This window comes from Hemibagrus wyckioides, linkage group LG21 (genome assembly GCF_019097595.1).
Source record: "Hemibagrus wyckioides isolate EC202008001 linkage group LG21, SWU_Hwy_1.0, whole genome shotgun sequence".
In the NCBI taxonomy this organism is placed as follows: Eukaryota; Metazoa; Chordata; class Actinopteri; order Siluriformes; family Bagridae; genus Hemibagrus; species Hemibagrus wyckioides.
This window is the reverse complement of record NC_080730.1, coordinates 13,186,924-13,331,102: the sequence shown is the minus strand read 5'-3', so window position 1 is coordinate 13,331,102 and position 144,179 is coordinate 13,186,924. Positions and strand designations below refer to the sequence as shown.

The 144,179-nt window shown below is 39.1% G+C and overlaps 3 protein-coding genes across 3 annotated transcripts in view; 1 reads left to right on the top strand and 2 right to left on the bottom strand.

Moving 5' to 3' along the window:
* lrrn2 (leucine rich repeat neuronal 2) overlaps positions 1-10,983 on the top strand; it is a 57,631-nt gene extending 46,648 nt beyond the window's left edge. The window contains exon 2 of the mRNA XM_058374190.1: positions 6,920-10,983. Within this exon, the coding sequence (XP_058230173.1) occupies positions 7,161-9,299 (2,139 nt within the window). The 5' untranslated portion in view covers positions 6,920-7,160 and the 3' untranslated portion in view covers positions 9,300-10,983. The remainder of the gene's footprint in view (positions 1-6,919) is intronic.
* Positions 10,984-17,494: 6,511 nt separating this feature from the next.
* mdm4 (MDM4 regulator of p53) lies at positions 17,495-27,654 on the bottom strand. Its single transcript, XM_058374191.1, has 11 exons — positions 27,495-27,654; positions 26,915-26,999; positions 26,753-26,827; positions 24,931-25,064; positions 24,374-24,423; positions 23,862-23,926; positions 22,073-22,172; positions 20,435-20,595; positions 20,027-20,200; positions 19,874-19,942; positions 17,495-19,791 (listed from the first exon to the last, which is right to left on the bottom strand). Exons 2-11 carry the CDS (start codon positions 26,990-26,992, stop codon positions 19,288-19,290), a joined length of 1,410 nt encoding a protein of 469 aa, XP_058230174.1. The 5' UTR covers positions 26,993-26,999; positions 27,495-27,654; the 3' UTR covers positions 17,495-19,287.
* Positions 27,655-32,068: 4,414 nt separating this feature from the next.
* atp2b4 (ATPase plasma membrane Ca2+ transporting 4) lies at positions 32,069-143,598 on the bottom strand. The gene is given in 22 exon segments (XM_058372830.1): positions 32,069-37,480; positions 37,482-37,657; positions 46,850-47,032; positions 48,728-48,835; positions 49,345-49,556; positions 53,439-53,652; positions 54,388-54,579; positions 55,267-55,373; positions 55,835-55,922; positions 57,816-57,995; positions 59,705-59,936; positions 60,206-60,450; positions 64,534-64,776; positions 68,184-68,398; positions 68,957-69,127; positions 71,617-71,652; positions 73,377-73,502; positions 75,528-75,653; positions 79,402-79,659; positions 82,739-82,936; positions 101,208-101,625; positions 142,784-143,598. Coding segments are annotated over 21 exon segments (3,771 nt in total). The 5' UTR covers positions 101,404-101,625; positions 142,784-143,598; the 3' UTR covers positions 32,069-37,215.
* Between the last annotated feature and the right edge of the window lie 581 nt (positions 143,599-144,179).

Genomic DNA, 144,179 nt, shown 5'->3' with positions numbered 1-144,179 from the left:
GATTAGCCAGTTGGAATCAGGTGTAGCTCCTGCTTGGTTGGAATGAAAACCTGCACCCACACAGCCCTTTGCAGATAAGATTGGACACCCCTGGTATAGATGCTATGGATGGAGACCAAAGGTTTGCGAACACCTGACCTCACACCATATGGGCCCTAAATATATGCTTTACAATGTTGGTGTGGAAGAACTCAAATGTCCATCACAGATTCCTGACCTCAACCCCACTGAACACCTTTGATTTTAATTGGAAAGCAGACTGCAGTCCAGACCTCCTCAACCCAACATCAGCCTGATCTCACTAATGCTCTTGTAGAAGAATGATAACAAATCCCCACAGCCACTCTCCAACATCTAGTGGAAACCCTTACTAAATAAGTTTGGGATCACTCAAAAATTTTATTGTTTTCCAAGGAAACACACACAAAACTAGTCTGAAAAGAAAATATAGCAAAAGACCAGGACATGCTGACATGTCAGAGATAGAAATAATGATTTTGATGGAAATGATAAATGTTTTCTTCAAACTTTGCCTTCATCAAAAAAACCACCTTTTGCCACAATTACAGCCTGGGCATTCTAGCTGTCAATTTTTCAAGATAATCTGATGAGATTTCATCCCATGCTTCCTGGAGCATCTCCCACAAGATGGATTGGCTGATAGAGTCTTCCTCCATAGCTCAAATCAAGCTGAAATATGCAAGTGATCCCAAACTTTTGAGCGGTAGTGTATATTTTGATCTATCTTAACATTCACAGTATCCACACACCAAAGGATTATTGATTATTGATATAAAAAAGTACCTTTTGCAATATGGACGCATAAGAAACTGTTCTCCTTTCTTGCAGTGTCCTAAGTGTCGAATTAAGAGCTTTTTAAAGGTGACCCGATAGGGAATTGTTCCACCTAGACCTCATTATATAAAAGTGCACCCAATGACCTTTTTGTTGATTGCTATTGCAATGCCTCAGTGCACAAGCTGTATTACTGGCCAGAGGGCACAAAACAAATTTACAAATAAATTTAGTTTCTGTAAAAGTATATAACCTATACTGGTGTTTTTTTTTTATTCATTATAGTGGTTCTTTTATTTATTTTATTTTCATGTTTTATCAGTATACATACCATCAAACCTTACAGACTATGAAAAGTGTCATCTTGAGCACAGAAAAAGCAAAACCCAAAAAGCAAAACCCATGTCCATAAACCTAATCATTAACTTTTTTTTTTTTACGATGCTAATGGTAATGATTCAGTGACATACAGCAGACCAATCGTCTACCTTCTCTTGAATGTTTTCCTGAAGTGGAGGAATGATGCACACTTTAAAGCGAAGTCTAGTTGTGTTAATAGCTCCTGACCTTTATTTATGTAGGACATTATGTATTTTTTTAAATCACTATTTTGCCCTTTAATAATCTGATAGGTATATACACAAATCCGTAGCAACCTGGCAAGCCACTGAGATGTGAAAATGTGTAATAAGTAGTGAAGTATTAGGGCATAGGAGTGTTTATTAAATGATCTGCTACACTAGCTACAGCTATAAGACCTGTCTGGCTGTCACCTTCCCTTACAATGTCTTAAGAAAGAATACATTTGCAATGTCTACAGTCTATTGTAGACTATAGAATTTTTTTTTAGACTAATCTTTAATCTACCTTTATGTTCTCCATTTAAATGAGTTACAAGTGAAAGTCATAGAGCTTTGATAAAAGCTGCAATTTTGGATTTTTTACCAAATATTTTATTGGATATTTACAGATTTTTGTAATCAGTAAATATTTGACAATGACACATATCCCTGCGCTACTGATTTAACAACACAGATGGCAAAGTAAATTGAGGACCAGCTCACAGTAAGTCAACAAACACACACCAAAAATTTCATTAAGTTATAATCAATGTACAATCTGATTACTAATAGAAGCATGGTTCTCATTAACTGATTTAATCCAACATGTGAAACTCTCTTGCAGGACCAATTTTTAATAAAGCTTCAAACTGACTCATTTTTTTTGATATGCAAAAGAGAAGAAAGTCTTCTAAAGCCCTGTCAGAACTTAACTTATATTTACAACTCTTCCCTTTTGCAAATGCTGGGAATTGGCCCAGCAGTGTGTCTCATCCAATAATTTATCTATAATCAAAAATTTAATAATTTTGCCAGCTCCCATACAATTTAGAGATGGTCTATATTAGTTATATTATATGGTTCTTTGTTCCTTGTTTTTCATTCCATTACAGTGAATGAATAACAAGGGAAAAAACTTCAAAATATGCAATCTGTAAGATCTACAATAGAGACTTGGCTGGAAACTGCATCTGTCAGAATCTATTTTATGATCTGACTTTGAAAATAAGTTTTCATCACTGTCAATACGAAATAAACACAGCATTTGGGGAATCAAATCCCCCAGTAAATTAAACCATTTAGGTGACTTTTAGCTGTTTATTATTCAACACTGGCTTCTTTGTCTCAGTGGTTAGCAGTGTGTATTTAGAATCTCACCTCTGGCCTACAACAAGCTTGTATATGCTTAAACTGAGGTGTGCATGTTTACCATAGCTGGAACTAATCCATATACCAAGGGCGGAGCAAGGGTTATTTGGAAGTATGCAATAGGTCTGCTGCAAAAATAGCAGGGAGTTTAAAAAAAATAAATAAAAAATTGCATCTGTCCATTATGAATCCATTACAGAGACTGTAAAAGCAGTTTGGTCAATATGTTGCTCCCTGTGTAAAATCACTGCACAAACGCTCACTTTGAGCACAGGTGGGTCAGACAGGATTCCAGAAAGAGGAGGGAAGAGAAGGAAGACAGAGACACAGCACTGTCAGATGCTGGTGCAGAGGTCAGTGTAAAATCAATCAGGGTCATAAGTAATTGAGAGCAAAGGGGAGCCTTACGTCTGGAGAAACCAATGAGAATCTGCTTATTTTAAAATCCAATCATGTAGCAGCAGTGCAGTGCAAAGATGCATGCAATTACCGGTCAAGAGGTTCAGTTACTGTTCACATCAAATGTAGGCAAGAATGTGATCTTGGTGGCTTTGACTGTGGCATGGTTGGTACCAGATGGCTAGGATTACCCAATAAGAACAATGAAATGATGGAGAGAGAAATACAAAAAAGGGAATAGAGATGCCATTATAATGTAGGATTTTTAACATTCCAGACTAAGTACATAACCCTGATTTGATCCAGTGGATCTGTTTCTATTAAAATCCAATCATGTGGTAGCAGGGCAGTGCAAAACTTCATGCAAATACAGGTCAGTTAATACAGGTCAAATGTGGCATTGTGATCTTGGTGGCTTTGGCCACCATTTCTCATGAAATTTCATAACCAACAGTCTCTATTTTTTTATTTATTTTTTTTACATAGAGTAGTGTAAAAAATCCAGTGAGCAGTAGGTCTGCTGGCCGAAATGCCTTACTGACCACAACAGATGTCAGGGAAGAATGGCCAGACTGGATTGAACTGATAAGAAGGCTACAGTAACTCACATGACTACTGCTTACAGCAGTGGTGAGCAGAACAGCATGTCAGAATGGACAGCATATTGAATTTTGAGGAGTCTGTTTTCTTAAATATTTGTAATATATTTTAATATTTTTCATATTTCACAAATTTAAAACAGTGAGCCTGGGTCAGTGCAATAAACATCCATGAAGAATACAAGTTAAATCTATATTTAACATAGACCTGGATTATTATTTATTTGTAAAAATTACACTAGATTTCTGCTTTGAACTGCTGTTATGGTGGTTTTGTTGCTCAGGTCTTCATCACTGAACTTTTTTAATGGATTTGTCAGGAAGGAATTAATCAATTAATTAAGGAGTTAAATCTATAATGAATTAAAAATGACACTAATATTGAAGTTCCTGAAAAGCTCCTGGTTTCTTCCTCTCAGGGAGTTTTACCTCACCACTGTTGCCTCTGGCTTGCTCATTAGCGATAAATCTAAATTTAATTTTAAACTTTGTAATTTTAATTCAGAATTTTTACATTTCCGTAAAGCTGCTTTGAGACCGTGTCCACTGTTAAAAGTGCTATACAATTAAAATTGAATTGAATTGAATTTCTGTGACCAATGGTTAAAAAAGTCTATGAATTTGATCTACTGTATATCTATTCCTACGAGCTCTTTGAAATTTTTGTCATTAATTAAACCTTTTGAGATTCCTGGCACCACAACACATTCTTTATTGAAAAGCACCAGAGGGGGGAAAGCCTGCTAACAACCTTTCATTCCAAAAACATAACAATTTATGGATTCCGCATTGATTCAAGCATTCCCTTTTATTTAATAACCTCAAGCCACATTTCATGAAATATAAATGCTAGTCAATTCAACTCTTCAATAAACCATTTATCACTATACACTTTGTTTCACTGAAAATGGCTTGTTGGAGACCAGAAAACACCCTCAGAAAGTATATAAAATGAGCTCTATTTTTAGTGATATGGCTGGGATTAGCCAATAAGAACAATAAAATGATAATTAAATGAGAGTAAATGTTGAGAAAAAAGGCTCGAAATAGAAATAAAGGATAAGATGGCATTATAATTTTGACTGAGATGAGTCCGTAAGCCTGATTTCATCCAGAGGGATTCATTTAATAGTTTGCACATATCTCTCAGGGTTTCATTAAAATAGAGGAAAATGCAATGTACAATATCATCGCTGTAGCATTCCATATAAGATGAGGTTTCAACGAGCAAGGACATAAAGCTGAAACTTTAAGATATGACTTTTCTATCTCTATGGCACTCTTTGTCTACAAAAGAGGAAAATGTACCCAACTGCATGAGCCATTGTGTACAAAAGAATACTATTATGAACCAGTGGCATTCTTGATCATTATTCTGCTCCAGAACTGAAAGTGGCTGTCAGTAATAATCTCAAATGAGAATCTCTTTTTCATTCTCTCATCTCTTGCTTTTGCCTCACAGCTCTGGAGAATCTGGTGTGATCTATATTCAGTTCATAACGTCTCATACATTTCATATAGCTTAGGCCTTTTCTTTCTCTTTTTACATATTTCAAAACAAAAAATGTTCATATTTTACATCATCTTCCCAAGCACAGATGAATTCCTACTTGAGTCTTGGCCAGTTCTCACCCTTGAGTAAGGTCTCCCCATTATACAAGTTACCAGCTGAGGAAGGAAGGTGCTGAGGGTGTTTTCAATCAAGGTGCATGAAGCCAGCCAACTGCATTTTTTCCCCCAATAGCTTCTCATGCTGTGTCACAGAACAGTGTGACACACTCAGAGGAAAGCGCTATCCACCCCATTCTGCATGCATGAGCTCATTCACGTCCATAATATTACTATTGCTACAACTGACAGAGAGCATTTGATCCTAGAGTATAAAGACAGAGTATTCCATCCCAAAACTTCCCACTGCCTCCCCAAGGGGTTCAACCCTGTAATCTCCAGACAATTGGGTGAACACTTTTGCACTGCAACACTCAGGAGCTATAATCAGGTCTTTTCATTTTTGCAGAAAGAATGGTTTCAAGCGCATAAATAAATATTCACCTTGATGCTGCTTAAGGCTATTGTTGTCAAACCATCACAAAAAAAAACAAGAATACAATTTGAAAGTCCTGATATGCAGGAAGCATCAACAATAAATGCGGTTATTTCCTTGTTAAGAGTCAATTTATCCATAAATCAACATACAAAACACACAGTCACATCATCAGGGAACATTTCAAGTCCATTTCTTTGTGAACTAATTAAAACTGGAAATTTACTGGCAACAGTAGCAAGCTTCCGAATTGGATGTGTGGGCTACGTGATACACACAGAAGACACAACACATCTGCATTCATCAAAAGTGCTCAATGCACCCTCACGCCTTAATAGCACAGAGGCGTGGGATCGTTGGTACACAGCCCAGCCATTCAGGATGGATTGACGGAGTGCATCTTGGGGGCCAAGCTTCTGCCTGTAAAGTTGACACTTTGTAAACGAGCTTTGTGGCACAGCATGCACTCTGCTTGCTGGAAGGGGCGATGTGTTGATAGCACAAGATCATGCTGTTGCTTCCACGGCATGTGTGTGTGTGTGTCTGCAGGAGAACAAATGGTCTCAGAGCCATCAGGTAGCTCTCTGGTGAACTGGAGAAGGGAGACAGGGAGTACATTAGGAGTAATTGGGCATTCAGAAGAAGGATGGATCAGCAAGGCAGGAGGAAGGAAAAGAGGGGGGAGGGAGGTGGATACAATAATCAGAGCAAGTAAAGAGCCTTTGCCAATCTGCCACTTAGCTGCAGTGCAGTGATGCCTGGGCACCTAACAGTCTGGTGCAATTTTAGGAAGAAAATGCTAATAATAAAGGATGAAAAATAACTTTCCTTTACAAATATACAGAATTTCTATCCGAAAACATGTTTGATGGCTCTTGGTGTCAAATCAACATTCTGATTGAGCTACAATATACAGTATGTAAACACCACGTGGGAAATTATGCATCTTCGATAGCTTTATCCGAAGAGCATGTCACTATGGCAGTGTAAGGCCCAGATGGTATACAGCAATAATTAACAGAAGCTTTTAGTCCTTTTACATTTCCACATTTGGTGATCTTACAGTTGGGATTAGGAATTCAGTCAGACTGTACTATGATATCCCTGAACTAATTATGAGATAATCTTTGAGAGATTTACAAGATGAAGATTTGGTAAGGTGTTACTGAAAATGCTATCAGATTTTTGGCAGGAGAGAATTGCTGTTGAAACTGCGAGTTAAATGAAAATTACAGTTAATAGTCTCTCACACATGCACCAATTCTAACTGGAAAACTAGCAATAAAAGTTGAAAGGTATTGCTTATATGTATGGAATTATGGATGAATCACGACATGAATGATCTCTACCTGCATTTATTCTCTTTTTGTCAGGTCTGCCTCTGAAGCTCTGAAGTAATCCCTGAAAGCTCTGCTGTACAAGGATGTAAGAACAAGGGAACGAGAGGAGACTCAAACCCATCCTAGTGCGTCCCACTTCAGAACATCAAAGCAAGTCATTCTTTGATATATCTAGAAGACTGGAAAAGATGAAACACAAGAAATTTAATTTTGCAAACACCAAGTGAACTTTAGGCAGTAATAACAACCAACTAACCAACACTTTTTAGTAAAAATGAGTGTGATTACAATGGTTTTTGTGCTTATTCATCTCCTGTTTGGGGTTGCCAGCTCCTTGGTCATTCACTCAATCCCCTGGAAGGTACCCTGTCCTCACCAGTGTGTATGCCAGATCAAACCCTGGTACTCACCACAGTCTGTGTATAGAGAGGCTCCAACTGTTGACTGCAATGACCTGCTTCTCACTCAGTTGCCCACAGCCCTTCCTCCAGAGACACAAACATTAAGGCTGCAGAGCAACCTCATCAGTTCAGTGGACCAAAGTGAGCTCCAGGGTCTGGCCAATCTAACTGAGCTGGATCTCTCCCACAACAGTTTCATCAGCACCCGTAACTTGAAAATCACTGACCTGCCAGCTCTTCTAAGCCTACACATGGAAGAGAATCAGCTGAGGCACCTGCCTGAAGCAGCTTTCTCTGGATTGCCTAACCTTCAGGAATTGTATCTCAATCATAATAGGCTCAGAAGTATTTCCCCAGGAGCTTTCAAAGGTTTAGCTAACCTTTTGAGGCTTCATCTCAACTCTAACCACCTAATGATAATTGACAGGCGTTGGTTCCATTCTCTGCCTCAACTCGAAGTACTCATGACAGGTGGAAATCCAGTGGACACTATCCAAGATCTCAACTTCAAACCTCTTGGATCCTTGCGCAGCCTGGTGTTGGCAGGTATGGGCTTACGTGAGATCTCAGAGCGTGCTCTAGAAGGACTTTTTAACCTGGAGAGCATTAGCTTCTATGACAACAACCTAACCAAAGTCCCAAAAGAGGCACTGCAGAAGCTACCAGGCTTGAAATTTCTGGATCTTAACAAGAACCCAATTCAGCTGGTGCAGAAAGGGGACTTCAGGGACATGCTTCACCTGAAGGAGCTTGGCTTGAACAACATGGAGGATCTGGTGTCCATTGAGCACTCCGCAATGGAAAACCTCCCTGAACTGACAAAACTAGAAATCACAAACAATCCACGGCTGTCTTTCATTCACCCTCAGGCTTTCCAGAAGCTACCACGTATGGAGAGCTTGATGCTCAACAGTAATGCCTTGAGTGCTCTGCATCGTCAGACTGTGCGGTCTCTGCCAAGCTTACAGGAGATCAGTCTGCACACTAATCCTATTCGCTGTGACTGCCTTATTCGCTGGGTAGGAGCAGAGGATGACAAGCCAGTCCGTTTCATTGAACCACAGTCCACATTCTGCTCAGAACCACCAGAGTTAAAAGCTAGACGAGTCAAAGAAGTCTCCTTCAGGGAGATGGCAGATAGCTGCCTCCCTTTGATTGCCCCAAGCATGTTCCCTACTTACATTCAAGTGAGACAAGGGGACAACATAGCCCTGCACTGCCGAGCACTGGCAGAACCAGAACCAAGTATTTACTGGGTCATTCCAAAAGGTTTGAGATTAACTCCTTCCACAAGGTTTGGACGTTACCAGGTTTTAACAGAGGGCACTTTGGAAATATTTGGAGTCACCACTGAGGAGGCTGGTTTCTACACTTGTGTCGCACAGAATCTAGTTGGAGCTGACACAAAGAGTCTAACACTAAAAGTGGAGGGATCTGGCAGAGCTCAAATAACATACGATCAAATAAATGAAGACAGTCTGCAGGTCCACGATGTTAAAGAACGGTATGCGTTACTGTCCTGGCATACTGGCCACAACATCCCTGCTGCCCGAATCTCTTGGACAGCCAATGGAAGCCTGGAAGACCACCACAAGCATAGCATCAGAATACTCGCTGGCACTAGGGGCTTCAATCTATCCCGCCTCCAACCAGGAACCCATTACAAGGTCTGTCTGCATATGGGGCCAAATGACACCTCCTGTGTCCATCTCAGGACTAAAGAGGAGTTTATATTAGATCCTTGTGCAGACCTCACCCCAGTATTCCTACTGGGTTTATCAGCTTTTTTCCTCATCATGCTGGCAATCAGAAGTTGTCAGGGGAGGACAATGTATGACTGGAAGGAGTTGGAAAAAACCCATTCAACCATTTTGACCCAGGAAGCAAAGGCTTTCATGGCACCAGTTTCACTTCAGCAGGACCAGGATAAACTCTCAGAGGGCAGTGGAAAGGTGCTCAGCGACGCTAAGCCAGCACAAGATGTTCTGGGTAATGCAAAAGAGGCGTTTTAAGATACGTGATGTTCAACAGCTGAAGGGGATTATGTCAGAGAAGCCGTACAAACTTTGTAAAGCTACTCAAATTACAGCTCACAGTCAACACTAACAGACCACTGAACAAAACCATAGCTTTTTTTTCCCCCGCAACATTACAAGTGTCCCCATTAAAACTATAGTGTCATAATAAGAGATTTCATTTTTATTTATTTTATAATGGAAAAGTTACAGACCATATATGTATAGTGAAAGCATTTTACATGTAATCACAAACAATATTTACTGAGAAAACCGAGCAGTTGTAAGAGAGCGCTATCAAATGTTTGTAAGTCACCGGGAACTTTGAAAGATGTATGAACTTTAAAATACATGAAAGTTGCAAGGTGATATGAAATACTTACATATTTTGCATACTGCTGGGGACACGGAGTAAACCGGTGGGCAAAGAAATTCTGTGAAAGACATTCCAAACCTCTCGATTTTGTGACAATTTGGGAGGAAACTGGTGTTTTTTGTTTTGTTTTCTTTTTGTTTGTTTGTTTTGAAGAATCATGTTCTCCTTGCGTGAGTTGTTAAAGAATTAAACGTTACTTTTCTATTTTTTAAACTAATACTCTTTTTCAAATAAAAAGGTCTAAGCATAGGTACTGAAAGAATATGTAAAATACAGAAGGGTATTTTTAATATGTTGCATAACTGTACATCGAGTATTTCTCTTTGATATTATGGGCCATAATCAGCACACAACATGACGTCCAAGCTATCAAGAGGTATCTTTATCTCAGTGTGTATGTGTGTGTGCGTGTGCGCGTGTGTGTATGTGTTTGTCTTTTTAACGATGGATACTTCTATATATGACCAAGGACACAATATTATGTGCGAATCAGGGCTCTGTTTGGCTATGGATTTTCTCTTTTTGTCACTCAAAACCAAACGAAAATTCTGAAAGCGATCTGCCAAAAGACTGATTATCAAGTGACATTCAACCCTGAACAGCTTCATTGTGCCAGCTTCATATATTTTATGCATGGGGACAGAAGGAAAAGCCCCAGGACTCTGTGAGGGGTATTCATACTTGCCAACATGCTGAGTACAATGAATGAAACATGTCCTATTGTTTAAAAAAGAAAAAATTTTTTTTTTGCACATGCAATGGAAAGACTGGATACTGCTAGCAGGGACACACTTGAAGGAAGGATTTAAGAGACCACCTGAGTACAAAATGGCTTTCTCACTCAACAGCTTGCCATCTGACTTTTTAAGTCAGGGACACTGCATTGAAAAAAAAATCTTACCAGGGCAAAGGACTTGGTCATTTGTTAACAGGATCATCAGCTCTAAAGATTGTGAGCTTTGCTCTTCTCACTTCTCTACTATGGGGAACCCCATTTTCTACAGTGTCATTTATGGGAAAAAAAAAAAAAACCTGCTGTTTTGTTTGAGTTTTTTTGTCAGATTGTAGTTGATGTGTCCCTATGTTTCAGAATTTCTCTTACTCTAACTAAACTGTCTCTCTTCCCCTGTTATTTCTCTTCCATTTGATATAATTCGTTGGCTCTTACTTTCTATCACCTCGAATCTGTACATACACTAAATCACCCTGAATTTCCTGTCAGTGTTCAGCTCCCCTTTCAGAAATTATTAAGAAGGCTATGTGTTAAATTCTATTTTGAGGTATTATTAAACCATTTTAGACTGATGTCAGTGTCTTGATTAATTGTTCATGGTTTGAGAATATATTCAATCTGAGAACAAGTGCAAATCAAACCTTTAAATCAAAGTTGAGCTTATACAAAGTCAGGGTCGTGGGCTTCAAGGTACTCTCGCCATTTGTACGTCAGTGAAATTGTTCCAGGAGCAATTTTACTTTCAATTATAATGAGCATAAATATTCATTTGCAGAGATCTCACATAGAGGAGCCTGAGGTAGGTAATGCTTCTCTTCTCAGCAACATCTATCTACTATAACATAGTGCTCGTCACATCCAGTTTCTTCAAGCATACTGCAATTAACGTGAACGCCAGATTTTGTGGTCAACATTAAGAGCGAAAGAAAGCGGACGGGAGAGAACTCCAAAGCTGATATCTCTCTTTAGCATCGCAGTTCAGTATGTGCTTGTCATAACTTGTCCACCATATGGGATTTACAGCAGCATCTGGTTAAATAGTTTTCTGTCTTTCTAAAGTGAATGCAAATATTATAATCATATAAATGTAACCTCAGAGCACATAATCTATGTGGGGGACTTCCAGAAATATAATTTAATTAGAATAAAATTCTCCTTATCTGATATAGCTAAAAGCATTCAACAATATAGTATATTTAAGAATGACTTCATTTTGCTTACCAGCTTTTAACATTTCCTTATGTAAATAAATGTATCTCTTTTTGTATTATTATTATTATTATTTTAATTTGTTAATAAAATTCTTTTCTACTTCTATAGACACTGCAATATTTAAATAGAAAATAGGAAAGTAAAAACAAAGAAATTGTACAGGAAATGGGATAACTTCTTCAGGCTTCATTAAACTAGGCAGCAAAAGACCCCTAAATTTTAACCATTGAAAAGTAGTGAAGCATCATGCAGTTACCTCATATTTACTGCCGTCCTGCATACTCAAACGGTCCCCTTCTAACCTATTAAGGGTGGAAATGCCAAAGAATAAAGCTCACCGCATCACTGAAGTGTACCTCCTGCAGTTAATGGGGCAAAGGTCTATTTCCACAGCTCAGTATCAAAGCTAAACTATTACGACCGTCTTTCAGGAAGATGCGCTACAATGTTATAGCATGACTGCATAAAAGGCAGGGTTGCCAATTTAATGAATGAATGAATGACCCAGTCAGAGCAATTTCCTGATCAATGAGAGATAACAGCTCAAGCTGAATTTTATTACCTCACACATCATAACTCTTAAGTTCAATTTAACACAACTGGAAATGTAATTAATGAAGGAATGATACACATCTGTATGATATTAAATGTAACATTCGGTTCTCTGTTAAGCCAGATGTTTACAGACTACATTTTAAAGGCAAATTTTTTATTGGGGTCACATGCGTAAGCATTATTGATCTTTTAGTACAGTAAATGTTTTCATACGCCAACTCTATCAGATTTATACATTTTTTTTCAATAACGCTGATTTCCTTTATACTCACTTCCTCTTGTTATAGCCTGCATTTTGTCCTAATTGAATAGCTAAGCTTATTTGTTTTATGGATTTCTTTTTATGGATTAGCTATTTAAACTTGACACTGCAATCTGTATATAAAATTACAGTAACCCGTGCCAATTACATGACTTGCAGCCTATCAATCACAAGCCTGCATACATTATACCAGTACATTTACACAAACTCACAAGCTCCTGTAGGATGCACACATTATTCCGAATGAACTGGGTTTTCTTAAATACTACATTTCCTGTGTAGCTGTTCCCGCAAACAGTTTACGAAGGAATTCGATTTCTTTTTAAAATACCATCACCACGTTTGTGTTCTGTTAGGAAGAATGCCGCCTGGGTAAACAGCGTCTGAACTCCCAAGATAAATTCTGTCCCATTTAAAAACGCCATGTAAGGACAGCTGCCTTCGAAGGTTTCGTAATATTTTTAAATATGGAGGCATTGCCAAATGTGTCCTTCTTAGAAAAGGCAATTCTGTTCAACTAATGAGAGTTTTAAGTGATAATTTAAACATGGATGTAAGCATCTATATTAATGAATGCATTCGTGGGAGCAAGACTTCGATCTTTCACTAGAAAGTATAGTATGATTCTTCAATAAACATGGCAATGTCATTTGACTGATAAGAAGCTGGCTACATTTAATCTCAAACATTTTAAAGGAAAATTTTGGAAAAAAAGAATTTTAGGACTTTTTTCAGTCCAGTGGCTCTGCCTTTTCCCTGGTTTAGTGTTTGAAACAAGATTACGGGTATAATAGACAGCCAATCAGAGATCCTGAAAATTGTGACCAGAGTAGTGTACAAAACACATCAATCTCTGAGACTGAAACTAATAGCTGGTTAACTTTTAAAAGCATTGTCAAACTTATTAACGAGGCTGTCTGTCTAGAAATAATGATTACCTGACAGACCGAAATGATTAATGCTTTGTTAAGAATTTGTTTATTGTTTATCATTTTTTTGGTATGCCTATAAAAGGCTGTATCCATAATGAACTAATAACATCATTAATACATTCATAAATCATTTGGTGCTATGTTATGATTATCCATGAATATGCACCATACTTTATAGAATGGTGTTATAGCAAATGATGTTTTTTCCCATGAACATTCCAGTAAATCTATAGCATGGAAATGGCACTGGTTTAATACACATTTTAAATGTTTTATTTTACCTATGGCTCCCAAATACTACTTGGAATTTATTAGAATTAGGTTAGTCATTAAATTCAGTCGGTAAGCTAAACATGAAAAATATATACATTGAAAATGTTTAAAAAGCAAGGCATGTCTCAGTGGCTTTGTAACATACTGCACTGTCGTGAACACAACGTCTAATGTATTCTGTTAACCGCAGCTATAAAGTGTACTGCATTTCCATAAGTACCTACAGCAGTCTTAAATGCCTTAAAAATACATCGTTATGAATGTATTCACAGGTCATATGGCCCTCATAGAAAGTGTTACCATTTTTTAAACGGAGTGCATCGGACTGTGAATTTGATTACTGATTTCCCCATAAGGAGCAGGAAGGGTAATGGAATCTGGAATGGGGTAGTGAGATCACAGAAATGGGAAGTGACACCGGTTATTGGAGTAGATGTTGACTTTTTTAAGTGGTGTGTGCGTACATGTGTCTAAGACGGGGTTTCGTGGCCTTGCTACTAGACGCAGTGGGACGTTCTTGCTAACCTTTATCTTTAGATAGATTCTGTGTTTGCTGTTTAATCAGCAGCAGCAACAGTAGTGAGGTTAAACATCTAATAAATATCCCTGACTAAAACACTAGAGAAAGGCAGAGAAGTTAGCAGTAGGTATGAGCTGAAATTCAAATCTGATACACTGCAGGACAATCCCATGCAAATATCAATCATCATAAAAAGGAAATGATCCTTCAATAAATAATGATGCTTTCTGTGATGGTCTTTAAAATTCAGAGTTTGTAGAAAATTTTGTTCAGAATTTCCAACAAAAGCTGTTTGATGTCACATCCATTACCGATAAATTGCTGTGAACAAAGGTACTTGATACCAGTTGATGTGTTTTGAAAATTTGTCTGTGTTCTCCTCAAGAGGTTAAATGACAGCATAGGCAAATTGGCTTAATGATGCTAAGCGTGTTTTGTTAGCCAATGTGAGGGCAAAGTTCACATCCATAACACTCAAATTTCAACACACATAATATGCTTCATATCATAGCTCCACATGTACATCCCTTCCTTCATACATATGTGGGAGGCTGCTTAGATGGTGGTTTTAACAACCGGAAAAACACCATTGAAAAACTAAGAATCTATTTTTTTTCACGGTAGAGCAATTAATTATAGCACAAGCTACTGGTTCCAAATCCTGGGACCTGCTGCACCAGTCTGATATGGCTGTCAGAGATAGAATGATTTTAAGAAGCTGGGACAATTAGCATGAACAAAACATGGCCAATTTTTCCCATATTACTCACCATGTTATGATACCTACCACTTTTTGGCAGTTATTTAGGTTTCCAGGCAATCACAAGACAGCACTTTGCAGCTTTTACACCGACAATGTGTCCATCTTTAAGAAAAGGACATGATAAGACAGTTAGGTAAAAATGTATCATGAAATTAAATCTTAATATCAGCACATGCCCAAGCAGTAATGGATATGCATACATCTATGGACCATCCCCTCAGTAACTTTAGCTAAGTTTGATCCCTCAAGAAATACCCAGATTAGCTGCACTGACAGACCTCATGCTAATGACAGAAATAAGGGTGCAGTGAGCATGGCAGCATGATATAGCATAGAGCAGACAGGTCATGCAGAGGAAACTGAAATGGCCCCGCAGGGTTCTTAGTCAGACATCACTGAACATATTAATTAACCGAATTTCTATAACCGTAATGCAGCTCACAGATGGTAGCAGCGCTCGAGTCAAGTCGTATGTGCACGAGCTCCTGTTACCCTAAAGAACAATTTTGGGGTTTATAATTAATGGCACTGCAGATCACCCAATGAATTCTGCTATTTTAGGTTCTCCAAGAGTATTTATCACAAGGCTTGAGAAGCTATTAGACAAAGATTTTCATTTCCTCCATTTTGGTATGAAAGCAATAATAAAGCATTGATACAGTAATATTTTTAAACCAGTATTGTCAGTGCCAGCTGGTCATGAAACTGAATGGGAGGGCAAAATATCAGTAATTTGTATTAATATTAATAAACCATTAGGGTTTATTATGATGGTAATAATAAAGATATTACATAAACACATATGAAAAACAGACAGGCAGAAACATTCTCGATTGTTAATGTTACGTTTCAAGTCTGCAAATGCAGCTTATTTGTTTCCACGGAAACACTGCAAACAAAAAAATGCTGTGTATTCAAACCCCACAAATCTTACTGCTGTTTATTTGTCTTTTTATTAGATGATGTTTGCTCAGGCTATTTACTTCTAGTCTCTCCAAGAGTATTCTGAACAAGCTGAATCCCTCCACCACAACCACAGAATCTAGTCCCTTCAGAAATTTGACCTTGCTGTGACCTTGAACCTTGATTGTGGATCAGTTCCAAAATCTAGTCAGTTTATCTACTGATAATGATAATTCCTTATAAATCCTACAATCCACTGTTCACTGGTTTATGGGATATTGCTCAAAGAATAGTCTCAGATCAATGGATGCAATAATGTTTTGGATAACATTATTAAAAATTAGGGATTTTCACATCAGTTATGTTCATTGCAGCCTCTGTGCAGAAAAAAACCCAGCCATAGCCACTACTTCTGCTCATTTTAACTAAGACTATTGGTGATACTTCCAAAAAAAATATAATATATTTTAAAAGATAATCCACTTTTAAGAAATTTGTTACCAGAAAATATGATCCAGATGGCAAAATTAAGGCTTATTTTTTATGAATTTTTCCTTAAAATAGAGGGAGGGTTTAGTCCTACAAGCCCATTAAGGATTAGCAGGGCCTGAGGACTGCAGAGTCATCATGAGCAATGCCACATGACATTAGACCATAGAATCCCCCCACACACACACACTTAGTATAAAGACGTACTTGATTAAATGGTAAAGAAACGGCTTGTGCTTTAATCAAGTTTTGCTTCGACAGCACCACCAATCATAAACAGTGCCTGAGAAGGTCAGAAATAAAACACTTCAGTCTGGTGTTGGCATAAATACACCACTGGAATAAAGATGCTAAAGAAAAGGCATGCTGTATGTGCAAGAAAGAAGATGCACAAAATAAACAACAGGCATTGAGTGAAGTGAATAAACAGGATATACAAAAAGGATTGAGGGAAAATATAGGAATTTCATTACGGTAAAAAAAATACAGGAAAAAGAAACACATGATGGGAATCAGTCAGAGGCACTATATTCTTTCAACATTCTTCCATGTTGATGTTGCTGCATGTAGGTGTATGAGTATTACACAGCATTACCCCGGCTCCTGATTTCCCACTGATTAGCTCTTGTCAGTTTAGCAGGCAGAAGATTACAGACAGCCCATTAATGCCATCACATGCAATTAAAGCAATGACCTTAAATAGAAGATCAGCTAATTGAAGCACTGCAAATTGGGCCTGTAAATGCAATTACACAGTGTATCAGTACATCTCTGCATGGCGGGTACCGTGAAACAATCACACTGACGTGGTGGTGATTCATTTAAACACTAGCCTATCCTTTGTTGTTCAAATGCTCTGTGTTTATGGACATATGATTGTTTTATAATCTTATAAAGACTACTGTGCAGCCTATCAGTTTATGTGCACATTTATTTACAACACTTCTATAAATTATGTAACTGCATACATAATACCTGTATTCAGTCCTAACTCAGCTCCTGTCTTCTGCAATACTTTCACAGACCCTGACTGCTCTCTAGTGGTTTCTATGAGAAGTGCAACAAGCAGCTGAAAAAGAGAGACCAGAGAAAGCATGGGATGTTTGGAAAGATATTCTTGGGAAGCAAACTGAATAAATCATTTTGATTCAGAAAAAAGTCAAAGAGAGAGATCTTGTGTATTAATTAGTAGCACTATTTATTCAACTTAAAAACACAAAAGATGCTCATAAACATGAAATATGTTCAGAAGCAGAACTCAAACAGAACATAAAAACGTATAAACCTAAACTTCAAAAATTATGGCAGTGATTTCAGCTGAAATACGTTTTATCTTGAATACCATGTGGCATAAACAAGTAAAATACAGCATTCTCCCATGTGCAAGGACCCTTAATGGAAATGTGCTTGTACAGCCACAAGAAAGCTTTCCGTTTAAGGTTACAGGTACAGAAAATCATAAACTATCGCCCCCTGGTGGCAAGATAAATTAAAGACAGCAAAAAATCTCTAGCGGTTGAAGCCTTGTGTGATAAGAGCAATCAAATCAAGCATTCTCAACAAGCAGAGCAGACAAATTCTGCTTTTTTTTCTATAAACTGCAAATAGAGAGCAAAGTCAAGTGAGAAAAGGATAAACAAGCAACAGCGCAAACCATTTAGGAACTGCTCATCTGTGAAAAGGAAGAAGTGCAGCGGCAATGAAAAGAAGTGCTAAAACATTCTTTAAAAAAAACAAAAACAACAACAACTTCAACGAAAGTTTCAAATGTCAGAAACAAAATTATAAAACAATATTTTAAGTAAACTTTTGGCAAAATCTGTAACAATAGTCATTTAGATCACACTGAACCAAGCACACGACACAGGCTACAAGAGATAGTGGACAAGACAAAAGGCATAAAGGCACAGTGTAATAGGAAGGCCTTAATGGCACTCAGGAGATCCTCTGTTCCCCGACGTTTACACTTCAGTGATGCTTAGACTTGGCCAACTCGAGATGAGGGTGACGACAAAAAGGAATTGATTTTTCACAAAAGCCCTGGAGCAGAACTGAAACCTCTTGGCCTGTCTGATATAAAAATCTAAACATTGAGGAAACATGAAGCTTTGCTGGCTCGTCAGCTCGAAACAATGGCGCATAGACTGTTATATATTCGCACACATTTATAATAGCAGTACTTTAAGCTCACAGATATTCCGAATATTTATAGAAGTCTGTACAAAGTGCTACTCTCTCTGTGAGCCAAAAAGGGGTTCAACACTCTCCTGCAAAATACCACCGATAAATGAAAGTACAAAAAAACAAAAAAACACAATTGTGGTTCAGTCACAATTCACATGCAGAGCTCGTCTAACTACACCCCAAACAAAACTACCCCATGAAATGGGGAGATTATGTTCATAAATAAATAACTTAGATAATTCTCAGCTTACAACCCAACGCCTGGGGAATTATTCTATTACATCAGGGTGGCAAGGGCTTCTGTGCAAATGCATTAAATATATTTAAGTATGAAGTATTACCTGTTAAAGTTTGTTTTTTTTAATGCAGGAATTGGTATACTGTATTAAGTTCACACAAGTGTCAAGAAGTACCAGGCCATTTGTTGCTTTCCGCCTTCTTCACCGGAATAGGAATATGTACATTTCCTTCCATATTCTATGGAAAATGTCAGCTTCACAAGAATTTTCATTAGACAGAAGCCACCTTGTTCAGTACAATATATACACACACTGCAGGTTGCAAGGAATAAGCTAGTTACAGTTTACGCATCATTCAAGGCAAAGTGCTCTGTACAACTTAATTATGTATATTTTACATGCAAACAATTAGATATGAACAATTCTGTACAACATATGTTTGTTAATTTCACATGCAACCTGCTATTTGGTCATTATGAGCTATATGGAGCCCTCCTTAAGCTTTATCCCGGTGTGTTTTCTATACAAACCATTTCTTTAGCTGTCAGGCTACAAACATTTTGATGACCTTCTGGATGATCTGACCACAGCCAGGACATGGAGCGTGGCACTTGTGTAGCTTGCGTGCACAGGGAAAGCAGGTGAGCATGTGTGCCGTACGGCCATGAATGATGTTGCCGTCACGTGGGCGCACACGGCACAGCCTGCAGGGTTCCAGCATGACTTCACGCCCTTCTTGGCTCTCCTGGGAACCCTGGAGGACTCGGCGTGGAGCTTTACCCTTAGCGGATGCGGGCGATGCAGGTAAATCACGGGACACCCAATGTGAGGGCAGGATGACGGGGTCTGACACGGTTCTTGGGCAGTCAGGCACATCGATGCCATCATCCTCATCTTCGTCTTTAGGATCTGGGAGGTCAGGGACTGAGACAGTGTGTGCTAGGCGTGTACAGTCCTTGTACCAGTCCTTGCGCAGTGCCCAGCAACGCATGCAGTAGCGCTGTGTGGCAGAGTTAAACTTGCGGCACTCTGAACACTGCCAGGCATCCTGTAGCAAACAGAGGGGCATTAGAAGTGGGCCAAAAAAACCTTTTAAAATCCATCATGAAAAATACAAAACAACATAGTACCTGCGTGGAGATTTCAGTGTCTGTATCATCACTGAGACATTGCGAGTCATCATCCAGGTCCTCCTGCATCTATGAATACAAAGATATTTTAGCTCAGCTCAGAGTTATACTAACACACCAATAATAGAGAGGTAGTTCAATAATAGCCTCTACCTCCTTGTCCTCTTTGCTGTCCCTCCCTTGCTCCTCTTCCTCCTGAGGAGACTCGGAGTCACTGCCCTGTTCAAGTGCTGCCTCTTTCATTTCCACACTAACCTGCTCGCTCTCTGCCTCATTCAGGAACCACAGGTCATCTGTGGTATCTGACACAACAGCAGTGTCCTCCTCCTGTCCACAAAGAAGCTTCTAATCAAGTCGCTGACACACTCACTGTTCTTCTATAGGATAGTCCTACTACTAGGTTCACATGGAGTAATGAAAATATATTGAAGCAATAACACTGTACTGTATACAAGTTTCTATTTAAATATAAATACAAATAATTAGTCAGGTTTCCCCATGTATCTGGAGCATGAATACAAAGATATTTAATAATCTGTTGTGTTAAGTTGGTTGTCTTACTTGATTGGTGTGGATGTCTGTGGAGCCATTGCTCCTGCGTGTGTAATTACTGCGCAGGTTACCCAGAAACCACCAAGGCAGGCCGGACAGGTCCCATTCGTCAAGACTCACATCCAACTTTGGCCGCTTACAAGCTGACCTGGGCATCCCATCTAAAGAGTCTGTAAACAATTTTCAGGAGATACAAAACGTGTTCGATTCTTTATAGACACTTATTTGTAAAGAATAAATATATTAGACTTGTTTTAGAAACACATCTTGAGTTCTTTCCACCTTCTAGAAGCACCACCTGTACAAAAATCAGTCTAGTAAAATTGCATATTTGTCTCTTAATTCTGTCAAGTGTGTCTTTGGGGTCTTCCTCAAACTGTTGCCACAATAATGGAAACACAATTGTAGAGAATGTTTGTATGCTGTATGATTAAACATTTTCCCTTTATTGGAACTAAGGGGCCAAACCCTACCCCTGTGCACAATTTAATAAAATTTATTTGTATAGTGCTTTTAACAATGGACATTGTCTCAAAGCAGCTTTACAGCAGTATAGAAACAGACAAAATAATAAAGTTTAAAGATAAGTTACTATTTATCCCTAAAGCACAATCCATAAAGACATAGCTTGCCAGGGTTGGTAGGAAAGAACATGACAGGACTGTACAGGGCCAACTTAACACCTTTTGGATGAATTAAAAAACCCACTACTTCTCATGGGTGCCCGAGACAAACTGACACTCATGAGGAGTAAAGGCTAGCACATCTGCTGCGACAGAACAGCTGCTGCAAGCCAGGTGTTTGTGAATCATATACCTGCAGCTGGATGCACGAGAGAAGAGATGGACGCAGTGTGATCCTGGGCAATGTTCTGCTGGGAAGCCTTTGGTCCTGCAGTTCCTGTAGTTGTTACTTTGATACTACTGACGTAAATAATTTTGCAGATCAAGTACACCCCTTCTTGGCAAGAGTATTGCCTAATGACAGTGGTCTCTTTTAGCAGGATAATGTACCCTGTTGCACTTAAGAACATACAGTGATAGTTTTGTCATTGAATCACCACACTGCTTTGAACTCTTGAGTAAATAAGAGGCAGTGCTGTAAATTGATCACCACACGACAGAGTTAGATTCGTCATACAGAGCACCAGCAAGATTTAGCTGGAGAGGCTTCTGTATTGCCTGAGAACATCTGGCAGAATCTTGAATGAGAGACAAATTCAACTCAAGGGAAGCAGAGGTAGAAGAGCCATGGGGGAGCCAAAAGAGCTGTGGCAAAATCAGTTGCATAAGCAAAAGCCTGAGGCATGAGAAGAATTTAGAGATTCCACAGAAAAAAGACTTCTGGGCCGCTCCAAAGGTGTTTTTACTTGACTGTTCAGCACCTGCTAAGCTCTGCTAAGTAAGTGTGGGGAAGTGTTGTCCTCCACTGGGGATTATGTTGAGCACGTTGAGGATCTCCTTAACCTAGAGGACATGCCCTCCAAACAGGGAGAACCACTTTAAAATATGCTTTGTTTGATTTATTTGCCAATTCCTAACTGACTTCTACATGTGTATGTGCAGCACTATGTCTTGTCTGACTCCTGCAACAAGGCAATTTAATTTACAGAGCTTGGGCATCTTAAACAAATAATTAAATACATACCGTCATCTTCATCCCGTGGTCTTCGTTGAGATGAATTCTGCATGGCACAGGTACTGGCGTCACTGCAGGATGTTCCAGAACTACACATCTTGCTGGACACCTACATGGTGAAGGAAAAGCAGCATTTACTGCCAGAGGCTATGATGTGATAACAGGCAGAATAGCAGCTCCTCCACAACATGGACCTTGTTTATGTGGCTGCAGAGAACCACACACACACACACACACACACACACACACACACAAAAAGGGACAGAGGGAAAGGAAAGGGAAAAGGGGATCTATGCTTGTGGGTTTCAAATTGGCATTAAAAAACCTTCAGAAAATCAATATAGTGTTACTCTTAAAATGGACGGTTGTGTCAGGGAAAAACAAGAAGAAATTAAAAGCAAATAAAGAGGGTAAAATGATTTTTGAACTAATCTTAAGATGTTAAAAATATATTTATTGTTAATCCTGAATCAGGAGCAGGATATAAATAAATACAATATGCAGTTCAAAGGTGGCCATACCTTTCAACACCACAGGTTATTTAAGAATTTGCTTTGCCTCTTTTTTAACATGTATTGCCCTTCCCCACCCAAAAGGTGTAGCCACCACAAGCAAGTGATAAAAAGAAATAAACTGCCAGGCTTCACATACCAAACTCTCTTTTATCAGGCAAATCAGATTCTCCTGTGCGTAAACCCATGACAAATTGCCTAATATGAGTAAATGCTTGTAACGCTATAGGATAGAGGGGTGGAGGGTGGTGAAGGCCAGTGTGTGGAACAAACAGAGCTGCTATTATGCCAGAATAAGCGGCGGAGCAGAGAAGAAAACTCTGAGTGACAAACAGAGACAGGGACTCTGTTTCCCCATTGGCCATGCCCACGCTGGTGGCTTTTCCCCCCTCAAACTAAGACCACCAGGCGAAGCTGGCCTTGGGGATGTACAGAGACGGTGCCACTCTGTACACACATGACTGTTGGAGGCAGCTGCTCCTCCAGCCCTCTCATGGCAAACTGCATTTCATCTTACCAGCTAACTACAAACACTCAAAACTGTCTTTGGACTAAAACTAAAGATTTAGGTATCTAACAAAATCTGCAACTCAAATTTAGCAAAAGACGTTCTTATACAAATGACCAATCTGTTTATTATTAACATTAATGAGGATTTATATAAACAAAAAGGACAAAAGCAGAGGCTGAAACAATTGTTAAAAGCCCTGTGGTAAGATGGATTGGTTGTACCTGGGGAGGTAATATTAAGTGATAATAGAGATTAATCCAGTACAAATAGGCAATGTCTGTAGTATCTAGAAGACTGAAAATGAACAATTCCCGAGCAAATGCCTGAAATTCGCCAAACACAGAGCTTCCTCAGTAATAGTAAACCTCTTTGAATGCAATAAATAATCCAGACATAAGCATTGAGGCTATGGCTCATTAATCCGATCAAATTACTCAGACATTTTCCTGAACTGACCAAAACCCTTACAGACTACACAAGTGAACCTCCTTTGGTAAAACTAATCCATCATCAATAATGCTAGAGTGTATAGTGTGGGATAAATCAGAACCCTGAACAGGATATTTTTACTGCTTCCAAAGGCACATTTATTTTCAAAAATCTCTTTCTAAAGAACCTTCCTAAGCAATGAAGTTTCATTCAGTCTGCCTATTCTTAAACAGAGAGTCAAACTCTATTATCATGACTAGAATTTGATATTCAGCCACAAGAAAGTTGTTGCCATGAAAGGGGCAGATGAGCAGCGCTTCTCCTGTGCACCATGCTGTCGCTTTACCTGCCCGGGATCTTCACATGGAGACTGAATAGAATCCTTGCCGACTGAAACATTCTTTGCCGCGTCTGCATTTCAAATAAGACATAGTAACATACAAAACAAAAAAAAAAAAAAAACCTGCCCTTTATTAATCAAGCATACACCATTCATTCTTAGGACTGAAATAAACATCATGCCATTAGCCAGATTTGTCTGGACATAGAAAAAAAAAAACCTAATGGCATAAAAGTGAATATTTAAGCCCATATCTGAAATATATATTTTTTATAAAGACTTAAAGAAAGAAAAATGCTTAAAACTACAAAATTCCGCATGTGCATGCACACACAGACTATCACGCACACACACTCTTTCACACACTACCTGCTGAGCAAGGTGGAAATAAAAAGAAATCCAAGTTCACAGGGCAGTACAAAATGTCACTGAAAATGTCAGAGAAATAACTGTATAATTTTTTAAGATAAATATCTTCAAATAAACGAGAGACTGAATAACGGGTGCAGGCAACATACCCGAGCCATTCAAAATGAGCAAGTTCCTCTTCAGCATCTCATAGACAGGGCTGTGAAAAGGAGAACAAGTTTTTAAATGAAGAAGCCCCTGCACTATTTATAAGGCATTATATTATTTAATACCCCAGAGCTGTTAGAATGAATGTTTGATTCTGATTGGTCGAAAGGGAATGACTGTGTCTGTAACAGCAGCACTAAAAGAAGTGCCAGCAACAAGGTTATATAAAAGTGCTTATTCTAGCATGGTATCATTTCAATAGTAATGACTGACAGGGGCTTCTGTGGTGAAACACACATAAAACGAATTTATTAATAAATAGTCATTGTTTTGAGATGTTTATTTTTTGTTTTTTTAAACTTCTCCAGTTTAAAAGTCTTTGTAATACTAGGTAGTAAAGCTGCTGTACAAGTCTTTCAACATCATGAAACATAACAATAAACAAATAACAGGTAGGAATGATCTAGTGTTTGTTTTGAGGAATAAAACCCTGGGATGTGCTGTTTTTGGACAATTATCTTGCTTTGAGGTTATTGGCTTACAAAAAGCATGAACTCACCTGGGGCTTTTGACAGAAAAGCTTTCCACTTCCAGCAGCTCCCCAAGAGGATCATCTTGACAATGGACAATATGCTGCCTCTGTTTGTCATACAATTCCTTCACAATGATGTACTGGCCAAGGTAGTGCATTACCTGAAATGCAAATGTAGTGGGGTCTATGTCAAGTCCCTCTGATGACTGGCTAAACATTTTCAAGATTATAGCCCAATCTGTTCCTTTCACTTATTCAGGAGCAGACAAAGCCTAGCCAAGCAAAGCATACCATAACAGACTATTAAATCCCCAGGAGGAACAACTTTATTCAGTCTTAGTCTTCATCACCTTGAAGCATGTTACATCTTCAACAAAAAGGCAACAAGTCTCTGGCTAACACTTCAGCTATGAGTTATGTCTTGGAATACAGCCAAAAGTATATGGGCCTTTAGCAAAGTTGAAATAGCACACAATTGTACAGAATGTCTTTGTATGATGTAGCATTAATATTTTCTGTCACTGGAACTAAATGGTCCTGGCAAGGTGGCCCTCACCTCAAACCCACTCAACACCTTTGGGATGAATTCAAACACCAGGTGTTCTTCTCATGACATCTGTGCTTACTAATGCTCTTGAGCTGAATAAGCAAAACCTCACAGCTTTATTCAGAAGAACAAACACCCTGATAATGATCATGGTTTTAAAATGAGCACGCATATGCATATATATATATATATATATATATATATATATATATATATATATATATATATATATATATATATATATATAGATATATATATATGGTTAGCTGTCCACATACTTTTGGCTATATAATCTATGTAAAGAAATTATTGGAGTCTGCACTGCTGTATGTTGCTCAGCTGTTAGTTTCCACATTCCACACACCTAACATCTGTGCATGCTAATAAATCTGTCTAGTAAATAATGACCCCAGCTATGTCCTGGGTTTATGTGAACAGTGCAGCAGGTGGTTCAGAGAAAATAATGAGGTGTTGGACTAATGATCGGAAGGTTGTGAGTTCGAATCCCAGATCCACTAAGCTACCACTGTTGGGCCCCTGAGCAAGGCCATTGATCCTCAATTGCTCAGATGTATAAAATGAGATTAAAATGTAAGTCGCTCTGGATAATGGTGTCTGCTGAAAAGCCAGAAATGCATATAGAAATGTAAATAAACACCACAGAAACATGAACTACAGTTGTGGCATGCATTAGCAAAAAACATATCTAGTAAAAAGTTTTATTTTGACTGTTATTTTGGAGTTGAAGTGAAAAAGGGAAAAACCCTGATGACCAGTTTGTTCACTGCTGGCAACTTGAATGAAAACTCACAGCCCAGATGTGTGCTCTGTTGGTCCTGTGTGGATGTTCTAATGATTTTTCCATCACTGTGTAGGACAGGCTTCAGAAGATATGTTAAATGAAACTGGAGTTATGTTGTGGGCTGAGTTTAAAGCATATATACTCTGACAGGCCACCTTGGTAGAAAGACCTAGAATTAATATCCTCCCACTGGTGTTTCTAATCACAGCCCTGCTGCTGTCTGGATATTTTTTTTGAACCCAGACCTCATTCCTTAAGTCAGCGGGGAGAAGGACGTGTGCAAAAATCCTAGCAATGCTGCCACGCCTGATACGCATCCTGTCAGTGCAAGAGGATGGTTCACAACATGATGCTCCTTTTTCAACGATGCATGATAGACATGCTGATCATAGGAACAAAAGTGGCTGATCAAATGATTTAGTGAGTGTAGTACATAGCGGGTATCCATGATAAGCAGTCACACTAGTGCATTTCTCACACTGACAGCATGCAGTACCAACCTCCTTCAGAGTGAAAATCTCCTCCTGAGCTCCAGCTACCCGAAGAATCTGCAGGAGGGGAGCCTTGGGCTGGACCTGCATTACCAAGAATTATTCAGCATGCTGGATAATGATCATCAATGTCATGCTTACAAAAATATACAGCAATCTAGTCAAGCTTACCTGACTTCCTTCCCCGGGTAGCGCTCTGCATGCTGGGCTTGAAGCCGAATGCAGGGCTGATGACATGGAGTTCATCATTAGCAGGCTGGAACGGCACAAGATATCATTTTATTTCAAATTGCTCCTATTTTTTCCTTGTTAATGCACAAAATGACCACAAGAATCATTACTACACTGAAACGCACAGAGCAGCTCTCTATACAAATTACTAGCTTGTTTGTGTCATGGTAAATTAGTTAAGCGTTCACGTGAGCTGATTATTCACCTGTCATCAATGCTAGCTATAAGCTCCATTCTACGCGAGCTATTTTCCTAAAATTAATTAACCCCTGATATAAATAAAGCTTTTTAATTTTTTTTTTTAAATGCTCGTGTTATGGTCAGAGGATTAAGATATGGCCTTCAAATAATGTTTCGATATTTCTAACCGAACAGGCTAACTAAGCTATCGTTAACCAGGAACAATGCTAGCTAGCAAACAAACCCTGCTAGTTAGCGCGCTAGCTATATATCGGTCTATATCTACACAGATGTAAACACATATAAGCTTTAAATACGCAGACGAAGTAGAAAATCTCACCTTAAAATGACTAAACGATTACATCGTTGTCCCTTTTCGAGGCAGGTCCGCGTTTCTAATAAGCAGAACACTGTTTCTGTATGATGCTTCTAGCTAACAGGCGGAGGAAGTTTAGCCGCCTACTATTGACGTGGTGCGTGCTAGGGACGTGCTGAGAACCGAGCTCAGAGTCTAGCACGTTCAAAAAAAGCTGGAAACGTTCGTCTTTTCAAAGTAAAAGTCTCCTCAGAGCCGTCTGCAAGCCAGGCTTGTCCAGAAAAATGGGGTCACTTAAATCAAAATCATTCTTGAGATTGAAGTAATAGAAATATATATTTTTTCAATTCAATTCAATTTATTTGTATAGCACTTTTAACAATGGACATTGTCTCAAAGCAGCTTTACAGAAGTATGGAAACAGAGAGAGAGAGAGAGAGAGAGAGAGAGAGAGAATGAATGAATGAATGAATGAATGAATATAAATTTTATAAGTTTAAAATTAAGTTACTATTTTATCCCTATTTTTTTTATCCCTAGTAACCAAGCCTGAGGCGACGATGGCAAGGAAAAACTCCCTGAGATGATATAAGGAAGAAATCTTGAGAGGAACCAGGCTCAGAAAGGAACCCATCCTCAGTTGGGTGATGGTGGACAGTAAATAATGTAAATGTAACTAAATGATGTCATTTCTTCAGCAGCAAGCAAGATCTCTTGAGGAACTATTAGGTCAGTGTATTTACTGAGTTTATTATAGACTTTACACTAATTCTTTGTGGTCGCAAGCTGACAGATGCAACGGCAGTTTAGTGACTGTGTGATAGTCTCCAAGTGGATCTATCCACAGAAGTCCCCTGGGTCACAGGCTGGCCACACAGATCTATTCACAGCAGCAGTGAGCGTCACCAATCGACAAGACTCCAAGCAGGGGTACAGCGTCTGGATGGATCAGGCAGGTCCGGAAAGAAGGAGTGGTCACACTGGAAATTTTGACACACAGTGGTTCTTCAAGCCAACATCAAAGTTTGTTCCGACGTACTTTACAAAATCTAGTTATTTATTATTTTAAATATTGTGGAAAGAATGATATTATCCTACCTAGGACTGTAGGTTGTATTAACTGATATGAAGCAATTTAAACACAAGCAAAAATACTGAAAAAAGCCTGAAATCTTAGTAATTATATGATTATAATTATATTTTTAAACAAACCCAATAAACAAGTTTTGTGTAGATGTTATTGCTTTCACCTATCCCCCAAGATTCTGACCAATTTTTACTGCTGCATTATTGAGAGCATCTTGACAAACTCCATCACAGTGTGGTATGGCAGCTCTACAGTGTGTGAAAAGAAATTACTAAAGGGTTATGAAACTACCTGCCATTGAAGCTCTTCACCACAGCAGATGTCTGCGCATAATCCTCCAGGACTCCTCCCACCCTAGAAACTGTTCAACCGCCTTCCATCCAGGAAGATATACAGGACCATCCACACCAGAACCAGCAGGTTCAGGGCCAGTTCTTTCCCCATTGCCATAAATCTACTGAACACCACTAGGACACTCATATCTCACTACACTTCACCACCTTGCAGTTCTGCTTCACCCTGTACATTCCACTACATTTTCTCTGGATAACATAATTATAATGTACATATTGTTGATGCATAGTTTACCCCTAGTCTGTCTGTCTATCTATCTATCTATCTATCTATCTATCTATCTATCTATCTATCTATCTATCTATCTATCTATCTATCTATCTATCCACTGTTTATTATCTCTGTTACTGTTGTACATACAATGTACATAATGCTCACATTTTGCAGAAATATATAATTACTCTTTTCTTAACACTTTATCTGCTGTAAATACAACTTGCACATACTTTTCTATGCACATGCTGACAGCCTTATTTATTGATGCACATATTTACATATCTATCTGCATTTGTTCATTTGCACAACTTCTACTATTTGCACTTCTGGTAGATGATAAATTGCTATGTACCTGTACTTTGCAATGACAATAGAGTTGTAACCAGTGTCTATTTTGTTTATGAACATTCTGTAATTCCTTGCAAGTCACAGAAATCTATTTGGTAGATATGGTTCACATATTAATACAGTTGAAATTCACTATCAAGTTTCTCTATATTTTTCCCATAGCATTGTTGAACTCTCACATCAGATTAGTAAGAAGTGTTGATTGTCTGTATCAATATAATGTAGTAACACAGATGCATAAAGTTCATGACTCTGTCAGACTACTGTAGTGCTCTCTGTGCCCTCACACACACACAAACAATTTCTTATAAACTGCATTCCATATTCACTATGTTTGTGACATTCAGGGTCATCCTTGGGCTTGGACCACACTATACTGTTGACTTTCATCACTATACTGTGCACTCACTGAGCACTTTATTAGAAACACCTATATACCAACTCAATCAGTGATCTAATGAGCCAATCAGGTGGCAGCAGCACAGTGTATACAATCATGTAAATACAGAATAAGAGCTTCAGAGCTTCTCTCCACATCAAATATCATCAACAAGAGATATCCACTAACAGAATTGTCAGTTAATTGCTGATTTATGCTTTTCATACTATCCTGTGTGTAAACTCCAGGGACTGTTGTGTGTGAAAATCCCAGATTAGCAGCTTTCTGAACTCCTCAAAAGCCCATCTGCCACCAATGATCATGCCACATTCAATATCACAGAGACCACACTTTTTCCCACATTTTGATGTTTAGAGTGAACATTACCTGAAGCTGCTGGTCTGTATCTGCAGGATTTTCTGCATTGCGTTGCTGCCACGTGATTGGCTGATTAAACATTTGCATGAATGTACAGATGTTCCTAATAAAGTGCTCAGTGACTGTATAACGTTCCCCTATATTGTTTTGTTTTTGTCATGCTATTTATGCTATTCCCCAATTTATCTCTAATTGAGAGATTTAATATAATGCTTGAGTCTCCTCAGCTGAAGCTGATTCATTATTTGTGCTCAAATTACTTCTCATTTTAGATGTCAGTTGACAGATTCATGAATCAGACAGATCTTGGATCTGGGGTGGTTCTGGTTGTGGAGAGGTTTCCAAAATAAACCCTAAACAGTTATATTTGGATGGAATGAACACCTATAGTGACATATAAATCAAATAAATTAAGTTTTATAGTGTGGTACCTGAGACATTCCTCTTCGAAAACTTCTCTAGAACATCTCTGATACACAATAGATGAACCAATCTTGACACAGTTAATATGTTACAGATGTTATACAATCAATTTCTTCAGTTTTTAGGCTTTCACTCCAAAGAAATATACTAAAATTGTATAATACTAAAATATCTAAAATTGTAAAATGGTGTTCCATCTTATCTTTAGAAGAAGCCTTTATTATCAGCACACATACATTACACACAGTGGAATACTTTTCTTCACATATCCCAGCTGAGGAAGTTGGGGTCTGAGCACAGGGGCAGTTATGATGCAGCGCCCCTGGAGCAGAGAGGGTTAAGGGCCTTGCTTAATGGCTTTACCACTGCCCCTTAATCTTACACTACCTCTTATTCTGACCTGGTGATAAATAAATAAATAAATAAATACAGCTCTGGAAAAAAATAAGAGACCACTGCCCAATCTCCAGATTTGAACCCTATTGAAAACCTCTGGAATGTCATCAAGAGGAAGATGGATGGTCACAAACCATCAAGCAAAGCTGAGCTGTTTGCTTTTTTGCAGAAAAAACCACTGCAAAATAATGAGTTTCTTATGTTTTTTTTCTTACAGGTCATGTATTGGGGAGATGAACAGTTTTGTTTTATTTTTTGTGAACTGCTGACAATATTTCTCCTAAATTCAAAATATAACTATCGTTATTTAGAGTGTATATTTAAAGGAAATGACAACACATCAAAATAACCCAAGATCATGCAGTATTTGCAGAGCTTTAATAACTCAAATAAAACAAAATGCAAATAATTTGTAAACAAATTGTGTTAATGCTTTGGCTAAATAACATTAAGAAATCAGTATTTGGTGGAATAACCCTGATTTGCATGCGTTTTGGCTCCATGCTCTCCACCATTTTTTCACATTTCTGTTGGGTAACTTTATACCAGCTCAGCTTTGCTTGTTGGTTTGTGACATCCATCTTCCTCTTGATGACATTCCAGAGGTTTTCAAGAGGGTTCAAATCTGGAGATTGGGCAGTGGACACTATATACACTATATACACTAACTCTTCTGTAGCAATCTCACCTGTTACCTTTATTTTGGTACCTGAATTATACAAATACACCTTGTCGCTGAGATATAATCATTTTAAATTGGGCACGTCTTTTTCGAGCAAGAAGAATTTCAAAAAGAGGCCTCGTTTTATAAAGGTTAAAACAGTAAGACTTAAGATATTTCTGAATTTAAGAAGTGAGGTAAACTAACTTTTCAAGCATTAGTACCCCCTGCAAGTGACCACGTGTGTGACATCACTGCTATGAGGCGTGTATGTATGTACGTTAAAAACACAACAGAATAAATAACCTTGTTACTCCAACACTTCAAGAAAGAAAAGGGAAAATAAGGAGTCTTAATGTATTTCAAATCCTAATGGCTTTATTTATTTATATATATATATATATTATATTTATATATATATCGTTGTATATAATAACTTTCACCTCAATTGCTCGGTTATCATTTTTTGTTTGTTCTGTTAATTTCAAACGACAGGACATAAAGAACAAGGCATTCCACATGATCATATATTACAAAAAGAGTAAATAAAATTCGAAGGTGTGCACATCACACGCATACATACATACGTACATAATACACTTGCGTTTTTGTTAGTATAAAGTAATGAGAAATGGGCATGGCTGCGTTCACTGAGACAGAAAAGTAAAAAAGCAAAGACAGCAAGAGAGAGAGAGAGAGAGAGAGAGAGAGAGAGAGAGAGAGAGAGAGAGAGAGAGGATAAATAATTGATCACATTCTAAAATCAACCAATCTGTTGCATAGTTGGAAGCAAACAGGACTGACATTTTGGCATGATAAGTTATATTTACAAAAAGGGAAAGTGTTGTGGAAAGGGTTAATCTAATGCCAGATTTTTGACAGCTGAAACACACACCGATAAAAAGATGCTGTTTATGATCATCAATCACTTCCTCAAAAGGTTTTCAGTGCAGCTTGATGGATCGTCCTGTCCAAAAACTGGTAATAAAACAAGTGTTAACACTCTTCTGCTATCATAACCCAGATCTCTATTGAAGCTCTTTCTCTCAGTGTAGGTCTAATAATGATGAAATGAACAAACGAGGAGTCAAAATGACAAACTGCACACTCCTGTTCTTCTTACGTAGTGCTGTGAATTCTCTGTCGATCAGACGTTCAAAACTGGCAACCTGCCGTCACCTTTTAGCCCTTGAAGTGCCCTTAAAGTGCTATACTATGTAGTAAGAACACAGATTCTATGTCATTTGGACAAAAGTGGGCAGATGTAGCTGGAGTGTAAACACACAGACTGGGGGCAAAAAGCATCAGCAAGTTTCCATCATAAAAAACAACAACAATAATAAAGCTTTATACATTTCATGTCGTCTGAAAGGATTCAGCATTAGTCCTAGTTTTAGCAAGAATGCTGATTTCAGGGAAACGGTTTCAAAATCGAAAACGGCCCATGTCTCTCTCAGACGAGCAAAACTTCAGATAATTTACACAGTGGTACGTTTGACTCGATGCCGCCGAATGGCACTTTTTTGACCAAGACGACGGCAGATTATAGAAAAAAATAAAATAAAATAAAAATCGTAAATAAAAAACAAAGCCACCTTGGTAAAGAATGTAAACATGACCTCAGACAAGAGAGTATAGTTAAGCTCTTAGACACACGGTCTAATGAAAAGAGTAAGAAAAGACTTAGATGTAAACTAATTGTCCAAATTGTCAACAATTTAATGTTATAGTCATAATCAGAAAGAAAAAAAAAAAAAACCTATCTTCAAGCACTTGGTAAAAAGAAAAGAAAGATCAAAATGGCTGTTTTTTTCCTGCTTTAAACATTTTGTTTTAGAATCTTTTACCGATTTTTTGGTGACTAATCAAATAGAAATATTTGCCCTTTATACAAAATACAAAAGTTACGTATAGCTACTGGTTAAAACATGGCTCTAACAGAATTTGGCTTTTAAAAAAATCTTAAATTAAAAGAAGTGGCAACACAGAAACAGACAGATTTGTGAAGATGACATTATTAGTAAGTGACCATAGCCAGTCACAGTAATCGCCGGTCACTGGAAACAGCATCAATCCAATCGTTTTTGCTTTTTTTTTTTTCATATCTACGCAATATACAGAGAAGCACACCTTTCCTAAACCACTGATGAAAACCATTGTGGCGTGTGATGAAATGAAGCTCTCGCCCGAGCCGGCCTCCAGAATGTGATGAAGATGAGCGAAAAATCATCGATGCTTACCTTCATATTCTTAAGTTTTAATGCTTCATGAGTTTATTGGGGTTTTTTTTCTTTAAATGGTTCATGGGGTGAAGAAAAGAAGAAGTAATTGAGATGAAGTCAATTTGTACAACATGGAGGACTGATTGCATGACGGTGAAGGATATGACGAGACGAGCAAAAGAGTGGAGTATCAGCTCGTGTTACTAGTGATAGCCACCTCACACGCACTAAAGTACAATCCAAGCTTCAAGACGAGAACAAGAGGGTTAAGAGTGAAGCTTCCAATCCTGAACACATATAGACATATAGATAATCATAGAGTCTAATAAATAAAGTGATCAGAGTCCATTTTTGCAGCATCATGTCAGTGTGTGTTTCTTCTGCTCATTTAATTAATGTGACAGGGGTGTGTATATTTATATATATTTCAGATATATATATTTGTGTGTGCGAGTGTGTGTGAGCCACGTGTGGCACTGGTCAGGAGAACGAGTACAGGTTTTTTCGGGGATGTCTCATTCCATTCTTTATCATGCAGAAACACTGAACACATATATTGAACAGTTAAAGAGTTTTCTTTTAAGCAACACAGGACACTAGAAATAGCACTCACACCAGGTTGTACATATTGCTTTGAACCACCAATTTGTTTATAAGTCATGCATGCCACATAGATGATATTAGGTTTATACAAAAATAACACCAGTGCTTATTATCGTATTCATATGATTTATATTAAAGAAATTTCTTTCATTCTTTCGTTCTTTCTGTCTGTCTTCTTTTTTTTTCTTCACAATCGAATACACTTTTTTTTTCAATGCATTCAAATGCAGGTTGCCTAAGTTATGGAAAAGTAGGCGGTTGTGACTAATTCCAGGTTAAAAATGCAATCTTTTATTTACAGCTGTGGTGTAGCACTCCTAAACCCCAAACCCAAAAAAACAACAAAAAAATCTCAGTAGATTAGCCGTGCAGTCGAATCAGCTACTGCATGCCATCTTTTTTTGGACAGATGTGCGCAATAACAAATCGTCCTGCACAGCCAAATCGGTGTCTAAATGTCGAAATTTCGAAACTGTTGATTAATATCAATGTACAGGAAAAAAAAAAAGAGAGATGCAATAAGACGATGCAATGAGGTGGATTGAGAGACGTAGTTAGGTTCACAAAGATTCATTCGGGACATCTTTAGGACTGTGACCAGATGTGCAGCGGAAAACAGAAGTAGTGTCATTTTCAACAACGTAACACAGGGACTCGAGAAGAAGAAGAACGAGAAGTAATGATTGTACAAAATAACACTTTGGCAGAACTTTCTTAAAGCTTTGACTGCAGAACAAGCTTTTTGTTTTTTTCGTTTTTTTTACACTACACTGAACGCAGCACTAGATGTTCATGAACTGAGCAAATCAATTAAAAAAAATAATAATAAAATGAAATAAAATTCCCAATGTCTGAAAGACAAGTTATATCTGGGCTTTACTGTCCAAAAAAACCCCATGAAATAAAATAAAACAGCCCATGGTAAAGAAAATAATTTATGCTGTAATACCATGGCAATGAACATAACAGTATGCGTGTACATGAAAATATGTAATGTAACAATTTCACTTAATATTGAATTAACAAGATAATTCCTAACGTGGATGTAAATAACATTTACAGTACCCAGGATGTTGGATAAACTACAGGCTTTCGTTTTTTTCTTCCCCAATGCACCTACACCCAACGCCGTTTATAAAGTGAGCTGAGAATAGTTTTTTTTTTTTTTTTTTAAGGAATCTCGCTGGATTTAAAGTAAACACGTCATGCCCTCGTTCTCTCCTTGGCCAAAGCGTTTCCTGTTTAAACGTGGCGTAAGTAGATCTGCGGATAAACAACGTACTCTACTACCCCGCTTTACTAAACCTGTTACGTCACCGAATGCTCCGAGCCTATACACCTTTCCTTTATAGATTTCCAAAATATTAAAAAGTACTTAATATAAAAATACAGAACAGTTGTAAAAAACAGAACAGAACATCAACGTTTATATGAAATTTACACGTTTCGCCCATAGTAATACATCACTTTGGGAAATAAGCGTGGGGGGGGAGGAAAAAAAAAAGTTGCCAGTAGGGGGAAGTGCGGCTTTGTCAAAAGTGTAGCGTTTGTTCATGAAATATTAAAGTGGTCCATCTTCTCTCTTTTAGGCAGTGACTGATTTTTTTGTTTAAAGCAAAGCAGGAAAGCGAAAAAATGGGATTATAAAAGAACAACCTATAAAATATGGCTCTTAGCAAGTAGAAAAAGGATATTGAGGATCCTGTCTAACCAAGCTCGGTATGAAGTCAGGAGTAGAAATATGGCAGTACTACGATTCGAGAATTAGAAGAACATGGCCAAAAAAGTTTGGCAGAATTTTCTGCTCGGCTAACAGGGCTCGAACAGAGGCTTCGGGCTGCATTAGGCGCGCCGGTCGTTACGCGTTTTATGCTGTTTATTATCTGTTTCGTCTTCGGAAGAGGAGTGCTGGAACTGCTCAGATCCTCCTTCTGCATCTGATCAGCACGATATTGGGTCTAACGAGTCGAACGTGGAACGGCAAAAAAAAGAAATGAAGAATCTGAAGCTGAAAACCGACTCGAACTGCAGAAACCCGTGCACACACGAATAACGAGTAAAAGAAGCGATTTGGCTAAATCAGGGATTTTCATTTTTTTAAAATTTGTATTGTTTTTTTGCGCGGACTTTCAAGACTGAGATGATGGAGTTGCATGACCCACTTGCTCCGTCTTAGTGAAACTTTCTTTCTTTCACTCTACTTTCAGCATAGCAGCCTTAGGTCTGTGCATACAGAAACCCAAAAACATGATCAAATAAACAAAGACAACCAAGGATGACCTTAATTCAAAAAGTTGATGTATTTGGGAAAAAAAAATAAAATAAATGTAGTGTGTGTGGATTCCTTAAGACATTGATAGCCAGCAGTTAAAAAAATGACAAATGAAAAGGAAAAAAAAAAGGTTAAAACTACAGACTACTTTTCAGTGATGAACATCGCTTGTGTTTCTAATGACCATAAAATGCAAAAAAAAGGGGGGAAAAAGGAATAAAATCAAGCACATTTCAAGTTGTAAAAGTGGTAAAAGTCGCTGAACTGGTGGGAAAAAAATGTCCTAGGAAATAACATGATGTACAAATCGGACAACGACAAAAACGACGACAAAAAAAGGAGAAACAAGGATACAGTGTCAGTGAAGGAAAGGCTGCAGCCTCCGATCTGCCCTGGTGTGGGCGAGTCAGACCGTGCCACGTGTGCTGTCAGAGCTCCGACGCCACGCTGCCAGTCGAGGAGGAGCCGAGGCGGGGAAAATGGCTCCGTGTGAGGATGCTGCATGAAGGGTGAGGTGTTCTTCAGGGAGGAGCTTGCAGGAGGACAGAACTGGGATTGATGCTGGGGGGAGGAAAAGACGGTCAGACGGAGGACTCGCGGCCGTGGATGGAGCTGTCCGGGGGTTCTCCACCTCCACCTCCACTTTTCCTGGGGGAGGCGGAGGAGGAGGACGCCGAGGATGAGGAAGGCAGCGGCTCGATCTCGGCGCTGCTCTCCTCTATCGTGGGCACGTGCTCCTCCTCCTCGACCCGCGGCATGAACTCAGGGTGGACCATGAAGTTGTGGATGGAGCTGTTGGACTCGAGGCCCGAGTACAGTGAGCTGCGGAAAGCGTTCACCACCTTAATCTGGGGTTGTGGAGAAAAATGCAAAGAGAGAGAAAAGAAGGATTAGAGAAATTGCACTAGTGTGCTCTCTGTATGTATGAATGTGTGTGTGTGTGTGTAAGAATATACACCATCTCGAAAATGTGATTGTTCTTGGAATTATATCAAACAAAATAAAATAGCACAAGCATTAAAAAAAAAAAAAAAAAAATAGACCCTTCCCAACTGAATAAGGAACAACAGGCATGAACTTCAAGCACGTCACGACATCAAACATCACAGGCACTAAAAATACCACACACAAGACATGCTACACACAAACAGACAGCACTTAATCACGTGCACGCTGTCCTCGACAACCGCCTGAGCGTTATTCGTTTAGACGGGAGGTGTTGAGGAGAGAAATGGAAAAGATGAGAATTTTTTTTTAAAGGAAGAAAATGCAGAAGAGGTACAGTGTCTCAACACACACTCACTGTGCAATCTGGGGTGAATTTCCCAAAAAAATGCTGCAGGACAAAGGTTTCTTAGAGCATCAGAGAGTGAAAAGATTTTTACATTGTGCTTTGAAAAAAAAAACAGAAGTGCTAGACTGTTCTTCACGCATGGGTTTACTGACTCTTTGACATGATTGGGATTTGAAGCTGTTGTGTGACTTGTTGCAAAGACCAAGACATTTGCACAGGAGGAGGTGTGTTTAATTTGACAATCATGCATTTTTAAAGTTTCAGATTGGGAACGTGTGCACCTTGAGATCATACATGTGATTTTTTTTTCTTTTCTAAATGCAGGATTGCATGATATTCCTGGGTCTGAGAGTTCACGAGTTCTCGGGTGAACGAAGTTGCTGCTATGACGTGTGTTTGACGTCATTTGCGATCAACTTGGAAACTTCCGGTTAGTTAAAGGCTCATACTTCTGTAATAATCTTGAGTCTCTTAACACTAAATGGTGTGCATTTGGTCATTTCCAGGATTGGCGTGCATTCGATTTTCTCAGACAGCTAATATATAGGATTAACAGCCTGGACCTGTTTAGAATGATACTTCTTCTTCTTCAAATGTTGTATAAGTTGGATCATATATTATTTTTTTTTTACTATGAAGAACAAGCGCTCAGTTCTGGTTAAAATGCTGTCCGTCTTAAAACGTTAAAAAGATTCGAGTGCGTTTTCAGGTTGTACTGCTATAAAATTAAACAGAGGCCCCAAGGTCAAGGGGACACCCCGTTTGCTAAGTTGTGAACAGAAGATTGGGGTTAAGATCTGGAAGTTTCTCTGCTGAAATGCTGGCAGACACTTAAGCATGAAACCACCATATGTCAGGGTAAGAACTCTCACTCTCTGTGTGTGTGTGTGTTTCAGTCTCTCTTTCTCTCACACAAACACACACCCACGCACACTCATTCATTTTTGTCAGGTGCTCACTGGAGTGTAGAAATGAGCGAGCGAGGTTAAAAAAAAAAAAAAAAAAAAAAAAGGAAAGAAAAGAAAAGCGAGCTCCAATGTTTCAATCTTTTCGCGGCAGAAAGCCGTTCCAATTTACACGCCGGTGTTCCGTCTGAATGCATGTTGAGAACTGGGGAACCTGCCGCTTTGTCTGATCAGCACTCTTTTACTCTGCCAAGTGCCCGCGTTTGTTCTCGAAAAACCTTTGCTTTTGTTTGCAGGGCCTGATGTAAAGAAAGATATTTGCTCATGATCAGGAAATAACTAGGAGACATTTGGCTGGTCGTGAGCATGTACGCTTTGCGATCGCCACCTGAACGTAGCGTTTATTCCCCTAAAGGAAGCAGTATGTCCCGGTTTTCCCCAAGCTGCTGTTAAACCAATCAGCTCACAAACCCTTGAAGCAACTGAGATTTGTCTATAAATATTGATAAGCCTCTTCACTATGATGACGGTTTACATTCCCACAAATTGCATTTTGTCATACGGTCAAATCTCCTATGAATTTCATAAGCTGCTCGATCTTGACTTGAAAAAGAAAAGTGGCCCTTCATCTCGACACGTCTGGCATCCCTTCGGGTTTGGAGTGCTCATTAAAGTTTAACCCCACCCCAGTGAACCGAGGAGAGAAGACACAAAGCATGCAAGACAAAGGGGATTTCCAAAAAATAAATTGTGGGGTGGGGTGGGGGTGGGGGGCAAACGTCAATCGTTTACCGACGCATAAAAGGAGACGTGCTTTTATATCTTTTATGTCGTTTCTAAATCATTTCTCGGCAGGAAAGTCAGCAGACTGCTTTGATAAACGCGTGCCGCAAATCCAAACTGACAGTTTCTCGCTGGCGATATCTAAAGGGGTGCTGCTGAAGCGTTTCCGTCTAGGTAACCGAGATAAAGGGAGCAGAAAGAGTCATGACTCGCACGTCCTCCTGCAATACAGAGTGGGAGGGATGAGTGCGTCGTGTCAGAGATCTGGAGGGGGGGGGGGGCTGGGGAAAAAAAGAGCCTAGAAGATGGATAGAGAGGGAAAAAACAGAGGGTGTGAAGTGTGAGAGGGTGAGAGAAAAAGAGAAGGGAGGGTGTGTGAGAAGGAATGAGAGAAGGAGGAGGAGGAGGGGAGGATGTGTGAGAGATGTAGAGTCTGCCATCTCTCATCAGTGGCGAGAAAGTGAGATATTACAGAGAGAGAGAGAGAGAGAGAGAGAGAGAGAGAGAGAGAGAGAAGGATGAGCATCTACACATTTCTGTCTCTCTATCTCTGGGTTCTGTTGCTAGGCAGACAGTGAACATGAGGCACAGGACATGCCGACCCGTCACCTTGGAGACACCTTGCTCTCTCTCTCTCAGGATACATCAAGGTCATGGGCCAATTACACTGCATTCCTTCAGGCTTGTATCACTTGCCATTTCATCCCTTTATTCCTCTTTTAGGAAGGATTCTGACCAGACACGTTATCACGGGATGGACAACAAATCACAAAGCAAATACTACAAAACTATAATCTCCATTGTGCTGCCATGGTTTTGGTTGCCAGGAAACCTGATTAAAATACCTAGCTAAGGTAACAATCTAGCATTAAAACAGACTAAGGGAAACAAATCAGTATAATCACATTAAACAAATAAAAGAGCCTGGTTAGCATTTTCTCTCTATACTTTTCTCTCTATACGTTTAGTGAGAGAGTTTAATTTGCACTTCTTTAAATTCAATTTGTTTTTGTCAGTTTTTCCACACACCTACATGCTCCTGATTCAGCGAAAATGTCGAATATGGGCAAATTTAATTCAACTGTATTTTCAACTTTCTGTACACGATCTACATTGTCACAGAGCAGTCTTATACAGGGTTGAGGGTTGTTTTTTTTGTAATTGTTGTGGCCAAAATGGTTGATTTTTTGTGGCTTTTGAAAAAATTGAGGCATTTTTTTTTTATTACATTTACATATTACCTAATTATCCAGTGCAACTTACATTTATCTCATTTAAACAATCGAGCATTTGAGGGTTAAGGGCCTTGCTCAGGGGCCCAGCAGTGGCAGTGTGGTGGTGCTGGGATTTCAACTCACAACCTTCTAATCAGCAGACCAACACCTTAACCACTGAGCTACCACATCCTCACTTCCCACAAGTGAAGACACATGATCATGTGAGTAGCACATGTTCCTGTGATAGCTGTCCTTAATGTTCAACGTACGTGAATCGAACAGGGCTTTGGCCGAATGCCAAAGCCCTGAAGAGTTGTGACGACTTCACATGACACGTCTCGGCCCAAAACAGCGGAAAATCTGCCGCCATTTTGAAAAACTGAACACTCCTCTGAATATCGTAGAGTTTCTAATTTTGCATTTATTACGACATCCTATATAAAGGTTTAAATTTTCTCGTAATGAGGAAGCATATGAAAGAAGAGAAAATAGACTCAAGGAATAATTATTATTATTACTATTTTTTACATCATTAGCATTAAAATTAAGTCTATAGCATCAAATGAAGTCCAAATAAATGTATCTAATATCAATTTTATTATAAATAATATAAATGTATAATAATATACTCCACCTGTTTACACATTATCATTTTAATTTTTTTTTTTTTTAATTTTTAGAAATAAATGCTTTATAAATTAGCAAAAAAAATTAAGATGAAAATTAGAAAAAAAAAGTAATAGGATTAATAATCATATATTTGCAGTCTTATCCCCGAGATCAGTTTTAGTGATATGTGTAAAAGTGTAAAGAGCACTGTGCTCAATAATTACAGCATCAAGGTGTACAAACATTTGCTTTCATAAACTCCCAAATGACGTTATAGTTCTTGATGCCCGGGCTACCGATTTGTCCATCATCCTACAACCTACTGCTTTACCCTTTCAGCTCACCGTGAAGATAGACGTTTCCTTGGAGAAGACAATTAAAGGAGCTGTGAAAAATATGCATCAATGCAAAAAGTTCGAGTAAAGCACACATGCATGTAGATACAGATACACTTGCACAAATACAGATCTTCATGCACATCCTGTATACTCTTATTTTATTATTTTTTAATTGCACTGGATGCTCAGCTATTAACCTTTGTCTGAGCCTTTAATTAGATCACACTTAGAATAACTCGGATCCCCTCGGGGAACAGAGGCTAATCTGCTCCTAACTTTCTTTATCAGAAAAAAAAAAAAGAAAAGAAAGAGAAAGTGAAAGGAGAAAAGCAGATCAGGAGCAGGTCAGCATTCATGCTCTGAACAGCTCTGAACTCGTAATAACGGCAGGCTTTCGTTCATTGGCCCTGTCCGTTTCACCTGACGAGGTGTAAACGCATGCAGACGACGGCAGAAGCATTCGCATTCCTGTCAAACACTGTGCACTGATATAACCACAGGGCCAGAAAAGCCAAGAGTGTTGAAATGACAAAGAAGGAAGTAGATATTTTACATGCTTACACATTTGTAGTCTCATATATTCTGGTTAAGAAAGGAAAAAAAAAAGCTCTTTCCATTCTCCTGAATGGAAAATGACATGGGATTGATTTCATCTCCAATATTCTCAAATTTGTCATAATTCCAGGAACAATTTACTAAATCAAATTGTGAGTGGCTCTGTAAAAGCAAATTATTTATAAAATCACATGCAGCTCGCCTTCAGATTAAAGCTGTAGTACTAGTCCCGGTCATAAAATTTTCTGGAATTGTTTCTTTTTTTCTCGCTGACCGCCAAGTCAACTTTTAGAGCTATACTGCAAATATCCGGACTCTACTGGAACCTACTGGCATTTCTGATTATAAGATTGTAGTAAACCAAATATATGTTTATTTGTAGTCACTTTTTTTTTTTATTTCAAGCTGTTCATAGACATTTCTGTTCATTTTAAGAGTTTACTTCTAAAATAAAACAAAATGATTTATTATTTACTTTATTTATTATTTATTATAATTATTTTATTTACACACAGATATAAAGCTGTGAATAAAAAAAAATATCGTGGAGTCTAAATCTGTGGAAAATCTGCAGTATTTTTGAGAAATTACAGGGTCCTCGGTTTATCTTGGAGTTTGCTTGATTTTGTGTTCATTCCTGCAATCGCAAAATGGCAAAACTCTGGAATTACTATTTAAGCCACAATTAAATTGAGCCACTTTTACATTTTAGTCGCTACTGTGATGCTGCAAATGCTGCACACGTTAGCGCAAGAGTTCAGCAACAGAAATGGACAAACATTTCTCCATCCAATTACTCCATCTACCTCTAGATCGTTGCCAATATCAAAAGACACAATAATGAAGAGAACCCAAAATATTATTCCTTTGGGTTCAAAGCAAACTCATAATATCCATTTGGGCTTACTTGGTATTTAAAAAAAAAGGTACATTTCACCATTGTGTCTGAATTCTTAAAACATTTCCCTGTGGGGTTCCTCAAGAACGTATACTAGGACCTTACTAGGATCCTTTCATTCTGCGAAACGTTATAACTTCGCTGCAGTTTTACAGAGCCGCTTTAAAATAGGAAGCAGATTTCTTTACCATGTTGAACTGGGAGAGCGATTAGTGGAAATGTGCTTTGTCGCAAAAAAAACAGCGTTCCACCCAGGCAAGGAATTGAGGAATGGGAAAGGAATTTGACAAAATCTCTCCACCCAAACTTGAGAGCATAATCTATGGATAGAGCCAAATTCCAGAGTTAATCCTTCATTCTAGAGCACCCCAGAAATCCAAACGCTCGGGGGGAATGAGAGAGAGAGAGCATTTGGTGATCTGAGACACTGATATAAAGACAGACAGTTGGAAGGAGAGAAGGTGGTTATAAAGCTTTGGATGCTCATGCAGTAGCAGCTTGGCTTGTGTGTTAAGAGCCACTCACTGCCTGCAGTAGAGGAGGAAGCAGGGGCAGGCAGCGCTGTGGCACTGGAAGGGGAAAGCCCTACATGCGTGGGGCTAGAAACTGTTTTTGCGTCGTTGTGCTGGCTGACCACCGAAGGCTGGCGCCGCAGCGCACCGGGCACCGCCGTTTGGCTTGTCTGGAATGTATAAACCACGTCCATCTGCAAGGGAGAGGGAGAGGCCCCGGTGAAGAAAAGGAAGGAAAGAAGAAGAGAGAGGTGAAAATGAAGATAGAAAGACACCGAGATGTACAAAGCAATCAGTGGTTAGAGCAGACATACGTTATTCGAAAAACAGACAATGAAAAACCCCCATAACAAATCAGGTTCGAGGCAGCTGAGGAAGAGCAGGGATGGAAGGAGACTTTAAAAAAAAAAAAAAAAACAAAAACACGAATTCTTTTTGTCGGGGAAAGTTTTTTGGTTATTTAAGGACTTAGGAAAGGCTGAAAGCTCCCACTGAAAAGAAAAAAAGGGAAATAAGGACCACAAAGGGGTGACAATAAAGTGGTTCTACAAGACAGGCATTGATGAGTTGGCTGTGAATCGTGTATGTGCCAATTAATTCCTCTATTGTGTACCACTAACCATGCATGACTGATAAAATATAGAAATCCAGGAGGATTAGAAATTGTGTTGGTGGGACAGGAAAAGACGATAAGGAGCTAATTAGTAGAGCAGCAGTTTTCACGGTCAAATGGGGAGACGGAGAGGGAACGTTCAACCTCGTCTACATCGGCGCTTGGAGGCAAAAAGAGAGGGAAGAGACAGTCTGGAAGTCAAGGACAAGGAAGTGGATTTGGGACAAAATCCAGGGCAGATGATACGTACGACAAAACGTCTCATTTGTCCCCTGATAGCACTGTCTGCTCCAGTTAAACACAAATCAGTCATCACGATGCGCTTTCATACGCAGAACACGTGACATACTTGTACATAGAGGTACATGAGATACACGTCAATCAGAAAGTTTTAGTCAGGTCAGCTAGCGACTGGACAATTCAGTTGGATTCATTAAAAAGAAGCATGATATATTAAAAACTGGAAGACTGGATAAAACTAGATATGACATGAGCAAAATATCTTTAAATAAATAATAATACATTTCACAAAATTTGGAAGCTCAACAAAGTAGGGAAACCACAATGAACTTAACAATTAAAAATAATAAAATAAAATAAAAAAAAAAACCTTTGATAACTCGAGCAAAAGGAGTGAACATATCTAAGGTAATAAAAAAAACTAAAATAAAGAGAAAAAAAACAATAAAATAAAGAAAAAAATAAATAAATAATAAATAAAAATAAAAAATAAATAATAATTTATTATTAATTTAATTTATAATTTATTATAACAAAAAATAATAAAACGAAACAAAATAAAATAAAATAATATTGATGGCCTGAGTGCCTCATGATCTGGTTCACTTCAATCAACAAAATTACAACGCCAAATTTACAAAATTATGGCACCGAAACACAAAAATATGATGAGGGTTAAGCTTTCCATTTTCAGAGGCGGAGAGAAAACCTAATGAAGCCCGATGGGAGAAACATGCAGCCTGTGGACGTTCATATGGAACGCTCATCAGTGCTCAGTAGGAGGCATAACGCCCCTGCCTCGCTGCTCCATACAGAATACTCCGTCAGGCTCCGTACGCCTTCGTCCCATCCACACCCACAAAAACAAAAAAACAACAGAACAGACACAATCCTGAAAGATAAACAAATCTGTGAACCTGTTCATGCTGGAATTTTCTGCCACACATCACCCTTTAGGAGAAAGTGTATAAAAAATAATAACTCTCCATAATGCACTAAATCCTCACTAAAGCTTTTTATTAGAAGCAGCTTCAAACCTCTACCATCTAGTGTCTCTCTCATAGGATTTCACTCTCTAGAGATTCGGTCTCTCTGGATTTTCTAGTAGGCTGTAGATATGTTTTATTCCCATGAGGGAAGTGTGTTTCAACCCAGAGTGTGTTGTCCTTGGACCATGGTGTGCTGGGATGTGACACACCGCTGCTCAGCTCGGAGTCTTAAGGGAGTCTGGGAGATTTGCGTGAATGAGCTCACAGGAAAAACAAAGACTGTCCTTCATTAACGTTTATGCTCGTATTTTTTTGTTTAAACATTTCTTTTGGTTTCATTATTACATTGTTTTTGTTTAACTATTTCTAATGTTTATTTTTACTTTATACTATAGCACTGAGAAAATTCTACTTATACTTTTGACTACAGCCCTGTGAAAATTCTACTTATACTTTATACTATAGTGCTGAGAAAATTCTGTTTTTAATTTATACTAAAGCAATGAGAAAATTCTATTTTTACTTTATACTATAGCACTGAGAAAATTCTGTTTTTACTTTATACTATAGCACTGAGAAAATTCTATTTTTACTTTAATTTATACAAAAACTCTGATATAAGTTTACTTTAACTTTAATAGAGCTCTGATAAAATTCTACTTTTACTTTATACGTCAATTTTACCCCTATTAAATGCAACTGTGATACTGGTAATGTCCCCCTGTGATGTCATGGTGGCAGATAAACACTAACTTTATACAGCATTAACCAACAAATTAGCACCAGAATTACTAATCACCTAAAACATTTCAATATTAAACATATTTTCTCCATGTGGCAGCAGCCTAAAGTATCAACATTGGAAAGTTAATGTAAACTATGCCAAACCTTACTAATAGACAAGATCCAGAACATAAGTATAAACAAGTAGGAGCAATTTTGCATGTCTAAAAAGGATATACATTTAAAAAAACTGATATTTTATAAATAAAAAAGGCTTCATGTTCCTCTTGTTCCATGTTCTGCTGCTGGGGTCATGGCTGAAAGAGAAGGCTAAGGTGGGAAGTGAGAGACATTGTGAGAGTACCTGAGTCTGGATGCGGTTCAGCCCTCTGAACCAGAGGATCTGTCCGCGGCGCAGCTCCATCTCGGCGTGGTCGATCTCATCCACGTCCTCGATCTGCTCCTCCTTCTGCATCTCCTCCTTGGTGCTGCCGTGACCAACCGTCGTCAGGAACTTGAGTCGGTGTGTGGGGATGGCCGAGATTAACTGAGGAGGAAGAAGAGATATGCAAGATCCTTGTTTAGAAATTATGAATCCAGATTGTAAAGTTGAAAAGTATATATTAATCCTGAATTATCCTGAAGGTTGCTTTTAACACAGCAAAGCGAACGAGGACCGTTGGAACGAGGAACGAGACTCTGGATTACTGATTAGGAGGTGAGGTCAATAATACATTTCACTAAATTTGGAAACTCGACAAAGGAGGTAACCAGGATGATGTGGGGTTTTAATTATTCATTAAATTACTTTAAAGAAAAACAAATAAATATTGTATGTGAGTATAGTGTGCAATTTTGCTTCAATGCATTATAAACAACAATGAGCTTAACAAAAAAAAAAACAAAAACAAAAAACACAACCCAACAACAACTCCTTAACTTAAGCAAAAGGGATGAGCAATAATATAAAAATATATTTTAAAAATATAAATATAACAATAATATAAAAACTAATAAAAATAAATAACAACAAACAAATAAATAAATACAATAGCCATAACAAACTAAAATAAAGAATGGAAAAACAAAGGCAATGTGCAAAGATTGCCAGTAGTTCAAACCCCTGTACTAGCAATCTGGGTTAGGGTTAGGCCCACTGTTGGGCTCTTGAGCAAGGCCCTTAACCCCCTCAGCTTTAGGGATACTGTATCATGGCTGACTCTGTGCTCTGACCCCAACTTCCTAACAACTTCCTAAGCTGGGATGTGTGATGAAAAGAATTTCACTGTTCTGTAACATACACGTGATGAAGTGTTGTCAAGTTCTTCTTACTTCTGCTTTTAACTAGAGATGATAATCCTTCACTGCTTACAATTAAGCAAGAGAACGTTGTGAAGAAAGAACAGCGCTGCTTCAGAAATGCCCACGAATGCTGCTCCTCCTTGTGTAAGACGTATGAGACACGTGACACAGGGAGGACGATTAAAGTCTTGCAATTTCCAAGTTCTCCCGGACGCATGGAAACCTTAATGATGCACTTACCCTAGCAAGTGCAGTACCTACATACATTTTTAGAAGAAAGCAGGGTTTTGTGTGTGTGTGTGTGTGTGTGTGAGACAGGGGAGACGCAGTGGGAGTATCGTGCTCAGTTTCATTCCCCTGTGATGGTGTGTAATTGTGGGCTATAAACTTTCATGTCTCATTATACTGCCATGCAGTATGTCTTCTTTGGGACGTGCGACTTTTTTGGGGGCGGCAACGGCTCGCAGGCAGCGCTGTGCAATGTGCCATCACCTCATCCACCATCCACCCTCCACCCTCCTCCTCATGCCTTCTTCTCTCCCTCCCACAGACCTGGATTCACACGCAGTTCCACTCTCCAAAACACACACACACACACACTCCTATCAGGTGCGAGCTGCTGAACGTCACCCACGTCCCAGCACTATGCCATGATGTTTTCATTACACCATCATGCTGAGAGCAGTACGGCATTTCTCTCTCTCTCTGTCTCTCTCTCTCTCTCTCTCTCTCTCTCACACACACACCGTTCTTTCACACTTTGTCATGTGCAGATGGAGTCTTTCAATGCAAAAAAAAGAAAAAAAAAACACCTACGAGCTTTATTCAAACGAGCGGGGGTCCTTTAGAATCTTGTTTGGAAGAGATGAAACAGTGCGGCGGCGTGCAAATAAAAAGCGCTCCTGCCTATTAAAAATGATGGGAATGAATTTTGCCGTACCTGGCCCCAGAGCAGTTCGCCGACACCGATGAAGACGCACCAGAGCCACTGATCCAGGGTGAGAGCTGTGCAGGAGAAAGGCTTCCCGCCGAGCTGCACGATGACGATCTACAGAAGCCAAACAAGAACGATATGAGTGCTAAACAAGTCTAGCTCTGATCAAATGAAACCGTCGGCAACACCGAACAAATCGCTGTGAACTCCCGCATCAAACGCTGTCTGCGACTGCTTTATTTACACTGGCATTATTTAGCTCGAGATTTTAAAACCACCTTATGGACCAGGCTTCGTAAGCTCTAGTTTGTAAGTGTGTTTCACTGAACCCCTGAGAAATGTGGAACATCTGGTTCCTTGTTGTGTCGTGCATGCAGAGATAAACAAACCGTGATGTATTACACAGGATTTACATTGAAAAATATTAATAAATATTTATTAATGATTTGGAACTACTAATGCGGAACATCTGCAAAGCAAGTTAAATGTGCTAGAATTTTTTTCTGACAAGTCCCACAATTATACAATGAGTTTAAATTGCTTTTTTTTTTACTAATCCCCAACTACAAATTTAAGAAAATAAGCAGTAAAAAAAAGATGTTTTTTTAAATCTCCTGTCTTGCCTGCAGGATGAAGGTTCCCAGGACAACGCTGCAGAAGATAGGGTTCCTGTGGATGCCATCGAAGACGTTCCTCTCTCCGTGGATTTTGCGGGCGTTGATCTCGTTGAAGAGTTGCATCATGACGAAGACGTTGAAGATGATGGTGTAGTGTTCGGAGGGTGGCGCATGGAGGGGGGCATTGCGGCCGCTGTCGATGCTGAAGAACTTCTCTCCTGTGGAAAGGGCTTATTGGTTAGATTTGTTTCTAAATAGTTTATTCAGTAAAGGAGAATGCAGTACATAGGCCAATCCTTTTATATTAAAATGTTCAGCTTGGCAGTCATGTGCTATGCCGAAGTCACAGGAGCACACTGCTAGCTCAGTTTCAGTGATGCTGAAATGATTTCAAGACAAAAAAATAAAAATAAGTTTGAAGAGAAGCTTTCAGAACGGCTGAGAGTGGAGCAGGCCGCACACGAAAGAGGAGATCCAGTGTTTAGGACCTACGACAAAAAGCCTTAGTACAGCAGCTGAGGACACAATTCTTGTTGATTATAGGATCTTAGCTGTCATGGATCTTCCCTTCACGCTGAGCGCTGTGGGCCGAGCTACGCAGCACAGCAGCCTGCAGAGCTACAGCGATCATATCCACTTACGCTTTTGCTACTTGTGTTTGCCGTTTTGTTTTCGTCTTGTTATTTGTGTCTTGATTAGTCTCACCCATTTTCAGTTTACATCCCGTTTTGCATCTGTATTTAACCCCTCATGTGTGTGATATTCTTTGCAAAGTTTGTTAAATTGTGATGTTACTTAGCCTCTTGTTTTTAGTGTGAAAGCATCATGTTTGTTATTCATGTTTTCTTTGATCATGTCCTAGCCTAGCTCTTCTAGATTTTCTATTTTTATTATGTTTAAAACACAGCCTGTTTCTTGACCCTGTCTTAGCCTAGCCCTGGATGCACCGATTTTGCCTCATTTGACCGCATCCTGTTTTCAACCTGCTGTCAACCTGCACTTGTGTACGTCCTCACAGCCTGTCTCTGTCCCTGTGCTCCCCTGACACCATTCTGGTAGGGTGGAGAAGGTCAATAATGTACTGTGGAGCAAGACCAGAAAGAGCTTTATATACATAAAGAAGAATTTCAATTCTGAACTAAACAGGAAGCGAGTGAAGAGATGCCAAATGAGAAGAAATCCCTCTGCTGCATTCTGTACAGGCTGCAGATAAGAAAATAAGGCAGTTTGAAGAAGTCCAGCATGCAGAGAATTACAGCAGTCCTGTGCTGTACTAAGATCATGAATCACAGTTTTCTGGTATTTTGTGGAGAGAAACTGTTGTAATAGAGTTTAAATAAAAGAAGCTTAAATGTTGCAGATTGCGATCGGCAACATGACGCAAGTTATGACAGTTGTACTGAGTTACGACAGAGAATTGGCTCAGATAGTGAGCTACGAAATGGCGAGTGCGATGGTGATGATGGCAGTATCGCATAAACAAGTACAGATGATGGGGCTGGTGAGCTGGACAGACTAAAGGACTAAAGTAGGACTAAAGAAGGACTAAAGGACTAAAATCCTGTTGGGAGTTATCAGCAGGTTAGAACAGCACTGTGTGTGAAATAAAGCAAGGCCAAAAAAACCCTCAGATACTATTATACCTTACCATTTCATGATAAAAGTCTTGGGTGTCAGTAAAAATAAAACATGCTAGTTATAACGATGAATATGAGAGTCATTCCAAGTGACTTTTTTATTGTAATTTGTTGTAAAGGCATAATATGGACAAAAATAAACCCAGCTTTTTTTCCATTCATAATCATTACTCTTCTCGGTGGTTTGGGAGTTCAAATAAAAAATTTCAAAAGATTAATACAGTAGATGAATCAACATTCCTTAAACAATGTCTACAGGCGGTGAAACAAGAGTGAACCTGAGAGAGAAGTGTGGAATGATACAAGCACTGAATTCCATGCCACTCTGTTCTGCCTTTGGTGTAATACTCCTCCTAAAGAGAAACAGCACTGTAGTTATCTCAATGAGCTCAGCAACACTAAGCCTGAGCCACCCTTAGGCATGTATGATGAGCTAGCAGCAGTGCACATACAGCGTGTGAACCTCGGCGGCAGCGTTCTTCAAAGGCTCGGGTGAACTGCATAAAATTTGCATGAATTAATCCTGGCACAAGCTTTCATCCAAGAACAGCATACAAGTGATGCAGAATCTAGTCAAGAACATTAGTGAGAAGTGGAAGCTTAAGGTCTCGCTGAAGGGCTCAAACGCCGGCACTCTGGCTGTCGTGGGATCTGAACTCACAACTTTTTTTCGCTTACTAAGTACAGAACTGGTGTTGATCCGCCTTCCAGTGCCTTGAGGAACCAGAGTAATGTTATATCACCATGTGAGGTCGGTCATGTAAGCAGACTGAGTGAGAAAGGAACTCACAGCTCGAGTGTTGTGTTCATTTGCTCTGCTTGAGAAATAAAGTTGTCATGTTTATGACATGAAGGTTTTCTCAGCTCGAAAGGAACTCTGTAGACAACGCAAGAGCTGCTTAGGTCACAGCAAACTGCACACTTTTAACACTCAGGAGAAGACTGGATCAATCAATCAATAAATCATGCATTTATTTATAATCTAAAGTCTTAATTGCCGCCTCTATCTTTATCGGACTGTCTCTGACGAAGTATTTCACTGTGCCGACAAAAAATCTACTGAGCAGATGAATGTTTCATTAGCGGGATTCATCATCTGCATAGAAACTGCCTGTATAAACACATACAGACTCAAACCTGTTCGGTTGAAACGCCTACTTTTGCTCATCAAAATGTTGATCATCAAAAGCCTCTAAAAAAAATCTAAAAACAGGATAAATATTAGAAGTATTAAACTCCTATTTCTTACCATGGTTTAGAAAACGAACAGCAAAAGAAAAGCAGCAGCAGCAGCGTTCAATAAAAAGGTCACAAACTTCTGTTCAGATAACATCGCTGGGACTGAACGACGGCCTCTGCATTATTTATAACAGCTTTATTTATACTGACTGTTACGCTCATAAATCTAAATGGATAACACTACTCCGGACATCCTTGATGATTATTAGCAATTCCCGTGGGATAAGATCTAAATTGTATTTCTATCCACTGCCAGTTAAAGGGTAGGGACATCCTTTATTCTAGCACAGTGGTTTAAATGACTTCACCTCAAATACTTTCAAATTTCACAAACAATGTAGATCTTATCAAAAAGCTAACAATATCACTATCATGCCACATAGATTTTAGGGATAATACTAGACTTGTCTAGGCGAATTCTATCTACAGGGTTCACTGATCTACCATTCAAATATATCTTTCTGTAATAAAGCACTTATTTAGAGTTAGTATACGAGTGTGAGCAGTGTGGTTTAATAACAACTATGATGTAGGTTTCATTATTTAGCTGCAATTTGGTATCATTTGGTCTCGTCTGTGGCAGCGATGATGGAATAACAGAAGGAAGTGTAATAAGTGTGTTGGGGATCTTCAGTAATGACTATTTTTTAGGATTTTTTTTTTTTTTTTTTTATATTAGAACTGCTTCATACCAGCTTCATTTTAGCTTGTTATAGGAGAGACGATACGAGAATGAAAAATCTCTTTACAAACCTGCTAATATATTTCCTGGAGTTATTTTTTTTATGTTATATTAAACACAGAAATATCCTGCCAATAAATATATTGGCAGGATATGCTTCATATAAATATTATATATTATTTATAAACATTATTACTGTAGTAATATATTGATTACTACTGTAATAAATATATTAATGAAAAATTTATCCCTAACAAATAGGGTAATTTCTTTAATCATTTCTTAAATTCAAATCAAATTTTCTCTGTATTTATTAAAGAAGTATTTTAAATTATGTTTACCAGTAGAAAGTATAGCTCTGACCTTCCATCATGCTAAAGTGATCATCAATGGTTTTAGGTTCTATATCTTCATTTAGCATTTTATGTTTTCTGTTCTTATTTTTAAGTATTGTCAAAGTTGAGAAAACTCATTACAATGCCAGCAGCAGCACCCATGATCAGCCTAAAGAGCCCTGCAGGAAGTGTTCCCTGAAGCCTTACCGGCAAAGAGCAAGGTGAAGGTAACAGACAGCTGGTAAACGGCGTGGCCCAGGATGTTCTTCATCATGGTTCTGGAGATGAGTGGCTTGTTTCGGCCGTAGGGTTTGCGCAGCAGCAGGGCTTCGGTGGGCGGCTCAGTGGCCAGAGCCAGAGAGGCCAGTGTGTCCATGATCAGATTGACCCAGAGCATCTGCACTGCTTTTAGTGGAGAGTCCTACCCCACACGCACACACACACACGCGCTCATTAACAAACCATACCCGACACAACAGAAAACACAAAAGGACACAGACCAGAGAAAGCAGACTGTCTGACAGTCTTCCGATTCCATTAGTACATTATTATCATGAATCTAACCAGACCAGCATACAAACAGCAAACAGAGACAATAAACTATGCAGCACAGCATTTTTAACGCTTTTTTTTGCTTTAGTATTTTGTTTTTTTGGGGAGGTTTTACATTAGACTGTATATAAATCGGAATAAAACCATTTTAGTTATGCTGATATACAGTTTTCTTTAAAAAAAATTTAAAAACGTAATTATCATTAAAATTGTTAATATAAATTATAAAGTATTAACATGTTATTTTAGTATATTAAAGTATTAATTTTTAAAGAATCTTCAAATTTTTAGCACATTTGTCATGGTTTGAGTTATTATTATCATTATTATTATTATTATTATTATTTGCATCATCATCATTATCATTATTGTTGTTACAGTGTGGTATCAAAGCTACAGGGACACCAAGTGCTTCTTTTAGGAAAGAAATCTGATGAAGCACATGGCCTTTTGTGCACTTGAGTCGCTGAGCCATGTTTTCACTGAAACATCTAATTAGCTCACAAGGGTCAATTACGACCCTCAACAATGGCTCATGTGTCATAGCCAAGATACTATCCCAAAAATCAGAGTGCTGCTCGGGGTGAGAGGGTCGAGGTTCCACCTGTGTAATGCAGGCGCCGGTGAAAGCCACGATGACGGCCACGACGTTAACTGTGAGCTGAAACTGCAGGAACTTGGAGATGCTGTCGTAGACGTTACGGCCCCACATCACAGCCTTCACGATGCTGGTGAAGTTGTCGTCGGTCAGGATGATGTCAGAGGCTTCCTTAGCCACGTCAGTCCCAGCAATACCCTGAGGAGAGAGGCAGCAAAAACACCGTGATACAACAAATACTAGCAAATGGCTCTTGCTACTAAAACATTACATCCTTAAAATAAAAGTGTTTCTACACAGAATTGTGCAGAGATTGGTTTGCGACAAATATACGTAGACTGTATATGAGGTGTAATTTACTATTAGTATATTATTTTGCATTTGTTGGTTACGTTATATTGAAAAGGGATTTGAAGGTATACATAAAACTAAGACATTCAATTTATCAAAAAACTATGTAGTAATAAGATCCTACAATCTTCTCGCATTAGCCTCAGACATGTACATACATATTATTGCCCTCACATAAAACTATACCTTCCTGACTCCATATGGTTTAATCTGACTATAAGCATCTTCTAGGGAAGTGACAAGGTCGTCTTCAGGAAATACATGTTTCCCCAGGTAAAAATTTATTCTCCCAGCACAGAGGAACCTGCAGGGCTGTCCCTGCATGAGTGCTGCTGATATTGGCTGAAGATGAGAATAGCGCTACACTGAGCCAGGCAGCCACCAGGAGCCACGGAAACCTGGTGCCAAACCTAACTCCCATCAAATAAACCACACAGAAGCTCCAACGTAGCAACCATCAACTATTATAAATAGGTTTATTAGAACAAAGTAGCTATCAGTTGAACCTTTAATCACACACTAGCAAAGCCGCACCATAGCAAAGCCGACGTCAGCCTTCTTGAGAGCAGGTCCGTCATTGGTTCCGTCACCCGTCACAGCCACCACCTGTCTGGTTCCTCCTACTGTGCTATCAATGATGCCTGAAAAACAAGCACTCGGTCATACCTCCACTAAACGAGTAGAAAGTCGATGACCCAAAAAAGCTATCATTAACAGCATGATGATATTCATGTGTGGAGGCACTGAGCAGACATGCAGGATAATCACTTTCAGATACAGATGTAAGGGCACTAAGGAGTGCTCAGAGCTGTTTTTTAGAGGAAGATTCAGCAACAGTTTGGCTAATGAGGTACTCTGAAATTCCGTTTGTGCAGAATTGAATGAGGCGTCAGTGCCATATTAAAACAGAGCTGCATTAGTCGAAAGCCAGATCTGGGATCAAAAACCAAAAGGCAGTGCAAAAGTGGTGAAAAGGAATCAAAGAAATAGATATGATCCTTTTTACCTCAAAATACCTTAAAAAAAACTTTTTACCTTAAAATACCTAGCATCAACCCAATTTCTGGACTGCAAATAAAAGCATTTATGTTTTCAGGACTACCTTTGACCAGTGTGTGCTTGTCTGTTGGAGAAGAACGGGCCAGTACACGCAGTTTGGGCCAAACCTTGTCCAGACGATCTTGCTCCACCTAGAGGCCAGGAGAACAAAAAATAAATCAATAAAAATAGATTTCACAAGAATGAAGTAGAATCTAAGACAAAAACCTACAGCTGAGCATTGTTTGAATTCATTCCTCATCTGAAGAAGGATCCATGTGTTGCCATTAGAGTTCATGCTTTTTACACTGTCCAAAAGCACACTGATAATGACAGTCTATAGATGTGTTTAATTAAATCTACAATGCCTATCAGCATATAAAAGTATTGGAAACCAGGAAAATGTAAGAGCATCTGACACAGTCTGAAACCCACTCTGTATGTGTTGCACTCTGGGAAAATCGGAAAATGACAAAAAAAAACACTGACAGTCAGAAAACTTTAAGTTTGCAGCCATGTGACCATCACTGATTCAGTCTGCACACTAATAAGAAGGCTTTCCAGAAGACAACAAAACAAACATCACTGAGTTAATCACTGCACGTGCAAGTATTCACTCCCGATGATAAATCCTTAAATTATTTCTGGTGCCCTTAAAAGTCACGTAATTAGTTGAATGGAGTCCAGCTGTGTGCAACTGAAGTGCCACACAGTGATCTCAATAAAAATGCACCTGCTTCTGGCAGGACCCAGTCACATAGCTGAACATACACTGATCAGCGATAACAATGAGCAGAAGTGAATAACTTATCTCCTGATCATGGCACCTGTTAGTGGGTGGGATATATTAGGCAGCAAGTGAACATTTTGTCCTCAAAGTTGATGTGTTAGAAGCAGGCAAAATGGGCAAGCGTAAGGATTTGAGCGAGTTTGACCAAGGAAGGAACAGTGGTGAACCGGCGACAGGGTCATGGACAGCCAAGGCTCACTGATGCAAGTGGGGAGCGAAGACTGGCCCGTGTGGTCCGAAAAAAAAGTTAAGTTATTAAAAGTTAATAATGGTTTTGAAAGACTGTCACTCAAATTGCTAAAAGTTAACGATGGTTCTGATAGAAAAGTGTCAGAATACACCGTGCATGACAGGTCAGGGCTGTTCTGGAAGCAAAAAGGAGACAAGCACAATATTAGGCAGGTGGTCATAATGTTATGAAGCTCTCAAAACAAATCCAGGACAATTTCTGTCAATTCATCAACCAGTTAATACAAATATACCCAGAACTTCCATTAAATCTATGATCACCATTAGCGCTTTTTTTTAAAAAATGGAAAGAATATGGCACAACCTTCACGCTGCCTGGAGAAGTGACTGGGTAAAAAGGGCAATAGTCAGAAAAGCAACCAAAAGATCATAATGTGCAACATTATGCTACCACCACCATGCTTCACATAAGGGTTATAAACAGTGTTAGGTTTACCGCAAGTTCAATTTTGATCTTAATCAGTACATTTTGTCGCACATTTTCACCAAAGTCTTTTGCTAAAGCTGTGCTCACCACTTTTTGCAGATCTGAACAACCCTAACTGATATTTACCACCAGAATTCTGTCCTGGATTTGTTCCAGCTCCTTAGTCTTTGTGACTCTGTTTGTTTAGGTTTGTTCTCTAACAAACCAGCACTGTTATTGCACACGGGTTGACTCCATTCAACTAATTACATGACTATTAATAGCAAATGATTGCACCAGAACTACCCGAGGGGGTTCACAGCAACAGAGGTGAATTCTTAAGCAACTACAATGTCAAGACTTTGTATTTGTAAATATGTTTGCACACAATGAGTCATGACACTCTACATCAGTTTTATTTTAAGATTACACCACAACAAAATGTGGAAATGTTCAAGAAGGGTGAATAGCGAGGGAACCGTGTAAACAAACTGACTTTCAAAATCTGACTACATCAGATAGAGGTGTTATGGAGGAGTATTAGTCTAATATCTTTCACTGATTTTGGCTTAGTGGTTAATATTTGTTAAGCTTCCTCACCTCTCCTTTGTCGTTGCGGATTTGTTGGTTAAACGATTTGCCCTCCAGGCACAGAAAGTCTTCTCCGGGCTGCAGGATGCCACATTTGGTAGCAATGGCACGGGCAGTGTTGATATTGTCACCAGTAACCATGCGCACTGTAATGCCTGCTCTCTGGCACTTAGAGATGGCCTCTGGAACCTATAGAGGAAGAGGGAATCACTAATAGAGTAAATGGAGTAAACAAAAGGTTAAAGGATTAAAAAATCGATGCTGTATGAATCCATATTCACAAGCAGTCTGGGATTTGCCTCCAGGAAGAAACTTGTACTCCAGGCTGATATAAGGATTGGAACGGGGTTATTAAGCTAAGCTATACAGCAGCAGGGCTTCAGAGTTATTGGTCTCAGATCAGTGTGTTGTCTAGCTCTGGGTGGCTTTATGTGTATGAGTGCGGGTCCCTAAATGGTAGGTGGTCAGGGTATTTTAAGTCGCTCTCTGTGTGTCGTCGTGTCAGTCAGCGCTGCTCAATCAGCCGTAGGGCTGCCAACACATGGAGAGGCCAAAGGGTGGTGTGTGTACATGTGTTTGTGCATGTGCATATGTGTGTGTGTGTGTGTGTGTGTGTGTGTACACGAGGCGTGGTACTGTCCTCTGTAATTATCTGAGCTCAATCTTGTGATGAATCACACCATACCCCTTATTAGAACCAATAAGCTCATTTATTTATAGATGATTAAAAAGCTCAGTGTGTGTGCACAATGATGTCAAGCTCAGTCTACTAAACCAATTAATGTCAAAGAAGGTCTTGGATATACTGAATTAGACCTTGAGCTGAATTGATAAAGTCATTACGCTGGGCTGCGACTTCTGGGACATAAACATCCATGACCGATGGTCAATTTAGTTTCATTCCAGAGAAAGAAAAAAAAAACACAAATCGGAAGAATTACAAAAAAAAAAAGCCACAGTTACACATGATGACACACTTGAGAGGAGCTGACATGTAAAACTCTGATTAGCATACCCAGGCTGCTAGCTCTAGAATAATTGATTCAGTTATTCTTACTTATTCTAGTCCCGTAGTCATAAATTAAAAAAAAAATTAAACGACTGTGCACACTATTAATTTTTACTTACGGAGCAGAACGTCATTTGGTCTTTTTCTATTGTTAAAGAAAAATCATTGATTCAAAGCTAAGCAGAAATCACTGATTCTGGAAGTGAGTGCATGCAGAGCCCTCGTTTCAGCTCAATGAGGAGTCTTCCTCAGAATGTGGAACTACGTCTGGAAACGTCTAGAATGTGCCAATAATCTCACGCTACATTTACATTTATAGCATTTGACAGATCTCATTTGATACAACTGAGCAGTTGTGGGTTAAGGGCCTTGCTCAGGGGCAGCACCTGGTGCATTTGATCACATGACCTTCCAATCCGTAGTCCAATGGCCTATGCACTGAGCTACCACTCCTCCCCACTCTATGGTGATATGTTGGACAGTGACATGCAAATGTGCAGCATTGCTAGTCTACACAACCTTTTATCCACACAGTGATCTGTTCCTCTCAGCAATTACACCACTTCTGATGTGTCTACCTAAACCTGTTTCCAGTTAAGTCTGATAAAAGCTAAGGGACTAAAAATAAACTGAATCCATTATAACAGGTCCGGGGTGTAGCCCATCCGTCCACAATTATACCCCCATTACGAGCTGTTAGCGACTAACAGGTTGGGTTCAGCAGAGCAGTGCTTGCATAATGACAGTAAAGAAGCTGCTTTGAAGAGCAAGCTCAACTGGGATTCCTCTTTCGAAGATTGTGCAAGGACAGCGAGGTCATATCCTTAGCTTCAAAAACTACAGAAAAAATATCCATGCAGGCATCTTGGAAAGTCAGTAAAATTCTCACCTCTGGACGGACAGGGTCTTCGATGCCCACCACGCAGATGCAGGTGAGGTCTGTAAGAATATCAGCCTCATTGTCCCAGTTTGGTTCCTCGCCCTTGAATTCCCTAGTAGCTATGCAGATGGTCCTCAAGCCGTCACATGCCATGGGCTCGATCACTTTCTGCACCATCTCATCCCGGTCCTTGGGCTTGAAGACCCGAGGCTGACCTGCAGAGTCCAGGATGTAGGAACACCTGGCACAAACCCCAATACAGAGGGTTTAATATTACACTGCATTAAGTGCTCAAAAAAAGTGCTCAAAACAAATAGTGGTTGCTATCCACTACTATACATAGATATTATCATATAAGGAGAAGAGGACAGAACAGAAGACAGAAAAATCAATAGTGCTTGGGTCCATTAGAAGTGGAGACTACTCCATAACCTGATGTTCCTCACAAACAGAACAGTGAGGATCTAGACAGAAAGACCTGGAAGGAGATGAGAAAAGAAATCTGTGTACTTGCGGAGGATGATCTCGGAGGCGCCTTTGCTGTACATGCGGAATCCTGAGCCGTCTGCGTTTTTCAGCACGGTGCTCATGCTCTTGCGTGATGAATTGAAAGTGTAGACCTTGTAGAGCTTCTCCTCCGGAACCTCGTCGCGGATGGGTTGGTAATCTCGCTTCAGCTCCAGAACCAGTCCCAGAAGGGCACATTCAGTCTTATTTCCCACATGCCTTGGTAGACCACCTTCCTGCTCTGGTGGCTGCAAGAACAAACAAACAAACATACAGTTGAAGAAGGGTGAAGATCTAATAATGTTACTTTGCTTGGTATAATAAAGCTCCAAAACATAGTGAAAAGCACAAATGTGTTTACTAAAAGAAGGGCAAATCATGAGTTTATTTGAACTCAAAAATATGACATTTGACCGGGTGGGCGTGGCCAGTCGAACTGCCAGGATGCTAAGGATGTTCAAGCAAATGAACACGGCACACCTAATTTAAATGCAAACAGAATTTAATCACCTTGTTTGTGTGCTTCCTTTCCTTCCTTTTCAATTTAACTTAAACCAAAATAAACCTTTCCACCAGATATGTCAGGAAAACCTGTGCCAAAATCGAAACATGCGGACCAACTGATCCGCTGTGGCGACCCCAAACAGGAAGCAGCCGAAACAACAACAACATACAACATTTTGGAAATGCTGATGTTCTTTGTCACGCATATGCTAATTAAAGACTAAAAGGGTTGATGAATCCCCTGTAAACTGCAAAGCATGTCTCAGACACCCACAAAACTCCATAAAAGCTAAAGTCCACAGTAGGCTGGAAACACAAAATGAACTGTGAAAGAAATGCAGGTAGGCAGAAGTGGAAGTTATTTTGACTCACATCTCTGCCAATAACAAATAATTAGCTGTGTACTAGCACCCTGAAAAGGTCAAAATGAAGATGTACACAGTTCCCATGTGATCACGGACACCAAGTACATCACACAGGAAAACTGTTGCTTTTAATTTGTTACAAGTGTCCCGGCCGACACGCTAGACCTAAAGTGTGAAGCGTTAAAAGATGAAGCCATGGAAAATGGAACTGATGTATAAAGACAGCTTTCATCCTCTAGGGAAATAACCGTTCCCTCATAAGCAGTGTGTCCTCGTAAGCTGTCAGCTGAGGCGTTTGTTTACAGCGTAGACTTGCCTAGAACTTGCAGAACTAGCATAAAGGATCTGACTTTGTTAAACACTTTAAAGCACTTCTATCAGACGCTCTGAATAAAATGCTGTAAAAGTGAATAAAATAAACAATGTAAACTTGATAATATAATTCAATCCATATCAGGATTGAAATTAAGTACAAATTACGTGATCGAAAGCCAATCAAGTGAGATTTACATGAGTTAGTCTTCTTACATGTAAATTTGTAATGTGAAAAACTATGCAATGATTTAGAAAAGATGCTTTAACTACAGTCAAATTTTGGACTCAACAACAAGGTCCTGGTGAATTAAGGGGCAAAAACTCATTGTATTTTTTTGCCAAAAAAACATCAGATGAGATCATGACTCAGCAGCCAAAATGGCTTCCTCAGTCAGAAACAATAAATACATCAGAAGTCATTAGCTAGTCCAGGAGGTAAATAAATGTTCCAAAGCTTTTGCCCTCTCCATTGCTTTACTTAAACTGATTAGGGGGAAAATGTTCTATGTAATGTGCAAAGTAAAGTTCAACATATAGTGAGCTATAGCAAATAACATACAGTTAACTCCATTAAAACAGACTAAAAGTAACAAACACGTATACTGCCATTATACTCTATAACAACTTTACAAATGTAGCGTATTGTGTTATGTCCTTGCTTTGCATTTCAAAGATATGAATCAAGTCTGACTAGTGCCTTTATGTTTTAGTTTAGTGATGCATCTGTGCTAGCATGGGTGCTGACAGCTTTGTGGCAAACGTGTTCATTCTTGGTCAGTGTTTCCACATACCTGCGCGCTCTTTTATGTGAAAACGTCTGTGTATACAACCCATGTGTTTTATCTATCTCTAGTAAAAACTGATCTCTTGATTCTGCATCCTTGTATCTCTGCTGATGTGTGTAGAGCAGCAGGGTAGGGGATGTGAAGCGATTAACTCACGCTGTAGTTACATGCGGCATGAAGAGCGTTAGCTAAACGTCACATAAAAACTTGTTTCAACTTATGTTCCAATAGACATGAAATTTGCTTTTAAGAAGACTTGGCTACTAATTCATACATGTGCCATATTTCAACTCTTGTATAAACATTCAGGATCAGTGCTGATACAATCAAACGTTCAGCATTGGAAAGGGATGCTCCCATTAAAGCAGTTTCCATGAGGGATATGGGACACATAACTTAACTAGTCTGTTCATATATTGCAGGTAACTGCAAATATTTACACTGACCACAAGCAAAAACACACTTAGAAGTCATGCTAAAGGGTGGAAGGAAAGTAAAAACATATATACAGGGTGAGGGAGTCACGGCTGCTCTCAATCTGATGCGAAGGACAAAAGGACGCAGGAGTCAATTAGTTACACAGAGCGCAAGAAAGTAGAGGCAAAAAAAAAAATTGGCTTGGACTGAAAACATTCACTTGAGTGTCTTCCTCCAGGCCACAGTTCTCATTAAGACATTAAAAGCTGACATATTGCCAAAAACACTTCAAGAGCTGACCCTCTTCAAGGTTAACCCATAAACTACATGCAACATTTTTACAGATTTCTAGCTAAGTAGGAGAGCATGTTTAAAAAAGACACATTTGTGCAACTAAAAATGGCTCTCCAGGAATATACATAAAAAAATGTATTTAAAACCAAAAACAAATAATATTGAAAAACAAATCAATTAATTGATGATTGAAAAGAGTATATTTTTCAACAGTTTAGATTTATAATTACATTATTTCATGCGATCGACCTCCAATTATCTACAAAAAGAAAAGAAAAGAAGCAATGAAAGCGAACCGATTAAAACAAACCAATGAGCCAATATTTAATAATAGATTCTGAACAATAAATTCCCTGTTACTAAACAATGACTAAATGCACAAAAGACAAATACAGGGTGAGTAAGTCCTGGCTGCACTCACTGCCTCAATCTTAACTCAGTGCACAGAGAGTGTGTTTATCAAGAACGATTTTCACCCACGAGTGCCTCATTATCCTCATCAGAAACACTGCCATGACTAATTATTTAACCAGCCGTTAATGCCGCTGTAGTGTCCTGTGGTGAGATTCCTTTAGACTTTAAGAGGACACAATTTTTTTTTATATATACGCGCACACACATGAATCACAGTTCTGAGCAGATCAGAAGTTCAGGTAATTTTCAACCAGCCGTCATTCAAATCACAGGTTGATATGGATGTGTTCGCACCGATACTGGTTTCTATAGTAACAACTCATGCAGCACAGAGACTGGTACTAATAGCTGGTGCTTCACTATAATCTAAGGTTTATAAGGAAAGGATTAAGAATTGTGCTAATAACTAAGTGTTAATATGGTAAAGTTTATTGTTTATGTAAGATGTTTATTTAATATTTCTATCAAGAGTATCAGGATCTGTGCTTTATAAGAATCCTGGTTTCTCTCCAACATGCCAAGCTGCGTCCAATTAACTTCAAGAAGGCAGGTGAGGTTTATAGGCGCTAAAATGGAAGTGATAGCAGGAACTAACATGTTTCATGGACATTCCACAGCACTGATTGTAACTTTACTCACTAGCCACTTTATCAGAAACAACTGGACATCTGCTCAAAAAACATCTAGTGTTCAGAGAGGTCAAAGGGGAACGGACAGAGAGGTTCGAGCCAACGGGAAAACTACTGGGTTTCAAATAAGCACTACAACCATGTAGAATGTCTCTCAGAAACTGGACTGCTGAAGATTGGAAAACTCTGTGTAGTCTTGTTGCGATGAGCCTGTGTCCACTAGCTTCAGTTTCAGGATGACAAAAAAAAAATAAAGCAAGTTGTGGAATCTGTGGAAAACAGAAGCGGTACATGCTGTTGGAGCATAACTATCTTTGACTCGGTAACAGCTTCCTTTCCTGTAAAGGAACATCCTGTTAAGTTTTTTTCAGACTTACAGACTAAATAGCAGTGCCACCAGTTTCGGTAATTCGTCATTTAAAATGACATCGGCTAGGAAACTGTTGTTGAGATGATAACAAGGCTGGTGTGCTGCAATGTAAATAACTGAATAAATACAGGCTTTATTCCTTAAAAGTAGTATATCCTATTTGATGAAGAATAATGCAGCCATATCTGAAAGCATGAAAGTCTGCATACAAACCAACAATTTTAAAAAACTCTCTCACCAGGATCTTAGTAGTGTAGGCCGAGTTGATGGAGATGCTGTTAACCATCAGCTCCAGAGTCTCAGGGTTGATGGCGTCAGGTTCCGGAACCTTCTTGTAGTGTGTGTCACCTATGTAGGCCTGGACCACGGTCATGCGGTTCATGGTGAGAGTGCCGGTCTTATCAGAACAGATGGCTGTGGCATTGCCCATGGTCTCGCAGGCATCCAGGTGCCTCACCAGGTTGTTGTCTTTCATCATTTTCTGTTGAAAAAACAGAGCGTGACCCAGTTAGAGCAGAGCGATGGCCCTCGGCAACAGGTTCAATTCCAGGTTACATGTGAGTCAATGAGTTAGTGGAGAAACATACTTCATATGCTTAAGATCTCTGTCTTTAATGTAGCTTTAGCAATGCCGTCAGTCAAGCTGCTCTAAAGCACATCAAAAATAAATTGACACGTACCAGTTAACTTCAAACACGCTGTAACATTTAATAAGGTTTTTATATTTAGCTCGCGCAAATGTGTGGCCAATTTGGTAATTTAGTCATTCAAATTGCAGATGAGATTGTTCATGAACATCCACTAGGAGTATGTAGATATTACTGTCTGCTGTAACAAAGAACAAGGATGGTCTATGCAAGCTAAATAACTGAATAGAGCTAGTAACTGTAATAAGAGAATTCAATTTAATTCTATAGCACTTTTAACAAGTTTTACAGAAGTATAGAAAAAATTCTAAAGTTAAGTTACTATTTTAGAATAAAGGTAGTAAATTGGGTAGTAAACTGTAGTGCAGTGGCCAGGGGGAAGGGGTCGACATTGTAGCTGAGAAAAGCTGAAGGAAGTTATGACAGTAAATATGTATAAGTTATATACACCTGTTTATACCACATACAGCTTATATCAGTAGCAAGCCAGCTAGACGGCTGCAGTTAATAAAGTTAATGTGTAATATGATGTATTATATCAGTGTGATTAGTTTACAGGCTTTGGTTGAATCCTATAGAAGACTTTCACAAACAGTAGTCAGGCCCTTTGGATTCCATCAAAAAAGAAAAAATAAATCATGATTTTCAAATGTTTGATCGCAGAAAGCAACCCAAAAATCAAGCATTTGGAGCAGCTTTCATTTTTTTCCTCAAAATTATCGTTGATTTTCCACAGCGGGCCTGTTGTGTGACATGACATGACAATGCATATTCTGACAATTATGCAATGCATAATTGTCTTGCCTGGTAGGAGTCCTGTGCTTATAGTTTCACCAATTCATGAAGTTTTCTGAATAAAAAGGCACAAAATCTCTGCAAACTGCACTGCAAATATTGAAAAATAATTCAGCAAAACAGTTTTTGTCCACCACAGTACCCCAAGAAATTCCTGATATTATTTATAACAATATATTGTATATAAAATTCACATTATAACACACTGATAAATAAGCTGAAATGAAACAGTTAACTGCTTTTGGGTTTGAACGTACAGCTCTCACTTCCCTCTTTTGCCATTTTATCAGCTGTGTCTAAGATGTACTCACTGCAGGTGATAAATTATTTAGAGAACCTGGAGAAAGACTGAGCACCTGACCATAACAGATGTTGGGTTACTGTTCAGCCTTAAACCTGATTTACAGCTGAGCTTTACCATCTCCTCTTTGATTATTTTTTACAGTGTCAATGGCAGCTGCTTTGACGTGTCACATTTTTTATAATGTCTGGGGGGAAAAAAACGGAGCTGCTACACTGGCAGTGTGCAAATTAGAACTACTGTTAGACTAGTTTCCAGTGACAGAGGGTAAATGACTGCTTCCCTGCCAATAAATAGAATACTGTATGAAACAAAAACACAGTTCTGATCTGGTATCATGCGTGAACAAAATGCCTGAACATTTTTACCAAAGTGCTCTTATTTTTGATGATGCATTCTTAGATAATTACACAAACACTGTATGCGTCTTCGATTTAACAAGGTTAATAACGCTTATGTACATTATGAGACAAACTCAAACTACAGCTGCTGAAATATCTGAGATACAGAACATGAAAATAAAATGCATATGTATACCGACCAGGTATAACATTATGAACACCTGCCTAATATTGTGTTGGTCTCTCCTTTGCTCCTTTACAGCCTTGATCTGTCATGTATTCTGACACCCTTCTATCAGAACCAGCATTAACTTCTTCAGCAATTTGAGCAACAGTAGCTCATCTGTTGGATCGGATCACACGGGCCAGCCTTCACTCCCCACATGCATCAATGAGGCTTGGCCGCCCTGTCACCGGTTCACTACAGTTCCTTCCTTGGACCACTTTTGATAGATACTGACCACTGCAGACTGGGAACACCCAACAAGAGCTGCAGTTTTGGAGATGTTCTGATCCAGTCATCTGGCCATCACAATTTGGCCCTTGTCAAACTCGCTCAAATCCTTACGCTTGCCCATTTTTCCTGCTTCAGTACAAAATGTTCACTTGCTGCCTAATATATCCCACCCACTTACAGGTGCCATGATGAGGAGATAATCATTGGTATTCACTTCACCGGCCAGTGGTCATAATGTTATGCTTGATTATAAATGTTATATGTGACTGTTCATCCAGTGCATACAGATAATCCTCTACTGTATTAAAAACATGCTTTAGATGTAGTCACTCAAGAACTAAACCTAATACTTTTCAATATATAAAGCTTAAACAAATATAGCCTCTTTTCTTTACTGTCCCAGAAAATGTCACCCCACCTCAGGACCTCCTTATAACATGTTCATGTAGATTCTACAGAGCTGATCCTGTCCCTGCACTAGGAATCGAGTCGTTTCTATAGTGATTCAGTTCTGCGAGTTTAAAGTCAAATAGAAAGTTAGACGACACTGTTTATTATGCAGGAAATGGCTGAGAGTCAGGCATTAAGCCAAATCCAGACACTCTATACTCAATCAATTTAATAGTGAGATAGACCTTTCTTCTACTTTTTTCCCCCTCTCACTGCAAATGAGAGCCATTTATCAAATTGATATGAAGTCATTTAGTCATAAAAATCGCCTGCAGAAACATTAACTCAATGTTGTATCCAGGAAAATCCAAAATTAGTTATCAAACTCAATAAATCAGCTATGATCACTCCTGAATGTGTGTTAATTTTCATTAGAATTGTGAACTTTGAATGATGTGCTTCAAATCATAACTGAGGAGTGTAAACAAATACGAATATGAATTACGACAAATAAGAGTAGTCGTTTATCACACTTAAGATTTAGCACACTCCATACAAAGGAGGCACTCTTTCACTGTTTAGTATGCACTAATTCAATGCTGCTATTGTAAGTGTATAAAAATCTTCTTTCTGCTTACAAACTGTTTCATTTGCAAAATACAGTCTGCACACTGGTCAGCACTATTAGAAGTATCTATCCTGTATTGTATTGTCTGTCTGCACTGTTTGTACTTAAACCACTTGAGCTACCACCACCACCCCCACATATGGCTGAAATGACAATAAAAGCTTCTTGACTTGACACATTAGGGCCCAGTGGCGTGAGCACACTATTAGGCTCCTACCCCTAAATGTGAGTGCAAACGGAATCAGCTGTCTGTTAGAGATTTGCATAATTCATTATGGATGGAAGAATTTTGGAAAAACCTGTAATAACGTCACTGTTGTTAGGCTCACCTTGACGGAGTAGGCGAGTGAAATGGTGACAGCGAGCGGAAGCCCTTCAGGAACTGCGACCACCAGCACGGTCACACCAATGATAAAGAACTTGACAAAGTACTGAATGTAGATGGGTGTGCATTCAGCCTTCCATTCTCGCCCCTGCACCCCGAACGTATCAATCACAAAGTACAAGATGAGGATGATGACGGTCACGGCAGACATGATGAGTCCTGCAGAGAAGAAAAGCACTTAAAGGACAGTACAGCCCTAGAGGTAGGGAATGTGCAGGAAACTGTGTTTGCTGACTTCTTCTTAGCCTCAAAATGTTAACAGCTGAATCTGATTTTATTACGACGTGCTGTAGAAAGGGAGAATTATATCAAGCCTGGCTTAAAGGCATGGGCCTGTTTTTATGCTCGTTGACACTGTTTCTTTACACAGTAAGTTAAATAAATGCAATGAACCAGGAGAGAGCATGACAAATGAACACATTTGCTGAGTTTGTGTGTTCAGGATAATGCAAACAAGCAGCTGGTTCATGTATAACCTCCCAGGAACTAATTAATATAAATATTCTATGTAGTACAAAATAACAGGAGAGCTTTCATTTTGGCCAACTCTTGTCACGCTGGGAAGCGATTATTATGTTAAATGTAATTCTACTCTGATAAACGTCCGCTTCTTTCCACACTGTTAATTTACCTCAGCAAAAAGTCCAGCTGGAACATGTCGGAATAATATAATTGTATTAGACTGATTACAAATGGGTTTGGTTTAGATTCCCAGACCTGCTTTTCCGATCTGCACAGCCAGTCTGGTCAGCTTGCCCTGCAGTACAGACTTCTCCTTTTTGGTGACGTTGACCTTCTTCACCTCTTTCTCCTCTTTCTCCTCGCATTCAACTCCCTCCTCACTCTTCAGAGGCTGGATCTCCAGAGCGATGCCGTCCTGGGTCTTAGCTGCAGGAGAAAGAAATGGGAATGAAGGAAGCATGCAAACAAAAAAAGAGAAACAAAAAAAGAGAAACAAATGAACAAACAAATAAAAAAACAAATAAAAGAGAAGACATGAAGGGCAGAGGGGAAACAATAGGCAGTTCAGTGATGACTAGAAGTCAAAGAGAGCCAGAAACACTTGTGGATATTAATGGAATGACTCAGAGCTTGCTTAGAACACACTATTATTAACAGGTTATTAAAGAAAGTTACTTCTGAACATGAATTGAATATTAATAATCAATAATCAATCATTCAAAGCACAATAATAAACATTCCTATTAACCCTGCTTTGTATTAAGGACACTACAGGTCAGTGATATGCTACAGACTGAGGCTTTGTAGACTATACATTGCATTATATTTATACTGAATATACAAACATAATATTTAGGCTTTTTATTTTTATCTTCACACATTCTACGAAATTCAAACAGTTATCTTAATGAGATCTTTCGAAAAGGCCAACTTCATTTTGCATTTCTGCTCAGGAGATGGTGAGTTTAACATCTTATCTATTCACTGTGGAATGACTTTCCACAATTCATCCACTCTACTCTTACACTATTGGGTGACTGAGTGCTGCCTCATTTAACCTAACCCAATTACTCATTTTCGAGACTGAGATTGGGGACCAGGCACTGAACGAAAGATAGATATGATCAGGGTAAAACCCCTTTCACAAGAACACTTATCGCTGTATCTTGAAGTTCGACTGTCATAATTCAATTATTCCTCAGACAGACCTATTGCGTTACTGGACGTCTGACTAAAATAGAAGCATAATGGGATCTAAGATCCAATTTAGGCTTTTTGCTATGGTCAAACATTGATCCCACCCCCCAATTTCCTTCCCGTCTCTGCAGTCAGGGCTGCTGGATAACCTAGAGCCCCACTACAGCAGTGTAAAATTATCCTGGAGCGTCATTTCCAATACTGAAATGGTAGCATATGAAAATGAATGAGTCCCCAAGTAAAACAAGGCACTTGAAAGTAATACAAGGCACCCTGAAAGCTGAGACTGACGGACTGACAGCACGCATGACAAGGAGGGAAGGGGACGAGGGTGTTATAGACTCGACAAAATCCAGACTCAATAAATAAATTAATTAAAAAATAAATTAATGAAAATTAAAAATTAATCAGGAAAAACAAAACCCACAACCAGATATACAGTAAGCACAAAACAATGATCAAGAGGAAGAAAAAGCAGAAAATCTGGAGATTGATTTTGTTTTATTTCTTTTTAATTAAAACTAATGCAGAGAGAGAGAGAGAGAGAAAGAGAGAGAAAGAGAGAGAGAGAGAGAGAAAGAGAGAGAGAGAGAGAGAGAGAGAGAGAGAGAGAGAGAGAGAGAGAGAGAGAGAGAGTATTCACACAGTGAATGTGGGATACGGTGTACGAGACAGCATGGGTTCCTGAGCACACCCTAGAAGAAGGCAACAGTGAGACACACACAAAAAAAAGAAAGAAAGAAAGATAAAAAAAAAAAAAGAAAAAACAAGAAATAGATAAAAAATAAACGACTTACAGCCCACCAATTTGGCAAAGGGTGCAACTCCCACACGGTCGACCCCAGAGCTTTAATTCAGGATATACAATGAATGAATGCAGGCGTAACAATGACTTTGTGAAAAACTGCAGAAGTATGCAAGTCTAAGGATTCTATACAACTCTCTGCTATGTGGGTTCTGAGAGTGATTCTGTCTGAAGCAGATGCTCTGTCCACAATTGCAGACAGGAAGTGGGCGGAGTCTGTGCAGGGAAGCTGCACCCTTTAACACTGAATAATATTTGACGTATGTTTCTCAAACCTGAGCTAAGACCTGCTGTGCACACACACTGCACACATCACACTGCTCTACTCCATTCTGAAGCACATTTGGTGCAAATTTCTTGGTTGAGTCTGTATTTTCATTTTTCTTGTAAGAAGTTAGTGGGTGCTTGCTATGCTGACATCAGCGTCCTGTGTGTGCATGTGTGTGTAAAATCTAAACCATATGAGATAATAGGCTTCACTGCTCCTTAAAATAAAAGAGCAACAGCTTCCCTTCTCTCTCATCATTTTCCAGCACAGTGGATGTTTTGGGGCTTATGGTGGAAAAGTCCACTCTGAATCACGTTAAATATGTTTATATTAAAATGTCTGTAATACACTTTGGGATTCTGGGGCTAATTTGTTGGTTAAAGCGTTGGATACGGCTCTGCTGCAGCACATGAGAGTTGCACTCTTTCACAGGTAAAGCGAGGTGGGAAGAAGCTCCCATACGTTCAGCAGGAAGAGAGTCAAAGCAACAGCGTGTGTGAGAGAGAGAGAGAGAGAGAGAGAGAAAGCTAGAGTGAGGTGAGTGAGTGAGATTAACACGAGACTCCAAGACTTGTCGCTGAATGGGAGGGAAAGGGGGAAAGGAGGGGAAGGAGGGGAAAGAGGGAAAGGGGGGCTGGGGGTTACCTTTGTTGCGATTTTCAGGGGCTCCTTGTTTTTTACCTGTTCAGAACGAGAGAGAGAGGGCGGAGGACTGATATATAACATGGATTAAAGTAAATGAACCAGACACAAATCAAAAAGAAAACAAGGATTCAAAAACAGGATCGAAATAAATTAATACAACTTCACAAGTGTGAGTGCGGGCTAAAATGTGTCATCTCAAGAAACAACAGTCATCGCTTTTCATTTTTAATTGTAGTCATAGGCATTTTGCAGAAGAATTACCAAGCCGTTTTTAGAATGTATAAAAGTTATTGCCTCTGTTCTTGGTCTGGATTAGAAGTTTAACTCTAGCTGATGTCTTGCTCTGGATACACCAGCCAATAATCAGGCCTTTACTTTTAGGAGCAATTGTATAATCGCTAATGTAGAATGGGATAAACATGTCTGAATGTGTTAAAGTATTTCTTTCGGGGATGTGTTGCTACAATGCAATATTCGGCTCAAGAAATCAAGATGTACCTTGAGCTGGTTTTCAAATGATTTAATGGATTTCTTTCCATATGCAAAGGTGCCAACATTGCTAACAATAAACTTCAAACAGTCAGAGAGGGGAGGAAAAAATGTTACCACAAAACCCTAGCATATGTCAGCGAACAAGACAGCATTTAAAAACATAAGAATAAAATAAAATAAAAAAAATCATTACGGAATTTGTAATGGTTAAGGAATTTCACCTGGATAAAGTCAGTGCAAACCAAAAGTAACCACTACCAGAGGTAAATGCTCGTTTTTTATGTTCTGTGACTTTTCACTTTAAGTGAATTTTATTTTTTATTGGTCTGAAATGCTATTAAACTGAAAAAGCTGAAAGGTGTAGCGTTCAGGTGTCTCCCGTCAGCAAAGTAAGAGCTTACAGCTAATCCTCAAATGTTGGCACCTCTGCTTAAGTCTCAACATGTTTCTGACCTGACACTAAGCTGAAGTTACATTGGTTTAAAAAAAAAGAAAAGAAAAAAACATGGCATGGTGTTAACTGAAATTGAATGTTGGAAAAAAAAACTAAAGAAAAGTCCTTATTTACTGTTCAAAGTAAGAACATATAGAGCAAGAATTGGGAGCAAAAACCTATATTCCCATTGGAAATCAAATCCAAAGGGCATTAAGTAATTTCAGCAGTTGTCTGCATGTGTGTGGACAGTGTGTGTGTACTGTAGCCGCTGTAGGTTTAGCAGAGCAAGGATTTGAAAAATCTGTTAAATGGACAGCTGACTGCATTTCTACATCTGCTCATTTGTTTCGTAGATTTTGGAACAACTGGCTTCCCAAGCACCTTGCCTTAGAAATGACACGTTCGGCCCAGCAAAGATGAGTTATGTAAATCTGACCAAGAAAACCAGTTAAGTTAAATAAAAATACACAAAAAAGCAACAAAGAAAACAAACAACAAAACAAAACAAAACCAAAGAGAACCAAAAACAAGATAAGGGATTAGTTTAACGTGAATTAAACCAAAATGGGGAAGTTACTGATCTCCACTGACACATTCTTCATCTTGATCTTGTCTTCAAGCATCTCTTGTGATGCTTGATCCTAGTAGTTAGGTTAGTACAATGAGTTCTCAGATGGGCAAAAAGTAAACTGAATGATATATTACTCAAATGCCTCTTACCTCTGAGGGGTTAAGATGAGAAGACTATTGCCCATGGGTATTTGAAGGGAAAGTTGGGGTGATTTGGCCGGATTTTACTGATACAAAGATGATGAACTACATGTCGACTTACCTTTCTTGACCTTCTTCTCCTCCTCCTCACCGCCAGCTCCAAGCAGAGTGAAAATGATTCCAGTCTGGGAGTTCAGGCCAACGGCAGTGACCACCATCCTCCCAGAACCCTCCATCACATGAGTTCCTGAAGGAGGTCAAGGTTAAGTGCATTCAATTCTTTTTTCTTTGAAGGTCTATCCTGATATTAGTAGACTATGTGAAGATCTAAAGAAACTACAGTCTGCTTCAGGGACAAATAACACAAGTAGCTTCAAGGTTTACAGTCTATGCCCATATTCCTACTGTGATATGTTGCCTAGTGGGATTTTTCAATTCATTTCAAAATTGTCCAGCACCAGGATGTGAATTTACGTCCCTAATGAACACATCAGAGGTTGCAGTGGCAAGACAAAACCCTGAGATGACATGAGGAAGAAACTACGAGATGAACCAGACTCAAAAGAGAATTCATCCTGTACAGTGTTAGGAACAACATAGTTGGATTAGGAATAATTAGATTATGAGTGTATACGAGTCCTAACTACAGAACCTGTATCTATATGATAACAGTAGCAGCGCTTAGGTTAAAAACTACAGCATGCAGGTAAGATTATCCTCTGAAGCAAGAGTCAGACTCAGTCATAAAGAGTTTTTGAATAGATTTGATGTATAAGGTATCCATGTGGAAATGTACACAGCAGTAGAGCCACAAAGGCAGAAATTCCAAGCAGTAGCAGATTGCCAGGATGAATTAGGCAGATCCGTATGATTATAGTAGTACTGACAGTATTGTAATGAATAAATAAAACACACAATTTTCTACATTGCTCTAAGATGAGTTAGGCCTGCTTGATCTAAGCTCTTTACCTCAGTACTGTCTTCAGATCAACCACACATGCACTTTTTGAAAAGTATGATCTTTTTTTCCATGAGGAGTGCTTACTAAGCATAATAATTATACCACTCAGTTTGGGTCAGTTTTCCAAACACATTTTTCAACTGTGCTATTTTTCTTTTAGATAGATATAACTAGCATGTAATGCATCATGAATCAGAATCAGCATTGGTTAAAGTAGTAAATGACAATCTGTTAACCTGGGACTGTGCATACATTTCTGTACTGTTGGCCATTTCATTTTAGTGGATTTGCTTGAGAACATTTTCAAGCTATACAGTTCACTTCTTACTTATAAAGATAAATAAAGACCCTTCAGTAAGCAAAGTGATGCAGTGTCCAGCAAGATTCTGTTTAAGGCCCCCCATTATTCTCACTTTATATCCAATTATACTCACAAGTTCTGCCAGATCTGTACTATTTCAGTAGGACAGTTACATAAAATGAAAGATCTGGCTGAAAACATGAAAGTTTGGATGTTTTGGAACAGCAATTTCTTTCAGCTAAACTCAGTTTAATAGAAATACTGATTTTATAAGGCATTAGTATGCTGCAGTTGCATGTTGTCTACGAGTATACTTTAATACTTTAATTACTTTATCCCAGTTAGAATAAGAGTAGTTTTATTCATTCTTTATTATTTGGAGAAACAGTCAAATAAGTTCATCTGAAAATAAAGCATTCAATTAAAGATAATAACTGTGAGAACTGAAGGGATTATTCAAAGTGGGAAAGGATGAGTGATATTGAAAGCATCAGTCAAAACAAAACATAAGCACTGTGCAGGTATGACCAGCTCAAGCGGTCAAAGATAATTTCTTATGTCACCCCAAAAACTGGAATAGTGCTCTAGAGGACATTATGAATGCAGATTTTAAATGTGTTTCATTAAAATGCAGATTAACAACATGCTTGGTTAACCTGGCCTATTCATTGTTCTTAGGTCTTTTATCTCATTAAATGCCATCTTCATGATTTGTAGTCATTTCTATGGGTTCATGATTAATTCATTAGGGATTGAAGACTGTTTCATTAACGTGGCCATACTTAATTTTTACCAAGTACATAAAAATAAAAATTTAGGGTTTTCCACAATTCAGTAATGCAGCAGTGTTGGATGTTGTTAAATTAATGCTACATTAAACTGTTGAGTTTAAAGCAGATACTGTGATAACAGAAACTAGAATATTGGTTAGGATGTCTATTGCATTATAAATATTTCAGAATGTTCTATGCAGCTTAGAGACTAAAAGTACTAAATTATCAGCTACTCACCGGACAACAGCATTGGGTCTTTCTCAAGAGACTTCTTTACTTGATCAGACTCGCCGGTCAGAGAGCTCTCGTCAATCTTTAGGTCATTGCCTTGGATCAGAATCCCATCAGAGGGAAGGAGGTCACCTGAGGACACAGTGAATGATGAGCCTTGTGTTCTCTTTGCCGTTAAGCAATAAATGTTCATGTGACCCATGCAAAGCCTTAATTTTATAAGTACAAAATAGGAAGATTTTAAAGTATCAAATATAGTGTTATATATATATACACACAAAGACACTGATCATCCATGACATTAAAAACCACTGAAAGGTGACCTGAATAATATTGATTCTCTTGTTATAATGAGGTGGGACAAGGGCCAATTTGTGGTGGCTAGATGAGTGGGTCAGAGAAGAATGGTTTCAGAACACAGTGAATTGCAGCTTGCTACACAGCCACAGACTTGCCCATGCTGATCCCTGAACACTGAAGAAAGTGCATACAATGGACATGCGAGTATCAGAGATGGCCCATGGAGCAATGGAAGAAGATGGCCTGTTCTGGGGATCCTGATGAAGACATGGCACCAGGGTGCACTATGGAAAGAAGGCAGCTTGTAGAGTCAGAGCGTTGCTCTCAGCATGTTCTGCTGGAAATCATTGGGTCCTGGCTTTCATGTGGAGGTTACTTTGGCACATACCACCTACCTAAATATTGCTGCAGACCAAGTACACCCACTGATGGCAATAATATTTCATAATGTCGTCTTTCACCAAGATAATGTGCTCTGCCACACTGCAAAAAATTGTTCAGGAATGATTTGAGGAACTTGACAAAGAGTTAAAGGTGTTGACTTGGCCTTCGTCAGATCTCAATCTGAACAAGCATCTTTGGGATGTGCTGGACAAATATGTCTGATCTACAGAGGCCCCAACTCGCAACTTACAGTATCTGCTGCTAAAATTCTTGTGCCAAATACCACAGCACACCTTGAGGTCTTGTGGAGTCCATGACTTGATTGAGTTAGAGCTGTTCTGGTGGCATGAGGGGGAGCTACACAATATTAGGCAGGTGGTTTCAATGTTACAGCTTATCAGTGTATATACATTTTTATATAAAGGTTTTATTCCCAGGTTTATTAGAGAATAGGCTATACTGAATCAAGCAACAAAATATTTAAAACAAAATGTGAGTGAAGGTGGGAAAACGTTGTAAAGAAACATATAAAGAGATTCAGGAAACACAAGCCATAAAGAGAAAGAAAGTGAGACTATTAAGAGGATATTAGATTGACAGAGATGAAGTGAGAGCGAGGCTGCTTGCTTTTGGCCACCATGGAGACGGCGCTCTCCTGTGGATCTCTTGTGACTCACTTATGCCTGCTAGCATGAGTCATAACCATGCTAGGGCTGAAACAAGATCCTTGGACCTCCAGGCATATATAATCTGCTACTATTGCCGCTATGCAGCCTAAAGCTTGTTTCTAACATAGGAAGTAACAAAAATAATTAAGACGGGATGCATATGACTTGGAACGAAGTGTGATTTAGAAATGTCGTGTAGATCCAGAGGGAATGCTACTTCCTGACACCACTTGCGTGGCTGTTATATAACCTACACTATATTGCCAAAAGTATTCGCTCACCTGCCTTGACTCGCATATGAACTTAAGTGACATCCCATTCCTAATCCATAGGGTTCAATATGACGTCGGTCCACCCTTTGCAGCTATAACAGCTTCAACTCTTCTGGGAAGGCTGTCCACAAGGTTTAGGAGTGTGTTTATGGGAATTTTTGACCATTCTTCCAGAAGCGCATTTGTGAGGTCACACACTGATGTTGGACGAGAAGGCCTGGCTCTCAGTCTCCGCTCTAATTCACCCCAAAGGTGTTCTATCGGGTTGAGGTCAGGACTCTGTGCAGGCCAGTCAAGTTCATCCACACCAGACTCTGTCATCCATGTCTTTATGGACCTTGCTTTGGTCACTGGTGCACAGTCATGTTGGAAGAGGAAGGGGCCAGCTCCAAACTGTTCCCACAAAGTTGGGAGCATGGAATTGTCCAAAATGTCTTGGTATGCTGAAGCATTCAGAATTCCTTTCACTGGAACTAAGGGGCCAAGCCCAGCTCCTGAAAAACAACCCCACACCATAATCCCCCCTCCACCAAACTTTACACTTGGCACAATGCAGTCAGACAAGTACCGTTCTCCTGGCAACTGCCAAACCCAGACTCGTCCATCAGATTGCCAGATGGAGAAGCGCGATTCGTCACTCCAGAGAACGCGTCTCCACTGCTCTAGAGTCCAGTGGCGGCGTGCTTTACACCACTGCATCCGACGCTTTGCATTGCACTTGGTGATGTATGGCTTGGATGCAGCTGCTCGGCCATGGAAACCCATTCCATGAAGCTCTCTGCGCACTGTTCTTGAGCTAATCTGAAGGCCACATGAAGTTTGGAGGTCTGTAGGGATTGACTCTGCAGAAAGTTGGCGACCTCTTCGCACTATGGGCCTCAGCATCCGCTGACCCCGCTCCGTCAGTTTACGTGGCCTACCACTTCGTGGCTGAGTTGCTGTCGTTCCCAAACACTTCCACGTTCTTATAATACAGCTGACAGTTGACTGTGGAATATTTAGGAGCGAGGAAATTTCACGACTGGATTTGTTGCACAGGTGGCATCCTATCACAGTTCCACGCTGGAATTCACTGAGCTCCTGAGAGCGACCCATTCTTTCACAAATGTTTGTAAAAACAGTCTGCATGCCTAGGTGCTTGATTTTATACACCTGTGGCCATGGAAGTGATTGGAACACCTGATTCTGATTATTTGGATGGGTGAGCGAATACTTTTGGCAATATAGTGTATCATAGAGAAGTGGCAGATCAAGGATGAGAAGGTTGTGAGCTCAAGGCCACAGGAATACCCCGGTCTGGCTTGGAACGTAATTCTTCCTCAATTATAAATTGCTTTGGGTGAAGATGTCTGCCAAACACATGAATCTAACTGTACACCTGAAAATATGATTCTGATTAGGAATGAAGCACGCTGCACACATTATAGCCACACTTCACCACCAGCCACCTGTCTACTCTGGTGTTACAGCATGTACTCGCTGCTATCTTATATTTAAGCATTGCACAATGTCCTCCCACTGTACCTCATAGAGCTTCAGCTTATCTACACACTTGGCTCACACACACAGCCTCTCTCCACTACACTATCACTTCTTTTTCTCCCATCTTTCTTTTACTTTCCATTATGAAGTGACCTTCAATATGGGGTAATGTGCTGAAGTACATTTCTTAAAGAACTCTGAGTGTCTGGTCAGACAATGCTGATGACATTTTTAATTGATATGCTGAAGCTTTCGGGATTTATGCATTAGTCAGCACTTTGTAACAGTCAGTATGTTATCAGCAACAGGAGAGACTTCAGGAGGACTTTCAGTAGCTCTTTCTGGTTTCTTGGAAATTGAAGCGTAGGTGTGTGTGTTTAAATTAAAATAAAAAAAAAATCTTAACTTTAATACTCTGTTGTTCTCTCACCAGTCTCTTTTTTGCCTCAATATCAGTCTCCAAGTGTATAAAAAAACTTGTTAAATCATTACAAAAAAATAACCTGTTAAAAAAGTAAGACATGTCACTGTTATGTTATGACATAACTCGCTTTTAAAAATTGCAAATGTCAAATTGCTGTGGCAGAAGACGAATAAAACTGTTAATAGTGCACTGTTATTGAAAAATAGTGAACCTCAGTCTGGAAACAGCAAGTCTCTGCTTTGCGTCAGGCCACATCACATCATCCCATCCTTGATATTTTCCCTTGAACCACATGCACCCTTGGCTTTCATTCCCTCTATCAGCTCATGCGCTTTGTCAACTCGTCCTACCGTATTTGATCTGCGCGATATCTCCCACCACGATCTCAGCCACAGGGATCTGGATCACTTGACCCTTGCGGATGACGGTGAACTTCTGCTCCTGTTCGATGCGACTCTGCAGCCCGCGGAACTGCTTCTCTTTGCTCCAGTCGTTGAATGCCGTCACCAACACCACGATGATCACGGAAAACAAAATAGCAGCGCCCTCGATCCAACCAGCCTGCGCTTCACCTTCGTCCTCCACGCCACCACTGGCCTGGCCACAAGCTGGAAGGAAAAACAAAGAACAAAAAAGTACTAAGTACTAACATAGTAGGTACTGAATGAAATGGTCAATTAGGGTACCTAATTTACTATGAAAGACTAAAATAAGCTCTATTTGTGCAAAACCCTTCAAAAGATCTTTAACACCATTCTGCATGCATTTTCTTATAAATTTTGGTGGCTTCAAAATAAATAAATAAAGCTCTTTTGTTGCTAAAATAAACAAACGTCTATGAAACCATCCTTGAACGCCACTAGAAAGCTCTTAAAACATATACAACATTTCTAGACCACCAGGAAAACATAACTGGTCTGGGCCACACACACACACACACGTTTTGGCTTTGAAAACACACAGCAGTGCATTATGCATATTCTCAAAAAAAAGAAAAAAACCCTCACTGACCACATGAATTATTTACCATTTTGGATTAAACGCCACTGACCTCATTTTCTCGACATAATTTTTAAGGTCACGCTCACATGGTGAGCCATATGGGGGGAAACTCACAACTCCTGCAGTGGCTACATCAAACCTTTTGACTACAAGAGAGTCCTTAACACACAGTCTCTAAACACAAACCTGATCGCAGTAAGCTGTGATAGAGCTTTGTGACGATATGAGCACCCTGGGCACATTACAGCTAAATAAATAAATAATTGAATTAAAAAAAACAAACAAACACACAATAGGTATTTACCAGACAATAAATTGCTCTGGAGAAAACTAAGATTTTTCCATTTTCATATGCACAGCTCTTAGATCTTGGTTGTACAAATATTAAACATATGCGTCACTCTGGTTTATGAGTTGTGTCAAATGCATCTGGCATTTTTATTTTACATAATGTTTCTGCTGTGTCAAAAAATGGCATTTCACCCCTATTGAGAGAATCTATTTCGAGTTTTGTCCCGTTGTTCTTATTAAAACTGAATACCCATAACTTTCTACAGTCTCAAGTTAATCCCTCTGTCAGAGAAAATGCATAAAAAATGTGTCTGCGAGTTTATCCTCGCTAAGAAGTCACTACATGGCAGTGTTTTCACACTGAATACTTGGAATCTGCTGTATTCTGTTGCTACTCCAGTCACCCTGCTATGATGATGCTAATTCCTGGAAACTTGCAATGCTTGCCATCAATTTCATAACACTAGTGAACTTCCCGAACTGTTTTGTACACACTTATTTACTACCTTTGAATACAGAAATTTGTTCCAGCTTTATAGCTAGTCTTTCAGTAAACAGTAGTTAGCATAACTCAGAGCTAGCATATCTGACTGACTAGCATGGTTTCTGCTTGGTCACTTCTACTTTCCACAGCAACTGTTTTTGCAAATGTTGGAGTAGTGTTACAAAATAAAATCCTGCTAGGGGCAATTTTTTTTCTTCCCCCTACTAAAACTGTTTTAGTTTGCAGTCCTATCCAGTGTGTATTTCCACCTCACACCCAGTGTTTCCAGAGCAGCTTACACATCCACCACAACTCTAACCGTGGTAAAGCACTCACTAAAGATGAATAAATGAATAAATAAAAAATAATCCACACCTAGTTCTGCAGTTCCCAGCAGTAGGGATGGGCAGGAAAATGTTTCAAGGCATTGTTCAAATAATATTCAAATTTTTGGAACCGCCACATGCACACCTTGGTAATGCCGTGTATGCATATACCCATGAAGCATTACGTGTGTTATACGATGCAGCGTTGTGAAAGTACAATGTTCACAAAAGATACCCGCTGCCTTCCTTTCAAATCTCAACCACTGATGTAGCACTGCTGCATGAGGAGTGGTAAGGAGTGTCCGTTTGTACAAGCATGGACAAAATTATTCTCTTTATTTACAGCACTGAATTGTTAACACTTTTATCATGACACCTGGCTCAGGATACTCCACAGGGATGTGCACAGGGATGTGTCAGTATGGGTTTAAACTTGCTATTACAGATGCATATGCAAAACATGGCTGTTGTGTCATTCAAAGTGGTAAAACTGTGATTTTTGCACATGCTGCAGTACCAAAGGATATACTGGGGGCAGTAGAGTACAATATAGCATATAAACACAGCACTGTTCTGTTACTATCAAGACTGTTAATGAACTTATTTTCCTACTAAAAAAAGTCAACTAGCCTGTTAACCAACTGAAAGGGGTTAGTGTTGTGTACTAATGTTCTGGACCTTCTAGATTAGGAAATCCTTTTGAATGTCAATTATTCAATCACATTTTTATGTTGTCACCATGTTAAATACTTTCTGCCTCTCTTAGACTCAAAAGGTTTGCAGAGTTCCGAGTTTCTGCCGTATGGCTTATGACAACAATCACAATGCCAGAAAGCAATGTTATGGCTCTGATATAAGCAAGTTTCTCAGTCCTTCGGCACATAAGGTACGCAGAAGAGTATGGTATTGAGTCCATACCTTCAACTCTAGCAAACTATCAAGTTAAATAAAATAAAATAAAAATCTGCTGTAGCACTGAGACAGCTAGCCATGATGTGATGATTAGGGTGGGCCTGTGACAATTTTTTTTTACAAAACTATTTCAAACTTGTAGCTAATCCTTTTCTTGGTGATGCTGCAAAATATCCTGACCTATGGTTTGTTCTTTTCAGTGACTGTGCTAGGTTGCAATCCTCAAAATGCATCCAATTTACAATTTTTAAAAAATTTAAAATACAAATAATGAAATATTTCTGAATAAAGGCTCATCCCTAACTTGTGGGGGTTGGACTGTGGAGTGGGGACACTGATTTGTTCTCAAGGATCACTTTGGTAAGGCTGTTTGTCTGACTACTTTATGACTAATGTTTGTAGAAATCAGGAATATTAGTATTTTAGTCATGTTTTGTTCTGACTCTTCTTCACACCAGTTTGTGCTTAAACTTAGTTCTGGAAACTTACTGGCACTTCAATTCCTGTCAGATTTCTTTTAACAGCTCGGATTGGATTCTGCCTCTCTTATCTCTTCGGATAAAAGCTTCTCGAATCAATAAACACACATCCAATTGTCTAACTTTGTAATTACCTCTAAGCTGCAATACAATGCAAATGTTGAGAAGTCTGAAATGCTGCTGTCTCTCTCACCATCACTGTCATCTCCCTGTGGGTGGTAGAAGGACAGGCCCAAAGAAATTATGGCAGCTATCTCCAAGATGATTAGCGTGACGTCCTGCAATGCCTCCCACACCAGCTGCAAGAAGGTCTTGGGCTTTTTAGGAGGGATGAAGTTCTTCCCGAAGGCCGTGTGGCGTTTTTCCAGGTCCGCCGGGTTTCCAGAGAGCCCTGGGGATCGACAACAAATGGAACGCTGTAAATGCTTTGCGCAAAACAATGCTAATTATAAAACAGCGGCACAAAAGCTTGGAGTAAAACTGGCCGATTGAGATAAACAACTATCATTTTCCATTATCACAGCACTATGACACAGCATAATATTTCATGGGAATTTTTATCCTGGTCCTTATGCATGAACTTATGATCTTATGACACAATAACATAAAATAATCCATGCATTTTTTGTCACCTGTAGAAATGCCAATAATTATTTCAACTGTATTCACCAAATGCTGAATGTGTCAATGACACCCATCCCATTGACTAGATGAACTCTAGTCAACCCTGTGAGCCATTTTGCATGGATGGAAAGCAGTCAGAGTTTCCTTAAAGGAGAAGCTGTATTTGGTCAACAGCCTAGCCCTTGTTGTGCAAAGAATACTCAGACCTCATTTTGCTCGATACCGAGAGGTCATAAATGGCGACGCCCCTGGTGTTTCCATTCACATCTCTGTGAGCGTAAGTGAACATAAAGCATTAAACAGCAAAGAAGGTTGCAGGTTAAGCCCAACCTAAACACACCCTGCTCCAGAGACACAATCTGACTGGGTGGATCGTGCTCTGGAGCTGCAGCTGGGTTTCATTTCGTTTTCCGTTCTACTACACTTTCTGCTGATAAAGTTGACGGGCAGGAATGACTGCAGGTGTAACAAAATGGCTATGTATAGCAGGAAAAATTCACAGTAGCATCAATCACGTGAAGGAGCTCTTCCTTGCTGTTCATGCTCATTGAGGATCTTAAGCTACATCCAGATTTCTATACAGGTGATGTTCATTGTTGAAAGAGCTTTATAAATAAAATTAAATTAACCTCAGAACACCATGGTAGGGTTTGGATTTAAAAGGAGTCATATTCCACATTATTTTCAAAGAAAAGGCCATTAAATAAGATTTAACACACTGGATGCAATTATTTGGACAGGTTAACTGCTGGAGCATCCTCTAACAAGTTGTTCTTTCATATGATTTACACGATTTCAGATTAATTCAATTCTTTAACAAGGTATTTTAACACCATGTACACCTGCCTGGTCTAATCACAACAGCACAAGAGCTTCGGTTAATGTTCACATCGAACATCAGAGCAAAGAATAAAAATTCGATCATTGTGGCTTCAACTGTTGGTGCCAGATATGCTGGCTGGAGTATTTGAGAAACTACTGATCTCCTGGGATTCACACACACGCACACACACGCGCGCACGCGCACACACACGCGCACGCACGCACACACGCACACACACACACACAGTCTCTAGGGTTTACAGAATGGTGTGAAAAGCAAAAAAAAAAAAAAAAAGCATCAAGTGAGCACCAGTTCGGCAAGAAAGCCTTGTTAATAAAAGAGGTGGTCAGCGAATAAACGGACTGGCTTGTGCTGACCAAATGGCTAAAGTCTTTCATATACTCACTCTTTACAACTGTGGTGATCAGAAAAGCATCCCAGACTCCCATATTCAACACGTCAAACTGTACTTCCTGCCAGAGACATGTGTAATAGCTGTAAAGTTGAGGTGAGTAATCATTACAAGCAGCATCAGAAATACAAAAAATGAGCTGCACGGCAGGTCGGGATAAATTTCCTGGAAAGTCGTATTATTTTAATTTGACCATGATAGCATCTAAATCATGCCACTGCTAGTGGGTGTGTTCAGTGTCTGTGCACATGTATGTGCGTGCTGAATGCATATTGTAACCCAGGTGCTCCTTTCCAAAACAGCCACATCACTTCCACTCCAGAAGTGTGCCAGCTGGACAGATAAACATGCAGAGTGTATGAAAGCGTTTGTGTCTGAGAGAGAAAGAGAGAGAGAGAGAGAGAGAGAGAGACAGACCACTAGCGGCATCTGTTTACAGTGTCCCAAGTGTTTCCTTTTATGACCCGCCCCCATACCCCAACCCCACCCCTTTAATTAACTCTAACATCTGATCGCTGTGAGCATGTTATCACTCTGTAATTGTCCCACCATTCTTCAAGGTCTCGCTTCTCCCTGTTTGCTCAGATATCCCAGAAGCTCTGTGGACATGCGACAGCTTCTCTCCATTCCAGAGCAAGAACAGGAGCAGGTGGTCGCTGTGAGTAGGAGTGTGTGTGTGGGTGTGTGTGTGGAAGCGAAGTCACAGAAAACCAATCTCCAGCTCGCCTCTGACCTGCCAGTTTATTGCAAGGCCTGCAGACAAAGCCAGGAATAAGCTAGGGCCATGTGTGTGTAAGCATGCTTGTGTGTGTTTGTGTGTGTGTGTGTGTGAGTGAGTGAGTGAGAGAGACAGACAGAGAGAGAGAGAGAGAGAGAGAGAGAAAGAGAGAATGCCATCATAAACTGCCATCATAAACAGCTTTTCCCACTGCAATGTGAGTGGGAACAATTTTTTTAAATTAACTATTTTACAATTATTATTAATTTCTTTTTTGGACCGCTTATCATTATAAATCATTATTTATTTGCACCATTTTCAAAGGTGATGCATGCCAACACTCGCTAAAATCTCTTGATGCTTTTAATTAAAATAAAAATAAATAAATAAATTTAAAAAAAAATAAATAAAAACTAATTAAAAAAAACCATTCATATTTACAGCATAAACTTCTTGAAAACCAACATATGGAAATATAAATAGAGAAATATAAAAGATGAATGCTTATAAATAAGATTAGAAAGTATTTAATAATTTTGTAATAATTTTCATAACTAAAAGAGACATTTGCTGTATTTGGGTCATCACCCTAGCTCTGAGTAAGACCACGGTTTAATCACAGACCAGCTCTGACTTCATGGCATGACTGCACAAGGAGTTGCTGAACAATCCTGTGATTCTGGTCAGCAACATCACTCAGACAGGCTGTGGCATTCAAAACTGCATCAATGTTCCTAATAAAATGGCCAGTCATTGAAAATGACTGAAATAATAGATTTTGATATGCTGTCAGATTTAAGTCTTCAAAAATTTAAACTACCCTTTTGGCCAAAAATCTAAGCTTCAGTGAACAAAATCTCAGAGCATAATAATGATTATAGCTTATTGCGAGTTAAGACAATCTGTATGCTCAAAAACTAAAGGAAAACAGAAAGGAATCAGGATGAATCAGGATGATGAATCAGGACAAATATGATTGAAAACGGAAAAAAAAACCTCTCTCTCTCTGTCCATCTATCTCCATGTCTCTGTCTGTCTCTCAGTCTGTAGGTGTATCTCTCGGTGTCTCTGTCTATCTGTCTCGTGTCTCTGTCTGTGTGCCTCTCTTTCTGCCTCTCTGTCTGTCTATGTATCGCTCTGTGCCTCTGTCTATCTGTCTGTCTCTCTGCCTGCCACCCCCCCTCCCCTCCCCTCCCCTCCCATCAGCTGATCCACACATTTCATCAGATCTTTGGGGTTCAGCTATTAAACCATCAGTGGTGTTGATGCAGTACTTCCTCATGCACAATCAGACGGTCTGTCCTCACTGCTGAGCTCTTTAATAACATGAGACAACTCCCCACTAATTGACTAATCGTTATTTTCGCCAGGTTGTACAAGTTAGCTTGAGGGGCATAAGGTCAGGAGTAATTTCCACCATTTCCCTTCTCTCTCTCTCTCTCTCATATTAGCGATGTGGGCGATGGCGACTAACTGCAGCGGCGTAATTTGTATGTGCGCTGGCATTTTTTACGAGATTGGGAATGAAGGCGAAAGCATCAAGGGCCTCCCGGAGGAATAGCTGAGTCGAAGGCAGCATTTTAATGACAATGGATTCCTGCAGATCCTCCATGAGCTTTTCTTCTGCGCCCACGCACTGCTTTAGGGGGAATAAAAAAAATAAAGAGAAAAAAAGCCCCATCGACAGTCCGCGTCTGTACAAATGAATGAATGGCAGAGAAGCAATAATATCAGGTTTATGTCAGAAAAACGACCTTAGTGAGGCCTGAAAATGACGGACGTACGCCACGCTCAGAAATTTCTGCTAGATCTGTATCCATCCCTGTCAAACAGAGGCATGACGGTTCCGAGGAGAAACGACAGTGATAGAAATCAGACCACTGGCCTTGCAAACACCCTCGTCCCAGTCGCCACACTCACGGTGATGAATACAGATGAAGCTCAGAGCAAAGAAGACACGATGTGCTCTGGAGGATGTAAGCTACTGGCTTCAGAGGTACAGAACGCTAGCTATGAGACGAGCAACGAATTTACTTGTAAACATACTCTGTAGTTGGACTAACAGTCCTGTCGGCCATGTCCGTCACATTTTCCACATGTCTGTAGAGAATTATGCTCTTGTCTTTGCCCAGAAGGAATACAATGTTGCTCTGAAACTTGGCTGCAAATAACAGCTGTCCTTACATTGCCTTCTGAAAAGGATTTTTTTTAATTTTTTATATCTGCAGCCGAAGAATGATGTACAAATGTTTCCATAATGCAACACAGAAGCGGTGTTAGATACCGAGGCGCTCAGTGTAATAAAGTGCATGTTGAATATCACGGTGTTACGGTGTTACTGTTTGAATTTATAGATACAACCTACAAATATCTTCCATTGATATGTTAGTAGCTGTTATTTACTCAGAGATTGGACGAATCCTAAACTCATTAGCTAGCAAGTTGTTGGCTTGTCCAGTCCCACGTGCCTGGAAACTGATGTGCTGTAATATCATATAAGCTAGTGAATGAGTTAAGTGCACTAGGAGAAGTGAACATATATGAATGTTTCAGGACACCGCCATTTGTCCAGTGAACAGTTGTTGTGTTAATTAGTTGATTTGAATAAAATGTGATCTCTGTTTTTTTCACATTCCGGACAAGGCTTACCCACATTCCACTTTTAATTAGCTTGGAAAGGCATTCATTAGCATGGAATATTAAGTCATGAAGCATTTCTCCCAGAACATTCTCTCAATGATTTCCTAATCAATCATCCACACTGACTTGGGGTTGGGAATCTTTTGGTCAGATAATGATATTAAGTGTTATATTTGACAAATAAAAGCATGGAAAAGGAATACTTCTTAGGTAGGGATAGGTGATAAAAAAAAATACTAATAACAATAATAACAACATTTAAGTGCATGTGTTTGGAATTTGTACAGAAAGTCAATTCTCAAATAAATAAATAAATAAACAAATAAACAGACCTTGCAAATAAACACAGAAATCACAGAATAATAAAATAAAATAAAATAAAATAAAATAAAATAAAACTATAATACTTAATACTTCTTTTTCTTTCTTTCTTTCTTTTCTTTTTTCACCAAGCATACTGGGGAAATCGACTTATGGGACGTTTTCAATCAACTTGAATTATTTTCTGGTCGCATGTCTGATGGCTTTCAGTGTGACATGTTTGACATGTTTGTTTGGAGATCTGTTGGATAAAATTCGGAGATCTGTACCGAATTTTAGTGGTTGAAGAGAACACCTTCACATTTTAGATCAAGCACTTGCGAGGTCTCAGAGAGCAGAAATGGGTTTGATATCAGCTTTTACTCTGAAGACAAAAAATAGCAGTTTTTGTTTTTTTCAATAAAATATTGCTTCTAGTAGGAAAGGTGAAAACAGAAATACTTCTGGCAAATTACAAATTCTTAAATCCCTGAGTGACTGGTTAGATATGAGGCATTAATCACCACTATGCAGTGCGACATGACGAAGAAATATGAAACTGAACATCGGCACCCCCAAACAGGCAGAAATTCCACGTGATGCTCTTTAGTTGAGATGGTCATGGCTCTATACAACATATACATTTATATAGAATCTTCCTGAGGATTTGCTAGCAGAGCTGCAACGTGGGCCACACACGGGTTTTTCAGTATTTTCAGTAATCATTCATACAAAACGTGTGAAGCATTTTATCAGGATGAGAGAAAAATAAATGAACTGAAATGAATGAAAAAGAAATGAAAACATAGCAACTGGCAAAAAAAGAAAAGAAAAGCTTTTAATGTCATCAGTGACTGAGTGACATTTTAAAAAAAAAAATAATAATAATAATAATAAAAAAAAAAAGCACAAATACCTGATGATGTAGACAATATTCGGAAAATATTTTAATTATTATTATTTTATTATTATTTTTAATAATATATATTATTATTATTATTTAATTATTCCGAATTTTAATTAAAAATAAAATATTTATTTTTAAATATATTTATTATTTTTAAAATAAAAACAGAGTAATATCTTTATATAATCACAGACTAATGATATAATATATTTAGAATAATAACCGAGTTATTATTCATCCATGTTACAAAGACTTTCTGCTTCTTCATTAAAGTGACACCTGAAATGTCTTCAGTCTTCATGTGGTAATAATAACAGTCTAATGGCAGGACAATGGGAGCAGACTTGTGACCACGATTAAAACTGTAAATTTTCCTCAAGGCAGATCCAATATATGTTTTGGAAAGCGAGAAGACACTAATGTTAAAAACTCGTGCTGATTTACAACTAGTCTTCCCCTGTGGCTGGCACCATATTTACTTATTTACATATTTACTTCCTTATTTATTTTTATAAGCTCATTATCAGTGCAGGTTTTGCAAGTAAAATGTCAACATGCTCACATTTCTGTAGCGCTGCAGCTCCTTTGTGAAGCCCAAGTGAACATGGTGGAGGATTTAAACGAGTTACTTGTTGCTTTTCGTGGAGGCATGCTGAAGTGCAAAAGACATCTAACTCCAAAACAAAAGAGCAAAACTACTTCCTGATAAACAGGAAATGAATGTTCTTCTTATTAACTGACTTCCTTATGGCAGGATTTCATACACTCCTATCAAGAGCACACAAAGCTGACAGCGTATCGAAAAAGCAGCTACTTTTTCTGTTTTAAGTTTCTAATGATGTGTTTGTGAATTTGCTGTAAAGTTTTTTGATATTCTTGTAGCGCTTACATTTTTGCTGTAGGGTTTATGTTTTGTCTAGTATTTCAGCTTTTTTTGGTGATTTTTCAGTTTTGCTGTAGCGTTTATGTTTATATAGTGAAATTTTTGGCAGTTTTGCCGTAGCTTTTACATTTTTGCAGTAGAGTTGTTAGCTTTGCTTTAGAGCTTTTTGGAGGGTTTTTCTGTAGCGTTTATATTTTTGCCGTCGTTTTCGGTTTTGCTGTAGCGTTCACGTTTTTCGTAACATTCCTGTTTTTTTACCGTAACATTCATGTTTATTACTGTAATGTTGATGTTTTTATTATAACATTCATGTTTTTTACCGTAACATTCATGTTTATTACTGTAATGTTGATGTTTTTATTATAACATTCATGTTTTTTACTGTAATGTTGATGTTCATCATAACATTCATATTTTTTACTGTAACGTCCATATTTTTTACTGTAATGTTGATGTTTATCATAACATTCATGTTTTTTACTGTAACATTCATTTTTTTACTGTAATGTCCATGTTTCTTACTGTAATGATGTTTATCATAACATTCATGTTTTTTACTGTAATGTTGATGTTTATCATAACATTCATGTTTTTACTGTAATGTTGATGTTCATCATAACATTCATGTTTTTTACTGTAACGTTCATTTTTTTACTGTAATGTCCATGTTTCTTACTGTAATGATGTTCATCATAACATTCATGTTTTTTACTGTAACGTTCATTTTTTTACTGTAATGTCCATGTTTCTTACTGTAATGATGTTTATCATAACATTCATGTTTTTTACTGTAACGTTCATTTTTTTACTGTAATGTCCATGTTTCTTACTGTAATGATGTTTATCATAACATTCATATTTTTTACTGTAATGTTGATGTTTATCATAACATTCATGTTTTTTACTGTAACGTTCATGTTTTTTACCGTAATGTTGATGTTTTTATTATAACATTTATGTTTTTTACTGTAACGTTCATGTTTAGGTTTTTGCCGTAGTAATCATGTTTTTGCTGTACGATTCATGTGGAGTGTTTAGGTATTTGCTGTAGTGGTTTTGGCTTAGCGTTTTTCAGATTCGCTGTTGATTGTTTTTCAGATTTGCTAATATTTACTCAGTCTTGCTGTTGCGTTTTCAGTTTGGCTGTAGTGCTTTCGCGTTTACCTATTTTCAGGTTATATTTCCACACCGTTTGCAAACTGCATCGTTACTAATATTAAAAGCTGAAAGGAACTGCTTCTAGATAACTCTAGTTTGAATACGTCTTAAATATTTCATGTTTTCCTTGAATTCTCTCTTACCGCTTGCATGCTTAATATGGTGATGACACTGTACCATTTCTGTGTTAAGTGCAGCACAACTAATCATGATATATTGTGTAGCTGATTACTTGCAATAATCCAGCAAACAGCTCATTTAATAGAATAATCAAAACAAATATTATTTTTCTGCTGATTCTTCTGAGATTTACAAGAGCCAAGAAGTCACTGACTGCCTTAGTCATCTCAGGAGATGCGGGTGTGAAGGTGATTGACGGAGAAGGCTGCATATATGTGTGTGTGTGTGTGTGTGTGTGTTTGTGCGCTGTGATGGCAATGGAGCAGAACCGTTAATAGGGGCTGCAGCGGTCACACAGGCTGGGAGGACGGCCAAGCACAACAGGCTGAGTTTCAACAGGCAAGACCCAAGTGAGTAGAGTAGGGAGAGAGAGCGAGAGAGAGCGAGAGAGAGAGAGAGAGAGAGAGAGACAATGAAAAAAGGTGGGGGGGGGAGCAGTGCGTCTTTACATGTTATGCTCTTCTATAATATGGGAGAATCACAGGCTCAGGGGCTGTGCACTATTTCAGGGCATGAAGATGATCATAATGGATCATCAATCACAGAGTTGCAGTATCATACGCTGCAATTTCCAAACCTCTATTTGCAAGTGCAGTGGTGTGTGTCGCCTCGTCTAATGCAGTATCATCAAAAATCTGACTAATCACTAGTAATGCAATAGTAATGCAGTATTCTGTGATCTGCGCAGCTCACCATCATCCTGTGTGTTGTTCTGCTCTAAACCTGGCTAAGAGCAGTGATTGAGTTCTTGAACACATGGACGGCATAAGGGCTGCGGCTTTTTGGAGGGCAGCCATTGCACTATCCAACCGAGTGCGTGTGTGTGAGTGAATGTTTGTGCCTCAGCACAGCTTATCCATCTTTCCATCACAACATTACTCTTCCTGAGCAGTCGTTTCAACACACAACCTGTTAACGTACACCGGCGACGGGAAGACTCGGCCTGATTAAATACACACACAAAAGTTCTCTTTACTGACAAATCTACAGTGCAAACACGGAGCAGTTACCGTGCCAGCAACCCCACGCCTCTTAGAGCAAATTATGAAATACATGTCTTTGCGTGCGCTGCTTCATGCTGCAGTTACGGTAATTTTTACACTATATATGCCAAAAGATACAAACATTCAAATGCAAGCCTGACATATGGCTTGTCAGAGGAAATAACTGTCGCAGAACATAACTGTCACAGAAAATGAATGTGTGTGCTCATAGCAAAGACTGAATCAATAAACAAATCGATGTTTGGACAGAAAGATAGAAATTGTTACTGTAAGTTGGTTCATTCAGCCTAATCTTAGAGCTCAATTCGGTAAAAATATTAAAGCGGAACGAGTGACCTATGTGGCTGACCCTAACCGCACGAGCAAAAGTGCATCAGGATTTAATGACCCTATTTCTTAACTTGCTTGTAAGTACATAAGCTGAGGCAGAATTAATGACATGCTCGTGTGAGCAATTTCTCCAGGCTCAAAGTTTACCACTTAACATAATCGTGATAAATGATTTGATCGACCAGGAAAAAAAAAGACAGCAGAAAAGGAATTTCTGCTATTTTAGCTTTAAGGAGAGTAAGAGGAGACACCCTGTCAGCTGTGCAGACGGGAAGCGCCTGGCAGCAGCAGCAACTGCAAAAACTCAGCTGCAGTGAGGATTTATAAGCGATTAAGTAAACTGCCAATCAACTAATCAACCAATCAATAAATGATTAAAAACCCAGCCTGGCATTCAAATGCTTTTCAACACTGATTGGTGCAGAAAAAGACAAAAACCCAAAACAAACAAACAACCCAGACCAACATTTGAATGCATGTGAACACTGACTGGTACAGGAAATGATTAAAAACAAGAGGAGGAAGAAGAAGAAGAAGAAGAAGAAGAAGAAGAAGAAGAAAACAGGCCAACATTTGAGTGCATGTGTTGGTTGGAATTGCTGAAGGAAGTGAATCATCAAAAAAATAAAAAAAAATAAAAAAAATTAATAAATAAATAAATTGATTACTTCATTAATAATAAAAATAATAATAATAATAATAATAATAAAAGACCTATCACAAAAACACAATCACAGAATGGCACAGGAAATAAATAAATAAATAAATAAATAAATAAATAAATAAATAATCAATCCCTTTCTACTTCTCTTACTTAATGTCCCAGGTCCATGTTTAATGGCTAAGTGAGACATTATAGCTTTCTCGGCCACGCTCTGGATCAGCCTCCCCCTCCACATCAGCTCCGCCTCTTCCATTACCACATTTTAATCTATTTTAAAAGCCTGCTTTTAATCTATAGCATTCAGAAAAGCCTAATGGTCTCGGTAAAGTTTTTTTTTCTCCTGCTCAACTTAAAGGTCACCATCATCATCTTTTTTTTTTCAATGTGTGCATTTTAACTATGTTTAATTCTTTCCTCTCTGGTTTGATAATTATGCTGCCTTCTGCCAGCATTTAATAAAAAAGGGGGGGGGGGTCTTTTTTGTCTAAAAATTTTGGATGCCATCCTTTATAAATATAATTTATTTACATTAAAGATACTTTTCTGATGTTAGCTATTTTGCTTGTTCGATTTCACATGAATAAACTCCATTTACATGACAGAACATGAAAGAGTCCTGCGAGTCCAGTCCACAGCATGTGAGATGTGGGGGGAAAGGGAGGCGGGGCTTCCAGGTGGTGTTAGTTATCATCGGAGACTTCAAAATAACCATGCACAGCGTTTCACATGCCGTTTCACTTGTGTATGCTTTTATACTCTTTTACTAGAGAGAAAAAAAGATTTAACACTTTTTTAAAAATAATAACACGTACCGGAGTCCGCCAATGTTAAAGTGCAGAGCTTCTACACAAAACCTGGCTGAGGCAAGAAAGCCATATCTGATAAAACCTAACAGCACCGGATATTGTGGCAGTGGAAAACCTGTGTTGTGATTAAATTGTTATATCACGTCATGCTTTGTAACTTGTACACTTAGACACATTAATGTAATCATTATTTTTTATTCAGTAATAAAACATTTTTAACTGTTTCAAAAATCCTGACCATGTAAGCAAAAAAAAAACAAAATATGTATGCACCTAGAACTCATTAGCTTTACTACTGGTTCGAAATCCTTTTTTCCAAAACATCCGTCCACCTCGTCCTGCTTCCTAACAACCAGGAAAATGCAGAAACATGTAGCTCCTGTTGGCTGTAAATGAGGTTTGAATTCTAAATATGGCCGTCCTGCCTGGACTACCAGGAGATGAGAACAACATATGGACCAGTCCGACTTTTAGAAAGTCTGAGAATAGAAAGTGCTTGAGGGGTGCTTTTTGTGGGAATATTTTTAGCTCTCCCTTTATTGAGGGTGGTAACTGGCCATTACGCTGCGAAAACAAGCCACCAGGGGAAAATTCAGGTAAACAAAAGGAAATGTATTTCTAGCAAAATGAGGTTTATTAGATTTAAAGAAAAAAAGGAAGGAAAGGAAAGAAAAGAAAAGAAAGAAAGCCTCTAGTCACATATTTGAGAACTCGGAAGAAGAAGCTCAGAGGACGCTAAGGCAATTTTGAACAATGATCTTATTTTTCAATACAAACAAAACACACACACACACACACACACACACAAATAACTATTACTGTGATCTTCTGGCTGGGACTGGACCTTGCCTAATCCTCACCCTTTACCAGAGCCTCTTCTACCCATACTGCCTGAAATTATCTGAGGAGACTGATGTGCTTAGCCTTCAAGTTGACATCATGTTCTCATACATACACAATATAAAACCACACCTCAGCGCGCACGCACATACACACCCACACACACACCCACACACACACAGCCCTGAGCTATCAGATTTCACAGCAGAAGATGGAGAGAAAGCTCCTCACTGCTCCTTGCTGTCTTGGGAGAAATTTCAATTTCGATAAATGGGAGAGGTCAAGGTCAGGGAAGTAGAAGAATTTCCAACACATAATAAAGCATTTCTGTAGCATGTACACAACCCCCCGGGGTTAGACACTGTGTGTTTGTGTGTATTTGTTCTAAAAATGGCATCAACCCTTCCCCTGCTGAAACTTCCCCTGTTGGGGGTCACACTATTGACTTCCGAATCAACTTCAGAACTCACCTTTACAACTCAGGTCTTCAGTTTCAGGACGCTGTGCAGGTGTATTATTTATGCACCGAAGCTGAGGAGGAGAAATTTGCCCTTTTCATTACTGATAGTATTACTTCTGAACTAACTTACTCACTGTTTAGGCCCTTGTGTTTAAAATGACCTTTTTGTCGCCACCTAGGCAACTGAAGCACTTGAACAAATGACCAGTTTTCTCTCAAGTCACAAATCATTGCAGATTCTCTAGGCGCTTTGTATTATTGGACCTTTTTCAAAGGTTTGGTAATTCACTCTGGATAGGGGAATAAACTTCACACGTGTATGTTTTTTGGTACCATTTGTTATGCAGCTATGGTAATCTTGATGGTCTGCTTTACCATGATGCTGTAGCTAGTGGCATCTTTTCCGAATCAACTCATGTGCTTACAGGTTGCCAGTGGAAGGATTTTTCTACATTTCAGTGACCGATAATTTTAGAATCAAGCAAGACACAGATATCTGGATATGCTGAAGCATCAGAGCAAAATAAAGAGCAGCACAAAACTGTGCACTCATCTCCAGTTCAAACATATGGAAAGAAAATAAAAGTGCTAGCTAGGCTCGAATAAGGACAAAGGTTGGCAAAATACTGGACATCATGACGCTGCCTTTTTGATATTCTAATAATATACAGTTACACACAGTCGTCCTTTCGGCTTCCTTTAGTGTGCTTAACTAGCTAGCTATCTCACTGTACATTATTATATTGTGTTCACACAGTGGAGCTTTGTGGAAAAGCTAATAAATGTATTATTTGTCTATTCCTGTGATCAATGTGAAAGTGGCTAAGACTAAACAAAAGCTAACAACAATCTCTGACATTATACTGTACAAAAGACAATAAAGACATTCTAGATTAACTTTTCCATTTCAAGCTATCGTTTGTATTTTGATAACCCACAAAAACAGAGCCATTTCTTGAAACTTTGGATAAAAGCATTGTGTGATCATCATCGATCCCAGCCCAGAGCCGACTATATTACAGTAAGGGAGTATAAAAGAATAGAAGCGCTATCTATCTGAAGCACTGCTTCCTATCTTGTTCGATCTATACTCGCTTAGTCTTAATAATCCTAGCAGCTCACAGGAGGGATGCAATGAAGGCCAGAATACATGCCTTATCACGTCCTATTTCCCCTTTTTTGCCAGAGGAAACTGCACACCAGGGGAGTATGAACTGTACTCTTTCACTGACGGTCAAACGTTGGCTGTGTGCCGCGACGTGAAAGCAGTTTTCCCAATGACACCATGGTAAGGTTACATTCTGCCACTCTGACATTTACAGATGGTGACTAAGATATCAAGGTGACGCATTATAAACTGAAAAATATCCTCATCCTGGGTTTGAAATTGCCGTTCTTTCCTTTATAATAAAAAACCTTCTGCACCCGCGATCAAACCGCCTTTATGCAGCTCATGACAGCCCTAATGATGACTCATAAATCACTCTTAATCTCTATTTATAGAGCCACCTGGTTTCGGTGCAAAATTCAGCGACTATGAGCCAGCTGTCGCACATTCGCACATATTCAACAAAGGCAGAAGCATTCGAGATGAATATGTAGTGATGTCAGGCTGGACTATATCAACATTGCCATAAATTCAGTCACAATATACTTTCTGATATTAGAGGAGTAGGCATGATTTTTTAAAACAAGTGCTTCTCTGGAAGCATACCAACATTTTCTATGGAATCCATGGAAACAGAATTTCCCTAATTTTCAGTGTTGGTTACTTTTTTTTATGTCATTCAAAAAAATATCCCTGGAGTTCAAAACATTACAGTTTTCCTGCCATTTTGTTGTTAAACCTTATGTTTTTGAAACAAACATAAAGGAACACTTTTTTTCATTTTCTTACATAATTTTTCATACATAGCATATATTATTTTTGATAGCTTTAAAGAATAACTGATATATTTAGAACATATTGCAATCATTCTTATGGCTGGATTGGGAAGCTGCTGCGGTCGGTTTTGCGTTCGGTTCTCCATGATTGAACTTTTGATGCTTTTGGCAGGAAGGGATTGATGTTAAATCTATAACGAATTCAGAAATTCAGCTGATGCTCATACTTATAAGGTTCCTGGTTGCACTATTCCACTTGAATATATACAATTATTCATAAATCTCACTATACAGAGTCACCCAGATGAGGAATGCCTTGCCATTGGAGTCTGGCTCCTCTCAAGGTTTCTTACTCATTGTCTCAGGGAGTTTTTCCTTGCTGATTAGGTATAAACAGTGCTATACAAATAAAATTTAATTGAAATGAATGTGGCAGGAAATGTGGCAATATCACATGTCACTGTTGCCAATCTTAATAACAAATTACAAATAACAAAAAAGGTTAGAAGTGTTGTGGACCAGCTGAGAAGTGGGCAACGATGAACAGCCCACTCATGAAGGAGCAACGGGCATGGTGCTTGTTTACACAGTCCCCTGTGTACGGAGAGTTATTGGACCCCTTGTAGAGACCTTTTTTTGGGAATACTAACAAAAATTTGCATCTAGAATTTATGAAGTAGTATGTAGCTTGGTCATGGGATCAAGTAAAAGATCCTTTAATCAACTGTTTCAATGTATTTACAGTAGGTGACCAAGTAGACCAGATTTCCACTGGACTTCCAGACACTATGGGGCAAAATACAGTGCATTCTCATTGAGAACCAGACAGTAAGTTTATACTTCACTGGGCAATATGGCAATACAATATAACTATCTTAATCTCAAAAGAAGTAGAATAAACTTTTATTAAACCAACAACTGTTTTTCCCCACCAGCTAACAACGGAAAACAAACACAGCTACAGTTCCGTCAAGTACACAGAGCACCACTATAAGATCTAATGATTCCCACACCATCTACTACACCCAAACAGTTAATAACCCATCAAATATTTTTCAGGGATAACTTCCTGATCAATATCTGCCCATAGAAACACCCAGAACCTGAATATCGTTTATGCATAAACACAGCGCAAAATGCTGCCTTCCAAGACAAAGTTTCTTCAAGATCGACCTGAGAATCTAAACACTTATCTAATTTGGCTGAAACATTGTATTTTCCACCCACTCCCCTAAGGGTGGAATAGAAAACATAATTACGGTACCTTCATTAAAATGAGTAATATCTTGTGTGCAGAGCGTCAGTATAGCTGTCCCTTGATTACTAAATGGAACCAGAGCAATGATCTATGAAGTAATTAGGAAGATGGCATGGAAGAAATTTCAATGCTGGAAAGGACTACTGAGGCCATAAGTTGAAATAGTGAGGAATGCTTCAGTTCTCCAACACAACCTTGTTCCCCTCAGGCTAAAGAGCCACCAGTTTCGGCTACAGCTGCTAAATAGTGCTGTGCCAAAAGTTTTCCAAGTGCATTGGGTCTGAAATATTAACGTGGAAAAAATAAGTGTGACATGTTCATGTGTGGCTGCACTGAAGGCTTCTTGCTTCTGGCTCTTTAAGGACATCAAGATCAATCCGTTGATGCTCCATTATGTTCGGCTGGACCATTAGCGCTTACAGCTTTCGCTACTAGTCCTACAGGCTACACCTCGGACAACACTGCAGACATCGGCAATGAACCTTCTAGACTGCCGACGTTAAGCAAGAAGATTAATTCCCATCTATAATCTGCCACTCGAGCTGAAGTTCGAGCAGCAAATAGCTAGAAGGCATACTGTGAGCAAAATCATCAAGCCATCAAATGCTACTTAAGGCACTAGAATAAGTCAGTGAGCTCAATAATTGGACACTTCCTTTGGTGCAACTCATCAGCTGCTACAGCATTGAGGCTTTCTGTAAGTCTCAACCCCTTTAGCACTGTGGACTGATGCAGATGATGCCGCAGCAACCATTTGCTAGCTTGCTTGAGCAAGGGATGGGATGATCGTGTGGGACACACAAGAGCACCAACATAGAAAGACTGAAAATGTAAATGTAGATTTTTTTTTTTTTTACCTCTGAAAAAACCCTTCCTTGTCACTCAGGTGCTACCATCAAGAGTACATCCTCTATATGTTCAGTATAATGTGCTTGTTAAAAATCCTGTTCCAAAAGTGTGGCATTAATACAGATTTGGCCCCTTCTTTGCTACTACAACAGCTTCCACTCTACTGGGAAAGCTTTCCACTAGACTTTGGAATGTTGCCGTTCAGCCACAAAAGCTTTAGCGAGTTCAGGCACTGATGTTGGGGTAAGGAGGACTGGCATGCAGTCGGTGGTTCGATTCACCCCGAAGGTGTTGAGGTCAGGGCTGTGTGCAGGAGCGCTTCCAAACCAGCCTTGGCAAATAATGTCTTGACAGACCTCGTGTTGTGTTCCACCAGTGGATATTATTGTCATGATTCCAAAACAGAAAAGCATTATTTGAGTCTGTCGTCAGGAACTAAGGGAGCAGAATTGGCCGTGTCGGTGTGAGTGATGACATACATTCTCTCCCCTGTCAATCAGCCATTTAGGGGCATCTGTAAGCTCATGTATGTAGAAAAGGATAGATCTTCTGTGTGTTATATTGTATGTTATTTGTTCGAAAAGATGTGGCTGAATGCTTTCGTGTGTCTCAAGGAAGAACATGTCGAACTAACCCGTCGCTGGTTGGTTGATGTCGAATCATAGGGCAGAGCTAGTAGGTGGATAGGAAACTGGAAGGTGACCAAAATGTTGGTGGTGGAGGCACATGAGCACATGCCATCTATACAGTTTGCATAGTTTCCACAGTTTTACACAATGAACGGCAACAAAGATGAAGCACCAAAAAAAAGCTTTTATACGTTGGGTTACAGCACTGAGCATGCAGAGGCTGGCATAACACAAAGTACTTCCTCTTGCATGCAAGAATGCTGCATTTCTATTGTATAGAAAACAGCAGCTGCAGGAGGTAAATCAGCTCGCTCACCGATCTGGATGTGTTGTAGCTGGGTTACAAAACAATCAGAACGGATATCATTTTCCTCCCTATCTATACGGCAACACATTTTAAATGTATCCGCTGCTATACAGGGTTGAAAGACAAAAAAAAAAACAAAGGTCAAAAACAGTTGCGGTTTGGCTCAAAGGCCAAAACAAAGGAAATGTATCCATATTACAGGATATTAGAATCATTTTTCCACAGCAATGAAACGTCGCTCCAGTCGGCAGCAGCGTGTATTGTGTACGTGCTTGAGAGATGTAATGTGGTGAAATAAATAACAAAAATATTAGACACAGCGAAAGCTTTGCTGAATGTCAGCTCAATATTACAGCCTGTAGCCCTGGTGTAATAGCACACACTAACTGCCCCTGAAGTTTAGTGAAAATCTGATTGGATTCGTGAACTTTCTGTGATCCCACCCCATTCTGGTACGTTTATATTAATCTGTCAGTACATACATGTAGAACACTGTATTTGCTGATCCGGTGACAAACATATTGAACGCTTCATATGAGAGCTGCAGATGGTATGCAGAAGTTGGAAATCGCTGTGCATGTGCTGTCACTTCTGGGGCTTAAACTGCAAAGATGCAAGAGGTTCCATGTAGCAAAAAAAAAGTTTTAAAGGATCTGTGATGAAAGTTAATGGCAATGAATGATCTGCCTTTAAAAACAGGGGGATGATGGTAGCTCAGTAGTTTAGATGTTGGGCTGATGATCAGAAGGTTATGAGCTTAAATCCCAGCTCTGCCAAGCCACCATTCAGCAAGGGCTTTAATGCTCAACTGCTCGTTTGTATAAATGAGCTGAATGTAATTTGCCATCTGCCAAAATGTCATAAAAGTCTTTTTTTGGAATTTCCTTTCAAATTTGCACAATAACTGTTTGGAAATATTCCTTAATCTACTTCCAATTTCTTGCTTGACTGTAGCTGTGTGTGTGTGTGTGTGTGTGTAGTCTCACCTTCAATAGGAGAAGTTTTCAGCCTACGGCAGATCCCCTGCACGTCTCCATAGACATCTCTGATCTTGTTGACCGCCTCTGCACTCCTGAGCTCCATCAGTTCCCGGAGATCCATCACTGTGCAGCCAAAGTCCCCATCATGATTGCCTTCAGCCACAGAGTTCCCAGGTGGGTGGTCCGCAGTGTTGTTAGCCATGTTTTCTGTCTCTGGCTGGCGTTCTGACGCTTCGACTAGACCGGGTCACAATGAGTAAGACTTCACTTAGCAGGAATGCTTTCAAAGATTGGCGGTTCTCTGACCAGTTTTCAAGATCTGAGGGAAGAGAACCATTAGAGGAAGAAGCTCTGAAGAGAACAGCTGTCCACGGTGAGCATGTTACCACATCTTCAAATGTGGGTTTCCTTCAGCTTCGAGTATCTGCAAAAAAAACAACAAAAAAAAACATTGGATTGTGAAGCAACTCAACAATGCCATCGTTGCCAAAACTGTAATGAAAAGTATGCAAGAGATCTGAAAGGAAACGCTGACACCATCGAGTCCCAGTATGAGCAAGGCTTGGGTTTTATTTCTTGAACTGACAATAAAATCCATTATGAAATAAAAACCTGGAACCTTTCAACATCTCTTTCGCATACTTCTATCAGTCAGAATTTCTTATATAAAGAATAAATAACTTTCTGTCCAAGGAAAGAACAGAAATGGATTTCAGAAAGTCTGAGGAAGAAAAATAAAAGCACTTGCAAATTCCATGGCATTTTCAGTTCTATTTTGTTATGGTCATACATAAATGATGAATCTCTTTGTAATCCCCGGTTTTGGCATGGGGAAAGAGAAGAGAAGTCATTTGCTTCACTGTTTTACTGCCACTCAACAACCCAGTTCTTTTTGCATGAGTGAACTGAGCCAGAAAAGAGAATGAGAACAAGAGAAATGAGAAAGAAAGGTAAAGCGGAGGAGGGGGGTGAGAGAGAGAGAGGGGGTGAGAGAGAGAGAGAGAGAGAGAGAGAGAGAGAAAGGGGGTTAAATAGGGTTTTGGTCTTCAATTAAGCTTGCAGTACGAGTTCTGCCAGTGGTCGAGATAAGAGCTCTGTGTTCATAGGAGATAGAGGTCCAGCTCCAGTGGGTCCACTTAAAAAAAAAAAACAAAAAAAAACACTCACACGCTTCCACAACTGTAAATTAACAACTGGGGGATGATTAAAAACCAGCCTGGAATGAGGCAAGTTCTCACTTGGGGTTAATGCAAAAATGATTAAAAAAATCTTCTAACAAGGAGCTTGCTTTTAAAAAGCTTTTACATTTCCAGCAACTGAAAAGCTTTTTAGTCCAGAGATCACGTTCCACTGACAAAGATGACCGCAAACCCGTCGTACTCTCTGACAGGACAGAGTCTGCAATCCCCATCACCCAATCACAGCACCACTATTATCTACTTGTGCACATCTGTGAGCTCATGTATGTGGAAGAGAGCAGAAAGCGCTGTCTGAAGAGAGGAATCAGAGGTGGTTTAAAAAATTAGAATCCTAAATTGATTGCCAGAGTTATCTACTGCAAAGCTACAGCTAGTATAAACACATTGACGATGCTGTACTTAACCTCGGATTACAATAAGTGAGAAAATAAGCATTCATGTATTGTTGTATGTTTTGGACACAGTAATCATTTATATCCTCAATTAAACATCTGTATCCTGTGGTTTTTGTTTATTTTTTCGAGATGACGATCCCTCTCTGTCTCTTTCTCTTTTTGTGTGTGTGAGAGTGTGTGTGTGTCTTATGGGAAAACTGTTGTGAAAGTTGTGAAATCTACCTACCAACCAAAACACATTTTTAATGATCGATTTTGAACTTGATTAGATTTCTGTACACTTAGAATAAAGGATTTGGTATGTATGCTGTTATAAACATCCAGTAAAATAATAATAATGCTGGGTTTCCCACACCATTCACATCTCACCTCTCATTCACGTTCATGGTCTATCATTATCTTCCAAAATTCTAGAGAAAACCAGAGCATGTTTTGTCTTGTGCATAGGTTTTATGGAAGTGGGAAAAAACTAGAATCAAATCCCACTATGTATTTATTTAATACCTGCCAAGCAAGTGTAATTTAGTGCTTTATTTTGATTAGCAGGAAACAGGTTTGGGTTACGATAACGACAAAGACACGGTATATGTAACTGCACACACTGCTTTCAACAACTGTGTTATCACATTCTTGTGCAGCTGCAGCTCCTGTGTTATCAATTTATGCATAAACTATACTTTTAAATTGCTAAAAAGAACAGTAAGTCTGGAGCTATAAGAGGAGGTCGGCCATCAGCACATAGATCAGGTCGATCCTTAGTCTTCTGTGTTTGGAAGCTTGTATGGATCCATGATAAGCAAGTCATTAAGAAAATTAATTGAATCATTAAATCATTAATTGTTAAATCATTACTGGCATTCGTCTGGAAGAAACCGTAAATCTCTTTGAGCGCTCGTATTGTGTGATTGTCTGAAGCACGGAAATGGGGAAGTAACCCTTCCCAAATAACAGAACAATCCACTAATACAGTGCCATGTGACATCAATTCCCAAACCTAATTACGCTGTAAAATAATCTATACCACCCCATCTCGGATGTTGTCAGATGGGACACCACATGGAAACTTTACAGAGAGCAGGATATGAAAGATGAAGATTTTTCCGCTCATGTGTTTTACTCCCTGAATGTGTGCTGACTGACATAACACGCATTTTGCACAAGGCACAAATTGTCATCAAGCACGCTGGAGCAAGTTATATGAACGTAGCCAAAGAAGCTTGCAGAGGCACATTACTTAAAATGCTTCCTAATGTTCCTCCTACACTATTATACAGCAGACACTAAAGGAGTCGTCATGTCACGATTCTCAATATTCCTAAAACAGTATACAAGAAATATATGAATAATCTACTGCTGGCAATCTGCAGTATGGAACCAATAGACAATGCGCTATCCCATAATCTAATGGGACTGGTGCGGAAAAGCTGAAATGCTAAAGGCATTACATGTTATTCCTTATGGTTAAACTGCACTTGAGTAAACTTTTGCGATCACCATGACATCATAGGTCACATGACAATGCCAACATGGCGGATTGTATTCACACTACACACATATACTGATCATATATCCATAGGATTCCGTAAGAGTAGATGTCCGTAGATATCGGATGCACGCTTAGCATCACTCCAGTCTTAGCTCAATCTCAGATACACAGCTTTGCTATCAGTGTGTAAGAGGAAAAAGTGGCATCACTATATTCACACACTGGCTACAAAACCAGTACGTTATGAGTATATAGTGTCCCAAATTACAGTATATTGGAATGAGGATCCTGAAGGTAACCACTGTTGAAGGTATCGACTATTTTTGGTAGATTTTCAGTGAACTCCTTGCATAAGGGAGGAGGAGCTTTGTTCTGGTTTGCTTCACCACATTTTCGAGAAGTCTAAATGTAAATATAATTGAAATAAAAATACTACATTATTATACAGTAGAAATTATAAAATTATATAAAGAATAACAAATGAAAAAAAAGCTCAAATGCAACGAGTGTTTACAAAGTTTACGAAGACAGTGTATGTAACTAAGCAACAACGTTCTTTTATGTTATTGTGTCCCGGAAGTTTTACTCATTTCTTACACACTACAAAGCATGTACTTTTAGTTCTGAACAAGAGTACATACTTTTAATGCATATTAGACACGAGTAGGAGAATGGGGATTCTGCAATAAACTGAACAATCTACACCAAAATATAAAGAGGATTTCTATTCACATCGCTGTAATATCCGCTCCCTTTATGGGCTGTTTGTAAAATGTTAAAATGCCTCTAAAATGCATTTTGGTGCTTTAACGAAATTCAGGACTAATGATAAAATGTATAATAGTGCAGCAGAGAGAAAGAGAGAGAGAGAGAGAGAGAGAGAGAGAGAGAGAGAAGATCTGATTCTATAGCAGTCCACTCGAAACCATGATGAACTAGCAAACTAAATTGCATTCGCTGACCTCTGCGTGACCCTTGACATCAAACCACAGGGAATACACCACCATCGACGTCTTAAGAAGATAGCCATCATTACGGCTCGATAGATCTCCCTCCGTATTAAAACAGATGGGTGCGTGTTTGTGTGGACGTGATGCATGGAGGCAGCCAGATTAGATCAGATTGAGTTTAACCCCCACATTAGTCTGATGTAACAGATGTGTGTAAATCGTGGGTAATGGAAATGTCAGGTACTGCGAACAAAACAGCGTCGTACGGAGAAAATGTCACCAGCTGCCAGAGGAAAAGGGAAACGATAAAAAATGAGAAACAAACAAAAAGAGTGAGAAGAAAAGGACCGGAAGTTCCCAGGTGTTTATGTGTAAGAATAAATAAATGGACGGTGCAGGGGGAGCAAAAGAGTAAAGCAACTAATCAATTTTACTAGTTGACCAGAAAAAAAGTAGTAGATTATTCCTCTCTTTCATAGTGAAAGCAAAAAAAAAAAAAAGCTGGACATTACAATTATTAGGTAATTTTACTTTGCAGAGAATAACGCAGTGAACTGCATTAAATTAAATCCCTAGCTTCAATGCTTTAGTGTAAAAAAAAAGCCTAGAAATGTGCAGAATGATCAAACTGTTTTATCAATCAATTTAATGATGTACCGACTGTTCAAAATGCACTGAAGTGCACAGGATGGTGGCTTAGCTGGAATTGCGGATCTGGAAACTGAGCATGCTCGGTGAGGCACAGAAGCTCCTTACACAGTAGCTTAATGATGAATGGAGGCTGCGATTTTCCACCATGTTTTACACAGGCCTCAGTAGCACCCAGTAACACTGATCTGACTCTAAAGCAGCAGAATTGGATAGTGACGCGCAACCGGCGGCTCTGAGAGCGCTTTCAGACAGAGCAGGACACAGCGGATTTTAATCAAGAAAACAGATGATGCGGAATTCTTTGGAAGTGGTCAGGATTGGGAATTTGTGCACACGTGATATCAGTGTGATAATACACCATGAAATCAAAAGGAAAATAATTAACATTTCCTAGCATAGCCTTGTAGAGTTGAGTGTAGAATTGGCTTCATCTTATCTGACTATCAAAGCTGGACAAGTTGACTAGCCTGTACAACCTCCTTAACGCTATACATTTAAATAATGTCAACATTTCTTTTCATAGCATCAGGTTTCCTTATGTCTTCTCATCTAAAATATTATCCTTTTTTCAGGTATGCCTAGATCTTGTTTGGTAAAGTGTGCAGGTTAACACAGCTTTTCATTTCCCATAACTATAATCAATAATCTCCTTGAGTCAGACTCGTTTGTGTTCACCATTAAATCAACCTGATATCACCAAGCTGGATTCCAGCATGAACAAACAAACAAATAAATGTATGAATGAATGAATGAATGAGACTGTTCTGCATCGTATGTGTATTCTGCAAGATTCAGGAGTCATTTTATAAACGAGAAACCAAGGCACCTTTTAGACGGAGTGAATTAAGTATGTGGAGGCAAATCAAACAGTGCAATTAAGTGGGGGAAGTCATTTGCCCCGGAGGTCTGGAGTGGCATCTCGCTGGGACTTGATGTCCGTACCCCATCTGTGCTATATTATGACACTTTAATAGAAGCAATTATGGTTTTAAAAAAAAGTGGAAGGAGGCAGGAGACAAGGATGAGGTGTAAAAAATGGCTAAGAAAGTAGTCAGGATGAGAACAGGCATGCTGTAGGAAACGGTTCCAAAAGCTTCTAAAGATGCATTGTGGAGATTTAAAAAAATAAAATAAAATAAAACAAACAAACAAACAAATAAATAAATAAAAGGATGGCACCAGATTATAAAAGTGGAACCTCGGTCACTAAAAGAGTAAATGTGTGGGTGTTTCAGGTCCCTAACTAACAGGACCTAAGCGACCACCACAGGCAGCCAGTCTCCTAGCAATAAAACCACAATAAATCCTATATTTCCCCAGGTCAGCATATACCATATGAAAAAAAAAAATCAATAATCAGTGAGAGGAATACGTGCAAATGATATGGAACATGCTACAGGTTTGACTAAGCAAAAAGCAACCTCCAACAACAACAAGCCTTAAGCCTAATGTATACATGAAAAAGTCCATGAACATGCAGAACATTTTTGTCTGTTTTCTAATTACACATTTGTTTGATTCGGTTCTGTAGTCTGCTTCGATGTTCTCAATTAACGGTGTGTTACTGCTGCACAGGGAACAACTCGCGCTCTTGTCTGTGAACTTTTGGCGCCAGTCGTGTGTTAAAGTCGTGCAATGCTGGAAAGCCCACGTAGAGACGCAGAGCTGGTGCAATGAGGGCAGATGAGGAGTGTGGAGCGAGCGAGGGAAGTGCCTGAGCTGCCCACGTACAGTTCTTCATGCATATTCATGCGTCAATCTGAGGCTGCTGAGCCTCCGCAGAAACCTGACATCATACTCTGAGCAGCGATTAAAAAGCAGGAGCGACGAGCTCGAGTCACTGCGCTTGTGTAGACTTGTGTAGCCAAGATGTTTTACTGATTTGAAATGTCTTTCCGTTTTAATCTTTTCGTTTCAGTGGATTTTATTTTCAATCATTCATTTTCAGAAACTGACAAAGACATAAGTGAATATGATACAAACACGATCCTAAACTGACTTTTTTGGGGCCTTGAATCATCAACGTCATTCTGTTAAAATGATAATCCACCATGAATGCCTTATAAATTAATCCTCATAACTAATTAACAAAATCTTTAAAATCACATTAATTGTTGACTTTCTTCAAGCCGGTCTAGTTTCACTTTGCTTAATGGTTTCCGAGATTACCCACAATGCCCTGGTGTCAGCTCTACCTAAATAGAGCGACAAAATTCTTATTTTCCTTCAAAAGGTAATTTTTTGCTTGCCTCTAGACATTCTGTTTTTGACTCCACATGGCTTTGCACACATGAACTGGGAAAAAGTAACCAATAACGTCATTATATTGATCATCGATACCTGAAATATAATGACCCCGCCCACTTTTAGCTGAAATGTCATGGCTCCACCCGCTTTTAAGATGAAATCTAATGACTCCGCCCACTTCTAGCTGAAACCACTGTGCTGCTTCACTTAATAACTTTGAGGAAAAAAGAACATACTGCTATTTAATGCTTGACTATAAATACAAGAAAATAATCTAATAAGATATTTAAAATGTTTAATATGCAAAATCCTATGTATTTGGTCTGTATATATTAAAACATCTGTGATCTGCAAAACAATTCAGAATGACAGGGATGAGCTCTAGCATGCGATCAGTACTAAAGCATCCATTATGGAGTCTGCTCTACTCTATAATCATGTATTCCACTATAATCCGACAGCAACGGCATGGTATTAAGACTGGTGCATTCTGGGGACTTTCTGTTCTGTTATTCTGGATGGACACAATGATGGTCAAGGGTCTTTTGTGCTCTCTGCAGTGACGGAAGTATATGGTATAAGGTGTTTTACTGTGAAGGATGGAAGTGTGAAGGAGAAACAGACTGATATGAGAGAGAGAGACAGACAGAGAGAGAGAGAGAGAGAGAGAGAGAGAGAGAGAGAGAGGGGTGTTTATAGAGGAGTGAAAATCTTTACGCTTCATATGATTCAAAGGGATTTCTAATCATGATGAGATTATTAAAAGGTTCTGCGGCCACATTTTAAAGACGTGGATTGACATAACGTGATGTTCACGATTTGATTTGGAGCAGCTACAACCCAATATGGCTGACAAATTCTGTCAGGAATTTGAATTAATGATTCAAATCTCAGTTCTTGTCTAAAAGCCAGGAATAGGAGGACGGGACATGATCACGCTACAGACATACAGTAGCTGCGACTTGTTTATGTGACCCTGTGGTCTGCATTTATTTTGCGCTCTTTATTCACAGGTCTATTTCGTAGCTTGTTATAGAATTCGGCCGAGATGTTACCGCCATCACTTTTGTACAACTTGACAAGTAATCTTACAAGACTGCTGAACTCGCTCGCTCTTACTTTTTTTTTCCCCTTTCTGAATTAGGAGGATGTTTTGCCACTTGGCTGGAGGGCTCTCTGTGGTGCAGGAACAGCAGCAGACTGTTTTGCTTCCATTTCAGGCTGGAAAGACGTGTTGTGATTACAGATGTGCATTGTTTTCCTGAAAAAAATAATCTTGCTACATTTGCGTCTTGAAGTTAAATCATAGAAAATGCAGTTTATTTCTTATTTAGTTTAGTCCCGGATAAGTTATTTAACATAACGAATGTTTATATCTAGTCCACAAGACACAGAATACCTGAAATCATACAGTCTAAGTTAAGTGAATCTAAAGCTGCAAATATTTACTGATGCTCATGAAGACAACATGGGAGAGGGGGGGTTTTTTGAACAGGATGGTCAGGGTACATTATAAGGTCGTCTGGGAAACTTGTGAATGTTATAGAGCTTTTGAAGGGTAGCATTGAACAGAAAGAAATAAGATCTTTTAAACAAACCAATAACAATTGACACCAATCATCCTGTTCAAAAGTTTACGTGCCCTTGGCTCTTAATGCATCGTGGTCCTGTGGATCAATAAATGTAAACAGGTTCATTTGTGAAAATCCAGGTTATTTTACTGTGTTCTGTACATTATTGTATTCGGTCTATATTTTTGCCTAGCTTATTCAGGGCAGTGGTGCATAATAAACAAAATGTAATTCCTATTAATTACTTAGTTTTATTTTTTTCATTAATATTTGTTATATATATATTATTAATGTATAATATTAATAAGCTGTATGTAAACTTATGAGCTCAACTGTATGTGACAGCTTGCACACTTGCACCAGTTTTTTTCCCTAATTTTTTTTCTTATAACTCATGAAAGCTGCAAGAGTCTCAAAAGAGTCGCTTTCAATCTGGAGCTTTGAGCTCTGTCCATCTTCAATTCTGCTGTCTAGCTAAAGAATTTGTTCTTCTGATGGCCAAATATATAGATTTTTTAGTATCTAGTTATGGCGTGTTTCATATTGTGTTTGAGCTTCTTTATTGCTAGAAGAAGGGAAAAAAAAAGAAGATGGACGGACGGACAGATGGAGATAAATGATGGAGATCTGTGCAATTTTTCCCCTTATCCTTATAGCTCCAAGCATGGAAATAGAAGACAGAATGATTTTGGCGTTCTGTACCTTCCATTTTATTTAAGTCGAACTTAATTGGAATCGAAGGAGTCTATAATACTGTACAGCAAACAGTGATGGCAGCAATGCAACGTGAACTGAATGAGACAGAATGAAGTGTGGGGGCAGGATGAGGGACGGGGGAGTGAAAAGAAAAGAATGAGCGAGAGGAAGGCGCTGCTCTCAGATTAAAGAGCATGAGCTGGAGCTCGTAGGCAGTAGATGTAAATCATCAGCCCATGCGTTTCCTCTGCAGTCCTGCACTGGCGATGCCAAGGTGGGTCTTAAGGCTCTGGATCCACCTCCACATCGCTGGGGCTGCACAAAAGAAAGGCCTTTCTGCTCCTTCTCTTTCTCTCTCTCCCCCCACCTCCCTCCCCTTCCTTATTTACTCTCGGCTCCTTTTACAAGATGACTCATCCGTCTACATCGGCGACTTTAAATGTTGCAGGCTAAAGCGGCACGGCAGAAAAGGGGAAAGTGTCGAAATACCCAGCCACGCTGCGCAGGTGGTGCAAAAAAAAAAAAAAACAAACAAATAAATAAACGTCCAGAGTGTTTACATGTCCGAAATCAAGCGTGTTTTCCGGCATCACATTTCATTTCGAGCCTGAATTGCTCATCTAGGCATCCTGCAAGACATCAGTCTCTAATGTGTGTTGTATTTTTTTTTTTTTTAGGTTTTTCACAGAGGGAAGCACCGGTTAAAAAAAAAAAAAAAAAAGAAAACTCAAAGTGCAGTAGGTCATCAGAGGAGAATCAAATACACTGATGCACTTGCAATAATTGATGTCGGCGCGCAACATCTATTGAATTTGCCCTGAAAGGCCTCTATCAAACACGGCTTGGGCCAGGTGTGTGTGTGTGTTAAAAATCCACAGAGATGGAGCTCTTGAGTATCAACCCAGTGCTTAGGCAACACAGATGCGCAGCAGACCGTCAAGAATTCCCTGTGGCAAACGAAATAAAAACAAACTGCGTCGGCTTGCTAACAACTAGTGATTAGTACCCCTTTTTTTTTTCATATACAAAAGCCACAAGATTTGATAATGTTTAAGGCAGGGTTTTTTTCCTGAGGTTTCCGTAATCAGTGAATCACAGCCCATCCCTGTTGTCTAGCATTAACCAGTCCTCGGATAAGGAAACAGGACACCAAGAGGGCAAGCAAATCGGACGACAAACATGCGCAAAAACAAAGGCGGGAGGGATGACAGAGAAAAAAAGAGGGTTTGGATCAAAGCAGAGGACTGGATGCTCGATGGTTTTGCAGCAGGGTGGCAGCCGTGATGAGAAGACACACTGTGAAAGAGAGAGAGAGAGAGAGAGAGAGACTGATGGAGTGAATGAGAGAAGTGAAGAAAGACTGGAAACAGCCAGATGTGTATAACTAGAGTCATGTAACTTGGCCCGTATTGGAATACGCAGTGTGTGCGACCGTGCGTGTGTGTTTCTGTGTGTGGGCGGCGGCCTGCGCCCTGCCTCCCTCTGACTGCAGCCACACCTGCCTTGCATACTAAAGCGGCAGAATGCAGAGCCCGCAGCTTGACTGCTCTCCCTGCACCAACCCCACCTACACTCACATGCACACACGCACACACACCCATATTCACCGCCGAAAGGAGGAACTCCCCGACACATTGAGAGATTGTGTAATACCTCCATAATGAGTCACAGCACTGAGCCAGGTGTTCGTATGCAGGGTTTACTTCTCTTTTCGTTTGTGCTAGTCTGCACAACAATTACAGAACCAGAGCCATTCATTAAACCTCACAATGACTGTCCAGACCACAGCACAAACTGAAACGCCTGCGAAATCTGATTGCGAAAAACAGCTGCACCCTGAGCGGACACCACTGTTGGTTACACAGAGGGTTGGGGCATAGCAAATATGATACTGATCCTGATTTTTATTTTTTTCGGAATTCTCTGTCCTGTATTAGAGCTCTATACAGCTATACTTGAAATCTAAAGTCGGTTAATGCGCAACAAAATACACACCAAAGCTTAACACGATAGATTTTCAATACAAATCTCTTATGCAATCTCCCTGTGTAGAAAGCGCGAAATACTTTCACATGGATCTCACAATTTTGTCGTCATCACCATGAACATTTTTTTGATTTGTATCCCTAACCTGTCAAATGTTTCAGCCCCTCCCAAAATAAATAAATAAAATAATAAAAATTATAATAATAATTAATTAATTAATTAATTAATTAAATTAGTTACAAAAAAAAGGACAACACCCTGGAACCATTTTTCATTTCATAGAAAAGAAGCAAGGAAGGCGTGTCCGCAGATTCCAAACAGGAAAATCCAGTTGAGACGAAGAGCATCGGTCACGCGATTACTAAGGTGAGATGAGGGGGCGGGGCTTCTAGGTCAGTGAGTATCCCAAAGTTTATAATACATACAGAAACTCAGGTGGTGAGACATCTGCAGTTTAAAAAAAAATATATATATAAAAATATATTTGGCATGAAAAGACGTAACAGTGTACTCCGATATTAAAAATGTGAACCTCCCACACAAACTGAGTGAAAGGTAGCAGGTCTGTCTCACTGCAATTATTTACAGTTGATGTGTGTGCAATCCCTGGCTCATGTTGGATTACTGAATCATTCACAGTGGCCTAGAATGCAAAGCCCACACCCTCCTGTCACGTGACCGGTGAAAAAGAAAAGGGGAAAAAAAAAAAAAAATCGACTAAGGATACAGAATGGGGAGGTTAAAAAGAAAGGAAAAAGGAAAGGAGGGGGCTGAGGGAAAAGACAGCACAAGTTTTATGGCCTTGGCATAGTGTGGAGGGGAAGTGTAGTGTTAAGAGGGGGGGAAAAAACACAAGGAGAAACAAAATAGTGTGAGTATGAAGCAATGCTGAAAAGCAAAAGCGCAGCAGTACCAGAGCTGACCTCGGTTTCCATTTTATATTCTTCCCTATAAATAACATGTTGAGCTCATTCATTACCTGAACATCGGAAAGTACAATAGGAGGGTTCCAAACGACCAAAATAAGCAACAGAAACGGAGCAGAATGCAATTACGGCTACAGCTACAGAGTAAACAATCACGATGATGAAGATAGGTCCCAAGCCACTGGTCCCAGAAGCCATAAGGCACGCTTGTTTTTCAAAATCAACCAAGAGTACCAAGAGTCTTAAAGTCATGTGTCCTGCTTGAGGGCTGCAGTGCTATAGTGAGCGTAATTTCACAATACGCCTCATTTAACAAGCTGAATATGAGCTAATTGTATTTGTAAATGGAGCTTCTGGAGCTGCCATTCATGAAAAAAACAGTTCCGATAAAATGGCTGCATCTTACGCTATATGATAATTCCAGAATCAGAATAGGTTTTATTGCCAGGTACAGCAAAGGGTTAGCAAAGAGCACTTTACAGTACTGGGAATTTGTCTTGGCGTCAGGTGCAAACATATACACAGATATGAAATTTAGAATAAAACTAGAATAAATTAAATAAATACTGTATACAGAAAGTGACTTTGCATGAGAAGTAGCGCAATTTATTATACACAAATTCATTGTCAGGTTTAAATAGCTAATTTATTTCAATTGCTCAGAAAAGGTGAGCGTGTAGTTGGTGAACAATTTGTGAAACTCTGTCACTTCACATTATTGACAAAGCAATCCATAAAAGAAGACAAAAAAAGACTAGCCATTCAGTTTGACTAAATAATTAGAATTGTATTAATTGAAATAGTGTGGGTCTGTGTTAGCTGCAGTGGCTGAGCTGCATTATTGGAGGATTAACATGTGCCACTTTTTCACTGTTGAGTCGCAATTTTGCAGACTTTGTGGGGGTTAATAAATATAAATCAGCTGTGCCAAATTTTACATGTGATTGCAAAGAAAATCTGCGTTACCAAAAATTTTGGCAGGAATTTTAAGAAAACATTGCCTGTATCAGCGCAGGGACCGGGGAATGCTTAACTCACACAGACTGAGCAACTGAACAGCAGCTGCAGATCTCCAAAGCTAGCATTCTCCAAGCTGATGCATTCTTCAGTGCAGGGAGTCCAGCTGGTGAGAGAGTATTCGAGAGGGAATAATTACAGACAGCTGACATTACTTAACATGCACCATGGTGTTCTCTGCGCTATTGCTCCACTCCTCAGCCTGGGATTAGTCACAACATTGCAGCAGTAAGACGACCGCTAACATGAGTTGATGTCACTTCAAGCCGAAATAAGATTTCAAATGATCATGCTTCTGTATAGCCAGAGGAACGAGCAATCATTAGGAGAAAACAATGCGGTTGAGAAGAGCCTCTCAAGAGGTAATTCGTTACTCTTGACTATGACACAAGGGCATTAAAGCTCGGCTTATACACTCCAAGAGAACAGCAAACAAGGTGCTGTGGCACGTATTTTTCCTCCACTGCCGTTGTTATAATAGAAGCTGAACTGCAAACTCCCTCAGGAGTTCCAGGTTGAAGAGGGGACAAACATGGCTATGTGACGGGACAGGGCCACTGGGGAGGAAGCACGACAAATGGCAAATGTTTGTGCACTTGACGGAAGGCACACCAAGGTCAGCACTCAGTGATGGTCAGCTCAAGTTTCAAACTGTTTCAATGGGTTTTTGAAGAGAAGAAAGTGCTACTATATAAAACGGTCTACACAATACCTTAAAATTTCAGTTTCTATGCAGCCCGTTCTTCCTTAGAAGGCTACTTCATGGTCCATTTTGCATGCCTATTGTCCAGTTTCTAATCTCATACATATAAAACTGAATTGAACCAAATACATATAAAGCAGCGTTCAAAATGCAGCTCTATTTGTTAACATGCAGACTGAATGCTCTGACAGAACAAAAGCATAAATAGAACATGTATGTTGATTCACATAGATTTGGTTTTTCATTTTAAAAAAATGTGCCTATGTGAAACCAACAGAACAAAAAAGGAACATTTATGAGGAGACCCTTCGATAAATCACCTTGTCACAACAGACAGATAAAAACAAAGACAGATAAAGAAGGCATACAGATATACACAGACAGACAGACAGACAGACAGACAGACAGACAGACAGATAGGTAAATGTTGTTATGGTTATACTGTGTGTTGTGTTGTGAGAGCCTTTCTTTTTTCCTCCCATTTGACTGGATTGTCGCCATGTTAACTCTGGCCAACTCTAGACTAGTACAAATTTCAAGTGATGTTTGCCATTCAGCTGAAATTATGCAGTTAAGCACTACAACTACAAAAACATTAAACCCTACAGGATAGATGCATCTCATTGTTAAGCATGTAGCAGACGCTCAAGTCATTCTCCAAGTGATGTAGTATTACATAGTTGCAGCTATTCTCCAAGTCATGTAGCATTATAAAGAAACAAGAATGTAGGACACAAGACCAAACTCAAAGCTAATTGCAATTTAAAAGGTGAAAAATCAAGCACTGAGGGACACGATGAATTAGCTCTGAATTGCAAGGGCTGACCATTATCATGATGAGGACCATTCTCCAAGCTTCAGATCTTATCATCAATTAATAAAAGAAAATTAATCTATTCCACATCCCCCTCTCCAGTCCACTCCACTCCCGAGTCACTTCAAGGCTACATCATCCTTATCCCCTATTTACACAGCTCCATCAACTGTCCCTTCAGGCAGACTCAATTAAAAACGGTTGTAATAAATGTATACATCAGGCTCTTCTGTTGGACAAGCCTGCATGAGATCATTTTTGCACTTGCTTTTGAGCAGAGTTCGGCTCATCAACCAGCAACTTAAATCTCCCTGAATTATTTTTATCTCCCTGCTAATTAATCAATGCAACAGCCCGTGGGGAAGATGATAATGATAGTCAAATCGAGGTTTGATCATGGCAACAAGATAGAACTCTTAGACAGGGCATCATGAACCTAGCAGTTGATAGAATCGGAAGGTGTAATTTGTCATTGTTCGGGCTGCCATGGATCAGTCAAAATGAAATTACAGAACAGGGCTTTGCAGGAGTGTGAAGTATCTGTGTCCTGTCACCAAATCCTCCATTCTCAAATCTGATTGGTCAGAAGGTGTTGTATTTTCAGCAGTTCAGCTGTAAAGCAAATCAGCTGTAAAGCCTTCATTCTAATCTTATATGCGGTAATCTTATAGTACAATAACTACTGATCTTGTAGTATAGTAAATATAGTGATCTTATAGGAATTTCATTATAGTACATTAATTATAGTGATCTTATAGTACAGTAACTATAGTAATCTAACAGTGCAGTAACTACAGTTACCACATAGCAAATATAATACTGTTATAGTATAGAGTTATAGTACAGTTGTTATACTATAAAAGGTTTTCTATAGTTATCTTCTTACAATAACTACATTAAACTTATAGTACATTAACCATAGTGATCTTATAGTATGGTAACTATACTAATCTTATAGTAAGGTATGTATATTAGTCATAGTATAGTTACAATAGTAATCTTATAGTAAATATAGTTACCTTGTGAGTAATCTTTTTATACTGCAGTAACTACAATAATCCATTTCCTATAGAAATCTTATAATAAAACCTTTCATCTTTAATGATGAACAATAATCAACAGTAATAATCTACACATTATCTGTAAGATGTTTATTTAACGTTTATGTGTCTCCTGTGGTTTTTTGTCAGTCTTTAACAAAAGAGGAATTTGTGCTTTGACATTTCTTGATTTAAAAAAAACTTTAAGTAAATATTTATTATAATTAAATTTATTATAAATAAACAAACAAACAAACAAACAAAACCTGGGCTTTCCTGTTGGATTTTCTATACTTTAGGCACAAAACTATAAAGAACAAATAAATTAATTAAATAAAAAAAGGAAGAAGGAACTTCCTTCATCATACTCAATAATAAAAACATCCAGAGAAGTCCAAAAATACCTTTTGGCTCTTACTATGAAAGCAAATTTCCAAAGCAAATTAACTTCACTGCCTCAGGCACATTTTGACTATTTTCTGTCTGTCGAAGAAAGCAAAGATGTTCAAAAAAAACAAACATTTTTTTCCATTCTTATCAATGTTCTGGAGGTCAGCAATTATTTTTTGCAGGCTTAGGGCACCGTGATAAATATTTCAGTCAACAAAGATGAGAGAATCTCAGCCCAACGCACCACTGGTTCAATTTGTTGCCTTGACGTGTAGTGACAAGCAAAGTGGGTGTGAAGGCAGACTAATCTCTGAAAGGCAGAAAGAGGAGACAGCCATTTCTCAGTTCTTTGTGAGTCCTGTCTAAGAGTGTCTGCACTCTGCCGTTTTCGATCACTCCATAATGGAATAGTTTCCACTGCAGGAATGTCACAGTCAGGTTTAGGTTCGAGTCTACAGTAAATCAGAGACCCATTGTGAGCCTTGATTGCTAAAAAACATGATTACAATTTCCCCATTATCTTTCTGAGAGCACTGTCCATAACTAAATGCACTCTTATGAATCGCTCCCGCAATACAGGGTCAGGCAAGCCTGAAAAATCTCCCACCTCTGAGCCTTACTGCAGGCTATCAGGCACCTAGTCGATAGCAAATCGAGCTCTTTTTTCCACACCATCACACTGCTGGTTTAGATTTCAACCACAGTTGAAAAGAGCCATCTCGAGCTCATCCGATGTCAATTTTAGACTCGGGTGGTACTGGAAGGAAGACCGTAATGGGAAAAAAAAAAACGGTTTAAGAACATACATGAAACCAATGATGCAAACACGCATCTTAGAACATTACTGTACAAAACACACAGTGCAAACTATACACCAACGCTACCACGCTCCTACAATAAGAAACGACAGTAGGTGCACTCCTGCTGCCTGAAACGATTCCACTGAAACATCATGAAGCACGTCTCCTGCTATGGTTTCTGTAATTCTCAAAACCAAACGCTAGGACACCCTGCGTGATCCAGATGTGGCTCTGTTTTTTTTTTTCCATCAATGAGATATATTCACTTGCCTTTCTGCTGCTGTAACAGGCTCACATGCACAGACCAGAGGTTCCCAATAACTGCTATAGTGTTTGCAACATCTGATTTTTATCTCAAGACATGGCTATGTGCAACCTCCAGCACATTTTGTTTGAATTTTTGTCTGTCTGTACATTCATTGTATTCGTCATCAAAATCCAGATATCCTAACAAATGACCTTTTTTACTCTCATGGAGACAAGAGGGTCAGTCAGATATGGAGCTCGTGAGAAAAACAAAAGCTACGTTCATTAACATGGGGGTGTTTTGGGAGGCACGGGACTGTTTATGTGGTGTTTACAGTGTTCACTCCTTCATCGCTCTAGTAACGGGACATGATTACTAATTTGCTTATCTTTTGGGACAAAAATAATAACTGCAGGAGAGTGGAATATCTATAAGAAAAAAAAAGCTCTCATTATGTTACGCCCATCTGTGGCCAAGAGTCAAGAGAGCAAAAGTAGTTGCATTCACTCAGTCTGTCTCCATCTGTCTCTCTCCTCTGTCAATCTCATCGACACTAGACAATTGTGGGCGTCTGAGTTCGCATGCGGAAAAGGGCAGACAGCAAGTCTGAGCAGCAGACTCGAAATTAGCAGCAGTTCACGCTTGGCTGCCTTCACCTGTCTCGGAGAAAGCGCAAGCTTCTTCTTTCAAGGACATGTATTTTTCTAAAAGTATTTCACCCACATGTCATGAGGAATAGAAATTAATTTCACTTCCTATATGAAAAATCGCTAGGACCAGCTGGCCAAAAGTCAGAACATCAGTCAAAAAACAAATTCTATTCAATTTTTATTTAAATAATGCTTTAAACAAAGCGACTTCATATAAATGTATCCCTAATGAGCAAGCCAGAGGCAACAGTGGTGAGTAAAATCTTCCAGGGACGACTTAAAAGTGAACTCATCCTCACCGGAGAGTGTGATTACAAAATAATTTCTCTTCTATAACTACATAGTAAAAAAGAGTGGCTGTGTAAACAGGAACTTATGAGCTTATGAAATGAAGGAAGGTAAAATACTTTTATAATATATGTTTTTGCATGACTAAAAGATGAATGCTACAAAATTTTAGCTTTCACAGCAGCACCTAGTTTATTCAATTTACCTCCAGTGCATGTAATGCTATAATTCCTGCTATAACAAATGAGCATTTTTAGCAGTAGTTCTAACAAAGACCCGAAGGCTGAAATCTGCTAAATAATCAATGCAGTCAGTGTAGTTTCCATCCACACAGCTGAAAAGTTTTAAACGGCAACCATGGCCTTGACTGTGAGGCGAGATGGGGGAAGCCGAGCTCTTACGCAGAGGGAAGTGGGGGATGTCCCGAGGCAAGCCATGGGCTATTAATAAAGCATCGGTGGGTGTATTAAGGGGGAATCCCTGCATTAATGCTCACCTCTCTCTCTAGCTCTAATGGTGTTGTTTCCTAAGTTTAGTGCAGCGTTAAGAAGAATGAAAAGTTTTTGGATCCTTCGGCACAGCATGTCTTTTAATCATCGTTTTCACAGACCATTAGTTCTTTCCACCCTGACAGTCGGTTGTAAAAGCGGCCATGTTTTGGGGCAAAAACTTTTTTTTTTCTGGCAAAACAGAAAAGTCTGGAATGCTTCCTGGTTTCAGTCAGAGGAAAATAGGAATGCTTCAGTCTTCAAGCTAATATTTTTGAGGTTGTCAAGGTTTTCCAGGGTGATGGTATTGTTTTGGCATATACTTTTCTGTAAGACTGAGTGTGTGTGTGTGTGTGTGTATTCTCGCCCAGTGCAGCTTCACCTAATAGGCATGTAAGAGCCCAATTCCAAGCATTCCACTGTTTTGTTTTTTTTTTGTGCCAGGTTGCATTCCGACCTAGCTGAAGCGAAGCATAGCAAGGAATACCATTCCAAATCATTCATTTTTAACATACAGGCTTATTTCTATTCATATTCTTCTCTTTTCCGTTACACTGCTGTAACACAACTCACTCCGACTGCCTGAACGAAGGAAACATGTCGAGGGGGGAAAAAACACTAGAAAACTTTCCACTCTCCAGTTAGCTCTTTCATTCCTTTTTTTTCTGGCACTGTCCCTCCTCCCTCGGCTCAGACACACCCAAAAAGCCTGTGTGGGTTGTCACTCCGTTTAGGAACTACTCTGTGTCGTAGGCTGCTAAATGACAGAGTGTGATCTAGAAAGAGGCAGAACAGCAATGGAAAAAGTCAGGAATATATAAAACCTTATAAAAGATGAAAAAGAGGGAATGAGAGACAGAGGACAAATGTGTTGTTTATTTAGATGTTCGTGCCAAATCCTTGTATAAACTGTTGTGCAGAGACTCTGAACATGAGCTTAGATAGTTAGGGAGTGAACTATAGGTGCAGGAATTCACAGTGAATCATCACATCCAAGTGATCCAGTCTAGAAATTGGTTTCTTTATACAATAATACAACAATAATGTCCCACATACAAACTGATGAAGTGTATGAGCTCCACAAGCGCCGTCAATTCAAAGCCTACTTTAGTTCAATTACTCAGTGGATAAAGGAAATAACGACGATACCAATGGCTACCACTTTCAATGCCATAAAAATATACCACAATAGCCAAATTTCAGCCTTTCACTCTCCTAAACATTATCCCTGCTGGCTTTAAAGGGCTTTGCACTGATGTATTGGAGTCCAGTGTTTTCATTTAATGTACTGAGATAACATGCAGTGGAGCCTTTCATTGTGGGATCTTTGATTAACCGGTAAAGTTAATCAGTAAATTCGAGCGGCAGAGAACTGAGCCGGTTTTTGAAATAAACGTTATGTAGAAAGAAAGAAAATTCAATGCTTGTGTCAGTCAATTCAAACACGTCCTGCTTACAGCAAATATTCCATATTAAGATAAGACATGCTATATTCTTAATAAACCTAGCATGGCCTTTTGAAAGATAATAGTCATCACCTAATGTCAGTACACAGAAGGACACGGTGTTCATTAAATGAGTGATATCTTAATGTGTAGAGATCTAAAACTCTTTCGGTTTTCACCTAATCTGGTATGGAAGTGGTGCAATACTTCCAATACTTATGCAATAACATCTCGATGCTTACACAATTCAGACTTTTTACAGAATATTTCACAGAAAGTCTCTCAATACTTTACACAAAATGTCTCAGATTCTCTCTGCTCTAATATTTACATTTACAGTATTTGGCAGACAGCCTGAACCTGAAGACTTAAATCTCGCTCATTTGCACGGCTGAGCAGTTGAGGGTTAAGGGCCTTGCTCCAGGATCCAGCAGTGGCAGCTTGATGGTGCTGGGATTCAAACTCACAAGCTTCCATAGTCCAAAGTAGTCAGTTACAACATCCCTTATGTCAAATAAAGTGTCCCAAAACTTTCTAACAAAGTTAGAAAGTTTTTGTAGTGTCCTTCTACTTTAATACAAAGTGTTGCAAATAATACTTTACAAAAAGTGAACAAATAATTCACACAGTGTACCAATACTTCAGATGATGTGAATTTAATACTACAAATAAATTGTGCAGTGTCCTAATATTGTCATCTATGTGAATCTCGAGAGAATCTGACTCAACCATGTCCAAACAGAACAAAACACTGGGATGATACATGAGGTGATATTAAAACATGTCCAGTAGATGAGGTGAGTTTTCTCTACAGCAGAATTTCAATCATGTGTTATTAAACACATAGTGCGCTAGGTACATTTATATAAATTAGGAGTCTCCAACCTTTTCTCCTCCGAGAGCTACTTTGACAAAATTAAGGTGGATAAGAGCTTCCTGTGTTATATTATTATTAGCTTAGCTTATTGCCATAAACCAAACCAGCTTTTTTAATGTTATATTTTGCATATTTTGCAATAAATCATTTTTAATTTTAAATCATTTTTAATTTTTAATTATTGAGTCGAGTTAATTGAATTGAAGTTACTTTATATTGTATATATTGTATGTATATTAATGTATCAATACAGTATGTCACTTACAACAATTACATTTATTCAATTCATTCATGTTGAAGTTCAATCATTCTGCATACATATTGCACTTCCTTTTAATTATTTGCCAACTGATTACTAATTACTGCTAAGTTACAAGCTATTACTAAGCCATAAAGTCTGGTCCTCTCACTCCCCCTGGCAGCATAGTCCGGCTCATTCATTCAGGTACCTCAGTTTCTACCAACAGTCAGGCGAGCCCATGCAAATTCACATCGTCAGCCAGATTCGCACTGCTTATCTCATGTCTTCTCTGTCTCTTTGTCCTAAAGTGTTGCTTTGGCTGCTTTATCTGAATTATCACCACCCAAAACAACAATGGATATTGCAATGCTAAGTTTCGCAAATGTCATCCTCTGTTATCGTCGGCCTCCTTGAGGGTATTTTGGGGGACAACAGACAGTCTAAACATACAGGGATCTGTGAGCTAGCGTCTTTAGCTGAAGGGCAGCTGGAGCACTGACTCTGCCTTTTATACAACAGAGTATTAGATGGCAACTGTAGCTTTTCAAGCTAAAGAGAGAGGTAAAGAGAAAGGGAGAGGGAGAGAGAGAGAGAGAAACAGAGTAGGAGACGGTGGGTGGGTGTTTGAGAGACAGACAACCAGAGGGGAGAGAGAGAGAGAGAGAGAGGGAGAGGGAGAGAGAGAGAGATGATGAACTATACCCTCCAAACCCAATGGTAGTAAAAGGGCTCCATTTCCTACCACCACCCAACAAACACATCCATACAGAGAGAAACACCAAGTGTTATTGGAAGAAAGGGTGTTAAGAAGCTCTGAAAATGCAAAAGCAGAGAAGAAAAAATGTGTGATTCTCACTATCTTGGCTGTTCCATCATCAGCAACTGAATTAAGTCAAGTAAGGACAGATTTGGTCCCGGGTATTAAGAAGCCGGCTTCAAAGGAAATTGTGAATTTAAAAAAAAAACCCTGTCTGCGGCTCTGATTGACAGGGACTGCCGTCTGCATGCCTGGAAACAGGTCTGCGGCACGTGACGACATGAAATCTCTTCCTATCGTGACCAGGCCTCTCTGGCGTCATTAATACTTTAAGTAAGTCACCGGAAGCTGTCAAGTGGACAAGCAGCTGTTTCTTCAGTCACACAAGAGATCGTAGCAGAGAACTGCTCTTCCTAGCTATTCCACATGACCACTCGAGTTTAGTGTTGAGGCGTTTTGAGGCGTTTTATTGCACTGTAAATAAATGTAGGTTAAGGAACAGAAAAATGTTCGTATATAGCGGAATTATGGTATGACACGATTCCACAAGGTCAGTGGAAACTTCGCTGAGGCGCAGCCGTTCCTAAAGGGAAGCGTCTGACTAACATTCAGGTGACTGCTGCTGAAATTTTTCTTCTTTCCACGAGTGTCACAAGACTGTGGCGAGAACAAATTTAACCACTTAAGCTTGTGGAACGTAAAGCATTTGAGAAACAGAACGGTTCTCTCATAACCCAACAGAATTTCTCTTTAAAAAAAAAAAAAAGGCCCTCAGTTTAACTTGTGGTATTCAATGCAGCGATTCTTCTCGGGTGTTGTGCATATCGTGGCTCAATTTACCCTCGGTGGTTATGTCACATGCAGAACCACATTAGCAGCTGGCCTTAATTCAGCAGTGGAAAAAGCAGCGAGAGGGAGTCTCCAACAAAGAGCCCTTCTTGCGCTGGGTTCTGGCACTGAGCCGCAGTCACATGTTGCTGTCTTGCTTATGGCCTCTCTCCCTGACTAGGCGCTCTTGTCTGGAGCAGCTTGTGGGGAAAGTGCCGACGTATAAATTTAGTTTGGGTGTCATATACATTTTCAACCCACTGGTTGGTCTTACTCTCGAGAATGCAAAAGGAGTGCGAGATGGGAGGGGGAAAAAAAGAAAAAAATTACACACGTGACAAAAGGAACAGTCTGGGTGTAACTTCCTCAAAACAGTGTGAGAGTTTACTAACAGCAGACTACTTTTAGAAAGAAGACTGCAGCACTGTAACCAAGAATTGTGCATGGTCCTGTAGGTATAAAATTCATATCTTACTGGCTGTGTTGAAACAAACATGTGGAGCTGGCTGAATCCAAAGACGCTGTTGGAAAGGCGGAAAAATAACATCCGAAGTGTTTCTACGGCTGAGGCCTGTGGTGAAAATGTCTTCCATGAGCACGACCCACTCAAACAATGTGTAAAGCACCACACCCTGCCCAAGGGAAAATGCATCAGCTAGCAGACGGGGCATGCTGTCTGCCGTGCTGCTCGTGAGTAATACGGAGCCAATGCGTTTCAAAGTTGGTTTTTCGCTCAGTCTTCTAACAGATGTATAAGTGCAAAGTTTTATATTAGAAGCATTAGAGGGAGGGTTTATGGGATCCACGCAAAAGCCGGATTCAAATCAGCCATTGATCCATGGAGAAGTGATCGGAATGCAGACAGACGCCTCGGCCCACTGAGGCTGAAGATAGCGGATGAGCGTTGCGTAACCGTCTCTGACGAAGCAGTCCAGGACATGAGGGGAAGAGAGGAGTGAGTGGATGAGTGTGCATCACACCTAAGAGTTTCCCAGTTGGCATTTTCCCCACAGCAACATTAGCGTCATTCTTCTGCCTGGCACTTTCAAGGTACAGATGATGAGTGGCCATGGGTGGGCAGAGGACAAGAGAAATAAAATGTGAAAGGAAAAAGTCAGGCACATTTGGCTGACGAATCGAGGAACAGAAAGTTACGCAGCTTTTTTTATTGCACTTCAAGCATTAATTATGAGGAAGCCACCAAAATTTCCAAGGCTTCTGTTGAGTACATAAAAAATGTTTTCTGTACAGTTCAGCAAGTAACAAGCAAAGCAAGCTCTATTTTGTATGATTTTTAAATAGCAACATGGCTATATCAGACACAAAGACTAATCCTTTAAACTCCACCTTCTCCATCTCATCAATCCCATCTCTTTATCAGTCTGCACAAAGGCACCTGCTGGCTTTCATCCCTCAGCTCGAGGAAACAGATTGCATCTCCGCTCGGCGCAAGAGGCTGATTAAGTTGAGCTAATTCAAGGCATCGCTCAACACGTCGGGGTTTGGCACCACCTAATCAAACTGCAGCAGCAGGACGGGGAAGGCAGATTCTTCCTGAAAGCTCGAGGATCGGTTACGCTCGGCGGTCACTTTGATCACCTCACGGCGATCAGTAAACGTGTTATTCCCTCCATTAACTGCCTGGTTGAAATCGGGGGCCGTAAATCACCAACTTTTCGCCTGGGACCTTTAGTAGTATCTTAAAAGCTTCTTAAACCACAGCGTTTTCAAATTCTCAATTCTGATTGGTCAGAAGATGTGGATTCATTTAAACAACTAGCACAGAAAATCTGATAATGAATGATCCAAAAAAACTGATTTATAATAATATTCTGTGAAATTTTCTGTGAAGATTTTATTAAGCATTTCTGGAAGGAGTCTCCTGTTTCCATGCTTTGTAACAGTCAGAGCAAAGTCTTCCCATATACCACTCTCGAATACATGATCTGCATTTATTTTATTTTTGTGATCTGATTAGGTTAAAAGAAAGAAACAGTTTTTTTTTTTAAATATAAACATTGTCATTTTTAATAAAAAAAAAAAGAAGCGAGAAAATCTATAAAAAAGAATGGCGTTTAATTTTTGAAGATTAAATGTAATATTTTAACGTCATATCAGCTGCTGACATTTAGTTTGTATTTTTGTAATGCTTTTTAAATCTCAGAAATGCATATCTTGACAATAATAATAATAATAATAATAATATATATAATAAGGTAGAGCCAGTGATGATAATCGTGACACTGCTGCGTGTCAGGCCACATCACACCACCGCACTGCTGATTCTTTTCCTGTAAAGATAACTTATTTATTCCTTATTTAACTAGGCTGAGGTCATCTGTATAAATGTGTGCTGACCTAAGCCTCTCAGGAGAGATGAATATGCAGCAGGCTGGTCATCAGAAGACGGGGCTTGGAAACCTCAGCGGGAAAAATCGCTTCAGCTCATGTGATCAATACCTGCATGTCCCCCATGACTCTCTGACCATCTCTGAGGGCCTTTCATAGTTAAACTCTAAGTGGATATCTATCGATTAAGACTTCAAACAATAACAATTGATCGGCAGCTGAACTGAGGCACGTTAAACTTAATCTGCTCTTTCTTCTTAATCCTTTAAGCTTTATATGCTTCGCTGACGTTTACTTTCATGTCTACTCTGAACAATCACAATAATTGTTAAGTTGTAATAAATTTCTGTTTTTCCTTCAAGTACCTTGTGAGTAGAGAGTATTTCCATATTGTTTTTTATTTATTTATTTATTTTTAAAACTTTTTTTTAAGACATTTAGGTTGGAGATTAGAAGATCTGAATTTCAGCTTTTATTTCCTGACTTTTATTTATTCACACCCTCTGTTTGAACCCACGTGTTTTCAGTAACCAAGAATATCTGAATGGGACTAACTGGAATTTCTTGCTGCCCCAGACTTCCCTGTTAGATTGATTGTTTAAATAATTAATAGCTTTGAAAGTCTACTTTTGGCCTGACTTGGTCTGGTTTTTGCCTGTGATGACTGTTTTTGCTATTAAAAAGGACAAACCAACATGAAGATTAGACAGCTGTCTGTATGGGAAATGCAAGCTATTTTTAAGATGTGAAAGGAGGGAAATTTGACCTGAAATAAGAAAGACCCACTCGTGTACTGACGACCAGACATGCAAAACAAACATCAGCAGCAGCTGATGACATTCATCATGAATGAATTCGGAAGTCTGTAGAAACATCCAATCTGCCAATTTACAGAGAAATTCATCCAATCTAATTGAGAGGAGCTTCATCACGCAGCAAGACGAGGACACAAAACACACTTCCAATATAAAAATCGATTTCATCAGGGGAAAAAGTGGAAGGATTTAAACTTACCAAGTCAATCAAGAGACCTTAACCTAATTGCACAGGCATTTCACCTCCTGAAGAGGAGACTGAAGAAAGAAACCACCTGAAGCAACAACCACGACAACTGAAAGAAGCCTAGAAAAGCATCACATCAGTTTGGTGATGTCAGTGGGTCAATGGCTTGATACAGTTATTGCAAGCGAGGGACATCCAACCAAATATTAAGCAGGTTCCAATACTTTTGCTCACATAATCTTGTGCATTCACCAAATGATGTACAGAAGTGAATATTCAGCCAAGAAGGAATAAGATAAGATTGGCTTGCACTGATAGATTTTGTGCTCATCCTATTTATTTCTGAGATGCCTTTCCATCATCCTGCTTGAAATGACTCTCTCTTCTCTGGATGCATGGAACGAATCGATATTCACACGACTCGCAGTCTCAGATGGCCATCGCCCTAAACTAACACAGCCACCTGCCACGGCTTTGGGATTTCTTATCTTTTCACAAACAAATGCTGTCCCAGAATATTAAAAAAAAAAAAAAAATCTCCAGACACTTTGCCTTTACAACAGAATATGACACAGAAAGACAAACAGGCTCTATCTGTGCTCATGACCAAATAAAGACAGGGTCACTTTCCTTTTGGAATCCATTACAGCATTCAGGATGTGTATATAAACAAATATATAGATATACATATATAGAGAGAGTCATATGATAACCCTTGCAGAATCTGCAAAATGTTACAAATTATAAATAACAGGCATCACAGGTGATGAACCAAAACACTGCCTAATAAGGTGTGTGTGTCGACTTTTGAGATCTGGTGACTTACCATATTATTTGCATATTCATTAGATTCATTCCGTCAGCCTTTGTGCTCTGGGAATAGGGGTGGAGTCATTCTGGAACAGACTCCTCCCATCAGCCTCCTATCTCTCTAACTTTTTTTCAATTTTCTTTTCAGTCTGTGCATATTTTAAGCCCAAATCTTGTATGCATAGCATCTTCTTGTTTTTTTGTGACGTTCAACACCTGCTGCATAACAGTAGCGAAATTTACCTCCAGTAGCAAAACTTTTTTTTTTTTCCATTCATGCTTTCTGGCTGTGTATATGTGCTAACACACCCAACATGTTGGCTTAATATAGAAAGGGTGTGTACGACAAACAGCACCCTGTTGTCTTTGTAATCACCAGGGAAGCATGTAAAATATTACAAGACACATGGAAAACAAAACAATGCCACAGCAGTGACAAAAAAATGGCTGGTGAAAGAGGAAGAAATTTCTTGTGAAAGCATGTCAGATGAGGATGGACAGAGCCACAAATATCAATATGTTAAAAGATTAAATGAGACCAAAAAAAAATGTACCTGTTAAAATTTTCCCTTCAAAAAGGAAAAAAATGCTGTTATGTGAGCGCTGGGAGTTGTTGATATCAATTTTCTAACTAACTTATGGAAGTTTTGAAATGGTGCTGCTAATGTTGATTTGAGATCACGTGATAAAGTCTCACTTGCAAACGTTCTATCCAATCAGAGGTCAATTTTTTTTGTTTTAGTTGCATGCACTGGCACTACACATCCAGTTAGTGCTTGTGTTCTGCTCATTTAATCTCCCTAATGAGCAACAATCCTTTTATTTAATGATAGATAGATAGATAGATAGATAGATAGATAGATAGATAGATAGATAGATAGATAGATAGATAGATAGATAGATAGATAGATAGATAGATAGATAGATAGATAGATAGATAGATAGATAGATAGATAGATAGATAGATAGATAGATAGATAGATAGATAGATAGATCGACCAAAATCTTTCTTTAATGGTCATTGTATTACAGGCTGAAATACAACTAAAAATGAATTTATTAATTAAAAAAAATTATTAATGCTAAAAACAAAATGTAGGTGTGGAGATGTATTAATTCTCTTGATGCAAGGTTTGAAATGTCTCCTCATGCTAAAACTAATTTTAAATTCTAAACTAAAATGTGTGATTCATTAATAAAACATTTTCAGAAAGAAAAAAAAAAGCTATGAAGCGTGTGAATGGTTTATACAACATAAGTGACTCTCATTAGCATCACAAATAAATTTCAAAACCTAAATTTAAAAATGTTTTTCTCTTCTTTGGCTTTTGACAAACCATAGAGACAGTTTTACATTTTATTTAGTTACTAATTTATTTATTTATATATTTTTATTTAAATGCATTTTAGAATTGAATATAATAATTTTATTTTTATATTAAGCCTTTGGTTGTTTTGTATGGTGCTATATAAATAAATTTGACATTGACCTATGTACCTGAGAAACAGTAGGTGAAATTATTTTAATTGATTAGAATGAATTATTAATTATTAACTGAACTCACTGGTTTATTGCATGATTCTTCATTCCAAAAATATAATTAGTGAACTGAATCGAACCCCAATCTTTTGTGGTACATTAAATCAAACACTGTAATGTTACTGCTGGGAAATCGGAAGAGAACTCCTCGATTAATGGGACGTCCGTTGCTGAGTAGTGCAGCCTTCAGCCTTCACTGCGCATGTGTGGGAATGGTGAGCTTTAAGCCCTCTCCAAGCAAGTGCTCTCCACTGAGGATTGAAGAGCTCTCGCTGAAAGATTTCTTGCCGCCAACATTCCTCCCCTCTTTCTCAGATCTCATTCTCCCAACTACCCTTGCGAGCAAAAAGCAAAATGGCTGTGTTCGAAGCGATGAGCAAACCCGCTCGGCGGCGTCCTCTCCCGAGCGTCACCTTTTTCCTTTCTTCATCCCTTCCTCTTGTATATACAAAAAAACTAAACCTGTAGACTGACTCAAACATCCAACAGCTGGAGAGCAGCAGCGATCATTATGTAAGCATAATTGCTGCGTGGGCCTGACAGGCAGCATGATGGCTTCAATAAAGTCCAGCAGCTCTGGCTGGAACACGTCCTTTAATGCAGGTTGTCTTCCTCGAATATGAACGTTGACCATTAGACGTCTCAGATCCAGCGGAAAAGAGCAGATTATAGCCAGGCTATTTAACAGGCAAATGCCTACAGTGATGTTTTATTCTTAAAATGAATAACACCATGACTCTGACAGTATGCACATCGCAGGTTTATATTAATGCCCTCATTCTAATACATTATCGTTTCGATAGCAACGACTTACACAAGGACTTGTACAGTAACAGTAACTCGCATCAGGCTGCATTACACCACACCGTCGGTCAACAGTCCACATAATTGGGATTAACTCTTTCCCAGAGGCCAAAAAATTAAATCAAACTCATTTCTACTTTCTGACATGCCTTAAGTGTTTGTTCATAAGTATCTAAAATGTGAAGGTGTTTTCTTTAAACCAGACGAAACAAAAGCTTCTCACACTTAAAGCCAAAAGAGTCCTGACTCATTTTATATCAAACTTTCCGCTGATTGAAAACGTCTGATGAGTCAGATTTCCATAACCGGAAAATAAAAAATGTGTTACTGGTGATATGTTTTTTTCTGTGAGGAGTATTTCTTGGAAGGAGCCTCCAGTATCAATCAGCTGGAGCTAAGCTTTCCAAAACAGGACTCAGCACATGCTGCATTTTCTTAACTTCAGGAGAAAGAAAATAAAGACGCAAGGGAACAAATGTTGCTGTAATGGTTAGTGTAAGTGATAACAGGAACATTAGATGTAACTATAAACAAATGGAAGGTATGACATGTCCTTTTTTAATTAATAATAAAATGTCTGTGGTGTAGATGAATCATTGAGAGATGCATTTTATGTACCAGAATTTTGTGTTTCGCTATTTTTTTTTTTAAAGGCGTGCTACTGTAAACATCATAAATCCTGCGCCGCTGCAGACTGAATGTCGGGGTTTGGTCCTGTTCGTGTCTGTGAGTGGGTGACTTTCACCCCACCCCATCCACCCTCTCTGTAGACGCCAATGTGCTACGCTCTGATTACATTCAAAGCAGGACTTGGAAGCTTGTCCTCAAGGCTCAAGGGGATCCCACATATACACCCACGAATGCACTCTCTCCCTTTCTCTCTCTCTCATAAACACACACATGCACACACTTGCACAAATAAAACACACAAACCTCACAAATACACTTCATTCTGAGAATTGAAGTTCATACAAAAAAATTAAAGTAGAGATAAAAAACAAGATCCATTTCAGACCACTGGATGCAATTAAATGTGAATCTTATCCTGAGAAAACTGAGAAAACAAGGCATTATGCATTCAAAGCAACATCTTGCCCAAATCAAATCAGGATGCTTCTGTTTGCAGTCACCTAGTTAGATTTTGGGTTTGTGACTTCATCAACACTTTAGAGGAATCTACCACGGAGCTGGGATGCAGTGATGCTGCTAGACACAGTAAGGTTCTTCTCATTCTAATTGCACAGTGTATTATAAAAGCCAGTTTGTCTTCCTGTTAAGATTTGTATTTAATATTGATAAAGAAAAGCAAAACCTATAGATTTGGTGCCCTGTGCATTGTGCATGCTCTGTGTAAGTGATGCGGTGCTCTATAAAGCATGGACTTTTTGCCAATTGTGGGTCAGCTTCTATAGAAATTTAAAATGCATCCCAAATTGCAGTATTGTATATTCTATGGTGTAAATATTGTGATCACACTGAAAATTCAACAAGAAGAAAAACTTCAAGTACCCAGATGATGCACTGTTTTAACTGTGGCTACCAGACGCAGACATTGGATAAGAAAAAGTTTCTAAATAGCTTCCAGTGCTCTGGTGGACAAGACATCTTACAAAAGTCTTTTATATTAGCTCACGTTGTGTGATTTATTTTTCAACATTTTTAAAAATTCTGTGTATTCTGCTAAGACTTGCGAGGTCACGTTACATGCATTTGACGTCATATGCAATCGACTGGGAAACGGCTTATAGTTCTGGTTAGTAGTGTTTCATTTGAGCTGATACTACCCTTCACTAGATGGTAGAGTACATAGTAAATAGTGTCTAGTGCATCATTTATGATGCAGCTTGGGTGTTATTTTGAGTTTAGTAAGCCAGTGTTCAGCTCAGGCTAATAGAGTAAACTAAACAACAAACCAAAGAAGCTGAATAGAGGAGATGAGTCCATTTGTCATGCACAAACCTGATAACAGCACGAGTTTCAAAGCTCGCTGCATCAGGAACGTGTTTATAATAAATCAGAACAATGTGTAGAAGCATCTGTCACATGTCTTGATCATCATCTGAGTGAACAAATCTCCAAACAATCTTTTTCACACAATAATGATCCAAAACTCCACCCAGCTCCAATTTCCATCTCTGTTTGTGAACACATTTTTGTCAGTCTCTACACTCATTGCAGGGCTGGTTTGCTCGATTAGCATAAGCTCACAGACTGCATTAGTGAAGAAAAGAGAGGGCCGAGAATTAGCTGAACTCATTAATCATTACACAGTCATTCTTGAGTTGGGAACAACTGTTGGCCTCTTCAAAGGTGTTAATATTGGCGCTAATGGCAAACTGGAGGGCAGGAAAGGGCAGAGGTGACGGAGCACGTGCAACACACCTGCTGGAGAGGCAACATGAGCGTGAGGGGAAAACGCTTCTCTGAACTGCTTTGTGGAAGATTACAGGACGTTGAGTTTCGGTTAATAATGTGTAAGAGATCACACATTTTTCCAGGATTTTCTCCAGGAAAGATGCTGCTTTGGAAAACAAACAAACAAAAAAAGCTATGACAAGAAAAACAAAGAATTTGCATGCAGCTATTACAACAAAAATATTTAATTTGCATATCTTCTAATGCAACAAGAAGAATTCTGACAAAATGCAGAAATGCAATCTCTCCTACACTGCACTTCACACCACCTTGAGATCCAGGAAATATTCACTTCTTAATTCGGTGCAGTCTCGTAAATACACACGGTCACACTGTGTGCGCATATGTGTGTGTGTGTGTGTGTGTGTGTGTAACACAGAAGTGTTTATGGATTGCATGGCACAGCACAAAGCCATGCTCACAGGGCTCAAACCTCCTAATTCCCAGACTCCATCTACTTTGGGTGCGGAGTGAGCAGAAGACAGCACTCTCCCTTAATTAAAGGGAAAGCTTGCTAGCCCACTGAGCACAGCTTAATACATTCAAAAATAAACTGTAGCTTCTCGGCTCGGCCTCGGACTAGGAATGAAAATTTCTTGGTTATGCTTCATACACGCTCTACATCCGGACCCACAGGATTATGTAAAGTCTACCACACTCATGCAACACACACACTGGAAGAGGCTTGTTGATTTAACACATGCTGCGGACCCGATTTTTATTTGTCACATATATATACGGTTATACACAGTTCACAATGTGCAGTGAAATGAAAACCCAGGCCACTCCTCCTAGACTGTGCATAAAAATAAACTGAATTTAAAGAATAAAGCAAAAAAAAACTGAATAGAAATAAGAAGAAACAGAATGTGATTGTTACATGTAGTAGAATGATGAGCAATTACACCGATCAGCCATAATATTATGAACACTGAGAGGTGAAGTGAACACTGATTATCTCCTCATCATGGCTCCTGTTAGTGGGTGGGATATATTAGGCAGCAAGTGAACATTCTGTCCTCAAAGTTGATGTGTTAGAAGCAGGAAAAATGGGTAAGTGTAAGGATTTGAGCGAGTTTGACAAGAGCCAGATTGTGATGGCTAGATGACTGGATCAGAGCATCTCCAAAACTGCAGCTCTTGTGGGGTGTTCCCGGTCTGCAGTGGTAAGTATCTATCAAAAGTGGTCCAAGGAAGGAACAGTGGTGAACCGGCGACCAGGCTCATTGATGCACGTGGGGAGTGAAGGCTGGCCCGTGTGATCCGATCCAACGGATGAGCTACTGTTGCTCAAATTGCTGAAGAAGTTAATGCTGGTTCTGATAGAAAGGTGTCAGAATACACAGTGCATGATGGGTCAGGGCTGTTTTGGCAGCATAAGGGGAACCAACACAATATTAGGCAGGTGGTCATAATGTTATACCTGATGTATGTTATATGTAGTAACAGTTCAGAATGTGCAAATATTACAGGATGGAAAGTGATGTATTTACCCTGCAGGTGAGTTTCAATGGAGTAGTTTAGAGCAGTTGAGTACTTTAAGGAATTTGTTTCTATACTTCTGTAAAGCTGCTTTGAGACAACGTCCATTGTTAAAAGCGCTATTCAAATAAATTGAAATTGAATTGCATCCAAAGGATATAGCAGTGTATTGCGAGAAATCGCCACTTTTGCTCTGTATAAAAAATTTTTTTGAATAAAGAAAGAATCAATATATTGCTTTGGATAAAAATCTTGCTTTTAATGAAAATGCACTTACTGAGGAAAACTCCACCCTGAAAAACCCAAAATAAACAATAACACTGTAATGTGTTTAGTGATTCTGCTGCCAGTTATGATAAAAGAAGTTAAATTTAGATTGTATTTATTTAGAAAATAATACGCAATGTTTTCTTGAGGTATGTAACTGCTAGACCACATGATGTGATGTATACTGCCATAACGGTACATTAGTGTGCACACTGCGTACTCGGAAATGGAACACGGTTGACTAATACATCATCAACGTTATTGTATTGTAACATCAGCCCAACCCTAATGTATGCTCACAAATGGTGAAATGACTCCCGTTGGAGTGGACTAGGTTTAACTGTTAGCTCTAAGAGCAAGCACTGATCATCATGTATGGTTATTCTTATTAGGATTATGATCAGGTTTGACTGATGCAGTTCAGCTACATGACGAGGCAGCGTGAAGTAAGATGCTGTGGACGGTGTTGTCAAGCTTATTTCAGGTGGTTTTTTGGGCAATGTTTTGTGGGTAAACCGCCGAGTTAAAAACAAAACATTTTGAAGAAAGGCATCTGAACTAAAAAGGTCAAGTCGGAATTCCATGAGAATTCCAAAAAAAAACTTAAGATAAGAAACACTGATATGGGCAGCAGTTCGGGGTGAATTTTTTTCCTTTAATGACATGCTTCATTAATCACATTCCACTCCTACAAACTAATGGTGTGAAATAATGGGAGTCATATCAGCAGATTGCCAGAGTTGTACATTAGGGTTTGGCTGATATTTACGGCAGCGTTGATGATGTATTAGCCAAGCCATGTTCCATTTCAAAGTAGGCAGTGTACACACTAATGTACCATGATTGCATTATATCTCACATCGTGTGGCCTATTAGCTACATACCAAGAAATCACAACGAATGATTCATCGATTCAACCTGCGTAATGCTTTTCTTTTTATAAAACACAAAGAATATGAACTTCAGTTCAAATCAGAAGCTTGTAAATATGGGGGCAATTAAAAAAACCCGATTGGATTCCAAAATTGGAAGGAATCAAACAGAAAATGAAGTGTTGATATATTATAATGCTGAATATCTAATATTCACAGTTGTTCACAAAACAGCAAGAATATACACTTGTCTTTTGCTATGAATGATTTATTAGCTAAGCTCGACAAAGTTCGCATTATACGAACACATTTCCTTAGCATCAACTTCACAACGTATATATATAGTCTTTAAAGCTGCAGTTACAACACCACAACACTCACTAATCGCTACTGTGGCTGCTGTGCTGAGAATGATCAATACAAGCTCATCACAAACTCCAGCCCCAAGCTCCCTAGCTAGCTAGCCGTCAACAGCACACTGAGAACAAGGAACAAAATCTTGATGCTCCACATGAGAATTTTAAATTCTTTAAAGAGTACTGTACACAGTAATGTCCAGTTGTAGCTATCTCTCTAAATCGAGTTAGCAAGATTAGCCTCAATGCCACATATATTCTGAATGTTATTTTACTGAGTTTTCTCAAAGCTCACATCAGCCAATCTAACTGACAGCATGCTAACTAGCTAGCAGAAGTCTGGAGCCTTGTCATTCATAACGTGCCTCATGTTAAAGCTAATATTAGAGCTTGAAAACAGGAACATGCTCTTATTTACTGGTCCTCAGCTGCAAGTCCTCTCTCAGTTATTCAACATTTTCATGTATAGATCCAACTGTGAGCACGCTAACAAGCTAGCAGCAGTCTGGAGCTGTAACAAAGTAGTTAGAGCTTAAAAGCAGATGGCTAAAACTGAAGATATGCAGTTTGTCACCATCAGGCATTGACATGATGGCACAGCAGCCCTTTTCTAAAGAGGAATAAAACCTCCTCTTCAATGCTGCATCCCTGCTTAATCCCAGCCAAGTAATGTAGCTAGCTAATGCTCTTTAAAATCAACTAGCTAATGACATAAAGAACAAGTATAGTTTATGTATCAATTATCTGAAAAATAAACAGAGCTTATTGCTAATGCTAATAGGTTAATCGTTTCAGTTTTAGTGAATCACTCAGAGAAAAAAATTAGTTTTATCATTTCAAAAATTTCATTAAAAATTTAATTTAATTTTTAATTTATGCATCCCTAGCTCTGAGGAAGATTTTCATGGTGCTATATAGAATTAGCTTCAAGGACTACAAAGTTTCTGCAATATTTAAAGAGTGTATTTTATATTTAATTCTCTAGTAATTTAAGTAGCATAATGCTAATCCTATACTTCACTGGTGTCCTTCCTGAATTAATCCACCTCTATAGCATCATTATGATGCCACGGCAATAGATACTAATCAACCGTTAAATAACAAAGTAAAAAACAATTAGTCTACAGTATTTCACACCTCACAAGGAATAGTCCAATTTATTATGGTTACTTTTCTAAAAAAAGACAATTCTTGATGCCGTATGCAGCAAACTGCAATCTCCAAAGGACCCAGCATCCGAAATGAGACACAGCGAATATAGAAACACTGTATAACAGTGCATTGTGTCACAGGCATAGTGAACATTAATAAAATTACATTACATATAGCAAAAAACAAGTTTCCTTTCACTGAAAAAAAAGAAAAAAAAGAAAGAAAAAAAAAGAAAAAGAAAAAAAAAAAAAAAAAACACACAGCCCACCCCAGGGATCTGGAATGAAGACAAACTGAAAACCCAGGAAAAAAAAGAAAACCCAGAAGCATAAATGGTTCTTGAAAAAGCTTACCGACTATTCTGAAGAAACAAAAGGATTTTCTTGAAAAGTCCACCTTCAAAATGCATTTGTAAGGATGTCCACGACCAAATCGATTTCTTCTCCTCTGTCAGCCATTGTGAGTTAAAATATATATATATATATTTTTTTTAGTTTATGCGGTTTGCTGTCTCTGACTACTCCAATTATCCAATCAAAAGACGTGAAATTCGTGACGTAATCGTATGCCTGCTAGATGGACCCAGTGACTCCAACTCGAAATCTGATTGGTTAATGGAACGATTAGTTTCATTGCCACTTATTTCAAGCTATGGGCGCCTGCACTATTAATTCTGAAGGCCTTAAGGCTGGACAACACATGATGTCATCCACTAGCTGAAATATGATTGGATAAATACTCTTATCATAAATATACACTACTGGAAGCAGCGCAACCAAGAGAAAAGCTATGAAATGTAGAGAATAGACTATTGGGAATAATTTAGTACACATTCATGGAAAAATATATTAAATATATTAACATGCAAGTCAGTGATTCAGATCACTGCTGTTAAGGCCAGCAGAGAAGGCCTTGCTGGCCCTGACAGTCTGCCATTGCTATTCAATAGGTGGCATAAAACTCCAACTTTTTTTTCTTAATCAGAAAACGTTTGTGTGAGGTTGTTTGTATGGATCCTGCACAAGGAGAACTAGCTGTGCATGTTTCTACCTCTAAGGGACAAACAATCATTGCTACACGATATTTAATGATGCAAACGACTTGAAATATTTTTGCATGTTGGCACACCGCTTTAATAACACGTTCATCTCTACACATGCCACCAACTTGGATTATACGCTCCATGTTCTAAGTTTTATCGCAGTCACACAACTTTTCACGTGCCCATCCCTGTAACACAACCACAAGGCAAGAAAGTACAAAGGGTACCGGATCAAGTACCAACATGATCATGTCGTTTTGACATTCATATGCCGACAGTAGAACACACTAGCTGCCAACATGCTGTTACATGCTGTTATTACAAAGGTGCCGTTTATCCAAATGATTTCACCTCATTTGAATCGTTTTAATTACAAAATTTATTGGTAAAAATTTTCAACTCCCTCCAAGTCCCTCCACTGTGAAACTGTGTTTCGATGGGTTTCGTTTTGGCCATCGTAAACAAGACTTCAGCAACTGCTTTATCCTGGTCAGGGTTGTGGTTGATCTGGAACATATCCCAGACACTTTTTAGCAGGAGTCCACTTTATATGGTATGTCTGTATACCGCAGGGCATCATTCACAGACGCGTTTACATATGCATTCACATCTACAGGCAATTTATCTTAACTAATTCAACTGTTTCTGGGAGGTTGAAGGAGTGACCCGAGAATCCAGTGTCGGAGAACCCAACATGCACACAGAGAAAATTCTAAATTTTTATATGCTGTTTACTTTTTTTTAAATTCAGACAAGCTTCTCTTACTATGCACTTTAAAACTGTATGCGTGTATTCCCACCCAAGCCCACCGTACCTGGGATAGTACTAGCAAGCTACCTATAACTAGCAAGCTACCTATAAATTGAAGCCATTAAACTGACTATATGAAAAAAAAAATTACAATTGCAAAAAATTACAATTACAATGTACTTATTTCTTTGAATAAAGCAAGCATAACTCACAACATAGGTCACTGCAATCTTTCATCAACAACAACTGCAGGAAAGTGGTAATGTTACAGCTTTACAATTGTAACACAAGTTATATCTTTATACTAGAAGGAAGAAGGAAGAGATGTCATTTGGAGACAATTCCAAATTTGCAAGGCTTATATAAAAACCATAACGTTAACAATTCTCTAAGATATTTTGCTGAATACTATAAAACACAATATTATATATGTTTGCTTTGTTTGTTTTCTCTTCTCATTTACATTGCCCAATTAACTGATTAACCAAAGTGATAACTGAGATTCATTAAATTAACAATAATTACAACCCTAAAGAATAGGTTTACTCTCAGGTTCCTTCCATTAATCACTCAAATGACTGGGCATGCATCGAGAGTGCTGCAACAGCAATTTTTTTTCCTAGCCAGAGGAAGTCATGAGCATGCCTGCACATGTAAAGAGTGCCATGAAAATTTGCAATCCTTCTAGTTTCAAAACAGCCTCATTTTAGCAACACGTGTCCTGTGATGATGCACGCAAGTGTAATGGAAAAGCACGGTTTTGTAACGGAAGGTTTGAGCGGGTCATCACATCCCTGGAACACAGAATTTCCTTAACCAAAAAAAGAAGGAGAAATGTCCATGCAGTTGTGCCTCTCTGTGTTTTTTTTTATCGGTGTTCACTTTAATATACTACTGAAACTGGAATATTTATAATGAACAGCCATTAAAAACAACTAGTTTATTTAAGAACATTTCTGCATTAGCAACAAAATAATAATAATAATAATAATAATAATAATCCCTGGTCAGATTGATTCATTGGACTGAATTTAGTTAATTAACTCCTTTTAATTAGCTCACATGAAAAGATTTGTACAGCCCTGATCATTATAGTTAATATCTAGCACAAACCAGAAAAAATATACCTAGCAATATCTTATAATGTCTTCTCTCATACTGTCATTAATGTAGTACGTGAAATCAAATGATGTACATTTTGTCAACAAACCTGGCTGTAATATAGACAAAAGGAGGACTGCATGAGTGTGTAATGATAAACAAACAGCCAGGAAAAGAGATCCTGCTATTCATTTGAGTACAGACCACACAACTCACGTCATTTACTGAAGAGATTTGCTTTCACAATGTAAAGGCAATGTAACGTGACCCACGGCCTGACTGGTCTGAACAGAGCACCAGACAGGCCTACTTTCATTCATTTAACATATTAAACCACACTGGAGGCTTATGATATTGTTAGAAAACAGTTGTAAGGGAAAGCCTGAAAACCTCTTTTACACAATCTGAACAAAAACATATTATATTATATATTATAGAATAGTATAGTAATAATACATTAATATAGCATAATATACTATTGACTATATATAGTATAATTTAGTCATTTATGGTTACAAGTAGAAATGACATTTTTCTTCAAGCCAATTAGATTTTTGATCTCAAAGATAAACTGCATTGATAACATGTCTATCGATTAAGAACTAGATTAAGAAAATGAAAGCTCCGCCCACTTGATACAATCGCATCATAATTTCCATGAGTAACTTGTTTTGCATTAAAACAGCCATTATGACATGCCTGTGTATTTTATAAACCATACTTGCAAGTGCAGAAATACAGTCATTATTCAATTTTTATTAAACTAAAAAAATTTTTCACCAATGTTTTAAATAAAAACACCTGTTTCTCATTACCTGTTTTACTGTCCCTTATTTAGAAGAATATTACAGCGGTATTTCTCAAAATGTTGATCGTTTTGCCTTTAATACTGAAAATTGCATTAAAAATGTTTTAGAACAGCTCACAATATTATGGTGCCTTAATGGCCGATGGAATGGCATGAGAACTGAGATATGAGCATGTAGGCTTACATATTTCTTTTTCCAACAGAAAGTCAGAGTAATGTCTTGTTGAAGCGCTTGACTGATATCCACACAAGTCACCAGTGTTCGGGTTGCTCCACGCCACCTGCTGAATTGACAGACTTGACAGTCACTTGCTGAGCTAGCTAAATATGGAGAATGGTGACTGAAGGAATTCAGATCACTGCCTTCCCCCAAGCCTGTGGAATTCATCAAGGACAATACCCTAGGTGATGCTGCGTTTTTTGGAGTTATGCCATTCATATTGACCTTGCCGAGGTCGAGCGTCTGCAGCGATGGTGCTGGAGAGTCACAGGGTGGCGACAGTCATTTCAGAATTGCAAATATTCCATTACATGATAAAACGATAGTACTCACTCCTACTTATAAAGAATCCTAGGTGTTTTATAAAGCTGAAATCATGTCCTCAATCAGTCTGAACCAGCACTGAACAGCCCCAGTCATTGAAGTGACCTCTGTAATGTAACCACCAAATTTCTCATATTCCAGACCCTTCAAAATGAATAAACTCTAACCATTTATTCTGCACCAGTGAATAGCTGGAAATGGGAAGTGTGTGGGGTGTGGTGTTATATTAAAGAGGGCTGAACATATACATGATACGGATAACTGAGTATTTACCATGCCATTCCAAAACCATTAACGTTGAGTGGTTCCCTCTTTGCTGCCATAACAACCTTCACTATTCTGGGAAGGCCACTAGAGATCTTCACACAAACCTTGGGAAACCACGTCTTCACGAATCCCACTCTGTGCAAATTTCATAATGATACAGTGACACGTTTGGGCATTTGTGTGCATCCATCTTTGTGGTGACTGAGGAAGCCCACCATACCAGTTTGAGGGTCAGGTGTGATGGTATAGTACAGAAATATATGAACATGAAACCATTCAAATTCTAATATAAACCAAAATATTGAATACATATATTTTTTGGATATAAATACTACTGGTCCTGACTAAAGGACACGTAAGAATGTGAAATCGCAATTCTAAGACTTTCAGAATGGGACAAATGATCAGAGATCACATTGTGTACAGTTTATACTCCAAACTGGGATAGGATCATCCTGGCGCGATTCCCAGTGCATTAATACTCCATACACAAGTGCACTGCGTCGAAATAATCAAGCTGTAACACGCTAGGCAGTGCAGCATGTGTCCAGTAAGGAGGCCCCTGGGGTTGAGTCTGGGTGTCTTCCACAATGAAGAAGAACAAACCGCAGGGTTTCCCCCCTCAGCGCACTTGCGCCATGACGTCACACACACGACGACTGCTGCTTTGCCCCTGATTAATTAGGTGAGCCTTTTAGCCCTGAAGGGGAAAAAACTCCCTACGTTTTAAACCCGGCCTTCTTAGTCGCCTGGTTAATTAAAGCCATCGGTGGCTAATTACAGTGATTTCGCATGCACGCGCACTCGCCAGCGTTATACACACTCTCCGCAAAAACACTTCCAGGTCCGTTTTCAGTCGACGTGACACTGGCACGATGCGGTGAGCGCGTGAAATAAGGCACCGCATGCTTTTTACGCATTACGAAAACGACACCGTGTGTGTGTGATCACTTAGGGAAGGTCTGAGATGTTATGGAAGCTTCATGGTTTGGCTACTTCCGCATCCAATCTAGCCTTCTGGAGAAGACACGAACATACCATTGACCAAAAAAAACAACAAAAGAAAAATCACCAACAAATAGTTCCTCCGGGCTTAACACTCAACAAACAACACGGATATGGTTGTTTGCTTTAAATATGGGCTGACAGGAAAACAACATGACCGGCATGTTTGAAAACAATTTACATCAGAGGACCATAATTAAAATAAATAAATAAATAAATGGCACTAATAGTGCATGAGATGCAGCATGAACAGACACGCGCAAAAAACATTCACACCTGTGGACCAACAAAGACACGAAGGGGACAAAAAAAAACGTACCAACCTTTTTTGTGTGTTTGTTTCGTTTAGGAAACCGCGGAATTAAGCCGACACTCCTGGGACTGACCTTCCTCCACCTCCTCCTTTGCTTCTTTTCAGTGCATGAAAGTGGCTCGGACTTTTTATAAAATCCCGTCCAAATCGCAGTCTTTTCCTCCGCCTCGAGTGTGCACGAGAGGCGAAATGTGCCCCTTCTGTCCGCACGGTGGTGGCGCGAGGAGGAACACACACACACAAGCAGAGTCCTCTTTCCTCTTAAAAAGCACCTCTTGAAATAAGTGAACGTCTTAAAGCAAATAAAAAGCGAGTCTTGGTGTAATGTTACGACGCGCAACACGCGCTTTCAATGCAGTACTGTGGCACTTACTCGGCGCGTGCGCTGCAAACTAAACTTCAGCCCACCGGTCAACAAGCTGGGCGTTTACACATAAAGCTCGAGCTCGACCGCCACTACAACACGGATTTAAAAAGAAAAAAAAAAGGAAACGTCCTACATTTACGTTCACACACACCCACGCGTCGAAAGCTATGGACACCGTTTCTTCTGCAATCCAGCAGCTGAAGGGGAAAAAAGAGGAAATGTAAGCAGTACAGAGCAGGCTAATGCTCAGCACGGAACGCAACAGTTTTTTTGACCACTTTCCTGGCAAATAATTCGCTTTGCCTTGTGTGGGCGCTTTCGCCTTGTACCTCCCTCGACCACAAGGTACTAAAAGTGTGGGGAAAAAAGACAAGCTCGCTTTTTTCTTTTTTCTTTAAGTCGGCGTGTTAAACTGAAAGCTGAGTGAATGACAGCGCTGGGATCCGAGAGAGAAAGGGAGAGACAGACAGACAGAGGGAGGGAGGGAGGGAGGGACTAGCTTTGGCAACAGGGCTCTGCTTATTACACACAACTGATCCAGGATCAGAGTCTTATTCCAATTGAACGCGTGAACACGCGCCGAAACCGATCTGGAGTCAATTTTAAGGTGGCGGAGATTTGAGTTAGGAGAGCAACAGGCAAGTCGAACCAAAAAAGGAACTAAAAAAAGTGACACAAATAAACACACATTGGTGTTTGCTGTATGACCAAGCCTCTTTGTTATTAAATAATCCCTTCAAAATTGACTATGAGTAAAGTATGATTTAACACACTGGTATGATACACTGTGACTCTACTGTGGTACAATGTGAGTAAGTATTTTCCTAGACTCTCTCCCATTATAAAGTGTCGCTTTGGTGTAAGTGTCGCTGCCTCGCAGTTTCAGGGTCCCCACTTTGATCCTGAGCTCAGGTTACTCTCTGTGTTAGGTTTTGCATGCTTTCCTAATGTCCACTGAAATTTCTCCCCGGTTCTCGGGACTCCTAAAAACCTGGCAGTAAGTGGACTTGTGTATTAAGAATCTACCAAGAATGATCTA

Coding starts and splice junctions, on each gene's coding strand:
- mdm4 (XM_058374191.1), bottom strand. CDS start 26,992: ATGATGAACTCCATGTCATCAGCCCTGCATTCGGCTTCAAGCCCAGCA. Junction 22,173..23,861: donor CATGTGAAGATCCCGGGCAG/GTAAAGCGACAG, acceptor TTCACCATGTAG/GTGTCCAGCAAGATGTGTAG. Junction 19,943..20,026: donor ACAGCAAAGAGGACAAGGAG/GTAGAGGCTATT, acceptor TTGTATTCATAG/ATGCAGGAGGACCTGGATGA.